At 48.3% G+C, this 140,839-nt stretch overlaps 6 protein-coding genes across 12 annotated transcripts; 3 read left to right on the top strand and 3 right to left on the bottom strand.

Annotated features, from left to right (window-relative positions):
- The first annotated feature begins 1,442 nt into the window (after window positions 1–1,442).
- STMN1 (stathmin 1) lies at window positions 1,443–5,978 on the top strand. The gene is made up of 5 exons (XM_076357691.1): window positions 1,443–1,497; window positions 3,183–3,254; window positions 4,009–4,181; window positions 4,977–5,168; window positions 5,485–5,978. The coding sequence occupies exons 2-5, from the start codon at window positions 3,242–3,244 to the stop codon at window positions 5,551–5,553; spliced, it is 447 nt and encodes a 148-aa protein (XP_076213806.1). The 5' UTR covers window positions 1,443–1,497; window positions 3,183–3,241; the 3' UTR covers window positions 5,554–5,978.
- Window positions 5,979–8,638: 2,660 nt separating this feature from the next.
- On the top strand, window positions 8,639–12,448 carry PAQR7 (progestin and adipoQ receptor family member 7). Of its 3 annotated transcripts, XM_076357688.1 has the most exons (3): window positions 8,660–8,697; window positions 9,501–9,644; window positions 11,100–12,448. In XM_076357688.1, the coding sequence occupies exon 3, from the start codon at window positions 11,139–11,141 to the stop codon at window positions 12,177–12,179; it is 1,041 nt and encodes a 346-aa protein (XP_076213803.1). In that variant the 5' UTR covers window positions 8,660–8,697; window positions 9,501–9,644; window positions 11,100–11,138; the 3' UTR covers window positions 12,180–12,448. The 3 variants fall into 3 exon arrangements, with proteins under 3 accessions (XP_076213802.1, XP_076213803.1, XP_076213804.1); XM_076357687.1 differs by lacking the exon at window positions 9,501–9,644 and having other exon boundaries at window positions 8,639–8,697; window positions 10,959–12,448; XM_076357689.1 differs by lacking the exon at window positions 9,501–9,644.
- A 1,072-nt stretch (window positions 12,449–13,520) lies between these two features.
- AUNIP (aurora kinase A and ninein interacting protein) lies at window positions 13,521–17,159 on the top strand. Its single transcript, XM_076357544.1, has 3 exons — window positions 13,521–13,736; window positions 14,243–14,378; window positions 16,003–17,159. Exons 1-3 carry the CDS (start codon window positions 13,665–13,667, stop codon window positions 16,953–16,955), a joined length of 1,161 nt encoding a protein of 386 aa, XP_076213659.1. The 5' UTR covers window positions 13,521–13,664; the 3' UTR covers window positions 16,956–17,159.
- A 1,530-nt stretch (window positions 17,160–18,689) lies between these two features.
- Window positions 18,690–30,724, bottom strand: MTFR1L (mitochondrial fission regulator 1 like). Of its 4 annotated transcripts, none has more exons than XM_076357545.1 (7): window positions 30,351–30,473; window positions 29,201–29,305; window positions 28,377–28,486; window positions 27,293–27,504; window positions 23,918–24,230; window positions 21,198–21,402; window positions 19,675–19,736 (listed from the first exon to the last, which is right to left on the bottom strand). In XM_076357545.1, exons 1-6 carry the CDS (start codon window positions 30,363–30,365, stop codon window positions 21,228–21,230), a joined length of 930 nt encoding a protein of 309 aa, XP_076213660.1. In that variant the 5' UTR covers window positions 30,366–30,473; the 3' UTR covers window positions 19,675–19,736; window positions 21,198–21,227. The 4 variants fall into 4 exon arrangements, with proteins under 4 accessions (XP_076213664.1, XP_076213663.1, XP_076213660.1 ...); XM_076357547.1 differs by having other exon boundaries at window positions 23,918–24,194; XM_076357549.1 differs by lacking the exons at window positions 21,198–21,402; window positions 30,351–30,473 and adding an exon at window positions 30,674–30,724 and having other exon boundaries at window positions 18,690–19,736.
- Window positions 30,725–31,360: 636 nt separating this feature from the next.
- On the bottom strand, window positions 31,361–49,881 carry SELENON (selenoprotein N). The gene is made up of 12 exons (XM_076357281.1): window positions 49,763–49,881; window positions 44,664–44,781; window positions 43,717–43,850; window positions 43,016–43,228; window positions 42,038–42,162; window positions 41,080–41,217; window positions 39,332–39,413; window positions 38,154–38,342; window positions 36,989–37,094; window positions 35,993–36,105; window positions 35,201–35,302; window positions 31,361–33,984 (listed from the first exon to the last, which is right to left on the bottom strand). Exons 1-12 carry the CDS (start codon window positions 49,868–49,870, stop codon window positions 33,814–33,816), a joined length of 1,599 nt encoding a protein of 532 aa, XP_076213396.1. The 5' UTR covers window positions 49,871–49,881; the 3' UTR covers window positions 31,361–33,813.
- Window positions 49,882–55,076: 5,195 nt separating this feature from the next.
- Window positions 55,077–122,175, bottom strand: MAN1C1 (mannosidase alpha class 1C member 1). 2 transcript variants are annotated; one of them, XM_076357100.1, is made up of 12 exons: window positions 121,536–122,175; window positions 100,778–100,874; window positions 78,341–78,456; window positions 76,049–76,129; window positions 73,737–73,831; window positions 69,220–69,343; window positions 66,618–66,711; window positions 63,158–63,273; window positions 62,785–63,004; window positions 60,442–60,614; window positions 59,488–59,603; window positions 55,077–58,828 (listed from the first exon to the last, which is right to left on the bottom strand). In XM_076357100.1, exons 1-12 carry the CDS (start codon window positions 122,103–122,105, stop codon window positions 58,711–58,713), a joined length of 1,920 nt encoding a protein of 639 aa, XP_076213215.1. In that variant the 5' UTR covers window positions 122,106–122,175; the 3' UTR covers window positions 55,077–58,710. The 2 variants fall into 2 exon arrangements, with proteins under 2 accessions (XP_076213215.1, XP_076213216.1); XM_076357101.1 differs by lacking the exon at window positions 121,536–122,175 and adding an exon at window positions 119,996–120,012 and having other exon boundaries at window positions 55,078–58,828.
- Between the last annotated feature and the right edge of the window lie 18,664 nt (window positions 122,176–140,839).

Genomic DNA, 140,839 nt, shown 5'->3' with positions numbered 1-140,839 from the left:
TCTGCGCTTGGCAATAGCCTTATCTTGGGAAGGGAACTGCTCACAATGCAGCCCGTAGGACAAGGACAGATCGTCTTTACACGGCCATTATATACAAGCTATGGAATCTGCATGAACGATGGCTTTTCTGGACGTGCTTTGTGTCACGCCAAAGGAGAGGGTGGCCATGTGGCTGTCCCCCAAAAAGGCACTGCCGGGGCTGTGGGGCCAACGCATTGTCAGACCCACAGATCCTTTTTGGGGTTGGCCTGCTGTGACCCTGAGGTGACCAAAGGAACATGGCGGTCATCTTGATGATGACCAAGAGCCCTGAGGTTATCGTGGCCCTGAGATAACTGACTGGCCCTGAAGGGACCATGCCCTCAGGCAGGTGATCATGGCCCCGAGGTGACTGTGGCCCCAAGGTAAGTGGCAATGACCCTGAGGTGACTGTGGTCCTGAGGTGACCGAAAGCCCTGAGGTAGGTGACCGTGGCCCCAAGGTAAGCAGCCATGGCCCTGAGGTGACCATGGCCCTGAGGTAAGTGGCCATGGTCCTGAGGTGACCAAGGGCCCTGAGGTAGGTGACCGTGGCTCTGAGGTGACCGTGGCCCTGAGGTGACCATGGCCCCCAGGTAAGTTGCCATGGCCTTGAGGTGACCGTAGTCCTGAGGTGACTGAAAGCCCTGAGGTAGGTGGCTGTGGCCCTGAGGTAACCAAGGGCCCTGAGGTAAGTGGCCATGACCCTGAAGTGGCCATGGCCCTGAGGTGACCATGGCCCCCAGGTAAGTTGCCATGGCCTTGAGGTGACCGTAGTCCTGAGGTGACTGAAAGCCCTGAGGTAGGTTGCTGTGGCCCTGAGGTGACCAAGGGCCCTGAGGTAGGTGACCGTGGCTCTGAGGTGACTGTGGTCTTGAGGTGACCATGGCCCTAAGGTAAGCAGCCATGGCCCTGAGGTGACCGTGGCCCTGAGGTGACCATGGCCCTGACGTAAGTGGCGAGCCCCGAGGCGACCATCCGAGCCACGGCTCCGCTCCCACCAAATGGCCCTGAGGGGACGGGCGACCCTGACCAAACGAGGCCGCACCGGGGCCCCCGCTCCTCCCCACCGCCGGGGTGGGAGACAAAGGGAGTCCCACCGCCCTCCGGGCGCGGGTGGAGAGAGCGGCGGCTGGGGCGCACGACCCCGGGGAGGCCCGCGGAGGCGAGGGGCGTCGCGGCGAGGTCCCGCACCCTCCGCCCGGGCCCCGCCGGGCCGCGGGGGTCGCCGCCCCTCGCCGCCACCGCCCGCCGGTGGCGGACTACGTCTCCCGGCATGCAGCGAGAGGCGGAGAGGCGGGGGGGGGGGGGGCGCGCGCCCCCCGCCTCGCCCTCCCCGCCGGCCCCCCGGCGGGCGGCACGTGCCGCCGCGCTCGGCCAATGGGGGCGGGGCGGGGCGGGTCACGTGCCATTGTTTGGCGCTTTTGTGGGCGGCGGGGCGGGCGGGAGCGGAGTGTGGCTGGAGCGGCGGAGCGGGCAGGTGGGTGCGCGGCGGCGGGTCCGCGGGCAACCCGGGATTGGGGTGAGCGTCCGCGGCCCTTCGGGTGTTGAGAGGGCGGGGGCGGCGGTCCACGGAGGTCCGGCGCTCCGTGGGATGGGCGGCGGTGCCGCAGCGGAGAGGGAGGGGGGGGGGGGGGGTCTGAGGGTGGGCGTGAGGGGGGGGGGGGGGGCCCGCAGGGGGCTCCGCAGCCGTTTGCGGGCGCTTGGGAAGGGGATCCCGCGCCTGCCCCTTTTGTCCCTTCTCCTCGCGGGGGTCGCGTCCCCACCCGCCGCCCGCTTCTCGGGCGTCGCGGTGACAAAGGGAAGGGGCTGCGGGAGACAATGGGCGGGAGGGGGGCGCGTGTCCAGCGGCCCCCCCCCCCCCCCCGCCCCAATCCCGGCGGGGAAGGGGGTGTCTATTGTCCCGGCAGCCGCTCTGTGAGGGGCGACGCTCTGTGAGGGGCGACGCCCTACTCGCGGCGGCGGCGGCGCCCCCTCCCCTCCCTGACGGGACCCCGCCATTGTTAGTGGGGAAGGGGCGGCGCCCGGGCGGCCGCGCCCCGACGCCATCGAGCTCGGGGACCCGCGGTTGTGCCCCGCTTGGCGGCGGTGGGGCGAGGGTCCCCGTGTCGTGTTCCGTGTCGTCGTCGCCCCCCCACCCCCCCCACTTCACCCCGGGGTAGAGGCGAGGGCCCGCACCTGCGGCGGGGGGCGGCAGGTGCCCGGATGTTACCGTTGGCCCCGCCCTCCCTGGAGCCCCCCGCGCGGGCGGGCGGGCGCGCGCGCGCGCTCGCTCGCTCGCTCGCTCGCTCTCTCTCGCCCGCCCTCCCTCCCTCCCCGGCGGTTTGAATTCGGTGCGGCGAGGAAGGCGCGTGCGCGGAGGGGGCGGGGCCTCCGCCCGGCCGCGCGACGGCCTCGGCGCCTATTGGTTGGTTGGCGGGAGGGGCGGTACCGCTGGGGGACGGGTGGGTGCGCGGTCCCAGCGCCGCCCGGACGGGCGGCGCTGGGACCGCGCACCCACCCGTCCCCCGCTTCATCGTCAGCTTCAAACCTGGGGGGAAAAAAATTTAAAAAAAACCTCCTTTTGGGGGTTTTTAGAGCGCGTTGTGGCTTTTTTTTTTTATTACGTCCCCTTATAACGAGGGATGCTGGGCAGTGTGCGTGCTGCCTGTCCGTCGCGATGTGCAGCGTCTGGCTTCAGCTGCACAAATAAAAGGGCGTTTTTTTTTTTAAATGAGCTCGACGCGCGCATTTAAGATCCTTCGGTAGCAGCAGGACTCCTGGCTGTACTGTCCTGTTGCGTGCCGTATTTTAATTCGGGGAGCTGTATCTGCTATGTGCAATATCAGTGAAATATCCGCAGCACCGTATGCTGCTGAATTAATGGTAAAATTGGAGTCTTTGTTTGCATATCTTAATTACGGTGGAGTAAAACAGGGACTGAAAATGCCCGGCTGTACAGTTGCATATAACAGATCCTGCAACGCCAATAACTGAGGACATCTCTGCTGTTCCTAGCAATGTACGTCAGCCTCAGCCCCACAGACTGACTGGAATTACTGACCGCAGTAACCTGCCCGACTGTCTTTTGTTCAGCAGGTCCAGTTATGCTTAGCAATTTTTATTAGGAGTTAGAAATGAAATTCACGTACTTACTGTTCAAAGGCACGTCTCTTTGTTATCTAGGAATTGCAACCGATTGAAGTTCTCCCAGCGTTGGCTTCTGGAGTCATATTTTCTTGGTCATGGCTACTTCTGGTATGTAGTATTACGTATGAAATACTCTTGTGGGTTTTTTTTTCTCTTAATTTCTCAGAAATCTTTTTAAATCTAATATAGTGAAATAAACTGTTGTCACCATGCTTTCCTCCCATATCTAGGCTGCTTTGGAGAAGCTGTTAAAACTGTGTGCTTGTGCTTGTGAAAACCAAAAGCCCTCTCAGACGAGGCCGTTAGCAGATGGGCTTCAGCTCATCTGCATGCCATCTGCTCTGCTAACAGAGCTGACTATCATCTAGACATCTTGGTGATCAAAACTGGTGTGCTGGTACAACTGACACCGTGCAGGGCTGACGCGCCTGTTCAGAGGTGTTTGAAGAGAGAACACTGGCTTACGTATTTCTTTGAAAACTGGTTTCAGTTCTTGGCTGTGTCAGGTCTTAGGCAAATGCCTTGAACTCTTCCTTAGGCTTGTCATTGCGGAAAGAATGATTATTTTTTTTCATTTGAAGTACTGATAAAGTTGTTTTCACGACCCTGGATATTAAAGGCTAAAATAAAATGCCGGGTGCTCGGGTAGTGTAGTATCGAGGAAGAATTGCAAACAAAATTGCCTGCCACGTTTTTGAATGGTGGTGCTGCTGCTTAAAACAAAACTGTCAGCTCAGATCCTAACTGTCTCCTTAAGTGAGCTTTGTGGCATTGAATTTTGGAAGGCTGTTGTTCAAGTTACCTAAGCCAGTCCCTGGCTTAAAATACTGTTTGTTTGGGGTTTTTTTCCCCATGTTCCTAGATATTCAAGTGAAGGAACTGGAAAAGCGTGCCTCTGGGCAGGCATTTGAGCTGATACTGAGTCCCCGCTCGAAAGAAGCAGTCCCAGAATTCCCTCTTTCTCCCCCAAAGAAGAAGGATGTGTCATTGGAAGAGATCCAGAAGAAGTTGGAAGCAGCAGAAGAGAGACGTAAGGTAAATTTGAAACAGCTTAAGTGAGCTCTGCTCAACTAGTCTGTGCAAGCTGTGTTGGGTTTTTTAATTTACTCATTGCTTCAGACAAGTGATTAGCAGTTTGTGTTATGGTAAATGGAATGTTATTTGAACTTCGTTGGAATCTCTGGGGCTTTTACAAACCTTCTGTTATGGTCTGCAAGGCTATAGCTTTGTTCCCAAAGTGATCTTGAATGGTCACTTGAAAAACGGGGAGAAATGCTTAGTTGAGAGGGGATGCTCTTTCAAGAAGAAGCTGTTTTTCTTGCCTTTAACATCATAAAAGATTAACTTTCTCCTAGAAAATGTAGTGGTGAATCTGTGATTAGAAGGTTTGCCAAGACGGTGTCTTACTTAATGTAAGATCTTGCTGTTGAGATGTGGCGAAGAGCCCTTGGCTGTGCAGAGGCTTACTAATTGAAGTGCAGCCTCCTGTGTGACCTGAATCACAGTGATTCACCATTCTGAGAAGCAAGAATCTCCTAAGAAACATCTGTTGATGTTAACATAAAGATCCATGTTCTTTTTTCCAGAAAAATTTAATAAGACTTGCGAGTAATGATGGAAACTTAACTTCCCTGGTAGTTTGTAATGGTGAAATATGGGTTATGTGGGTGGAGGAAGCACCAGGGAGCTTTGTCCTGCGTCACGAAGCTATGCTGTTCTCAGTAAAATAGCAGAAAGTCTTTTCTCTCAGGAGTTGTGAGCGACTCGACTGTAGTTGTCTGTGTAGTTCGTCTGTTTTATGTTCAAAGCGTGCATCCTCTGTTTTGTCAGTCTCATGAAGCAGAAGTCTTGAAGCAGCTAGCTGAGAAGCGGGAGCATGAAAAAGAGGTGCTTCAGAAAGCAATTGAAGAAAACAACAACTTCAGCAAAATGGCAGAGGAGAAGCTGACCCACAAAATGGAAGCTAACAAAGAAAACCGTGAGGCACAAATGGCTGCTAAACTGGAACGCTTGAGGGAGAAGGTGGGTGTAGAGTCCCGGTTCCCCTCTGGGAGAGAGTTTATCCATGCTCCTTACCGTGAAACCTGGCTCAATAAAGCCAAGTAAACGGCCACGTGAGGGGGGGTGCTGTGAATAGACGGACGTCCTTGGGAGTTCTGGGGTGGTCTAATCTTGAAAGATTATTAAATCTGCAAAAGACTTTGCAGGAATCCCCCTCTTGGGGCAGAGGGGAGGGATGGAGTTAGAGTGGTAAGCAAGCCGGGGCTTGCTCTGCCAGCCCGGAGCCCTGCCTCGCTGCGCCTGGGCAGCTAACTGCTTCCCTGCTGTTGTCTTTCAGGACAAGCATATTGAAGAGGTTCGAAAGAACAAAGAAGGCAAAGACCCCGGCGAGGCTGAAACCGACTGACTTCATTCTGGAAACTGACTCTCTCCCCCTCCTCTAAATATCCAAAGACTGTACTGGCCAGTGGTTTTATCTTTGGTTTTGTTTTTTTTTTTTTTAAGTTTCTAGAAACTGATGTAGAACTGTAAAATTAGATCCAAACTGTACACTTTCTTTGGGGGCTAGAGGGGAGACCTTACATGTTTCACTTTTTCTAAAGTGTTGTCTTTCCAGTGTAGCTATCTTCTTGTTGCATCCTTTTCTACTCCAGTGCGCTTGCTACTGGGTTGATGGCTAGTACTGTATCAGCTCTGTAAGACGTTTGTGAAAGGAATATGTAGTATACTGTTCCATGCTGAATATCTGTTACACTTCAAAAATCTGACTGTCCCAGTCTGCTAAAATACTGCTGTAACTGAGTGACTAAATAAAGCTGCACAGTGCTGTTATCATGAGAATTACTTCTGAAAAATGACGTCAGAAACAACATCAGTTGGCTGAGGTCTGCAACAGGCATCCTTCTCCAGCGCTGGGTGGAAAGGCCTGGAGCAGCACTCTTCCTTACGTCCGTGGGCATGCTGTGTGACTGCCTTTTCCCTAGAGCACTCTCATTGTCTTAATTTTACAATCAGGGCTTTGTTTTGACACCTCAGTGGTTGTCAGCTGCTGTGTGTTTTTTGTTAAAAAGAGTTCAGAACCACCTCGCTTTGGATGTTGACATTTCAACAAACAAGTCCTTGTTACCACATGACTCTGATCTGAGCCTTTATTTTTTTGGTAAGGGTTTCTGGAAGATGACTTGTGCTACTGAATGGTGACTTGTGTACCGCTTCCTGCAGTGTCAGAGCATAAGAGTCAGAAACCTGTTCCGTGCTGGGATTGAAACTGCTGTTGTGGATAAGAATTACTTTTGATTTGGTGTCTGCCGCAGATGCGTTGGGATAGTACGCTGTGCCGCAGGGCGAGTCTGAAGACTAATTCCTGCCCACAACGAGATGTGTATCATCTTTGTTTTTTCTGGGATGTGAGAAATAGATACGACTGTACTTGTGCTCTGAGGAAAGATGCTTTTTAGGTGTATTGCGTAGAGTTGCTGCATTGTATAGGTGCCTTAAACTGAAAGCCTTTCTCTAAGACTAATCCAGAGAGTGTCCTGCACAGCCACAAGTACTCGTGCTACTCTGTGGTAAAGACAAGGTTGCGATCGGCGTGTGTGAACAGCCACCTAACTTCAGCATAAACGGCGTCATGTTCCGAGGTACTCGGCTTTAGTAAGCGTGTTCCCTCGGAGCGGGGAAGCCTTGGGCCGTGGGAAGCCACGGTTCCACGTCAAGCCCTCGGTGGCACTGGTCTCGGTGTGGCACGCTGAGTCCCGTCTTCCCCCCTTTTGTGTCCTTGATCTTGAGGCTTGGCTACCAGGTTTCTTTTGGGGTTAACTCCACACCTGGATCATCTGGCACTGGCTGGGTGACAGACTTCCATATTCTGAGGATGGGAAAGCTGGTAGGGATTTTTTTTTTTTAAAGGGGCTAATTGAGTCCTGGACCACTTGACCTGTCTTCTGGGGCTTGCTAAAGAAGGAACCTCAGTTTAGAAAGCTTTCATGTATCACACTTAACTACTTTTGATTGCATCGGAGTTGTACTTAACCGAAAGCTGATACTACACTGTTTGAATGAAGGAAGAACAGTGAGATAAAGTCAGTCTTGATGCGCTGGAAGGCTGGGATCGGATCCTTTGCCTGAAGGATTTTCAGAAGTGTTATGATACTTCATAATTTAAGGTAAGAGAGACTGTACTTCTACCTGTTGGGAAGTAACCACCCGTCTGCAGTGGAGGAATAGTGCAGGTTTTGGGGTTTTGATGGCATGTGTCAACGCTGTGTAAGCTGAGAGCACGGGGATGCGGGTCGGGATCCACCCGGGGAGGGGAGGAGGACGGGGGAATGCGGAGCTGAACCCCCTACGTGATGCGCTTATGAAGGAAGCCAAGTATCCCTAGTACCACATAATGGAGGTTTAAGTGATCACTGGATCAGTTCCCATATACAAAATCAGGCATAATTAGCAATCAAAAAAAAATCAGCTCTTTTTGTTTTGATGTATTAAGGTCCGTTTCAAGTGAAAAGACCAAATGTCCCACATACTGTGTGTGGGTTTTCCCCCCCCATCTTTTCAAGGGGTGGGGGAGGAGGACGACAGCACTGCCAAACCCCAAATGGGGTTAAGAGCACAAAGAGATGTTAAATGTGAGGGTTTTTTGACTTGCCAAAGCTGTCAGATCTCAGCTCGGGGCCTTCTGTTTCCTTGTCCAAGTTCTGCTTTATGCAGCTGCCTGTGTTACGCTCAACTGGAGCTTAATGCCCAGGGCCTGAGCTTAGTCTGGTTCCTCCGAGAGCTGCTGGGGGGGGGGGGGGGATGGAAGTTTTGAGGGGTGGGAATGAGGTTGGGGGACGCAAACAGCGAGAGGATGCTCGTGATCTGGGAACGGGGTAGGAGGGTGGAAGAAAAGAAAACCCCAGCATGGAGGAGATGGTGCTCGGGCAGGAAAACAGAAGTAACAGTCTCGCTGGTAGGGAAAGCTGGACTATAAACAGCTTGCTTTTTTTAAAAAAACAACAACAAAATGAAGACAAAAGCTCCACAGCTTTATTTCCTAGGCTAGACAGCCCGCCATGTGGTAGCAAGTTCCAAAAGCAACTGCAAGCCGTGTTACGGGTGGGGTAAGGGAAACGGGAGAAGTAACAGCTCAAACCGGCTTGTAGACAGAGGGGGGCCGTGCTCGGGGGCAGGAGCGTGTGTCCCCCCCCTCCCCGGGTTTACTCACCTTCCTCTCTGTGACAGGTAAATCGTTACGGAGAGAAGCCCGGAGCGGGGCGGCACCGCTGGATCCTGCGCCCCGGCGGATGGGAAGCGGCGCATCCTCCGTGCGCTGCCGCCTCCCGGAGCCGGGGAGCCCGGCCGGCGGAGCCGCGGGGGGGGGGTAAGCGGGCACGGAGGGCTCCGGCGGGGCGGCGGGGGGGGGGGGGAGAAGCCGCGGCAGCCGCCGGCGTTGGAGCGGGGCCGAGGCGCGGGCAGGGCGGGTCCGGCGGAGGGGGGCGGCCGCTGCGGAGGCCCGGCGGGGCCCGGCGTCCTCCGGCGGGGAGCGGAGCTGCGGCGGGCTCAGCAGGTGATTTGGGGCGCGGGGAGGAGGGGGGGGTTCGCCGGGGGTCCGGGCGGTGGGGTCCCGGGGGGGTGGGTGGGCAGCGGGAGGGGAGGGCAGGGTCCAGAGCCCCATCGACCCTGAGTCCCAGCTGCACCCGCGTCCTGAAGTTACCCCCCCTCTCCCCCCCCCCGGGAAAAAAAAAAACCAAACCTCCCAGGAGCGGGGGATCGATCCCTGTCTGCCCCAGAAAGGGTTTTGGCAGGGCTGGTGCCGCTGCTCTGCTGGGAGGAGGGAGAGGCTGTCCGGGCACGGGGCCTGGAGCCCAGCCACCGAAAACGTGCCCGGCTCGTGTGTACCGAGGGTTCGGTGAGCCTGTGCCGAGAAGAAAACGATCGTAACTTAAACATATTTGTGCTTTAGAAGGCTAAATCCAGATGTACGCACGGGAGCGAACGGGCATGTAAACAGCTGGGGGCTGAGCCTGTGTCATTAAAAAAAAAAAAAAAATTCAGCAGGATGGGTGGATGCTGCTTGAGAAAGGAAATGCTCCGTAGGAAGTAACAGGCATTTGAGGCAACGTTATTGACGTTTCGTAGGTAGTGGAGGTTCTTATTCAGAGTCCAAGCCAGATTAATGATTTCCAGCGCTGCGCAGGATGTGTTCCGTTCGTAACTGAGCATTGCTCAAGGCTTCGTAGCTAGGAAGAGCTTTGCAAATTAAGTCCTGCTCCAACAAGTTTTGGAGGACCTGAAGTAAACACGGCTCCCTTTTTCCTGCCTCGTGCCTGGCTGCTCTGAACGCAGTTTTTCCCGCTGCTTTTGCCACAGCGTCTCCCTGCGCAGAACCAGGGGTGCCTTTCCTGTAGGAGTTTGTCTTCTGGCAGCCGTGACGGGGTCAGACGCGGTCTGGAGCTGAGCCCCCTCCCCACGTACCCAAGCGTCCTCGTGGGCAGCGGCAGCCCTGGCACAGAGGCAAGTGCTCCGGGCATCCGAAGGGCAACGTTTTCTTCCAAACTGCCCGTAGAATTTTGGTCAAAATAGCTTAACCTGGGAAGTTCTGCTTTTGCCCACATCTCCCCGGCAGGACTCGAGGCTGTTTCAGTTCAGCGCGGTAGCTGCAAGTCCGGAAGAGGTTTATGAAGTTAATTTTTCACTGGCAGCCTGCGTGTGTTGCAGTGTTACAGGAGGGTTTAGGAGGCCAGGCAAGGGTCAGGATTGCCCTCTGCGAGGTGCTGCCCCGAGCCGGGGCGGTTTTTGACGTGGAGCTTCTTTAACCAGGCGAGGTGGGAAAAGAGCATTCAAGAGGGAAGCCGAGCAGCAAACAGCCTGTTTTTTATCTGCATCTGTGCTCCTCAGCTTCAGGCAGGCATGAGTTACAGACCTATCTGCCCCATTTTGATGAGGAAATTACAGAGATTTTTAAAATAAACAGTCCCATCCCCTCCTCCTCCTCCTCCTCCTGTTCCCAAACTTTGAAGAGCTTATCCTGCCTGAGCTGTCCCTGAAATGGCTGCGCTTGCCAGGAGTTGAGGTGTAAATCAGCACTGGAGCTAGACGGGAGTCGGGCTGTTTTCTTCAGAACTTGTCTGAGCAAGAGCAGGTAAAGAGGGGGGGGGGGAATTCTCGTTTCGAGCAGGTTTTGTTCGATATGTTTTTAAGGCTGCCGTGAAAAGGCAGAACAAGCCAGCAAGGCTGCCTTTATCTTGGTAAGGACAGCAGCTTCAGAAATGTAAATATTGAAATGCCTGCTCGCAAAGATTAGGCTGCTGGACCTCAGTGATGCAACAGGATGAACTCGCTCGAGCTGCGTTGTTTTTGTGCAAAGCCGCATGGAAAACGAGGAGCTGAAAAAAGATGGTAAAAACTCTAAACGCAGAAGTTACATCTTCTGTTGCTGGCATCACAGTTATTTACGTTCTCGGATGCACCCCTTGTGAGGCAGAGCAGGTCGTCTCGCCGCTTGTGGGAAGGCGGCTCGTTGTTACTTGTAAAGACGGATACCGCAAAGCTTACAAGGGGGAAAATCTGGGCCGCTCCTGGGGCGGGAAGTTTGTTTAGGATGTTTAGTTTGTTTAGCAGTTCCCAAACTGCTGGGAAGGGATGAGCCTAGGAACCGATGCATCCTGGTGCGTTAATTGTTGTGGCAATGAACCCCATACTCATGTCCTCTACCTCTGTACTCCTCCAGACAGGTTGCCTCTACAGCATGGGGCACTCCGGCGGGGGTTCTTAAATCTCCCTTCAGCCTCCTTCATATTACTATTTTTGGTGATTCTTTTATTTCAGCTATAATGAGGCCACTCTCCAGTCACGCATGTTTTTACGTATCTTTGGAAAAAAGCCCAAGCATTCAAACAGCCCCTGCTTGTTGATTTTTGGTAAAGTCACTATCAAACCCCGCAGGAAAATTTTCTTTCCGTCCCGAAGGTTGTTTTGCACGGCGGGGAACTGGAGTTCGGCTGCATCATGGCAACGGTCGTCACCGAAAAGCTTAGCCGCCTCTTCATTAACGTGCGGCAGGTCCCTCAGCTGCTGGCCCCCCTCTCTCCCTCCACCGTCAGCAGTTCGGAGGTGCCGAAGGTCTTCTGGAAGCCCTACATCCACACCGGCTACCGGCCGGTGCAGCAGACCTGGCGCTATTACTTCTCGACGCTCTTCCAGCAGCACAACGAGGCCATCAATGTCTGGACCCATCTGGTGGCCGCGCTGATCCTGCTGCTGCGGTTCCAGCAGCTCTCGCGGCGGGTAGATTTTGGACAGGACCTGCACGCCCAACCCCTCCTCATCATCATCGTGGCGTCCATCACCTACCTGACATTCAGCACCCTTGCTCACCTTCTACAGGCCAAATCTGAGTTCTGGCACTACAGCTTCTTCTTCATGGACTACGTGGGGGTAGCCATTTACCAGTACGGCAGCGCTCTGGGGCACTACTACTACGCCATCGAGCCAAGCTGGCACGAGAAGATCAAGGGGTTTTACATGCCGGCGGCCGTCCTGTTAGCGTGGCTGTCCTGCGCTGGTTCCTGCTACGCCAAGTACCGGTACCACCAGTCCGCTCGCCTTCTGAGCCGGCTCTGCCAGGAGCTGCCCTCTGGCCTGGCCTACATGCTGGACATCAGCCCCGTGGTCCACCGCATCTTCACCGCGCCTCCCTCCGAGCGGGCTGACCCGGCCCTTCTGTATCACAAATGCCAGGTGCTGTTTTTCCTCATCGGCGCCTTTTTTTTCTCCCACCCTTACCCCGAGAAGTGGTTCCCCGGGAAATGTCACTTCTTCGGGCAGAGCCATCAGATTTTTCACGTGTGCCTGGTACTCTGCACGCTGGCGCAGATCGAGGCGGTGGTGTTGGACTATGAGTCCAGGCGACAGATCTATTCCACTCTTCAGGGTGATTTGGCGCACAACTTCTCTGCCCTGTGCCTCTTCACTGTGACCTGCTCTGTCTTCACAGCTGCTTACATGGCCCGGAAGGTGAAGAACAAGCTGAGCTTCAAAGAAGAGTAAGAACTCTGAAGGAGAAGCAGGTGAGCTCACCCGAACGGTTGATCTGCAGCCAGCTGTGGCGATGCTGGCAGGAATCCGGCCACAGACTTCGAGGAGAAGAGGAATGAAACGCTTTGCAAACTGTTACTTGGCAGTGCTTTCTATAGGGAGGGAAAGTAAGAGCTGCTTTTTAGGCTTTTTTTTTTTTTAAATTCAGAATTAGTTCCAGCTTGCTCTTAAAATGGTACACTGGTTTAATTCACATGTCTGAATAAACAGTTGGAACAAAATGTCGTTAGCGCTGCAGCCCTGTACCCTAACAGCGGTGGGCTGGGAAAGGTTCTTGGAAGCTACCAGGTCTCGCAGCGTAAGGTAAGGAGATGTCTGTTAGCGGTGGCAGAATCTAACACAGGGAAACAGACCGAGGTGAGCTTGTATAAACCACAAACAAGGGTAGCAAATTTATTTAATACCCTTCCAGGCCCCTTTTCTATGGCTTAGGGAGTTGTAGAGAGCTATCTGCGCAGTGACAGGGCCCTGTCCCTTACCTGCTGAGGGCGTGGGGGCGTGCGAGAAAGGTGTGGAACCCTGTCCTTAGAAGTGGAGAGATGGTGCGAGCATGGTTGGGGTTGAGTTGATGGAGGCTGAGCCCCGGGGGCAATAATCGGGACCTCCGCACCCCCTGTGGCGGATGAGGCCCTGTGAACAGGCACCGCTCGCCTTGGCTGCGATGGTTTGGAGCGCACAACCCCCATCTGGACAGAGGGTGCGGATGGAGGGTGGGAAACTGCTGGGCCTGCAGCTGCCCCATGCCTCCCGCAGCTGCGGCTCGTAGAGACAAGGTGAGAGGGGCCGGGGGAGGTCGGGGCTGGGGTTGTGTTTAGTGAAGAGCAGGGTGGGGGGCAGCAGAGGGTCCAAGGCGGGAGGGAGGGGGGGGGAACCCAACCCGGGTGCGTTGTGCGGCTCCCCCTCCGACCCGCACAGCAGCCCTCGTTTCCCGCCCCCCGTTGGCAACTCTGCAAACACCCGGCCCCCTCTTGCCGAGGAGCTTCTGGCACCGGCCGGTGCCGGTGCCGGTCCCGGTGCCGGTCCCGGTCCCGGGGCCCGCACGACGCCGCCCCCGCCCCGGGGCGACCGCTCCCGCCCGCCGCCGTCCTCTCCCCTCAGCGGGCCGGCGCCTTATATAGGGTACGGCTCGGGGTGGGCGGGGCTCCGCCTGCCGCTCATCCCGTCCCGCCCCTCGGATTGGTCCTTTTCTACCGCACGCGCGCGGTGACCGTTGGCGGCCGTTAGGCGGGGGCGGGGGGAGCGAGGCGCGGGAGGGAGCCCGGAGCCCGGCGCCCGGCGGGAGCAGGGAGCGGGGCCGGACCCGGACCCGGCGTCTGAGGTAGCGGCCCGGCCCGGCCCCCCCCGGGAGCCGCTCTGGCGGCGGTCCCTGCCCTTCCCCCTCGCGGAGGGGCCCCGCTGGGCTCCGGGAGGCCGGACGGAGACCGCCGGGTGCCGGGGATGAAGCGCAGACGCAGAGGCGGCGCGGCCCAGCAGGCCGAAGCGTGCGACGTCTGGCTGGACACGGCTGAGGTGAAGCAGGGCTCGGCGCGGGGGCTGCCGGCCGGGGTGGGGATGGGGGGGCTGCCGCAGGCCGCCCCCAGCGCTGCCAGCCGGGCTGTGCCCAGATCCCCGTCCTGAGGGGAGCGGTGCGGCTCCCTTGGGGGCGGGAGACACTGTGGTATTGGGAGTTAGGAGAGGCTGGCGGAGGAAGGCTGCGAGTCGGGCGGGATGCAGAAGTTTTTCAAGAGGTGCCGGGGGGACGGGGTGGGGGTAGCAGGGCTCGGACGGGGCAGCACGGCAGGGACAGCCTGCAGCCTTGGTCCCGAGCATCCTGCTCTGGGTTGACCCTGCTCGAGCAGGGGGTCGGGCAAGGTGACCTCCGTGGGCGCCTTCCAACCTCAGCCGTTCTGTGATGGTGTCACGGGAAGAGTTGGAGCATTTAACAAAGGTGGGAATTAGGCCACAACGCCGGAGGAAGGGTAGAATTGTTTTTAATGGCACGTATTCACTTTCTGCTTGCTTCTTTCCCCACACAGTCTCTCACAGCCAAACCAAAAGCGTCCAGTCGAGTTCTGGAAAGGAAGCACGTCTCGTTCGCTTTCACGCGGACAAGAGTCTCTCAGCCACGCACCAAGCAAACCACCATCTCTGCCTTCTTCAGCACCCAGACAGGTAACGTGGAACAGCGTGTGCCCCTGTAGGAAAGTAGTTTCAGGCCGTAATAGGAAACCCATCTCGCTTTATTTCTTGGCAGCTTTAGTAGGCAGAAAAGTGCATTTTCTAGTGAAGAGGGTAAAGGTTAAAGGATTTGAAGTCCCGGAGGGGATTTTATTGTGATGGTTAATCTAAACGCAGGCGTATTCTGCAGTGTTAGACTAAAGCGTAAGTGACAGCAGTCACAGCCAGCCTTCACTGGAGAGTGATCTGAACTCTAAATAACGCACCAGGCTTTACTCCCTACAAAACTGGAGCTTTCAGTGGAATGTTGGGAAGCCTGGCTCAGCCCGAGCGCCGATACAAACCGTCCAGGTGGCAAAACGTCCAGTTCTGGGTCGCCCGATGGTTATCACGTAAAGGACAGTCCAGTCGGGAACGCCTCTTCGGCTGGGGCAGGGTGCGGTCTGGGCAGGAGCACCAAGCCTGGCGGTGTCCTGCGGGCAGCTCTCCCTGCCCGGGGAAGGGGCAGCGGCCAGGGCGTTACGTGCCAGGTTTGTTCTGAACGACAGCAGCCCTAAACTGTCAGTTAAATGCCCTTGGAAGAACGTTACAGCTGGAAGTGAAAATGAATGTTACTTGGTTCAAACAACCTCCCTGGCAGGGGAATCGGCGGGAGGTGTGCGAGGAAAGCTTTTTATGAAGGGTTGGACAAAGCCTTTTCTAAAGAATGCAACGTTTAATCCTAACTGAACCAATGAAGGAGTCGCAGGGGACTGCAATATTTAAGCTGATTAAGCCAGCTCGCAGCTTCTGTGCTTTTGAGGCTGCGTTTGTGCTCTGGAATGCAAGAAACTGGGATTTGTCCGTGGGTCTCAAATTAACGAATATGGAGAGAAATGAAATGGATGCGGAAACCAGCAGTGTAGGGTTGCGTAGTTGTTTGTGTATTGTCAGTTGTGTAATGGCTAGTTCATCAACGCTGAACTAGCTCAGCAATAAGCAGATGGAAGCGTTACGTGAACTGTACAATTTAATTATTTGACAGAATTTTTGTGTTGTGACAGGGCTGTTGATGGTTTTTGCTTTGGATTCGTTATTCCTACTCCTCTTGAACGTGTTGTGTGCTTTCCTCTCTTTTTTCATTTGATTCCCTCCGTTGATTGCATTCACTTATTCACGGCGTTTGGATTCATTGAACGCTGCCGCTGTTCATCCAGAGGTCTGCAGGATTTAAGATGCTGGAGTATCTCTTACTTGTATTTTTTTTTTCTTTTAGCACGTCCTGAATCGAGGATGAGCTCTCTTACGTTGAGAAAGTTATATTAGATTTTATATTAAATGGTTTCAGAAGCAAATGTGGGTCTTGATGCCTTGATCAGGCGATGAGGGCAAGCTGTAGAAGTTTCACTGTGGGGTTTTGTGGGGGTTTTTTGGGTAACTCTTGAGCTGCTGCTTTTAAAGGGAGAGGAGGAAGGCAGAGAAGCCAAAGACTGGAGCAGCCGGAGATGCAGCTCTGGCATCTCACTTGAGGGAAGCTTACTTTTTTGAAGTACTCCAAGGTTTTAGGCTGCCGTTCCACCACAGCCTCAGCAGCTGTGTGTGCCAGCTCTGGCTTTATCCAGTTCCGTGTTGTTTTCAGGTGAAAAAGACAAAGAAAACTCCAGGCCATCTCCTTTCATCCCGAATAAAGACTGTAAAGAAAAAGGTGTTTCTTTGGCTGCTTCCCCCATGAAGATCTTGGCTTTGCCGCAGATGGAGAAAGCCCAGACACAATCCTTCAGAGCTGCGGAGGAGACGGCGCAGGTTACACCCCGGCGTCGTGCACTGAAAGCACCGGCCTCGCCGACGCCTTTGCCGGACTCTTCGTTGTTACAAGCGGAGTCCCACAGCAAGAGTGAAGCCTCCTGCGGGGGGGGAGAGGATTGCCGCTTCTTCAGCTTCACTCAGGATTCAGAGGGCAACCGGATCATCGCTCACAGAAACGAGTCCGATTTCTTTGCTGGAGAAACGGTTTCAGCAAGCGGCAGCGTAACGTCAGACTGCGGGATAAACAAACGGGCGGGCCGGCCGCTCCCAGAGGAGGCCAAGACCGGACTTGATTTCCAACCAAGACTTGGTGCAAACCAGACTAAGGAACCACACCGCTCGAGTAGCGTTAATTCTTTATTTGATTTCTCTGAGACCGAGAATATAAATCCTACTATAATGAGAGGACATAAAGCTGCTGGCTTTTATTCATCTCCACAACGACCGGCTAGAGCGCAGCCTCTGAGAGAGCGCAGCCAGAACGCCGGTGCTGGTTCAGCCGAGGAGGGATGGGGCAGCGAGACGGGACCGAGCAGTCCCTGGGGGCAGCTGTTCACCCAGGATTCGGAGGGGAACAGAGTGATCGCTCACCGCTGCCAGAACGTCCCGTCTCCTTGCAAGGACGACGGCAGCTCTCGCAGGCAGCTGCCCGACTCCCCAGACAAGGGCCATTCCAGCGATGCTGCAAACAGGAGCTTGAGCAAACCGGGCGAGCTGTGGTTAGATGTGTGCTATGATTTGCTGTTCACACAGGATTCGGAAGGGAACAGAGTGATTAAACACTGATAAGTGACCTTAAATGAGTTGCCTAATGACCTCTTGTGAAGCCTCAGGAAAGCGTTTTTTGTAAGAAAGCAGTCAGAATTAGGTAAGTGTACCCGTTGTTTCTAGATGCGCGGCCTAGCCAGCATATGCAGTAGAGCCATGCAACAGACAGGACCTCTTTGTTCTCTGAAATTTTGCTTTAATAAAAATAGAATTTTGAAGGAGTACGTTTATAATGGTTTGATTGTTTCAATCGCGATTACAGCCTGTGTGGCCAAGGCCTGGCGTTCGTTAGTATTACTGGTGTTTACGTAGCACGCTGCTCTTCAGCCTGAAAGCCCGCTGCTAACATCTCTGTATTTCTTCGGATCCTGAAAGTCCACGTTTAAAGGATCTCTGGGCTCAGCTCAGGAACCAAACCACAGCAGCTACTTCACGTTAGCTGCCTCGAGGAAGTGCTAGGCTGGGGCACATTCTGCTTATTTCAGGACTGCGGTTGTGCCAGCTGGTGCGTGTGGCAGTAAGGGGGGGGGGGTCACGCTTTTCAGCTTGCGCGCCCGTAACTGTGAAAGATGCACCTCTGCCAGCTGCAGGCGAGAGCGCAGCACTTCACTTAACTGCTGGTGCCAGACTTACCAGAGGTTTAAAGCGAGGAAGACCGTGACAAAGAGGAGGAGTTGTAAGTCTGGACTGTAATCCTGACGCTGGACTCGCAGCTCTTTCACAGGCGGGGACGCACCTAGACGGAGCGGGGTGTGCCCGCGAGGGCTTACAGCCGCAGCTCGACGCCGTCAGCCTGGCCCCGGTGAGGTGAAAAGCGGAGCAGCGAGCGCTCCGGGCTGGAGTAAGAGCTGGTCAGTGGTGGTTTAACTGCGCGTGGCAGCTGCCAGGTCTCGCTAACAGCAGTGGTACTTCCCGTACGCTGCTTGTAGGGCTTGTTCAACATAATCCCCCGCTTTTGGATGCGCAGCGTTTTGGGTGGGCGTGCTTTAGATTTTATCTGTTTTGAAGTGCAGGGACCAGCTGCTCAAAAACCCCAGGGGTCAGGAGCAGCAGACAGCAGAGTCCATCTGTGACCGTGATCGCGCTCCAGAACAGCCGCCTGCTTTGTCAGCAGCACTTTTTAACCTTTTGGTTTTATTTTTTTTGAATGTGGACTATGTCTTTAACACTGTAAGTGTTGCCATTGAAGCTGTCTTTACCTTCCCATTGGGCCAGAATACTAAAACAGACCACACTGGCGTTATGTCATAGCCCAGAAGCTAATCGCTCTGATACGCTCTCATATCCCGCCTGCGCATGGAGCACGCGTCCAGGGACAGGGACTCTTGGTTGCAGCTCCATCTTCTCCGTAGGCAGGTGTATTCCCACCAAATCATTATGCAGAGGAGCCTTGGTGGGACCGAGGGGGAACGATCGCGTCGTCCAGTGGCTCTCGGTGCCCCTCTGAGAGGGGAAGAGCTGTGGCAACTCCCTCTAAAACTGATTAAGTCGTAGATGCTATTTCTGCTCTCGCTCGCTGGGTGGCCAGAGGCAACACAAGCCTCCTCTCTCACTTTTAAGGTGGGGATGATGGTTTAATTTTTCAAGGGCTGAGGGCCTGGTGGATTAAGAAAATCCTTGGCATCTGACTACATTCATCTGCAGCAGCTGAAATTCCACACAACCCCCCCCCCCCCCCCAGCCTCCCCGAGATACAAGCACCACTGCTGCCATGTTTGGACATACGCGCATTAATAACATCAAGGACAACCATTGTCTTATTAAGGCTCCATTTTATAGAAAGGAGAAAAAACCCCATACTTTAAATACAGCCATGAGGAACACTGCAGAGAACGTGTAGCTGAAGGAAACCTCTTCAGTTAGTGAGAGCTGTAGCCACAGACAATGCCAAGTTCCTTCTTCCCCTTTCTCAGATGACAGCTCTTGTGGCGGGTGCTCGGTTCTTAGCATCGGTGGTTCAATAAATAGACCTTTTGAATGCTAAATAAAATACATTATCTGAATACAAGGACCATTCATGAAACATTAAATTACTGGCGAGAAATTAAGGCCATTCTGTCATGCAACGGCGGGGATAATTTGTGAGTTAAGGAATACCCAGGGCAGCATCCCTTAGACGTGACTGAGCGCTTTGATCATTGACTGCAGCTTCATCCTGCCGTCGGGTCAGACAGTTACCGGGAAGACGCCTTTTACCCCCGTGATTCAACAACCTCCTCAGCACTGAAGACCTGGAAGCGTTCATGAGCTTATTCTCAGCAGCTCTGTGCCGTACTCGGAACAGAGAAAGACGGGATGTCTGACATCCCTTTATACTGGAAATGGTAACTAGTTCTATTGTAACAAGGACGTTATCAGTTAATGCTTAATTTGAACCTAAGGAAAACTGTAGGTAGAAAGAACGTCATCCAGCAGCACTCACTGCACCCTTCAGAAGATCCTTATCAATAACCAACATCAAAATACAGGTGGAAAAGAATTTCCATCTTCTTAAAAAGTTTTTTCTTAAATATAACAACAAACACACGGAAAACACATCAAATCCGTAGGGTCTTTCCTAAGTAAGTGTCCAGTGCAGAAACCATTTCTGATTAATAAAAGAGGCAAAAGGCTCAATCCTTAGGAAGGCAGCTACTGTGGAGAAAATTTTGGGAGCGTAACACTTTTGCTTACGGACTTTAACGACAGTAACATCATTTCTCCTTCAGGGCCAGATCTTCATCCTTGAGGGCAAATTTTCTTCTCAGAACTTCTGCTATAAGAACGGCAGGGTCTTCCTCCTTCATTGAAGTTCGGGTTCTACATCAGGACAAAAGCACAGTGCGTTAGTACAGAGGAGTGCCAAAATCGATGGTTTACAGCTCTGGTTAGAGCCTTTTCAGTATTCTCCTGCAGCCTTTATCATCGGCTTTTGTCGCAAGTCGGGGAGGTGCAGAACCACCACCACAAACCAACAAAAAGTAGCTAAAAATTCAGACCTTTCATGGCGGCTTGGAAAACCTGGAGCTCATTTTGTGGGTCAAGGGGTATCCCGAAAATCTCAGCATCAAAGCTCTTTATAATTTTTATTCAACTGTGTTAATAACAAGTAAAATAAAACTTCATTAATTACAGCCTACGTCCCCTCAATATAAATCTACAAGTGGTGTTTGAGTTCAAGTCCTGGAACTATTTTTTTTTTCCCCTCATGAATTTTGCTGTACAATGGCTATATGCTTTCATATTTAAATATGGGTAATGACAGGTATTTTAAAGGAGGGCTGGTATACATTTCCCTCCACTTAGCTACTGCACGTGAGTTTTTCTGCAGCATTCTATTATCGAAGCATCCTGCCTCGTTCAGACAAGCGGTTCACGTTAGCAGTGTTAGCGAGCTTATTTTACAGGAAGCCAAAACCCAGTTCTTTTTCCTCAGCTATCATGAATTACTCACTACGGTTTTGTTTAGAACCTGCAATAATAATTTTAGAGCTTAATTTTTTTTTTTTTTTAATAGCTGAAGTCCTCCCTTGGGCAGAAAACATTATGGGTGTTTTAAACATTCCTAAAAGAAAAAAATCCCCCTGAAGTATTTCCACATGTGTTTGGGAGGGGCTTGTTCTCAAATTAACAGCGAAGGCTTTTAGTGGGCCGTGTAAGATGCCACTGAGCTGCTCACGGGTAACCCTCAGCGCTATGTCAGATTTCTCTGATGCAAGTTCTGAATTTACAGTTGCATAAACGCATCGCTATTTAGAAGATGATTCTGTAGCCAGAAGCATGCCTTTGAGTTCATCCAGACAGAACTGTTCCTTCTGAAAAGGGCGCAGAGAAAGATCAGAGTACGGGGTCCGGAGCCCTCCCCAAACCCTTCCTTCCACGCGGGCAAACCTGAGAATTCAGAGTTACCCAGGTACCCGTCAGCTGCCTCAGAAGAGGGACGGGGGGGAAACCGAAGCAGCCAGAGGAGGAGGCGACACTAACAGCAGTGAGGAGAGACAGCGCCGACACAGCCTCGAGCTGTGCCGATCACAGGGAAAAGCTCTCCCAGGATGAGTGAAGAGACAGATAACCCACAGCGGGGTGAGAAAAGGAACATCTCCTACCAAGGGGTACAGTGTCCTACAGCGAGGCACAACCAGCAGCAGACCGCGGAGCACCAGCATTCAACTTCAGTGGCTCAGCCCTTTGTAGCCACTCGAAGGGCCAAGGAAATAATCATGGCAAAATCACGTCGCTCAGCCCCGTAACCGTAGTACTTACAAGTGAAAGTGTACTCACAGTCCCAGCAGCTCCTCACGCTACCTGTCTTTAACCCCACACTGAGCGAAGGGCCCAGCAGGCACACCACTCAGCCACTCCCCTCGCAGAGGGCATCACAGACACTTTCACAGGCTCTATTTCACATTTGTTGAAACACGCACATTCCTGCAAGCGTTTCTCACTCATTCCTGAAGCTTCCAAGGTTGTGTTTAAGCACCAAGTCCTAAATAGGAGCATCAGAGAAGCATCTATGTAGTTATCTCATTAAGCATCATTTGGTACCTTCATCCACTTAAAGAGTACACGATCCTCTTCGGTGTCACGAGTGCTGCACACCTACACTCGCACAACTGCTCTGCGTAACCTAACGGCACGTCCGCAAGGTGAGCGCAGCTGTAGAAGCATCGGGCTGCTCACACAACTGCATCGACACTAGAGGATTGCGTCTAGGAATTAGAGCTCATGAAGTAATGAACATTAGTGAATTACTGAATGTAATTTTTCAGCTATCTGTGATCCTTCAAACAGCTTTAATTAAGCTGTAATAACCGTATCCTAAAACGTCGCTGTTGCATGTAGGAGGCAAGTCAGAGGCTGAGATAGGGAAACAGATGAGAGGAAAACGGTTCGGCTCCAGCAAGAAACAGACTCAAGCTTTTCTATTAAAGTGTTCTTAGCCTTGACGCAAGCAGCAGCAGCAGCAGAAGCAAGTGTGACCCAGCTCCCGGCTAATCAGTCAAGCCCTCACAAGGGGAGAAAGGGGTCCCGGCGATCCAGTTCCTTTGCCCACTGTACCCCAGAGAGGAGGGCAGCTATCCCCTTCCCCCCAAGTATTCCACAGTACAAAATCCTTGCTCTCCCCCCATCTCCTGTAACGTTAAAAAGAATCAACGCTGTTGGTAAATCCTTTCTTTGTGCGCAAGCCATCCCTCCCTCCCGCTCATTCACACAGCTTCTCTCCCAGGGTAACAGCGAGATCAAACACCTTCATCCATTATTAGTTGTTCTCATACATTCCGTCGAGGAAATGGAAGTCAAGTTGTGACCCATTATATTGCAACGTTCCCTGTCACCTACACGCTGCTTTTCACAGCCCCCCCCCCCCCCAGTCAGCACCTGGCTCCTCGTGGTTCGGCCAGTGCCGGCAGGAGCCTTGTTGGCATATCCAGGCGTGGCTAGGAAATGCCTCGGATTTCCCTACCATAATCTGTATTTGTACAAGGTTTTGGGTTTTTTCCCCTGAATAATGCACGTTTCCCTATCTTCATCTGGCACAGACGGTGGCAGTTTTCTTACCCTGAAAAGTCTGCTTCCATAGAAGGCTGACGTACCAGTCTGCGCTAATTAGGAGATCGATAATTACATTGTTACACGTGAATGCTTAGTCCTAGAGGTACACAGGTTTCTGATCAAGTTAAAACATGACACGTCACAACGCGAAGCATCTGCAAGCTTTTCTGGATTTAACAGAGCCACTGAATGCCCGTTAGAATGGCACAGTTATGGTCTTAACAGGGAAGTTACCTCAAGCCCAACCCAAACCTCTGCCGAGCCAACGTGGCCGAGTCACAGGCACAGCAGGTGTTTTTCTTGAGAATTCTCTCCCCCTTTGACTAACAATGCAGAACTATTTTTGGATGCCCAAGGCACTGCTTTACCACAGACGGGAAGAAAGAAGAGGAGCACTTCATCTGCGGTCCACAAATTCTACTCGCCCCCAAGAAAGATTACGGGCATTTATATAAAGCAAGTGAGCATTTAAGCTTTGAGTAATACTTAACACTGAGGAAAACAAGAGCAAAAGGGTATCCTGTGTGAATTACGGATGTGTAATACCGTACTGACATTCTGGATGCAAGCTGAACATATTTCTCTCATTTGACTATATAATTTTTTCAGTGCTGAGAATTTAATTTCTTTTAAACTGAATTTGGCATAGAAATTGCGAACAGCCATCACACAACGTATTATTTTTGGCCAGGAATCCTACTCACACAACATAATGGCTGGATAGATCTTCAGGCTGAAAAATGTGGAAACTGAACTTTATCGCTGTGATTTCACACGGAAAACGGAGGCAGCACAGCCAACATTGAAGAAGCTGCTTTATCAGCCGGGCAGAGTCCTGTCTCGGCCATGCAGCAGCTGGCATGTCAGCAGCTTGAGGCGCTCTCATGATCAATGTGTAAACTCATCACGAGACAAGCGAAAACTCACTCTGCCCACGCTCAGAGCTGGGCCAGATGCAAAAGCTGAGAAGCTGAAAAGCTCCGCGCGTTAATTCCTGCATGTGCCATGCCGGGAAAAGCTGCCGAGCTTCCCAACCGCTTGGGTCTGCAAGATGGTCTAAGCACCAGCACCCGGAACCACTGCAGGCAGAGGGAGCAGCGCGACCCTCGCTCTGACGGTTGCCAGTACCTATGGTTCTGGTTTTCATCTGGGCAAACGCAAGCTTTTTTTCAGGTGAACAAGCTGAAGCAGCCAAACATTGTGCTAATTGGTTTAAGTTCCCCTCCATTGCTTTCTATCCAGGCAGGTAAGCCATCATTAACCGCCCCCCCCCCGCCCCGAAACATTAAGTGTTAGCAAGTTCTGCTATAAACAGGTATTTCCCCCCTGTGAATCATGAATATAAAGCAGCACCAACAAGCAGTGAATGCAACGTCCAGTGTCTGCAATGATTTGACAGACAAAAAAAAGCGATAAAATAAAATCAAGAGAGTTCAGGAAGCACTTACAAGTCTTTGCTCTGCTTCATCCTATGAATGTCTTTAAGAATGCCCATCATATCTGCAAAACTGCTGGCCTTTGAAAGAGACACAGAATCTTCCTCGTCAGGATCCTTTGGTTCTGGTTTACAACACTCGGAGGTTGCAGAACAAAGCATGGAGACTGACGGGAGCTCGGGGCTTTCGAGTTCTGCCTCCTCCTCTGTGATATCGCTAATGACAAAGGAAGTTGTAGATTGGAAAGAGGGTCCAAAACAGGGTAAAGGAGAAGATGCGTTTGAACTTCCTGGAGATAATAAATCTGGTGTTAATGAAGCAGAAGCTGAAAAAGAAAACAATATAGATGGATAGATAAACTAACACCAAACCATGCAGGTATTTTTTTTCCCCCCAGAACAACAGAATATAAATCAAGAGGCATCACCAGCCAGCCTCCCCCATGCTATGAGAAAACAAACTCATCATATTCTCTGTTACCCTCCATGTCTGCTCCGCTTCCTACGACACCATGTTGCAACACGAGACCTTCTCCAGTACCTTTTTTCCCCACCAACCCCCGTATGTGTCTCCGTTCCTGTCGTGCCCATCACCGTATCACCCCTCCAGTTCAAATGCTGCGCCCCGTCCCTGCAGAAGTCAGGTAATGTTTACTTTTTCTGTTTTTACAGATAAGAAATGGAGGAACAGAGATTTAGCTTCTGCTCAGGGTCACAGAGGGAGCCTGTGTCAGAATGTAGGTCTTAATTGTCTTAACTTTTCTCCTCTTTTTCTTCATCGCCTTGAGAACTGCTTGCCTTTCTTTTCCTTTCAGGCTCCTTCCCTCATAACCATTACGCCTGGTGAGAATGCAGAGCTGGTTCAGGAGCTCCGGCATTTTACCCTAGACGGTCACAGCAACTCACTCTGTGACTGCAGGCATTTCGACCTGTTTTGCTTTCCACCACCGTCTGTAAAACGCGAATAGCATCCACCTGTTCCACAGGGAAGATGGGATTTATTTGTTCACGCTTTAAAATGCAGCGAGGATAAGAACAGCTATATAAATTCCGAGTGTTATTAAGTGAAAATGAGTTAGAGATTTCCAGTGTAAAACACTAAGGGAAAACAACCAAAAACCCAGACACATGCTTAGTGCACACCTCCTCGAAAGAACCTTCCTGTATTGAAAACAAACTGTACCTTAAAGCACTAATGCCCTTGGCCTCAAGAGTAAACCTGTAGATAGTTATCAATTTCCAATTAAGGGATTTCTCTAACAGTGTATAATAAAGCAGATTGCACAATATTTCTCTTCTGACATCAATCTTTCCAAAATAAGCCTGCTAAATAGTTACCTCCTTCATCAGATTACCGAGCTACAGCTAGGCCCTAAATCACGGTTCCCCATTATTGACTTAGAGGACGTGAAGTCAATAAGAACTCTTCTCAAGTGCCAGCTGATAACAACCAGGCGCACTGCTGAGTAGAGAGGGAGAAAAAAAGGTATTAAAGGATTAAATCATTTTTCTCCCATCTGGGTCTCTAATTTTCCTCGTTATTACTCTCCCTGAATTAAAACAGACTTTTCTAGCACGCAGCTTCAGCAACTGTAGAGCTGAGACAGAACTTAGAAGGAAAAAATCACCCAATTTCCCCTGCTCTTTATTTCAGTTCGGTTGTTCCTCTGATCTTGCATAAAGAAGAAAGAGGACACACGCAGCCTCTCTGAAGGGGACATCTGCGATGCCTTGTTTTACGCTTATTCCCTGCAGAGTCGAGGGTAACGTGGCTCCCTCACCCCCAGAGCGGCTTCATTTTACCATGCTGCTGTAAGAGTCGAGGCGTGTGGCGTACAGGATCCCGTGTACCGTGACAGGACACACCAGCACGTGCATTATCTCACAGCAGCCCTTTACCATGGAAGTGAAGAAACCTCCCATCTCATCTAAATACAACTTCACGTGCTAAAAACATCATATATATTCTCATGTGGTGGCATATATATTTACACTATTGATACCAAATAGATTCATCATATATATTCTCACGTGGTGGCATATATATTTACACTATTGATATCAAATAAATTCTTAGAGTCCACTGACCATCACACAGAACTGAAAAAGAACCCCAAATCTCTCATGCAGAAACCAGCATTTCACCTAAATCAAGCACCACAACTCTGTTTCATGTTCAAATGCGTTTACGGCTCATGGATAGCTGGACTAAATATAAGCAGTCATTAAAGCTGCAAGTCCCTCGGGGCTACAATAATCAGACAACCACGTCGTCTTTCGCAGATCATGAGAGATTTGGTCTCGTGCACACCCTACGCAGTGCAGCGCAAAGTAGCAATCTGGGAATTAAAAATAAATATTTGCTTTCAGATGTAGGATAAGGAAGGTTTCGTCAGCCACTATTGCCCATCATGAACAGGAACTAACCCGCCTGGTATCATTTCAAGTGTGGCACAATCCTGTTTTGTCTTTTTTTTTTTTAATGGGAAGAATTATAGGTCCTCCTTTTCCTCTGAAAGCAGCCATAATACAGCTGTCATCTTGGTTATTGGCAAAAGTATTCTGCGTACAAGAAACGCAGCTTTTAAGAAAAACTGTCTTCAAGAAGGACTAAACTCCTTTAGTTTGCAAAACTGTTCAGTGTTTTTGAGTTGGGAGATCAACAACTCTGCCTTCTGAACACTCCATAAATAGATACCACCAAAGTGTTTCTACCTTACTAGTTTCCACACTCTAAACCAGCCACTGCTGCAGCAAGCTTTGTAGGACCACTGGGATTTGGATCCTACCAAGTATCTTCATGTTTTCAGAGCTGAGCATACAGGAAAAGCCACGAAAGGAAGAGAAGTTGTCTTTGCTCACGGTTCAGTTTTGTGGCTAAAACGTGGCTTTTAGTTGCATACAAATTTACTGAAATAAATAAATAGATCAGTTCAGCTAGGCTTTTCCCCAAATACCTTATTTGCTACAGAAATGGCACTGTCATTTTCACAGAAGAAACAGACGCTAACATCTCGTTCCTACCCAAATCAAGACGTAACCCTCTCGCTCATGGCTGACTCGGAGCAGGAACGGCAAGAATACACCAAATGTTTTCATGAAACAAGGTGCTCGAGATCAGAGTCGGCCTCCAGATCAAATGCAGCGAATGCAGTCACAAAGCAGCACTTGGTATTTCTTAAAAACAAGCAGGACGCCTCCAACGAAACAGATGCAAACGTCTAACCACAGAACCAGCACTGAGCTGACACCAAAGACGGCATCCCACCAATGGGAGCCACAGCTCTGCTGGAAAAACAACATGCAAGTCTGCTCTGTATGGAGGAAACGGCACGGTTCACTAATTCAGCCCTTCTCCTTCAACAAAAACCCCTCATTATGTTCCTACCTGACTCTGCAGCAACTATTTTAGCTATCTGACTCCGAAGGTGACTCAGCTCATCCTGGAGCTCTGTTGTTCGGCTCAGTGCTGGTAAACCAGGTTTCTTCAAGGCGAGCAGCTTCTCCTCCTGCTTCCTCAGGTTGGGGACTGAAGCGTTTCGCTGTATAACGGTGAAGGGACTCGGCTTCCACTTGTGCTTCAGCGGGCGAGTGTCACTTCTACAGGACAAAAACCTGTTGGTCATTTACAAGATCCAGCCCCCTCCGTGACAACAACGCTCGGCAACGCTCTGCCTCCACCTCAGGACAGCAGACTTCAACACAATGAATTAAGCCTCTGTGCCACTACGCTGTACGTACCACTGTATGTACCGCCGTACAGATGCGCTGTGCCGCTGTATGTGCTCTCTCTGCATCACAAGGGACAGAGAGCCTGTGACAGAAATCATGACCCAACGGCACAAGATGTGGTGAGAAGAAGCAGAGACTAAAGCCTGGGCGTGCTCACATGGTTTCAAGTCACTTCTCTCCCGGTAACTGTGCCTCCATGCCGGGCAGTGCGCTGGGTGCACGTGGGAAATGTCACTTACCCATTACCTTTTGCCCCTGATTTCGAAGTCCATTTTATCTTTCACAAGATACCTATTACTATTGCCCTGCTTTAAGGACAAAAGTTCAACTGACCAGAACCAAACTCCTGGGGGAAGAACATTTCAATCCCAGGAGAACTCAACTCTTCAGCTTTCTAACCAGAAAATACCACGGATCAGGGGGGTTTACTCTGCACGGATCTTTCCGTGAGTAAAATACGGCATGGCACAGGCTCTTAGCACTTCCTACAGGAATTCCTCCCAGGGTCCTTTGTCCAATTTTTTTTTCCCCTTGTCTCTTGGGAAAAACGTCTTTCAACAGGCACCGCATCAGACCTCGAGAGGACTGGAAGCTGTGAGCATTTGATCAATGTCTGGCCTACGCTACGTGAAATAAACTAAAATAATAGTTGTTTCATAACTAATATAAAAATGTGAAATAACAGTTATTTCATAACTAATATAAAAATAAGGATCAGCAGACACAAAGAGGAAACCAACCTGACTCTGGCATATGTTTCTTCATCATCTGCTGCTATCCACACAATGTCTGCCAAGGTGGGGACCGGAGGGACGTCATTTAAATAGAGCTCCGAAACGCTCGGTAGAGCCTAAGAAGACGACAGTTACATTAAGGAGAGGGCGGTCCCGTCTCCTGAAGCCGCCCCAGATGTGCTGTCAGAGCCTTTCTCCTCTGCACCAGGTCGGCAGCTGCATCTGTCAGACGTGTGACAGTAACACCATTTGGCTTACGGAAACACTGCGCTTCCGTGTGTCGGCTTCCGCGCGTGTTTTTGGGTGCGTTGGTGTTACTGTGCTCCGTGAGACTGAACAGCAAGGCAGCGAAGGGATACTCGATATCGCTTAGCTCACTGCCAAGGCCACGTGCAACACTTTGCCACTACAAGTCCCAGCGCTGTCCTTGAGCTTAAACAGTGACGTAAGCGCTTCCGTAAACCTTGTCTTACTGTTTAGGAAACGCAGGCCCAGAGGGCACGTGGCTTGCTGGAGGTCACACAACAAAGCACTGGTTCAGCAACTCCATGTTTCTGCCTCCTCTAGCTTGCTAACCCAGTCCATAGGCACTATTCGAGGAGGTATTTTCCTCAAAGTGCCAATGATCACTTTACAAGAACAGAATTTAAAAAAAAAAAAAAAGGAAATAATAAAAAACCTCTTAAAATTAACTGTACCGCTACGAGTTTTGCGAATACAGCTCTGCAGGCACGTGGCTGGCAGAGCAGCAGCTCGTGACAGTGCTTTGTCTTGCTCAAGAGAGGCGGCTTCCTACACGCGATCACCAAATCCCTCACGAGTCCCCTTACCTCAAAGGTTGCCCTGGGACAGGGTTTTAAAGGGAGGTTTGACCCGATCCTCCTGACAACGCTGCGTGCTGAGCCATGGGGTTTGTTCTGCCAGATGGGGATCGTCTGCAAGAAGCCACGTGAAATCATTAGTATTTCAAATCAGTTGCCCTTCTTAAAATTTATTACATTGGAAATTGTCCTATACAATCTACTCAAGAGCTCTGATCTCTGACTTTTTATTTGTTGAGTGATACTTTTAATTGGGAACCTGCTAATAACTAAGGTCCTCATTCCATAAAACTGTGTTTCAGCTGAACGTACACGAAAGTCAGCCAGTTACTAAGGGGCATTTTAAACACGGGTGTAGCATTTTCAGGACTGAAAACTAGTCAGTAAGTCAGAGTCAGTTACTCAGTAACAGACACTGAGCTCCAAATGAAAACAGGCCAAAAGGAGGAAAACAGCATCACGTGAGGGGCCCAGAAGAAAAATTAAATCAGAAGAAGGTCTCCTTTAAAGGAACGCTCTCGCTTCCACATGATCTTTAATACAAGCAGCACTGATGAGACTGCGAACGCTTCCTGGACGACGGCAAAGTGACAAGTGCATTCAATGCCTATCCCAGCCGGGGGCTGATGAACAGCCTCGGAGGGTGTTGTCAGAAACAGCAGATGTTTCAGCGATCTCTGGATACTTCTGAAAGGGATTCAAAAGGCGAAGTGCTCTGTCCTTTGACCGTCCTTCCCTCTGTCAGTCTGACGGCCGTCACAGCCTCTCGTGGCAGGAGGCAGCACAAGGCTCCGGACAGCAAACACCACAATGACAAACCGGAATCCAAACAGGTTATTTCGCTCAGTCCACCAACAAATCCATCACTGTATTTATCGCTGGGGCTTGTTACGCGCACGATGCCTGAACGTCGGTCTTACGCAGTCCAATTTACAATTCCTGATGCGCATTTTAAATCGAATCTCTGAGCTGGCAGTGCGCTGACTGCTGCGACGGCCCTCTGGCTACCGGCCACGGCAGAGCCGGGGGGGAAGGGCCCGAGGGGGGGGGGGGGGAAGGGGCCCGGGGGGGCGGGAGGAAGGGCCCCGGGGGGGGGGGGGGAAGGGGCCCGGGGTGCCGGCCGGCTGAGGGAGGCGCTTCGGGCGGCGTTTGCACTTACGGAGTCCGCTGCCATCTCCGGCTCTGGCGGTGGCCGCCGGGGCGGGCTCAGCGCTGGGTGCTGCGGCTCCCGCGGGCGCGGACCGGGCTCATCTTACCCCGCTCCCCGCCGCGCCGGCGCTTCTCACTGTAAGACAGAAGTGGCTCGCTGCGGGCAGCGCCCGCTGCCTGCCCCGGGGCCGGCCCACACGGAGCCCCCGGGGACGCGCCGCGCCCGCCCCCCGCCCCCCCGCGGCGAGCCCTCGTCCCTCGGCCGGCGCCGGGGGCGCGGCCCGGCCCACCCCGCTCCCCGCCGCTGCCACCGCCCCGAGGCCCCGCCGGTACCCGAGGGACGGCGGCGCAGCTCGGCCCCGCTCCCGGCCCCTCCGCCGCCATCACCCGGAAGCAGAACCCGCCCCCCCCCCCGCGCTTCCGGCGCCGCCCGCGCATGCGCCGGGGCCCCGGGCGAGGCGCTGGGGCTACGCGATGGCGTGCGCGGCCCCGAGGGCGGCAGCCCCGGTGCGAGGGACAGGCCCCCGCTCGCACCGAGCCGTTCCCGCCGCCCACCTCCCCCAAACCCGACCCTGCCCCCGCCCCGGAGAAGGCAAAGACTGGAGGAGGCCGAGGGTGGTGGGATGGGTTTAACAAGCGCGGCTACAGCCGGGCCACGACGGCCCCTCACGCCAACCGGCACCGAACCGCGCGGGGCCGCTTCCCCCCCCCAGGACCCTCGCTGACAAACATCGGCTCTGACCCGCTGCGGGTTTCAGACCAGAGCGTCACAAAGCACAGGAGGTGGGGGAAAAAGCAGCACCTCCTCCCCCCCGAGGTACCACAAACCTAGCGAAAGAAAACGTGGGGAAGTTTACAAACGGGAGACAAAAAGCTTGGCACGTATTAACAAAAGCCTCGGGCAACAGCTTCTGTCCACGGCCCACCCACGGCAGCAAACGAGCAGCGACAGATCAGTTCGGCAGGTCTGCAGTCAACGGGGGGGGGACGGAGGACGCAGTCAGGTGTCCCGTTCCCCCCCCCCCCCCGACTGCTCCAGTCTGGGGGCGGCTGTTTGGGCTCCCCGAACAGCCCAGGAGCGCTCAGAGGTGGCTCCGGGCAGTGCTGCAAGAGCCCAGCGGTTCACGAGAGAAAAAGCGAGGTATTTTCAGGGATCCCGAAGGCTTCGTGCGACGAAGGGCCTTCGCACGGGCCCTACTTGTGCGTGGGACTCCGGCAGGCACCGACTCTGCCGGGAGCTCCGCATCTGCAGGATCAAGCGGGTGACGCTGCCCCTCGCAACTCCCGACCTCAGCACAGCACAAGGGAGAGGGGCTCCCCCGGCCCTGCGGAACCGCCGCCGTGCCTGTTTTTCCAAGCCTTGAAAGACAAAAGCAATCCCTGCGTGCTCGGCCGCTGCCCTCTCCGGCCCCTTCTGCTGCGAAACCGGTGGGAGGGAAAACAAATGGAATGAACTCTCCACCCGAGCACAACCGACAGACACCACTTCGAAGTCCGAAGCCCCTGACCGAGGGGCTCAGGAAAGGTGCAACAAAAATACCTCACGTGAAGGCTTTGTAAAAGCCAGAAGGGCAGATGTACACTACGGCTGTGCCTCCCAAGGAGCCGGGGGGCAGGCGGGCACTCGGTCTCCTCTGCCGCTCTCCGCTCGGGCCAAAGACCCCGAAGGGACGAGACCACCGGTGCGACAGGAGCTCGGTCTTGAACGCTGCCTGGAGGCTTCGGCACTTTCCGCAGCTGAAGGCGCTGCCAGATCCAAGCCTGTCATTACTGCAGGCCCCTCGGAGTGCCGGAAAAGTGCAGAGCTAATGCATAGTTATAAAGCTGATACTGAGAAACATCCCAGGGGTAATTAATCTCACTAGAGCAATTAGTGAAGCTACACTGGTTCAGCCCAGAGGTCCATCTAAGCTCCGTCTCCAGCCACGGATACAGACAGGCGGGCTGGGGCAGGGTGGGGACAGGGTAATCACGACCCCCGGGTTCCTCCCAGGTCCCGGAGCCCAGGAATGAAAACACCCCTTCCAAAAAAACGGCTTTTCCCCCCCGTTTGATTTGGTCCAACAAAATTGTGCTTCAGAGAGCAGAAAAAGCATCAACAGCCGTGGCTGTTTGCAGCCATCCACTGAAGATGCTTTGTCTCCTCACCTATCTACAGGAATATGCTTTAAAACCCGTTTCATTTAACCTTTTCTTCTCCAAATTACGCTCACTCTGTAGCCAGGCATTGGTACAGAGTAGGAGCAACTGCTCAGGGTGGTCACAGATAAGGGACGATGGCGTTCTGTCTGAACAATTTCTTTGGAAAAATCTCTTCAAAATTTCTTTCAGTACCGCTGGCTTTTAGAACTGCTCAGTTCTCAACCAGTTAATGCTCTCAGGGGAACGCTGAACCTCCCGTTCCCAAAGGGAACTTCATCACGGTTCATCATTCAGTGTGACTTGGAAGCTCAAAGCAAAAAAAGGACGGAGCATTTCACCAACTCCGAGGAGACACTGGGAGAACAAAGCTCTCAAAGCAGGTGGGCTGGGAGCGGCCCTGGCCTCAATGGGGTGGGGACACTCCTCGGTACCGTGACCCGTAGCCTGGAGTGCACGTACTGCACCGGTGGAACTAACAGGGGCTCTGGCCCCTAATCCCCCCCGAGTTAATCCACGCCTGACGTCTCTGAGCTGCACCATACCTCTAACGCCCTCATCTCCATTCCTAATTTCACCGTGTCAACCTCAGCACCTCATGTGAAGAACCTGAATAAGTGAGACCGCTCTCCCACCACGTCACACAGGGTGCTGGGAGGAGGCTACTCCAGAGCTCAAGCCTCCAGTTCAAACCTCCTACTTTCATGTCCACGCATTACCAGCTCCAGTCCCGTTACGCCATTGCCGTCAATAAACGCCATCGTGAAGAGCTGGCGTCCAAGCCACAGGGCAGCTTACAGCTCAGAGCTGCCGCTGGCGAGGAGGCGTGGAGGACACTGGCTACCAGGAAGGAGCTTCCCACCTGCGCTGGATTCTGCGCCTTCGCCCACAGGGCACAGGCGCTCAACCACGAGTGTTCGGTCGTAATGGCAATGCTGTTCTCCATGATTCAACGCACAGTCCAGTCCTTGAGGTCAGGGGTTTCCGGGTGACGCTTGGTATAGCTGTTACACGAGTTTCACCACAGAGTCTGAACAGGAGCTGGAAAAACATGAGGGTGAGTGGCAAACCAAGGTGTATTGCCCCGAGAATGTTTATAGATTCAAGTATTTTCACTCCTGTAAAAATTTGCCTGAACTCTAAAGGGCAGGTTATGTAAACTGGTATCACTTGAAACTTAGCCTCAAACCAACATCCAGAGCAAAGCCCCAGTCCTGGGACTGTCTGCATCGTAACATCAACGTCTGCCATGAAGATGAGGAAGAACTGCTGTAATCAAAATAGATCTCTGAAGTCTTTGGCCATCTCTGTGGGGCATTCGGGTGCCTTTGTTTTTAGGTCTGCAGGTATGGTTTTGCTCTTTGCAGTCCTTCCTTCAAGAACTGGAGGTAAGTTGCAGTAGAAGGGTCTTCAAAATTGGTTGAGAAACTAAAGATGCTACTTTCAACATCTTCAGGCTTCATAGAAGTAATGTCCAGGAAGTAGTTGGCATTGATATGGTGAACCTGGGAAAGAAAACAGACAAGGAGAGGAGACTTTAAAGGCCAGAACAATTCCCCAAGCATTGCCTTGGCCTCTAGCCAGGACAGAGGTGACAAGACTGTAACAACTCTTAAAAGAATCTCTAATACTTTGCAAATGCTAATTCAGCATCCAGAATTCAGGTTTGCATTTTACAGTCAGAGAAAGATGTGTGAAAGACAATGGTCTGTTTCTTCCCCCAAGAGTGCTGACCCCTCACTTAGGTTAAGAAGATGATGAAGGCGAGCCGGGAAAAATCACGCAGGCATAAAACCTAGCTCTGAGCAAGGGCTGGGGAGATGGCAGCCCCACCACGCTGACTGCTGGGGTGCGTGCTCTCAGCCCAGCCCAGCTGCAAAACCAGCACCTGAGCTTCAAATGCCTCTGTGCTTTCTGCTCCCCCATGGAGGTGGGAAAGGGGGACATGTGGCCACTGACCACAGCAACCTCGACAGGCTGTTACTTACTGAGCTGAAGCCACCCACCAGCCCACAGCCTCATCTGGAGGGGAAGCCACTAAAGAGACAGCAAGGAGTCACTGCACACGTTACTAGCTAATATCTGGCAAGCGTGGGGCACAATCAGATTAGCCCTGGCAGGATTGTCCACTACAGACAGCCCGGCCGCTGACACACAGCAAAGCGCCGCACTGCCGAGTGCCAGGAACCACTGTGGTTCTTCAAATCCAAGGCGGGGGGGGGTTGTTGGGGGGAACAGCAGAGCCAAAGCGTGTGGACTTGCTAATGGCTGATCTGCTGTGACAAACTTGGGGAATCAAGAGAAAGACAAATGTACCAGAAGGTGCTGATAAGGAGAGATTTTCTCCAAAGCATGAGCACAAGGGCCAATGGGTGCAGGAAACAAGCTACAATGGCTTCCCAAAGGTCACTGACTCCCACCAGGGACAATGAGGCAGACATTTGGTTCAAGTCTGATTGTTTCCCCCCCTGCCCAGAGCTGCTGTTTGTTCTGTCTCTGAATAAAAAGACGTTTGTTTCAGGTTTCTTGGCAGAGCTGCTGTCTGTCTGCCACAGCATGCCTGAGAGCACAGCACCGTGAGGGACGACGGCCCCACAAAGGCTTGAGGAGCCAGGGAATGGCTGGGGGAGTGGACACTCGCTTCAGAGTCTGCAGATGATCCTGAAGAGAACACGTTCTAATGGGAAGAGCCAAGCCCAGGTGAAGGGGTAACAAACGTACCACCGTGCCATTGGGGAGGCAGATGATCATCTCCACGGGGAAGTTGTATTTCTCCAGGTGCAGGTCAGCCAGCTTGCTGTAGAACTCATTCTCTCTGTTGGTCTGTAAGGAGACCCCAAAGAAACATGTTTGCACACACCAAAACTAGCAGAGCGGCGCAGAAGAAGTACACCGAACACAGGAGGAAGGGAAGGACCGAAGAGCTGCTTTGCAGCATGGTGGTAACTGGTTCCATTCTCACAACCTGCTTTACTATTCCCTTTCAGTCAGTCTCCCTCTCACATTTCAGCTGTAGATTTTCTCCCCAAATAATAAAATCACCCCATCACTGGCAGTTCCCAGGCACACCAACAGTCTGATCCCAGCTTTTCCCAGAGTCTCCAGCTCCGTGACTGACTCCAGCTGACAGCACAGGCCCAGGGACAGGCTCGTAAGTGGGGAAAGGTGCAGTCAGGAGACTCAGGGTTTGGTTGCTCCCTGGGTTACAGAGAAGTCAGTTTGTTGATGGCATAAATAGCCTTGGGCAGGGCTATCTCACAGTGAAGCATCTGGTTTAGCTTTTAAAATTGGTACCATGACAGAGCGAAGGGGGTCACTGTGCCATTTTCTTAGCCTGCCTCCATCCGGTGTTTGCTTGGCCCCTGCAATCGCTAGGACACAGAGGGCTTGGAACTGAAATCCCCCCCTGGCACAGGTGTGAGCTCTCCCTTCCTGCTGGCACCCCCGTGCCAAGCACCGTCTGCGTTCACCAGCGCCGAACGCAAAGAAGGCAGATGTGGCTGTGACACTCACCTGCAGCTCTTCCAGCTCCTTCACCAGCGACCAGCTGCTGATGAAGCTCTCGTTCAGCAGGGCGAGGATGGGCGAACTTTCCAGGACGGTCTCCCGGAGAGTTCGCCCCGAACCTGGCATAGGAAGAGAGGCAGGCAGTAGTTTGTTGTGTTTCCTGAGCTGACTGTTGCCACGTTTGATGCCACCGCGATGCCACCGCTCTGATTGCCGGGGCAGCTGGCTCGGGTTCCCCCCAGCCTGGCCCATTGTCTTTTTTTTCTCCTTTGTTGGCAGTTTTCCACAGCTTATTGTTTCCCATGTGTGCTGCTGGCAGAGAAGACTCACCAGAGCAGACCCCAGCCACTTGCAAGGCCAGAGAAGGATCAGGACAAGCTTGCCATGGATGCTGACTGGTGCAGTGCATTTAGGAAAGGATCAGGCCCTGCGGATCCTTGAGTAGATCCTTGCTGTTCATGCCAAGCAGAGCCCATACATGCTGGAGAGTTTTTAAGGGCAGACAGGACTAAAGATATCTGCCCCTCTCCCACCCATCACTCCTGCTCCATGTGGCATGCAAGTTCTTAGGCGTGGGGGGGGAAACAGCTACACATCAGGACAAACCCAGGCCCATATCTGGCTCTGGCTTCTCCTGTGCAGGTATCAGGGACAAAGCAGAGAGCAGTGTCCCCTTCACCCTGCAGATGCTGCCTCTACCCAAGCAGACTGAGAGGGAAAGAGAAAAGAGAAAGACCAGACCCATGCCTCCACCTCGACAAAGGCACTTGAATTAGCGAGTTTGTCTAGGGCTTGTCTCAAATAGATCTGATCCTGCCACTGGGGACCTAAGCTCTGATCAGTAATTCCCCACTTCCAGCCCTTTTCTATTCAGCATCTTCAGTGCCAAAATGAGTAACACAACAGTTACCGCTTGCTCATGACCAGCTCCCTGACCCCCAGCTCTTCTCAGAGCCTGAACGAGGCACATCATTCCTCCAGCCACGCTGGGAATGTCCTCACCTCAGCAGGACTGATCGTCCAGGGCACCCCACAGCAGGATCGAGTGTACCAGCTTCTTTTCTGCTTTTGCTCTCTCGAAAGCTTGTGTGAAGGGAAGATAGGAGACCTGGAGGCAGAGAGACAGCTTGAGAAATAGATACAGAACAGCCCATCTGAAATACGAGCAGGATCTGAAGGAACCAGACCTGCCACATCCCACAGGTGACGCAGACAGAGTTTAAAGCAAATGACAACTGTGGTGCAATCCCCAGGGACAACTTCATCTGCCGGTGAGATTGTAGTGAGCCCCTCACAGCATGTGGGCTGTTACCAGCACCTGCAGAGCCCCGTCTTTACACACTGCAGAGAGCATCTGCGCAACTGCAGGCAGGCTGTCTGCAAACACACCTCAGCAGCCTGGGAAATCTGGCCTTGTGATATTTATTACAAAACCTCACTGAAACGGCCTAAAAACTGACTGTGAGGGACCCTGCACAGAGATTGTTCCATTTACTCAAATGAAGGGAACTTTATTAACATCTTGGCAGCTCAAAGGGACATTTGTAAGCTCAGGCACAAGGAGGCAGCCATTGAAACGTGTCCCTTCAGCCAAGGAAGCAGTGACAGGCAGTAGCCATCTGCTCCACAGGCTACTGGCATGTTAAATAGTTTGGGTCACCCAATGCTATAAATTTGTGTCTCACTGCAGGATGCAGAGGCACAGGCAGATTGTGTGTTTTCTGCTGATAAGGAAAGCTTGGTCCAAAGGTAGCTGAACGTTGCAAAAGTAACGCCAGAGGAAAACCATTTGTAAGCAGCACGATTACCTGCCTCTCTCAGAAATCACGTCAGCAGCTACTGATAAGAGGAAGGATGGATGAGCCTACATTTACAATACAAACCTGGGACACATGACATCTAGGCTTTGCTCCTGCCTGTGCTGCTGTGTGACCCCAAATGGCCTTTCAGAGATGCTGTACTCCCTCATCTGGAAACTGAAAGTCCATCAAGCCACACACGCAGTGCCTGGGAGGCACACGTTGAGCTGGGAGACCCTCACACTACTCTGAATGCTGATCAGGTTGTGGCCTCTGGTTTCTGCTGGTCCTCAAGGTGACTGGACATCTCAGTGAAGATGACCCACCCCAAATAAACGTGCCAAGGAAGAGCCCGGCCCCTTCCTCACCTTCTTAAATGGATACATGGCCACTTCCAGCTTCTGGGCTGCCTCTTCCCAGGGGATTTCCTGCTGCCAGGTTATCTCTTCGAACACAAACTGAATGGGCTCCCCTGAGGGATCCCTGCTGTCAATCACATTTCCGTTCTCGTCATGGATCACAGAGGGGATTGAAGGCCCTGTCGATTCCAGCTCCATCTGCAGAAGAACAGGCTGAGTTGGACACTGCAGACATCCTACGCCTGGTTTTTCTGTACTCCAGGACAGGATAAAGATGCAAAATAAGACTGGGCAGCTTCTAATGAAGATACAGCTTGATCTATTGTCTCCTGGAGCTGCACTTTACCGTTTGCAGCTGTGTTTTATTGGGGAATAGCAGGAAAGCAACTTCATTTCCTTCAGTTATTGTCTGACTGTGCTTGCTAGATTGGAAATGCATGAGACCTGTTCACTCCATGTTCCCACCTTCCCAGTGGAGATTTTTTGACTGTGGGACACCAGATCCTTAAAATCAGTGGAACCTGCAGGGCTAGTTTGAAGCTCTTGCTCATATCAGCAGCACAGCCCCTACACAGCCCGTGACTAGCCACAAGAGGGTGCAACAGGGAAAGCTGTTCAGGAGCTTCCCTGTAGTTCAGCGTTCTGGTACATCTGAAATTACTTTGTAAGTCTCTTTTCCTGCCTTTTGGCAATTAAAAAGAAACATGGATCTAGTTTAGGAGAAAACGGGACTGTTAAATTCAGGCATTCAAAATCCTGACTTATGTTTCTTGTCCCAAGAACTGGGATTACCACAAAATAGAGGAATAACCTCATGCAATTTCTAAATTCAGACACACTGTTGTTCATACACCCCTCTGGGCTCAGGGCCTGGGTTCAACTCCTAATCTTCCCCTCCCGCCTGTCAGACAACTTTTTAAAAATGGAAAAAGTCACATGACTCCAGGAGCTTAGGATTCAACCCACACAGAAGGAAAAAATAAAACATCACAAGAACCGGCAATAGGGAGCCACAGAGCTGCGGAGGACTGACACAGATCAACAGAGATTATATTGTTATACTGAAACATTCAAGAGAAAGCTCTAAAGAACAGGGATAACTGAGGTTATACAGCTTAGGGGCATGGCAGCATAAATCCCTGCTGAGATGCTGCACGCACACCGGAGGACTGAGAGTGACTACAGACCTGAGGCAGGTAACCGATATCCACTTCCATGTTGCTGCTTTCACTCGCCCCATACAGCCACTCCATATCAACATTCAGAGACCTGCAAGGTGAACCCGCTATGTTCAGAGACATCCAAGGCTAAAGCTGTGTATGGGAAACCCCAAACAAATGAGATCATCCAACGCTCCTCCTGCAGGGTCAGCACTGAAACCCAGAGCCTCTGGCTCCTTGGAGATCACCGTGTTCCTTGCACGAGACCAGCAACACTAGATCCCTGCTGGACCAGGGCCCAGGCACCCACCCAACACTCTGGGCAAATGCGCTCACACCTCTGAGTACTGTCAAAGTAAGGAAGAGAGAGGTGTCTTTGCTCCCCCTTCCCTCCCAGAACCTAACTTGCACATTCTGATCCTGCTGAACTTTTAAAAGTGCTTTTTGGAAGCAAAAGGCTTTTGTAAGGAGTTGCTGGCAGAGCCGTTAAGTGTCTGCTTGCTGTAACAAATGTGCTGACAGAGCCATAGAGATTGAGTCGCCAGGGTAATGTTATAATAGAATTTTCACTCCAGCCGTCATGGGCAAAGAGATTTGAAGCTTCTTTCCCTTGAAACGCTTCCAGCTGCTTGCCAGAGAACAGGAATGAGCTAGTGTGAAGCTATGCACACAAAACCTTAACCTGCGAAACACCAAGCAAAAAGTATGTTGAAGCAAGAGCATCAGGCTTTGCTGAACTTCAGTGCTTTGAGCCAGGCACTGGGATTGCCAAGGGCTGCCTCTCCACACCCTGCCCGTCTCTCCCCATCCTCCAAGTACCAAAGGACAGTTACTGGTGAATCAGACCCTGAAACACGTCAGGGATCCTCAGTGACTATAGTAGAGATGCATTTGCCAGTTTTACAGGCAACTGCAGAGCTCAATTCACTCAGATTTTCCAGGGACTTGGCTGAAAAGCATGAGCTCATCCATCACAGACACCCAAGGAGCCTTCTGCAGCTTGCAACAGGTATCTGACATCTGCAAGAGACCCTGCCACAGCCAGGGACTGCTGGGACAGGTCAAGGGGAGCAGTGCTTGCAGCAGTGCTGCTAACGAAGAAGCTGATGCCTGTCTCTAGGGCAATATCAGGACAACTTAAATTCCCCACCCCTGTGTGTCTTCCCATGTGCCTGCAGGTACCTCCCTTACAGTGGTTTGGCACAGGACAGCTCAGGCTTGGACGCTCAGCTGAAGCACGTGCCAGCTGCAGCCAGGCTGTGCAAGGACATCCATCCCCAATGCCATGCTCCATGTCCCCAGCAACCTCTGCCCTGCTTCTCCCCTGTGCCTCCTCTGCCCTTGTCCTTCCCTGCCTCTTCCAAGCCAGATGCCCCCCAGACCTGTTGATAAACAGAACTATTCCTGAAAAATTGCATCAGAACCAGTTTAGGGTGCAACTGTATCTACAGAATTGAGGACATGATGACCGTGATGACCGCTGGCAGAGAAGGATGTGTGGGGAAAACAGATAAGCAAACAGCAGAACTAGCCTGCCCAAAGCTCAGACTGCAGATCTGCCTTCCCTGCACGGGCCAGGATGCCCACATACCGCAAGGGACAGAGCTGTCACCGCACTCCTATCTTCATAAAAAAAGAGCCCACCAGCCTCCCCCCGCGCACGGCCCCCACTCCTGCACAGGACAGGATCCCAGAGCCCCTGGGTTCCACTGGGCCTCATTTATAACAATCCTCAAGTCTGTTCAGCACCCAGGAAGAGAGAGAAACAGCTGTACCTGTTGTTAGGGACAAAGAGCTTAAACTCTCGGACATGGGACGAATCCTTGGAGAGGATGATGTGACCTGTGAACTGGCCTGGGGAAAACCAGAAGGGGAAATCTGGTGGCTCATTCAGCTGAAACTCAGCGTGGATCCTGAAACGAGAAAGGAGCCATCAGCTGCAGTGCCGGGAGGAGAGAATGGATCAAGCACTCCAGATGACAGCAGGGAGAAGTGAACTCCAGGTGCCAGAAATTATGAAGCTAAACTGGGGCAGAGGTTCAGTTCAAAAAGCTTTTCATGTCACGCAAAGAAGAGGGTAAAAGACGGGAGCAGATCCCCTGGCTCAGGATCATCTCCAGTATCGATGCCTTTTGGAACTGGGCAGTAAGTGTCCATCCAGGAAGGATGAATTACATTATCATTCCTTGAAACACAGGAACAGACTAAGACCCCTTCAGCCTCCCTTCCAGCTTGATCGGGCAAATAAAAGCTGTGTGTAACACTCCTAGTAAAACAAGAGAACAATTCCCCAGACTCTCCCCCTTGGAAAGGCACTCCACTCCCTGATTAAACAAAATCTAACAAATTCCTTGCTAATCAGACTCTACCCTTTCAGCCAGGGATAGTTCCAAACCAAGGGTGATGGAGGAAGGCTGCTGTCCTGGATCCGGGCAACAGTCCCTGCCTCACCAGGGCCTCAGTGACACTGGGAGCACGGGTGCCCTCTTCGGGCATCAGCAAAGCATCACACACGGGCAAGAGCTGGCTGTGAACCACCCTCTTCCTCAAACTGCTTTGCCTCCCTCCCAGACAGGACACATCTGGTCTTGCTTGGGAACACGACTGCACATGCAATGACACGCGCACTCTCTGCCATGGGCTCACAGCAGCCTTCTCCACTCCTCTGAGATATGGAACAAATTCAGAAGTGCCCCCAAACCCTCCTCTAACACCCCAGACCCATGGCCTTACCTGAACGCTATGGTGTAGTAGAAGGTGCTGATGGCTTGGATGCAGGCCACAGCTCCTTGGGGAGCAAAGCGGGTTTTTACGAAAGGACGTGGGTGGAACATGCTCAAAAGCCTGTGGATTATGATCTAGAGAAAGAATTGTAAGAGAGCAAAAATGAGAACAGTTCCTCCACTGCAGGTCAGCTGCAGCTCCAAAGTAACTTCTCCACCAGATCAGGAAGACAGGAGAACTGCTATGACTTAAAAATTAGCTCAGAGACCTACCTAATCACAAAACAAGGAGCTAAAGCAAGAGACTGCTTTTAAAAATAAACCCATCTTCCACGCTTTTTATGCTATTCCCATTGTTTGCAAGTTTCCATCATCCCAGTCGGTTGAATGTCTGAGTATGGTAAACTGATCTACGAGGCTGCCTCCGTCAATACTACTTAAGACTTTGAAAGAGTGGGTATGCAATCAATAAACACACCAGGCTGCGAAGGTGTATCAACTATGTGATCACCAACACCTACCCGGGCATGCCAGGGGAGAGCGATATACACGCCTGGCTTTACAAACTATGTATACACATTGTTTCACTTGTCAATGAAACGCTCACCTCTGGGGTGGCACTCGGCAACTGTTCCACAGGGCACGATCACTTCATACAAGTGCTTTCTGAATAACCCTCTCCCCTCCTTGTCCCGGAAAGACCAGCCTAAAAACCCAAACACTTAAACGAAGCAAGATGAAGTTACTCAAGTCAGCCTCATCTGGCCATGACACACACCCAGAGCCTTTGCCTCCTCTGCTTTACCTCCAATTTAGAAGACTCTGCTCCTGGCTGTACACTGCATTTTTGCACCCTTAGAAAGTCCAGGGAGACATAATGCAACAGCTTTGTCCACTCCAGGGGCTCCTGCAATTCATCTGGGCTATAAGGCAGAACATTTATACAAATTACCTCTCAGGTATATAGAAATTAAGTTTCATATCTCACCTCTTTGCCCTTGGGAGGCGGAGGGTAAAATCTGTTGTTGGAAAGATACCCAGTGAAGATGTTCAATTCACTAGGAATTATCCACCACGGATCCCCGAGATCCACTTTATTCTTTGGAGGAAGAAAGGCTTTAAACTGTCTGGCAAGCATCACGCTCATAGGGGCTGCTGGGGCAGTCCAATTCCTCAACCCAGACAGAGCGACATGAGAAATCTGTGAACAAAAGACACTATCAGAGCCTAGACTGGACTCTTCAAACGTGCAGTAACGCTGATGGATGTAAGCAGGCTTTGGAGAAGGGGAAAAAAATATATCACATTTTAAATTCTTCCTACCACCCCAAACACGACCAAATAGTTCCGTCAACTTTCAATTACGTGAGTAATAGGAAATGGGAGAGAGGGGAACATACCACATAACACCACTGCTTTTGGACATAGCTCCAGGAGAGCCATCTCTAATGTTTGCTTCAAGCTTCCCAGGAAGGGCGTATTAATTGGGGCACAGTGCTGCTGAGTGCTCTGAAAACAATGAAACGCTGCAGAAAGCAGTGAGCTTGCTCGTCAAAGCAAATCCCACGGGCCTGAGCAAGACCATCTCCCCCTCCCAACATGCTAGCACTTTTTCCAGCTGATGTTACCAGCCCACAGGACGTGTTTATACCAGAATTTCTGGCCATACACGTCCTGCGTGATACCTACTCCCAAGAAACCGTCTTTGCTCTTCGTCATCGTTTCCATGACCAAAGGCTGGAATTTAGCCACAACGGACAATGTCTCCCCACTTGGATCAGGCGTCTCCTCCTCCTCTTCAAATTCTGAGATGGGAGCAACCCCTAGACAAAGGGACAGGAATTTAAGCAGCTGTTTCCCCTCCCTCCCCTTTTAAGCAATTGTGAAGTGATTACACATTTAGCCTGGCAAATCCAGGAGCACTGGGAGCTTCCCAGCTGTCCCTACACTGTATGCAGCGGCAGAACTCAGGCCCACCCCAGAGACCAGCTTCAGCTGCATGAATTAAAGGGGAGCCCTCCCTTTAGCGGACGAGTCTCTAAACCCCCTGGCTCAGTTAAGCAGTCTCATTTCACCTAGGAGGGATCAGAACACACGCTTTAGCCAATTCATTACAGCATAAGCAAACAACTGTCTGTATTTCGACTGTGCTGTAAGCTCTCCTCTACATTATCATCACCACACTTCTTCCTGCTTGGCACCACCAAGAGACAGTTGCCACACGCTGATACAGTCTCCAAACATGATCTCTTACAATTGCTATCTGAGAGAGACTGCTACAGCCGGAGGAGCGTACTGCGCTCACTAATAGTTTTGGCCTAGCCTGGGCTGAGCTGTAGTTGTTGCATTCACCCATCCCAAATCCCCTTTAAGCTCTAGACAAAGCAACTTATGTACTTTGCTAGTCCAGCAATGGGATCTTCAGTCTTATAAAAACTCTACTTTCTGAAAGTGATGTCTAGTGCTTAAGCCTTTTCAAAAACATGTAAAGCTTAGCAGCCTCTCTTCATGTAAATAAGACCCAAAACAGCACCCAGAAAAAAATAAAAGACATGAATAAAAACTGTCGAGTGCATTATCTTTGGCTTTTGCTCAGTCTGTGCAGAGAGAGCTCTGCAAGGTAGACAGATACCTACCCGTCAGCTTCTCAGCTATCGGCTTGAACTCTTCCGGACTGAGGTACAGATCGTTGTTTGTGTCCAGAGAAGAAAAGAGAAACAGCCCCTCACTTCCCAAAGACTTCAGTGCCAGCTCCTAGTTTGGGAAGAAGAGGCAAGTGAGATTTCATTCCAACCTCTTGCAGAAATTCACTCCGGCCCCTCTCAGCTTCAGAGTTAATTTGCATTCTTTCCAGCACACAAACACAGCCGTCAAATTGAAAGATTAACGCCCCTTGGCAGGATTTTGTGCTATTTACAATAGGGATCGGTGTCCAGGAACTGTTGGCATGAGCATATTAAAACTACATCTGGTTGAGTAATTCAAACTGAATAATTTGCTCAGTCGGCCTCAAAGTCTTTTGTCAGAAAAATTTCCAACTTTTTCCAAATAGTCCTAAACCTGCAGATATTCAGAGCACCTGGAGATCGTGGTTTCTGTAATTAACTGATGCGCAGTGAAACAAAGGCAGTCAAATACATGACTATCCACATTACAAAACCACAAAGGAAATGAACTGAGCCCTTGTAACTCTGTAGAAAGCAACTTAACTTAGACCCGTGCTGAGATCCATGCCAGCATTACCACGCACAAGTGCCCCGCTCTAGTCAGATTCCCCTCCAGGTCTCCAGCCTCAGGACTGGACGGAGCATTTTGGCCCCTTGCTCCGCAGGGAGCACTGCCTACCCATTCAGCCGTACATTGGAGACCCACAAATCCCATGGTCTTCTCCAGAAATTTCTGCCAGATCCCAGCCACCCCGTGCCTCAGTTTCTCCCTCTGCAAAGCCCACATGGAGATCATCCAGTGGAAACCACCACTGAAACACAATGTCTCCCCTGGAGCAGCCCCAGAAAGGCTCTGGATTCTTCTAGTCATTTCCACTCCGCAGCACTTGGCACAGAAGGGAAAGGGACAACTTGCAGGCAGAACAAGAGAGCTCCACGTTGGTGTGAGAGGAACAGAGAGCCATAGCAAATCAAGCCCCATCACTGCCAGCCAGCCTGCAGCACATCCCCTGTGACCCATCATTTGGGGCAGCTTCCCCTGCCACCCCTGTAAAAGCCTAAAGCTGCAACGATAAATACTCCGTACTCTGCTGTTTAACCATGTTTATTCTCTATTGCCTGCAGCACCATTACCATCCCCAGAGCTCCTGAACTAGTTTATTTTCCATCTGTTGCCTGCCAGCCTGAAGCAGCACTAATGCAGCCTGGAAGGCTTTGCTCCCATCAACTGCAGCAACAAAAGCACTTAAGAGCCTTCCAGGGCAGTTTCAGGACTGAGACAGACAGAAATAAAGACCCTGGAAGACAAACCAGAGATCTGGACGCAGACATGGCTGAGGAAAGAGAAGGGAGGGGAGCGCGCAGGAACTACACAGCTGAAAAAAGGAATGAAGGAACAAGATGGTTATTTATCTGCGCTCAGGAACAATCCACTCCAGACTGTCCGTGTTCCTGGGGCCAAAACTGTGCCTTTGTTCCCCAAATGAATGGGGACGCACATCCTTGGCCCTGTAAATAGGTAACGACATTTTCCTGAGCAACTGCCCTGTTCTCTGACAGCCAGGTGACAGGGTCATGTCATGAAGCCTTGGGCCAGGCTTCAGTACCCCTCTCGGCTCTAGATCTTGCTTGTGCACAGCACGTAATGCATTAACCTTGTAAGGGCCCGTGTGATCGCTCACTGTCTGGGAGCCAGCTCACAGCACAGGGAAGCGTGCAGGGAGCGCACGATGGTTTCCTCCTCCACAGAGGAGGCTGTCCTGGATGCGTACTGAGCTCTGAAGAGACGGTCCATTTTCTAGTCCTCTCCACAGCACATCAGCGATTCCCTGCTGATGAATCTTTTAGAGTCTCTCTTCTTTTTGCACTTCACAGACATGGACCTCAAGGGATGGGAGGCAAATGAGCAACAAAGTTTTTAGTTGGTTAGACCGCCTGCTGCTGTACTATTAGGAAAAAGTCATGATCATTTACTTAACAGGGCTGAAGGCAGAAAGAGAACCAGTTACACCCCACACATACAGAGGAACATCTCTGACTGTGTCAGCAGAACGTGAAGGGGGGGAATATGGGTGGCTACTGTTGCACGTTAGCATCCAAAAATCAATCTAAATTGAGAGCACGCTCCCATCCCCACAGCCTGCACTTTCACATAGATTAAGCAATGAAAAACCATCAGCTGCAGAACCATCAGACAATTATTCCTACAACCGCAAGTGGCCAGAAATACGGTAACTTTGCGGTCAGGCGACTTACGTGTGTGCACACACCTCACACGCGTGACAGCAGCTGGCTGAACGCGGCCTCCCTGCTAATAGGATCAGTACCGGGCTCCTGCCTGCTCCAGACCACGCTGCCCTCCCCAGAGCTAGTTAAAACAGCCACTTCTCCGGCAAAGGCGCACTCCAGGCAGTACTAGCACAGCGCAGTCAGTTCTGCACAGCCCTGCAGGACAGATCGCCCCCTTCGAAAACATTCATCTCTACACTCACAAAGCACGGCAGCTCAGCGGCAGCATCGCACCAGCCCCTCCGCACAGCCTCACCCGCACCGGGACCGCAGGGACCCACCCGGCCGGAGGTAAGACCCCAACCACGGAGGAACAAAGACTTCTGCAGAGCACGCACTAGTCCTGCTGCACTCAGGCAAAAGGGATGATAAAAATTATGTTTAAAAGGGGAGAGAGATGTCAGGGCTTGGCCTTTTGCTTTCTGACAACATTCACGTTAAAGAAAGCTCTCCAGAGCTTGTGGGTTTTTTCTTTTTTCTTTCTAATCCAGGATTATAAGAAATAAAAAGTTTCCCTGCTTGTGCCAGAGGAGTTAAGACTGAGCTTTTCCAGTCTTTTTGTAGAGGAGGAGAGTTGTGGTTTTCACAAAGAGTTTTCTTCTCCCACCTGCTTGTGGGTTGTTTAGCTAAATAAACATTTTCATAGAAAGAGACAAGACATATGTTTTAAGCAAGATGAAGGAAAAATAAAAACCTTGGGCTGTTCACATTTTGTTCTCCGCTCCAGCAGTGCCCAGTCACAGCCGTCTGCCTGTCCTCTAGGAAAAACAAAACCTCCAGAAGGCCTGGCTTTTTGTCAGGCAGGGCTGCGGTCCGCTCAGCCAGCCGGTGAAGGACTGTCCTGACCCTTCTGTCCCTGTCGGAAGAATTCTTCTAATTAACTGGTTTGAGCCATTTTCCCCTTTTTGCAATGCAAGAAGGGACAAAAAAAAGAGGCATCCTTTAAAACCACTTGTCTTTTTACTATAGAAATATCAAGAATGGGAAGTCTGCTCTTTTCCGTGAGCCTTTTTAGGTGTTCAGGGATGCACACCAAAGAGCCAGGGGAGTACGATCTTTAACAAAAGTACGCTTTCTCCAAAGCACGCAGCAGTCATTTGAATTATGTGGATTACAATCAAAACCAATGTCAATCAGCCTAATTAAAAAAAAAAACCCACAACAAAACCCCTAAAAAAACCCCTTCCCGTTTTTCAGCTCACGTCCTCCATTCTTTTGCTGCTTCCACAGTCAGAGTCGCTCAGGGCACACAGGACCTGCATTTCTCATCTGAAAAAAAACCCACCACCATCTGAGAGTTTTGGGCCTTTTTCCCAGGGAATAAAGCAGGAAGGAAAGACACCTTCAGAGGCCACGTCGAGAGGAGCTGTGAACCGTTATGCCAAGAGCAGGGCTGGGGTCTGGTGCTCCCGCTCTTCCTCCATCTTCTGGCGGGAGCAGCTGGCCTCAAATGCACGGTCACTGCTGGTGCCTAGCAGTCACCACAGCTCTGTAGTTGTTTCAGCCTGGTGGTGGCCACCACAATCCCTGTGGCCACTTGAAGCCCGGTGGCCACCACAGCTCTACAAAACCTCAGCCTGGCAGTGGCTACCTCAAGCCCATAGCCACTGGTGTGTGATGAGTACCACAGCTCAATGGTCACCTCAGCCTGGCGGTGCCCACCTCAAGCTCCACGGCCACTGATGTCTGGTTGTCCCCACAGCCTTGGCAGTGGCTGCCACAGCTTCATGTTCCCCATAGCCTGGCGGTGGCCAGCTCAAGCTCCACAGCTGCTGATACCTGGTTGTCCCTGCAGCCTAGCTGGTGACTACCATGGCTTCGCAGTCACCACAGCCCGGCAGTGGCTACCTCAACCCTGGCAGCCACCTCAAGACTGCAGCCACCAATGCCCCATGGCCACCACAACCCAGTGGCAGCCACCTCAGCTCTGTGGTCCCCTCAGCCTGGTGACAGCCACCTCAAGCCTGGTGGCCACCTCAACCAAGTAGCCACTGATGTGTGGTGATCACCTCAGCGTGGCAGCAGCCACCTCAGGCCTGATGGCCACCTCAACCCCAGTGGCCACCTATGTGTGGCGGTCCCCTCAGCCCAGCAGTGGCCCCCTCAGCCCAGCAGTGGCCACCTCAACCCCTGTGCCCACCAATGTCTGGTGATCCCCTCAAGCCCAGTGGCCACCTCAATCCCAGTGGCCACCTCAATCCCAGTGGCCACCGCTGCCTGCTGGCCACCTCAGCCAGCAGCGGTCACCTCACCCCCAGTGGCCACCGATGCCTGGTGGTCACCTCAACTCCCGTGGCCACTGCTGCCTGGCGGTCATCTCAGCCTGGCCACAGCCACCTCAACCCCAATAGCCACCTCAACCCTGGTGGCCACCGATGTGTGGTGGTCCCCTCAACCCAGCAGCGGCCGCCTCAACCCCTGTGGCCACCGCTGCCTGGCGGTTACCTCAACCTCAGTGGCCACCTCAATCCCCCTGGGGCCACCGATGCCCGGTGGTCCCCTTAGGCCAGTGGTGGCCACCTCGGCCCCGATGGCCACCTCAACCCCAGTGGCCACCGCTGCCTGAAGGTCCCCTCAGCCCGGTAACAGCCACCTCAACCCCGGTGACCACCTCAACGCCCGCGGTCCCCTCAGCCCCGCGGCCGCCACCGCCCCGACCCCCACGGCGGCGCGATCGCGTCCGCCCGCCATTTCATCCCTCCCTCCCTCCCTCCCTCCCCTCCGTGAGGGGCAGCGCGGCCTCAGGACCGTCCCCCCCCACCTCTCGCCCTTCCCGTTACCTGCTGCCGGGCTGCCTCAGCGTCCCGGTAGTACTTGACGGCGACCAGCGCTGCCAAAGCGGCGAGGGCCAGTGCCAGGCGCGGAGGGGCCGCGCCGGGACCCGCCATTCCCGCGTCGCTCAGCGCCGCCGCCGCCGCGCCGCCATGGCCGCGCCGACCGGGGGAGGCGTCAGGCGGGCAGCGCCCGGCGAGGAGGGGCCGGGGCCGGGCGGGAGCCTGCGTCCTTCCCGCGGGGCCCGGAGCGGGGGGAGAGGGGCCCCGTAGAGACCTTCATGCAGTCCGGAGGAAAAAATCACTTTTTGGCCTTAAATTTATCCGCTGCGGGGACTCTTGGAGGAGATTCGTCACCCTCCTCTTCAGCAATCTCATTGCTTTCCATGGTTTTTGCTTTTAATTATCGATGGGAGAGTGGCGTGTCCTCCCCTCATGAATTTCCAAAGTGGTCTTTGGTCCTTAATTCAGCATTTCCCAAAAAGAGCCGTAGCCTGCTCTTCTACTTGGTTTCAGCTTACCAAAATGGGTATTTTTTAAAAAAAACCCAGGTATTAGCGGTTTCACTTGCAGTGATTTCACTGGGGTTTAAGCTCCGGGATTGCAGGGATGGGAATTAGGGGATGGGAATGACTTCGTAGCCAGGAGGCGAAGGTGCTCATCTGCAGCCATCACTGAGCCTCAGCCTCCTGCCACCACATCATGATCCCCAAATTTTGAGTCATTTCTATCATCACCCCACATTTTGAGTCATTTCTACCATGGCGGATCTTTACGACACCCCAAACTTTTCCACCCTCCCTGTGTTCTTTGTGCCCTTCAGGTTCTCCTGCACGGTTGTCACATTGCTCCTTAGCAGTAGCTTGGCCAAGAGATACATATTTAGTCATTTAAATCTTTCCTCATAAAGCAGTCTCCTGCTCCTCCTTACACGCAATCCTGCACCGCCACCGAAATCCCCTGATTGCTGGGGAAGATTTAGTACCATTTTCTGCTGCTGCAGGGCTAACAGCACAGAATGTTTGATCTCTCTAAGGGTAGCAGGAAGCGTTAGCATTTAATCCTTTGAAGCTTTTGCTGTTTCCTAAGCCTGCCTAATCATTTTTGTTTTAGGTTTAAAGAGCTTTATGGTTGGAGATGAGGAGAGCATGACTAAGCCATTAAGAGAGCAGTGGCAGCTGCATCAAGGAAGGAGGAAGAGGCTGAAATCCCGGGGAAGAGCAGGCCAGGAGCGTGTGGAGTTTTGAGCAAGTCCCGGGACAAGATAAAAAAATCACACCGTGCATTTTCTTGCAGACCACAGCAAGCAAGATTGAGAGGGAGCAGGACTCAGGCGGTGAAGGGGAGGTACAGCCTTCTCCCTGGGACTTGGGCACTGTTCATCTCTCTGCCATAGATCCCCTTGATGTTTCTCTTGCAGTGTCTGTGCAAGCTTGGGCAACGCAGTGGGACCAGCCTGGGGAGCCCAGCAACAGAATAAACACTGGGTTATTTGTAACTCAGATCAGTGTCGTTACATCTGCATGGCCAAGGGAGGAAGAAGATTCCTTCTGCCAGCTCCACCATAAAAGAAAACGTTCACGAAACTCTACCACTGCCCTTTGCTCTCCACCGTCAAAGAACCAGTGCTTGGGCCGTGGGGAGGAGATGGGAGGGACTGAATTAGATCATTGAAACAATGTCTGGGACCAGAGACAGGTGTGAATGAGTTAAGCACTCAAGCACTTTAAGCAGATGTGCTTTAAAACTTTCCGGACTCATTAGGTTGGGCAGTGAGGTGTGGAGAGCTTTTGCTCACCTCAAATAACCTAGCAAGTACCTTTAGAGCACAAAATGTAACAGGATGAGATAGCTTTGGAACAGGATAAATGTACTTGGGTGTCTGGGAAATGAGCAAGAGCAAGAGGTGATAGGAGATGACAAAGCCTGCAGACACCTAGATGGAGAAGGAGACCTGACAGGGTGGCTGGCAGAGCCAAAATGATACCATTTAGATGAGAAGCAGAGGGGCTCATTTTACATCTGAACCATTTCCAGTGTCACCAGCGACCATATAAAATGACAAAAACGGATGAATTATTTGATAGGAAAAAGAATGAAAGACAAAAGGTGAAATAATTCAGAGCATCTGCTGGGAACTAATCCTCAAAGGAGAACAAAACCAACAACTCCTGGCTCTACACTGCTGGTTCCTGAGATTACAGATTACAGCACTCAGGAAGAATTTTAAATATTCAGACATCTGCTGTGTGGCCCGCCCAGGCACACTGGTATCAAAGGAAATCCTCGTGATGGAGAAATAACAAGGAAGATTTCCACCAAGAAAGCTCACCCAGCAGGAAAACCTATCCCAGATTTCCCCTTTGCCGTCAGGGAGAGAGTCTGGCTGAAAATAAGAAAAATAGCGAGAAATTGGTAGCAGGGATGAAAAGCTTGGAGTGACCTTTTTTTGCAGCAGAGGGATGGGTTTTCCATATGTCAGAGGACACGCAGTAACTCCACGTTCCAGGGCGGCACGTTGCGAGAGCAGAGAAACCCTGTCCTCGTTTAAATTGATGGCCCCGTTCCCATAGCCTGAAACCCTGGCCCGTTTTAAAGTCAAAGCGATCATGGTGTAACGGGAGGCGGCATTAAAATCTGAGCTCTGTGCACAAATGGAGAAAGCGCCTGGAAACACAAACCCCTCGAGGAAGCAAGTCCCGACCAGACTGAGGCCCAAAAACATTAATCCTCTGGAAAACAGTAAGGAACATGGAGTATCCAAGTCTGGTTTCACATGGGGCTTTTCAAAGGGGACAAGAAAACCGGAGGTGTGTTTGCTGCAGAAGAGGGGCTTGCGTCCTGCTCCGGGGATGCACTGTGACAAAGCTTCACAGCCATGGAAAACATGCAGCTCATCCCGGAAAAAGAATGGCCAGCAAAGGCTGCGGAGTGAAATGAAGTTGAGACATTTCAAAGTAGACCATTTAGTTGAAGAGCAAGAGCCAATGCCTACCGAATTCCCGTGGGCTTGCATTCCTAACTCCCCCTTGGCCTTTCCTATTCAGGAGGAAGCAATCCAATCTGGTGGGTCACTTACAGTTCTGACACTCGCTGGCTCTCACTAAACAAATGCATTTACAATGCAGGGGTGTTTTATTGAGAGGATTCCTAATTACAGCACTGTACCTGTTTGAGGCTCCACAGGGAATGAAGCCAAAGACCCAAACGTGATCAGAAGTAACTGCTGGAACTTTGAAACTGCTAGCACTGGGAGCCAGCGCTCGATGCATCACATCTGAAACGATCAGATAAATAGATCAGATCAAAATGTATGTGGAAAAATACCATGGCTGCCAGGCTTTTGAATTCAATAACCAATTCTGCTGAAAGCCTTCCAAGGGAATGTAATAACCCTGCAAAAATGAAGTGTGGGTTACAAAAAGATACATTTGTTTTCTGGACAGTTTTGTCTTATCTCCTTGTATGGTCAGGCAACAACAGCCAGCGGTTCTACAACCGATAGTTACTAGTTTTCATCTCTACCACTAACGCAACTTTCTTTTATCAGAACTTCATTTACAGGAAATTCCTTCCGACATAAAATAGGGCCACATGTTCTGATGGTGAAAATTAATGTGAACTTCACGGCTCCTGAATGTAACAGGGGAAGTGGGAAATAACCTAGGCTGGTCACATTTCCTGGTAAGGTGACTCAAAAATAGAAAAACCTCCATCCTAAATCAACAACAGAATTCCCACTGGTGTCCCACATGCCCGAGACTGAAAGGCAGGAAAGCAGCTCAAAGACACACATCTTCCCAGATCCTTTCCATTAGACATTTAAAACCAAACCTCTGGTTCACGCATAACACCCCATTTATTTATTCAGTCGAAGTATGAAAACAAAGGGGTTCCCATCTGGACGAACACAAGAAGTCCCGCCACCCCCACCTAGCAGGAAGTATACAGGGTGGGTGCAAGATAAGAGAGGTGAAACCCCAGAGCCTGCTTCCGCACACAGGGCTCACGGAGTTGAGGGCTCTGCTCGAGCAAGAGCATCCAGCCAAGGCTCGAGGTGTGCAGAGGAGCGAGGAAAGAGCAGAAGCATTTCAAGACACCAGCGGGGCAAACGTTCCTGTTACCTGCATTGCTGGAGGACAGAAAAATCCCAGTCGTGGATCAGGGCCAGGCCTTGGAACAAAGCTGATCCTTGGAACAAATCTTTACTCCTGCTAAACACTTGCATGCTTACCTTGATGCCTGTGATGAATCCACTGGCCTCAGGGATTTAGCTGTGGATATCTGCGAGCACAGGCAGAAGTATTTGCAGAATTGTAGTCTACGAGAGTGGAAACTTTCAAGCATGGCTGTTTGCAACAAAAAGCTTTTGTTGTGACTGGTGCTAAGCTCCATACGAGTGTCTTGGTAAGCAAACTTATCGATAAGCTTTACATCATCAGGCATGCTGGCAACTAGAAAAAAATCCCTATTTGTGGTGCAGCCACTGAACCGCAGGAAAACAGCAGCTGTCCTCTAGAAGTGTATGTGACTTTACTAATACTGTTCTTGCTCACTTGTGTGGAAGAGAAAACGAGCAGAGTTTTAATGTAACACCAAGGATCTATTTCTAAAGGAAACTAGAACCATGCTATTTATTTTGGGGGTTTAAATTTTGCCAGGCAAAGTGTCCTCCAAGAGCAGGACATTTTTATTTATGGAACTCCCTTAATCCATTATAAAAATCCTCTGAGATAAACCAGCTTCCCGGTGTCCAAATCTCTTGGATAACACAACTCACTCCCAAGGTGTTTATTTACCAATGACCATTCCTCTAGGCCAAGCTTACCAGCCAGTATCTTTATCCCCGGGATAATGCTAAGTCCCCATCTGACAACCTTATTTCTCTAGGGGAATTACAAAGGCATGAATTTAGAAACACATTTTTTGTTTTCACGACTTGCCTAAAGCAACTTTATCTTCCCAAGTTCCTGAATGAACCAATTATCAAGAGAATGTCACAAGAATGAACAAAACGTTCCATCACCAAGGGCCACGCAGCTTTGCAGTGACCAGAGGGAAGGCTGCTGGGAGAAAGGATGCTGATCCCAGATCCAGCCCCTGTTGCAAGAACTGTTGAGCAGGTACTCACGACTGCCAGGGTCAGAACAGGAGCGGTGTGTGAACATCTCTGCACGGTCATCCTGCTTAGAGTCACAGAGGACACACCGGCTAAACTGCTAGTTCAGTGGCCAGACGCATGGAAGAATCTGGCTTCAATCTTTTCCTTTCTTTTTCTTCTGTTACTTCATTCCAGAAACAATGTACACCAAAGAGCAAACTTAGCTGGGGATTATTTATTTTTTGCTAGAAAAATAAGACATGTAGTAGAACTCCTGCTAACCCATATCAAATGGTGAACAAGCAATTTAAGGGACCTGGTGCAGACGGGAATTGCTGTCCATACACTGGCTAGATTACTCTGGAAATCAACATCTATTGTGAAATATTCTTGAAATCAACCAGTATTGTCACCTAGTTTTTCCAAGCATGATGTAACAGGTCTTTGACAGATGGCTTTAAAGACGATCAACCCAAACATGCTTTTTATTTTACAAGACTTTTATTCTGTTTCACAGATTTGACTATTACAGCAGTGAAATTATTACAAGTGACTCATAACATTTAGTTCCAACTAAAAGTAGAAAAACACAGAAACAATAAAGGAAAGTTAAATGAGATGTGATGTGTGGTAAATGTGTTTTAAGAGCACAGAAAAAGTATATAAAAATACATTAGGATCAAGAATTTTGCAGACAGGTTTTGATTTAGTTACAATTTTGACACCACAATCACAGAATCACAGAACAGTTGAGGCTGGCAGGAACCTCTGGAGGTCATCTGGTCCAACCCCCTGCTCAAGCAGGGATACCTAGAGCCAGTTGCCCAGGACTGTGTCCCAGCGGCTTTTGAGTATCTCCAAGGATGGAGACGCCACAGCCTCCCTGGGCAACCTGCGCCAGTGCTCGGTCACCCTCAGAGCAGAAAAGTGTTTCCTCATGTTCAGAGGGACCCTCCTGTGTTTCAGTTTGTGCCCTTTGCCTCTGGTCCTGTCCCTGGGCACCACTGGAAAGAGCCTGGCTCCATCCTCTTTGCACCCTCCCTTCAGGTATTTATATACATTAATAAGATCCCCCCTGAGCCTTCTCTTCTCTAGGCTAAACAGTCCCAGCTCTCTCAGCCTTTCCTCACAGGAGAGATATTCCAGTCCCTTAATGAACTTTGTGGCCCTTCGTTGGACTCTCTGCAGTACGTCCATGTCTCTCGTACTGAGGAGCCCAGAACTGGACACAGTACTCCAGGTGTGGCCTCACCAGTGCTGAGTAGAGGAGAGGGATCCCTCTACCCTCTGGCAATACTTTGTCTAATGCAGCCCAGGACACCATTAGCCTTCTTTGCAGCAAGGGCACGTTGCTGGCTTACGGTCAATTTGGTGTCCACAGGACCCCTAGGTCCCTTTCTGCCAAGCTGCTTTCCAGCTGGGTGCCCCAGCACATATTGGTGCATGGGGTTGTTCCTTCCCAGGAGCAGGGCTTTGCACTTCTGCTTGTTGAACTTCATTAGGTTCTTATCAGCCCACTTCTCCAGCCTGTCCAGGTCCTTCTGGATGGCAGCACGACCCTCTGGCGTATCAGCCACCCCTCCTAGTTTTGTGTCATCAGCAAAGTGAGAGTACACGCTGCAACATCATCCAGATCATTAATGAAGATGTTAAACAGGACTGGACCCAGTATTGGCCCCTGGGGCACACCGCTAGTTACTGGCCTCTAACTAGACTTCATGCCACTGATCACCACCTCTACGCTCAACCATTCAGCCAGTTTTCAACCCACCTCACTGTCTGCCCAACCTCCTCATACATCAACAGCTTGTCTACGAAGATCTTACCGGATACAGTGTCAAAGGCCTTCCTGAAGTCCAGGCAGACAATATCTGCTGCTCTCCCCTCATCTACCAGGCCAGTCATTTCATTGTAGAAGTTTATCAAGTTGGTCAAGTATGACTTCCCCTTGGTGAACCATGCTGGCTACTCCTGAAGAATTTTTTGTCATCGTGTGCCTTGAAATGGTTTCCAGGATTAGCTGCTCCATCACCTTCCCAGGGGTTGAGGTGAGGCTGATGAGCCTATAGTTCCCTGGGTCTTCCTTCTTGAAGATAGGAGTGACATTTGCTTTCCTCCAGTCTTCGGGCACTTCTCCCAGTCGCCATGATCGATCAAATATTATTGAGAGTGGCCTTGCAAGGACATTTGCCAGCTCTCTCAGCAGTTGTGGGCACATCCCTTCAGGGCCTATGGACTTATGTATGTCCAGTTTGCTTAAGTATTCCCTGACCTGATCCTCTTCCACCAAGGGTACATATTCCTTGCTCCAGCCTTTCCCCCTGGTCTCTGGAACCTGGGATTCCTGAAGGCCAATCTCGCTAGTAAGGACTGAGCCAAAGGCGGCATTTGGTATTTCAACCCTTTCCATGTCCTGTGTAACCAGGTCCCCTGTCTTGTTGAGCTGTGGGCCCGTATTTTCCTAGTCTTCCTTTTGTCGCCTATGTTCTTATAGAAGCCTTGTTGTCTTTGACATTCCTGGCTGAATTCAATTCTATTTGGGCTTTAGCATTCCTAATGTCATCCCTGGATGCTCAGACAATGTTTCTGTAGTCCTCCCAGGTTAGCCATCCTTGCTTCCACCCTCTGTATGCTTCTCCTTTTTGTGTTTGAGTTTGGCTAGGAGTTCTCTGTTCATCCACACAGGCCTCCTGGCATTTTTGCCTGACTTCCTGCTCATTGGAATGGAACTCTCTTGAGCTTGGAGGACATGATTCTTGAATGTTAACTGGCTTTCTCAGGCCCCTCTTTCCTCCAGGGTCTTATCCCACAGGACTCTTCCAAGCAGATCTTTGAAGAGGCCAAAGTCTGCTCTCCTGAAGTCCAGGGTTGTGAGCTTGCTTTTCACCCTCCTTCTTGCCCTCAGGATCCTGAACTCCACCATCTCATGGTCACTGCAGCCAAAGCTGCCTTTGATCTTCACATCCCCAACGAGACCCTGCTTGTTGGTGAGTATGAGGTCCAGCAGAGCACCTCTCTTTGTTGGCTCCTCTGTCACTTGGAGGAGGAAGTTATCATCAATCCACTCAAGAAACCTCCTGGATTTCTTAGGTCCTGCTGTGTTGTCCCTCCAGCAGATATCAGGGTGGTTGAAGTCCCCCATGAGGACCAGGGCCTGCAAATTCAAACCTGAGGCTGCTCCTGTCTGTCTGTAGAGGGCCCGATCCTCTTGTTCTTCCTGGTCAGGTGGCCTATAGCAGACACCTGCTATAACGTCACCTTTACCTGTCCTCTCTTTAATCCTAACCCATAAGCTCTCAGTCAGCTCCTCATCCATCCCCAGGCAGAGCGTCATGCACTCCAGCTGCTCTCTCACATAAAAGGCAACTCCCCTTCCTCCTTCACCTATCCTGTCCTTCCTAAAGAGCCTAGAAAGCCTACCACCTAGAAAGCACACTATATTGAAAACACTTCATTAGGTGATAAATCCAAGAGTATATAAAAGGCAAAAATGAAACAGAAAAATGAAAGGAGGGTGTGTGTGTGTGTGTGAAGTCTATTTTATGGCAAACTTCCAGTCCTTTGGCCACTATAAAGCAAAGTCAGTGGATTTCATATAAATTCTCTGTATAAAGGAATGTCTATGAACTGTGTACAATATGGCCCAGAATAAACATCTCATTATCAGGCTAATAGAGCTCCTCACAGAGGAAAAGAAGGTGCTTATGTCACGGTTTCATCTTCCCAATATAATACTGTCCGGAATTGGACTAGTGCCCCCAAATACCATTTTAGGAACAACGCGAATTCCTTTAATGGAAAGGAAATGCAGTAACCCGCCGACGCTGCAGAAGCTGGGCGCTGGGCAACGGCCTCACTACTGCACACTTGCTTTAAAGTTCGTGTGGTTGACTGGCAGGGGGTGAGCCTCTGTGTTGAACACCCAGTCGTCCAGGGACAGCACGTCATCTTCACAGAACAGAAGATAGAGGTACCTGGAGCCATAAGGCGAGGGCGGGTGGGAAGAAGATGGACACAAAGGGAGATTAAAGGAAACTCAAGTGGGACTCCAAGCACGCACGAGTAAGCACTGTCAGCAGGACTGTGATGGGGGCTGCCATTGGCCTCAGCTGCCACGGTTTATGCTGGCACATTTCCCAACTGCCTGCCTCACTCTCCTGCTGGAAACTACCACTCCTGGTGCAAAGGCGGCAAAATGGCATGGGCATCTGCGCTCAGCCACCCCACAAACATTAGCTCACGCTACCAGCAAAGGCAGATCTGCACCAAGGGGCAGCAAACTCAGGCCATAGTCTGCAGGACATTAACCTGGCAGAGGAGACAGCTGTCTCTTAAACCATCAGAGCAAAATCCAAGGGAGCTCAGCAGTCAGAGCCTCCCACTTAGAGCAGCTGTAAATCACAGGAAGAGTCCTTTAAATCCAGCACGTGAGCAGAAACCTCGAGAGTGCCAATGACAGCAGTGGTTCTACAGGAACAAACTACGAAAGCTTTGCAGCACCCATCGCCTTGCCCAGTTTTCCCCACAGAGGACGACACTTCCCCCTTATTATTAGAGACTTATTAAGCTGACAAGAGTGTTGATGCTGCAGGAATTACGCTACTCTGAAAGGCCTCTGTGATACTAGACTTACTTCAGAGTCTCTGCGAGGAAAAAACTCTGTTGCATGTTGTCATGGGTTGGGGTTGTGGTGTAAACATCTCGGATGCCAGAAAAACCAGCTTCTACTCTACAATGTTTTTCCAGGGCCTGAGAAAGGAAAAGAAATCTCAGTAACACACAATAGCATGGAGTAACTCATTAATCATCATCAGCTGCATTACAAGTCAGCTTTACAAATCAAATTCCAGGTTTATAGTAGCCTCTGTCTCTCTCTGAAGAGCGTGGTGATTACTCCAGACTCCGGGAATAAAGCTAGTTCTAATGAAATAGCGAGAGAGACATAAACCACCTAAGCTAGTTGATTGATTGACCCTGGCGTTACACACATAGCAAAGCCAGATCTCAAGTGGCAACTCTAGCTGTTTGCAGAGCCTCTTTTCCAGGGCAGTAGACAAATGACAGTTCTGCCACTGAAACACAGTCCCTGCTAGGATGCAGGGCAGCAGCCAACGGGCTATTGCATGAGCTAGAAAGAAGTGAGTGACTTTCTGGCTGGGAGGTCTTTGTGGGAAGAAGACAAGACAAAGGGCAAAGGCAGGTTTGCTGATTTTCCCTGGCCAGCTACGAACCAGTGGTTCTGAGCAGTCCAGATATTTCAAATAGAAGGTTGACTCCTTTCTGCAGAGGGCTGTTACATTAATAGCAGGTTTTGCTGTCTGCAGCACTCCTCTCCATAAACCTCCACTGTTTTGATTGACTGATTGATTTTAGCATAGCCCAAAAGGGAGAAGAGAAAGCATTCACAACGATCAACAGAGACACCACGCTAAATTGAGCTATATTGTGTATTCCTGCCCCATTGAAAATGTGTCTTAGTGTCTAACACAATTTAAACAATTTCTGCTCTTTTTATTGACTGAAGGAAAGATTTTTCTAAGAATCCAGCAGCCTGTAAGAGTTATTACTGCAAATTTTCCAACCATACCTTCACAACCTCCCAGCCCCACTGCCTGTACTTGGGATCGTGTGTCAGCCGCCACATGTACATGTAGCTTTCTACCACTTCGGGACGTAGGATGTAGTAGCGCTCGCTGAGTCTCGTTGCCATGGCTTCAGTTCCAGCATCAAAGCGAAAGGCTTCGGGGCCGAGTTTGGTATCTAGACAAAATCACCCACATGCAATGATCAGTTTGAGGAGAAAGCAAGTAAACAGACTGTCCAGGTGCTTTTATGCTGCTCAGGCTGCCAACATTTAACTAAGGCTTGCACGAGGTCAGATGAGCAGATCAGTCATGCTTGTGTATCATCAGATCAACCCCACAGCTGATGTCAAAATAGGGGCAACTCCAGAGAGTGCATGAGCTGTGCCCACTGCCGCTCCAGGTGTTGCTCATTCTGTGGTATGTCTGGGTACTATCCAGGTGAGGATAAAGTGTTTCTGAGGGTACATACAACTGACAAAACACAGACTTGGACCAGATTTGAGCGTGGAGAGGGCAGGTACAAATCTCCCCCATGTCCTAGCACTTTTGCTGGGCTGGTATTTGCTCCTAGGAATTGCACTGCCCCTAACCCTGAGAGCAGAGTTCGTCACCGAAGACAAACTCAGAACCCAGAAGAGAAAGAACAGAGAGGCAGATCCTGTCCTAAAGCCTCAAAGAGAAAACACACTCAAAGGAAAATCTAGCCATGCAGCTGACCCTGCCATCACAGAGGTATTGATACACTGCTCCCAAGCAGGGGATTTGTTTCACAATTACCAGTCCACCAGACCGAGCCATTTCACCTGCACTGCGGCAGGGAGGCTGTAAGAAGTGGTGCCTGGGACCTGCAATCACTTCTTCTGCCTTTCTTTCTGGTCCGCTAGCAGCCTCTTTGAAAAGAAGACATCAGGATGATGGGGAAGGCTTAATCAATTTCACTGGTATTTTATGAATAAAACATTAATAAGAGTACCTTGGTCTTTTTGAGTGTCCCTTACATGAGAATCCCAATCTCTTGCAAGCATTAACTAGCACTCCCATCCCCACTTTCAACACCAACCCTCTCCCTATTCGAAAAACAGGGAAACTGAGCACAGAGGTTGCTTATGATCATGCCACAAGGTTTCTCTTGCTGCACCCATGTGTCTACCACAAGGCTGTATTTCAAGGAGTCACTTTATTTCTCTAAATATTTTGCGCACCTTCCCTGGGCCCTCCTGTCTGTGTGGAGACCTAACAGTGTTCGCTAGTTGGACTATTTGCTGAGAGCCAGGGTGACACGCACATTCTCTGCAAAACAATGAGCTTGCTGAAATGACAGCACCGTAACCAGAGCAGGCAGGCTCGCTACTGTCCTTTCTGTGCTGATGGATATTGCTGAAGGTGAAAATTGGCTCCAGGCACTCACAACCAGAGGGTTATTAGTTCGGGTGTCTTGTTTTAGTTCTGTAAGTGCTAGGGGAAAAAAGAGTTATTTGCAAACATCATTTCAGGTTAGCTTGAAGTTTATTGGGCAAACATTCTGGACACTGGCTGCCAGTATGGGCTTGCTGATGTGGTGAAGGTGTGAAACAATCTTTGGGAACAGTTAGTGCAGACAGACCTGTGCTTGACAAGGTCCCGGAAAACAGACTGCTGCTTTGCTGCCTGCAGTCTCAGAAGAGCTACAGAGGTGCCTACAAAGAAAGGAGTGGTGTCAAAAGCAAGCTCATCTTGCTGAAGGCCCTGCGGGCAGAGAACTAACCCAGTCTCTCATTCATCACCAGTCACTGCTCTCCCAAAGCACTGACTGATAAGCACACTGGGTGGTGAAACAAATTTTACTGGACTTGTGAAATAGAAAGACTTAGTCAGCCTCTGCTTAGACAGCCGGGAGAGGCTGAGTAACTTCATTTTTTTGGTTCCTACCAGCAGCTGCAGGTCTCCAACACTTTCCTGTCGGGCTTCTCAGCTGCTCTGCTCCATGTAGTGGGACACCCTGCAATTAATCTCCCCTTCTTGTCTGCAAAGGGATGCGAAAGGACAGACTCAAACTACAGTCTTGTTGGGAGAAGGCTAGCTCTGCGACTGGGAGGCAGGACTATGATTCAGCTCTGGGTTCATTTCCCAACTCTGCCACAGGAGCTCACATCTGCCAGTCCCTCTGCTCCAGCTGTCCGCTGTGTAAAACATACTGCTTTCTCTCCTAGATATCCCAGAAAAGACAAGTGAAAATCATACACAGGGATGCGGATGCTGCTGAAGCACAAAATACCCTACTGCAAACCTCTGCCACACAAAAGCTGAGCCTCCTAAGGCTGTAAGCTATCCCTTACTAACATTTTCTAGGCAGCCCACTGGTTTACCTGAGCGTGCATAAGACTCGTGACACGTGTTTGTTATTTCTGCAGCGAGATCCACATAATGTTGCTTCCTCTCTTCTCCGGCGTGTTCAGCTCCAAGTGCTATCATGCCCCCAGAGAAGCAAGCCAAGTGGCCCATTTTGTGATCCAAGATGCCACCCCTCCATTCAGCAATGTAGGTCAATCCTCCAGCAGACTTTTTGACCAAATGCTTTTCTATTGCCTGAAGGGATGAAAGTCAGGGTTTCAGGATACTTAGTGGACAGGGTGAGGAGCAAATACCAAGGAAACCCAAAGTTCTAAGACATTTTTGCCTGAAACATTCTGATGAACAATGTCCCACACAAAAAATATAGAGCAGCAACCTGCTCCTTACCTCTAGTGCATCGTCATACATCTTTTTAGCTTCAGAGTCTTTCTTGTCTGACATCAGCCAAGATTTGATGAGATATTCATAAAAGCTGTCCCCAAGCCCCCCAATGGAGACATGGTCTGTAGTGGGAAAGCCAGAAAAGAACTTCAGGTTCATGATATACAATGAGCAGTTGCTTTACAAAGAGCAAACAACCATGTCCTATTTAATGCCCTTGTTCTCTCCTTCCTCTTTCCAGTTTCCTGGGGAGAGCTTGCAGCATTTCTTTTTCAAAAAGGAAGAAAGGTGGAAAGTGCAATCAGAAGAAAAATGTTCTGTCATTTTACAAAGCATTAGTATCCCTTACCAAAACTATTCAGAGGTCTTATTTTGCAACAGTTATTTGTACTGCAACTTGAAGATGCTTCCTGTTTATGAAGCAATCATCATAAATCCCAGCCTCATAAACCAAAAGCGATGGCAGGTATTGACAGATCTCTAACTATATGAAACCACTGGGTGCTGCCTCCCTGCCTTAGGAAAGGGAGAACTCACGCTGGATCACACAGAGCTGCCAGCAAGGGGCTGCTGTAGGGACCTCTCGATCGTGCCATTTGTATTCCTGGCCCATGGTGGGACTCTGTGCCCTGGGGAAGGCTGAGGTTGTTGGCGTATTAAAATGATAAAGTCAAGTACAAGGATGTGCACTGAATAGTTTCTTCTGCAGAAATCGGATTTTCAAGGCTATCTGTTCAGAGTACACAATGCTATGACCTTACTGGAGAGGAGGATGCTAAAGAATTGCACTGTGAAATGGGCATGACAGCTGCAGGTTCCTGCCTGGGGGGGAACTGCTGGATGGATTTATATCTTTAAACTATACCACAGGGGGAAAAGCAGCATTCATTCTTTCAAGCAGCCAAGTACTCCCCTTTTTAGAAGAGCAAGACAAACTACCCACCATGGACTGAACCATCCCTGTTAATTAACAGTGTCCACCTCTGTGTCTGCACGCGTCCCCATTTTAAACGTAAGCAGATGCAGCAGGGTTTTCGGAGTTAGCTGTTCAGATTTTTATTTTCCCTCTCACTGTACATATATAAAGACCTGAGGCTTATTCTAAATGCTAAATTCTACCAACAGAAGAGATCAACAGCCATGCATTTTCCTGACCTGAAGAGCAAATATCCCTGAATCAGTGTGTCCAATGATCCACGGAACAATCCATAGCAAAACAATGAGATTAGATGCATGAATTCAGAAAAAAAGAGGACAGGCTATTTGCAAACACCGGCTGCACAGCCTGTCTTTAAAGAGAAGCTCTGTGATCCTAAGTGTGTCATTCATAAAATCACCAAAGCAGGAGCTCTGGTTCATAATTGCTTTCCATATGGCATCAGCTTTGCCAGCATTTGCCTCCTAGGCACTTTGCATAAACAAATCTCTTGTTTCAGCAGGGGACCGCGCTTTAATTTTCGAAAGTTAACAACTGCACTCAGAAGAGGTACAGCACTGCCTCTTCATTTAGAAGATCTACTCATTCAGCCAGGTCAAAGATACACCTTTTAAGAAAATCACAGCAATTCCAAGAAAAACAGCTTCCCGCAAAGAGCTTTAATGACAGGAGAGAAAATGAGAGCCTGGCACCTACAGGGAACATCTCTGTGGCAGGCTGCAGCTGCCTCCTTACTTTGGCCCTCATCTATTTCTCACCAGCAGTGTTGGAGATGCAGAAGAGGCTGATCAGCCTTTTCCCTCACTGGAATACGGCTTCAGACCACAAGGTCATATTATGAGCAACTGCCACAAACAGCCTGTGCCATGAGTTGCCCTCATGATGTGGAAGTCTAGGAGAGAGGTGCTCTCTAGTCCTTTTGCATAAATCAGCCTATCCCAGAACAAGTAGTCAGAGGCTACTTTTAATAAGCTCCAGGAACCAGCAACAGGCCCCTCTATATGTCAGCAAGGGGTGGGAGCAGGTCAGTACAATGAAGTAAAATTTGCAGACATAAATAGAATTAAATTAGTGGCAGAAGAGATGAATACTGAGTATCAAGCTGAGTATTTTAACCATCTGAATTAACAGCGCAGCTCTTCAGTTTCCCAAAGATTCTGTAATGATCAGTTATGGCAACAGACAGGCGCCTCTCCTCTCAGCACCAATGAATAGGCAGAATTATTGCTTGTGTCTGGGAAAATGTGCAGTGTGGCTGCCAGTTGGGAATAACCTAAAGAAAATGGCATCTCAGGGGTGCGGTAGGGGATGAGAGATTAGCTTTTCAAGGAGAACATACTGCAACACCTCTGCAGAGACAACTGTGGAGGGGAAGCTGAACTGCTTACAAAGGGATTGGGTAACTTTGAAGATCAATTAATGGGACAAACACAGAAGCCTATTTTCTTTCCTCATGGCACCAAAGGACAGCTCTGGTTTAGTGGGACGACTGCAACCATCCAAGATGCTTTGTTGGGACACCTTTCAAGCCAAGCCCTGTCAATTACCATTAGAGGTGCTGATGTGGCAGTGAAGGTCAGGGATTGCTCACAGCTAGTGCTCTCTCACTGTCTCAGGTGATGGCAGCCATGCAACTGCCTGTCAGTTACAATCAGAGCTATTAATACAGTAGTTAGAAAGGTCTGGAGCGATCTAGCAGAGCAAACAGTGCAACGAGACATGGGGACACCAGGTAATGCAATGACTCCAAGAAAACTGCTTAAACAATATAAACGTAATCCACTGACAGGTTAAAAACAGCTTCTGCAAAAAGAGACTTTTCTTTCCTTTGACAGAGAAACATGAAATCCAGCAACTCTCCCTTGCCAAAACAAGCAAATCCTTAACAGAGTGGAAAGTTGAGGTCAGAGATCTGGGGCACAGCAGCAGAAGTAGCCTTTCATGTACCTACCGGAGGGCAAGCTTCTGCCCTTCGGTGGCACAAAAAGAGGGGTACAGTCTCCTCTCTGGGTAAGGAAGGGGCAGGTACACGAATGCACACAAGAGGACGCATCACTAGATCCTAGGGGGATCTGAGACTCTGTAAGCCCTCTGCCTCTCCAGGTGGTTCCTTACTTGCTGCAGCACACTCAGGAAGTAAATCTCATAGTGCTTCTGCTCACAGCCTTCACGTGCAACTCCCAAGGAGGTCTGTGGGCTATGTGATGACTGCAGGATGAGGTCTTAAAGAGATGTGCTGATTTCTAATATCTGTGTGATGAACCATGTACCATTATCCTCCCCTGTGCAAGAGAGGCCCTAATTCTCTCTGGAGGTGAGACACTCAGCTGGAAACAAGGCTGATGGAATAAGTGTACAATTACTATATTGCATCTTACAAATCGGGTTGCATTATCTAATCACATGTATAACAGGCTGCCTGACAAGACATTTCCTTGGCTTGCTGCTCTGACAGTTGCTATTGCTTCGTAAAGAATAACGGAAAGACTGAAATGCTCCAGGCAGGACTGAACGCAGAGCGATACCTACGCTGCACCCAGTTCCCTGTCACCGGGCTGAGAAAGTTGGGGTAAAGGCCCTCTGGCTTCTCAACTTTGTTCAGGACTTTGCGGATGTTCATCACCTAGGAGAGACGAGAGACAAGAACTATGTTACATCTCTGCTGAAAAAGCCGACTGTTTTGCACTGTCGCTGAGAAGTCTGTAATTCATCAGTGCTGATCCCTGGCTGAACAAGCACAGCAGCCTGTAACGTGAATCATCATGCAAGCAGAACCCAATGACATGGCTCTCCGGTGAGACGGCTGTTATGGAGAAACTTTTCTGCTGGACTCCTCAGCACAATCTTTATCCAGCTCTGTGGGATTTTAGAAATGATTCTAGAAACCCTGCAAGGCCCCAGTTCAGCAAGCAGTGGAAGCAGGTTGCTAACAGTGGTCCAGAAGCAATCCTGAGGATTTGGGGTCTGGGCAGAAACATATGAGATGCGGAGGGTGATTTTTTCCATGATCCAAAGGGAAAGGAGTGGCAGGGATGAGTGACTCACACAGTACTTAAATTCACCATGTGGTCACTTAACATGATGAATTGGGGCCTTTAATTTCAACAACAGATAGCTCCTTTAATATGCTAGAACAGCTGTACTTATTCTCTAAAACCTCCCTTGGTTTCACCCCCATTAAATCCAATAGGCCTTTCTCATAAGGGACAAAGTTAAACGGTATGCAGCATAAATATTCTATTATAACCTACAGAGCAGCTAATACACGCTAAACCTTTTATAAAATTAGACAATTTGTACGCTAAAGGCTGGCTACAGACTTAAGCCGGTGCTTCCAAGTAAGTTGTCAGGCTGCATATTTACTGAAGTTTAGTACCATGGCATATTAATGTCATGTTTGAATAAAAGACACAGATGGACTTTATTCTTGCTAAAATCACACAAGTCCCAAGCTGCAAATTAATGAGTTGATCTGTTCCTCTGAAGTAATTTCCCACAGGATGGGCTGTTTGAGCCCACATCGTCCTACATTTTTTCTCTCAGAGGGTGTTAGGATGAATGTGATACATTTTCTGTGGCACACACCAGGCACGCTCAGCTCAGGAGAGTCCATTAGAAAGGTTCTGCCCTTATCCCTCTACGGGCTTAGGAAGCAAAGAGGAAAACTTGTTACGCTGGGGACAGAGGCTTGACCCTGGCTCAGAATGCCACAGTTTGAACCTGGAATATGGATGCAATTCTAGTTTTTAACAGTGCATCTCCTTCCTCTTATTTTTTCAGTGCTCATCTCTCTTCCCCCCCTTCATTTCCTTCGCGCACATTCTTTCCGTACCTCTGTTCCCTTTACTGGTCTTTTCTTAGCTCCCCTCTTCCTGTGCGCAATTTGTCATTATCACTGTCCTCAGGAATCTTTAGCTTGTCTCCTTTATTTCAAATCACCAGTCTTTCTTTATCTTCCCTACACAGTTTCCTGGGTTTCTAGTTTTCCTTCACCCTCCGCTTTTCTCTCCTGCTCACCCCTCTGCGACATTCCTCTTGCTCACCCCACCCTTACTGCTTTCCATACACTCCATCCTATTCTCCATTTTGCTCTCCTAGCTTCTTCCTTCTCTTTCTTCCTGTCTCTTCTCCAAATTCTCTTCCTGTTTCACAACTGACAGACCTGCACTGGAAATATCCTGGAAAAGTACCATTTTGAGCTTTTTATTGGCAATCCCAGAACCACTGTCTGTTTTCACCCCACTGTGGGACTCTGGACAGGCCCCATTTCCTTTGGGCTCATGGGGGCAGTCTGGATTCTAACCGAAACAATTTGTCTCCCTCAAAGCTGGTTCCTCAGGGACGTGCAGCGAAAGCTAATGACTTGCTGGTATCCAACAGCATATTTATTAAGTTGCTCTCACATGCACTACAAGATCACTTGTGGAAAAAAAAGCTCAAGGTAGTGTGTAATATTAATAGATTTTCAGTTACAAGTTACACAAAAGGAATCCAATATGTCAACTGTCAGGCCTTTCCTACACAAGAAACCTCAGCAGAAATCTTGCTGGCTGGAGCATAACATTTAATGCCTGTTTAGAGTAAAAAGGTCTGCAAGTACAAGGTACTACTATTAGGATATCAGAATTAACAATTATCTTTGCAGTCTGCATCCAACAGATGGTTTAATTTTGGCTGTGCCCTTGTCTGAGTAAGTTTTTGCTACAACTTCACACAACTGAGACATTGGGAAAAACATCCCCATCTCCTCAGTGGCTGCAAGTGATGGAGAGGCAGGTGAAGGGGCTACAGCAAATGTAAATGGCCAAAGAAAACACTGGGTAGCTGCCTTCCAAGGCCTAGTGGTGTGACGGGATCTCCAACAGGAGCTGGCTGTGACCGTTTCAGTGAGCTGGTGCATAGGATGGTCTGAGGCCTGGTGACCTCTCCAGCCTGCAAGGCACAGGCTTCTGAACCCATCTCCCACTCTGTAAGGCTTCTCCTCTGATGAGTTGTACTGGTATTGGGGAGAAGGACCACTTTGCTGCCATGTTGTCTGCTGCAGGCAGACCAAAGCGCTCCTCTGCTCCAGCACTGACCCCAGGAGTATGAAGGGACCAATTCACTAAAGACCAAATTGGAAAGTACTTGCCTTTTCTGCAAACACCGGGTTGCCAGAGAGCTCCGAGAGGTGCAGGAATTCTAAGTGCAAGGTACCAAATTCTGCTAAGATGCTGCTTCCGGCAGATGCCCAACCCCAACTCCAACTCATGCCACTGCAAGGAGAGAAAAGGGAGCCTTCATTGCCAGGAAAACACAGCCAAAGCCTGAGGTCCCCCCACCGCAGATCCTGCCTTTGCTATGTGCATTCAGTGCACACCAGGTCTCAGCAGGGGCCACGTAAAGGACATACATAGATTTTTAGGACTCTCACAGGAGTAGTTCTAGCGGGATGAAGCAATGGTTTTACACAGGATTGTTTAGGATAGGGCAAACACACCGACTGCACGTGCTGGGAAACTGCGGTTTTTGTGGGAGAGTAATCCCTCCCAAACAGATCAGCTTAAAGCAAACTTTGGAAGAACACTGACAACCTGCCCTACACAAGACGCTTTGGGATAAAACATGTCTGAAAGTAGCCTGGGCTGAACTCTCGCATCTTGAATGTCCCAGAAGTCCAAGTCGTCTGCCATTTTATGGAGAATCCTGACTGTCCCTAAGCACCTTGTTTCAACAAGATCTCACACTCTTTACATATACTTGACACTGCCATTCCCAGCGTATGCTTCCTTGCAAGGGGATACAGCAACATCAATGCTAGGGGAAAGATGCCATTGGGCAAACCTGACTGTAATGCAAAAAAAGAAAAAGGGGGAATCCTAACATCTGCACAGGACAAATCTGACTCTGAAAGCACCCACTGGTGCTCATCTCATGTGCCTTGCAAAACTACAGAAGGTGGCAAACACTGTCTGAAGAAGCCAGTTATACAAAGTGCCTCCGCCCCTACTTTTGACCTACTGGGATTCCTTCTCAGTCTCTGTTTGTCTCCCCTCACCCTGCCAAATCCATGCAAAGAGAGAAATCGGCACTGAAGCAAAGCAAGGAGTTGATTCTGGGGATGAGGAGGGCATCACTTCTCTCTTAAATCTCAAAGAAAACTAACCAAAGGTCATGGGAGGGCAGAGGCTCTTCCAAGCACTAACAGCCTCACCACTGGATTTGCTTTTACATTCGACCACTTCCTTCTTGTATCTCCCTGCTACAGACTACAGCTCCACGCCTCTCTGAAATCCACACAGACATGAAAACGTCCTATATCCTTAAGCCTTGGTCCCAACACAGCCTCTGCAGGTGCTGGCCCAGGGAAGCTTGGCTGAGCCATCTCAGAAGTGGCGTGGCTTTGATTTCCACGTCTCTTTGCGAGCGCTGTTTGCGGTTGATACTGATGAGGTAAGAGGTTCCCAGTGATGGGGGGGCGGGGATAACACTAGGTGGCGCCTGAAAGCTTGGCTATTAGAAGAAAAGGGTTTCTGTTGTTTACAGGAGGCTAAAACTAATGATCTGTCGGGGGTGGTGGGGGGGAAGTTTCCCCTTCATGTGATATACGGAAAACCATTTCAGGTCCAGAGCTGTTTGTTTCGCCTCCGGACAAAAAGAGCCATTAGATAAGCAATATGTTCACGCTGTTTCAAATTGCTCAGTCACTGCCAAACGTCAGCCTTCCCTGCAAACTGTCAGGAGGCTGTATCACCAGCTTTTCATCTGAAAACACTCTGTGCAGCTAAAACGGGTACCCCAATAACATTGAGCGTTTATGGCAGAAATCTCCCTGTGCAGGCAGAAAGGCCCTCCAGTCTGACCGGGTTAATGCTGGTATTAATATCGCATTGGACATATCTGCTGAACCTGGCAGCAGCTGGCCCTGGGATGGGTGTGCTAAACAATCCCACGGTGTTCTCATATCTATAAAGAGTCAATTACTTTTTCTTTATTTACTGCACTGAAGGGACATTGTAACAAATACGATCTCACAAACAGAAACTGCCTTCTGAGCTAGTTCAAATGAGAAGTGCTTGGAGGCAGCCAAATGGGGCTGTGTTTGTTATGACAGCGGCTATGTGGGGTCACAGCGGCCGACACAACCCTCCCCCGGGAACTTCTGTCCCAAACGCACAGCCAGGCACTGCCTGCAAGGACCGTGCTGCCGGGAACCCCAGCCCCGGGTTACAAATCACGGTAAAACTCAAGGAGAGGTGGTCTGGAGGAAACAGAGTATGTCTGCAATGTGTCCCTGGGTTAAAGAGCAGCCTGAAATGACCCCCTGCAGGAAAACATTTTTTCAGCATTGCAGACTGGACAAACTGGGTCTTCACAGCTGCCCTGTTTTATAACATTTCAGAAGAAACTACCGTTTAAAGGACCTTGGTCTTCCAGACAGAAGGAAATGCCCTGAGCTCTCTTTATCCCCCAGATAAGTGGGTCTTCCTTAAACACTGTCCAGTGCAAGCACGGACTGAAAATGGCTATATCATCTCCTTCCCTCACGGAGATCCGAAGCAGCAAAACAGTGCCAAGTCAAGAGAGAGACCAGGAGAGGATGATGATGAAAAATCTGGAGGTGCAGAGGGTTTAGGGGAGACGTGAAGGAAAGCAGCGGCCAGGGACCTGGAACAGGAGGCATGGGGAGAGAAATCGCAGTGCAACACACAGACAGAGAGCACAGAGCAGCAGCTTGAGAAGACAATGTACTCTAGGACCTGGCAGACAACGTGGCAGTTGGACCAGCAGGATGGAAAACAAGCCTGTGTGAGATATGATACAGTGCCTGTGTGAAAACAGAAGGCCACAGGGAAGCACATCAGCGGAGAGGGGACACAAGAGGAAAAGGTGGTGTGAGGTGATAGGAAGAGATAAAGCCAGTTGGCTATGGGAAGAGCTGGGGAGGTTGGGTGTGTCTGTCCTTGGGTCCTCAAAAACGTATACACAGAATTCACTTAATGCCAGCTTTTGTTTGTTTCAAATTTCTGAATGTCATTCTTAAGCCACCCCCCCAAGCTACCACCAACAAAAGCCTACACATGCTGCAAGACTCTCTTCCTTTTGAGATGATGAGGTCTCTCTGGAATTAGCACATCCTTGCAAAAGTAGAATTGGAGAGAGAATTCCTTCTTGCAAAACTCTTCTTCCGAACTTCGGTTTGTCCCTGACGTTTGGGTCAGTGTGCTCTCACAGCATCACCTCACGCTCCCCCGCTTCCACTTCCACATGCTCTCTCACACTGAATAACTCCCTTCCCCTTTGGGTTTACAGCCTTTGGCTGTTCATCATGCACCTGTGGTAGTCAGACTACGGATTCAGCTCACTTCATCCTTGCTCCTAAATCAATTGATACTCCGAGTCCTCACAGCAGTTTCATGGCCCTGAAGCCAGAGCTCAAGCCAGTAATATGGGTTCTGGATTGTGGGCTCACTGTTATTTTGATTTTCTTTGCTCTTAGTCAAGGTCATCAGCAAAACATTTTGAGAATGTCTAGGCACACACAGTCTGTTTCAATTGTCTTCACAAAGGGCAGGGGAGGGTTTGGCATTTCTGTGAAAGGTTAGTCTATGCCGACTCTTTATCAGCCACAGAGGAAGCAGAATGTCTCTTCTGTAAAAAGAGACAATTAAAGTCGTGGTAGTAGCTCAAATTTTCACTGGGATCACGTGCAGATAAGACAACTGAAGGCTGACAGTGATATCTGAGCAATGGATCAGCGTGAGCCAAGCATTCGAAAGTCTTGCACTTCACGGAGATGCAAGCCAAACAGGAGATTTGGGCTAGGAGATGAATAATGATTTTCATGGCTGCTGCTCTGAGTTTTGCAAGAGGTGAGGATGAAAGGCTTTTGTTAATCCACATTTCCTGCTATCTCTGTTTCAGCCGGCATGCAGCTTTTACCCTGGGGGATTTGTTTATAGGCATCAAAATGAGCCAATGAGCCCTTATTGGCAGAGAACACTGTCTACTAGCAAGAATCAGAGACTGGGAGTCCAGTCTCCAGGTTTGCCTCTGTTTGCTGAGAGACCTTCAGTGAGCTGTTTAACCCAGCTGCCTCAAAGCTCCCCTCCAGCATGAGAACACCACCTACCTGACATGAAATGTGGTGGCTCTAAGTGAAGGATACATACCTGGCTAAGTGCTGCCGGCAGGGAGAAAACTAGAGGATCTGTGTACTCCCCCCTTTCTAGCAGCAAAACTGTCAGCCAGTACCATCCAGTTCCTTTCCCAATTTTTCCAAACATGGAGCTTGGATAAATTCACATGCATCTAGTTGGGCACACTGCAAAAATACAGAGAGCACCGCATGCTACGTGCAGACTACAAATAACCTTTCAAAGAAAATGAGAGTGAGGAAAATGCTATTGCAGCAGGGAGCCCTGCCAAGAGGTAGAGGAAGAAACTGCAGATAGCCCAAAATTAATAAAACACAGCTGGGTTTAACTTGAGTCACCTGCGATCTCTGCCAAGGCACCTCTTGGTTTTGAGTTGGCAAAACAAATGACCTCGAAGAATCTGCACTAGAGGGGGGCACCTCTGAGGAACTGCTGCTGTTTCTGCTTGAGTCCTGGTCTTTTACAAACATTCAGTAATAAAATGACATGCTTGTAAGGACGTGTGTCTTGCCTGCCCAGATTTATGACGCCACGTGGGATACCAGTGGGGGTGTTAAAAGCTGGCAAAAGTTTCTCTCCAAGTTCCAGAGCTTTACTCTTGAACACCTGTTAAAAGAAGAAGAGAGAAAAAATATTTGATGGACAGCTTGTGAATACTAGTCACACTGGATTCTTTCAAATCCCCTTTTTCAAACACACCATTATAAAAAACTAAAAGTACTGCACTATAAGAATCTACCGTTTCAGGTATGCTGCTGCCCTAGTTCCACTGCACGATAGATCTGAACCAGAAGTCATGCTGAACTTCGGTATCTATTTGAATGTCCTCTAAAAATCTACGCTAAACCAGTCCCAAGTCCCCTGCCAAACCCTCAGCCTGGATGACAGCAGCCAGAGCTGCAGAGCTCAGAACACCCCAAATACCTCAGCCGCAAATTTCAGTGATCTGAACTGATCCAAAGAGTACTCTTTGGGGACAAATTCTTCCCTTTTCCCAGGGTGGCAGAGGACATAAGGAGGTGAAATGACTGAATTAAAATTACAATAAATCTTTCCAGGGTGAAGCACTGTTAGATTTACAACACGGGTTTGTGTAGCTTGTGTCATCTCCTGTTGCAAAAAACATGATTTCCAATGAACAATCTTTTACTTGCAACTCTTTTCCAGGAAGGATTCATGGTTTCATGGCTAAGCTGCTCCTTTTCCATTTTTAATGCCTGAGTTTTGGGCTTTCAAATCAAATTATAGCTGATGGTGGCTTGCAGCACAAAGCCACCATACACAATTATTTTAGGACAAACTGATACAAGCACTAATCTTTGCTCCAGAGATTAGTCCTGATCAAGGGAAGCCTGTAAGTGACTTAGGAGATAAAGCACAAGCCTTTTACCTCTAGCTCCCCCTATACCAGCCCAAGCTGTCATAGTAGTTCTCAGAAAGCAGGAATTTATTGCTCTAAAAATACAGCACTGAGGAAACCTGAGCCCTCCTGTGGGCTTGCAGACCTTTGATACACTCACAAGGAGGTAGGGGTTTGGTTCAGAAGGGAAAGCAAGAGACAGGGACTTGATTTTTGCCTTTCAGCCTGGTGACACTGACTGGGTATATGACAGGCACTGCCCTGGCTGCTGAGCATTGCTGCTGACTGCACTTCAAGAGGTCGCTGCTGGAGTTTTATGGTTTAATGTGGTTTCTTTTTGCTCTGTTGGTCTGAAGTCTGTTGAAGTTGTGACTGAGACAGGCCCTGAGTCGGGGCACCGAGTCTTTGAGAGTTTTCCCTGGAGGGAAATCACAGAGAAGTCATTCCTGGAACTCATTTAAAATGCAACTAAAGTAACAGAGCTGCTCCTGTGACTCCACGGATCAATGGTGCCACTATGCAGTGATGAGCCATCCCATCCTATTATGGTGGACAGCACCCAGCCACGGTCAGTGTATGGCATGAGAGCTAAGCTGTCATTTAAGAGCCAGTCTTCCAGCTCCTTCACTCACAAAACTCCCCCTTGAATCGGAGTTTCTGCTCGCCTAAGACTTCCAGGGCAAAGGAATAATCTCTTCATCTCTCTACAGCCAGCTGTAAAATTCCAGTCCAGTCACATTACAAAACAGATTATGGCATTAAGCTCTGGCCTCTGCCAGGCTGGAGAGAAAGAAGGAAAGTGGAAGTGAGAGCGTCCTGCTTTAGTCAGGACTCCTGGGGGATGGGAGCATCCACATCCACCACGCTACAGGAGGGGCTGTGATGCCTAGCCCACACCTACTGGGCAAGGGGACATCTTGTGGAGCTGTATCACTTTGTCACATGAGTTGGCAGGATACAGGTACCCTGCCCTGGCAGTTTGCCACCCTCCTTCCCTGTACCCCATGGTACTTTATCTTAGAAACTACTGCTACAGAGAGACTGTCCAGGTAGAGTTTGGAGCACCTGCCACTAATCAGTTGCCCTCCTTAGTCCGAGGCAGAATCTGGAATGATGTTTGATGAAATATTGCCTATGTTTAGAATACAAAGGAACAAGTACAAAGACAAAGATCACTGCAAATGGCATTTCACTGGGGAGCAATGTGTCCAACCGAAAACACGTCTTGCTAGAATTGCCCACAGGAGAAAAGATCTTTGCAAATGAGCCATGCACAGTGTGTGCAAGGTAATTATGCGAGACTTAATTAAAAGAACATTAGTGGCATTTCGATATTCATAAAAACGATAGGTTTAGCCTGTTGTTATGGAGGGATTATCTGATGCTCAGAGAAAAGCTGCTGGAGAACCCTTTCAGTTCATTATTGGTGACTGTGTGAGACATGCAGAGCTGCTGAAACAAACCTCTTCTCCAGTTAAGTAGTATGCGGCCAACAGTCCTCCAATATAGCGGATATTCACCTCAAACAAGGATGCTTCTCCGTTCTGAAAATACATAATGATATACTTGACTGCAAAGTCTGCACGCACAAATGGCAGCTAAGGGGAACAGATTGTAGGCAGATACTTAAGTCTCCCAGTCCTCACCCACAGCGTAACACAGCTTTTTGTCTAAGATCTCACAGCACTTTATTTGGTCTACAGTGACAGGTGGAGCCTGAAGGGAAGAGAAACACCCAAACTGCCCATTTATCACCAGCTGACAATATGTAAATCAGTTAGGGCAGATGTATTGTCCATCCATCCAACCCTGTCTTGGGTTGTGCCTTGCAAAAAGCTGTGAGTTAGTTTAGGGCAAAAATTTGCCCCTTGAAATGTTTTATTTAAAGAGAAAATTGTACAGCGACATGGAAAAATTACTTTCTCCATTTTCTTGTGAACAGGGCACTGCATTAGATAGATGTAATGCACCTCCTGCATTAGGTAGATATTTTCTGTCATTCAAAGACTCACCCCAGTCTGCAGGCTCAGAGAGGACCACAGCCCACAGGGTGCCTGTCACGGGCATGCTTATGGAGAGGCAAACTGCACGATGTCCTTGTGCCCCACCACCACAGACAGCAGACACAGACGGATATGGTTCACTGAATTGCTCAAGAACCCACTCACCTGGAACAAGTTTTGCTCTACCTACTCAGCTGATGATCAGCAAATGTCGAAACGATTGCATTCAAAACGTGCCTTTAAAAAATGCATGCTCCTGGCCGTTGAATCTGCATGATAAACGATTCCTACTCTCACGCAAATGCATAAAGCCAAAAACCAGAAAGATCTTCCACCAACACAGCACCTTCAGTGAGCAAAGGGGCACTTGAACCTCTGCACTAGCCCGCCCTTTCCAAATACCTGCAGGTTACAAATCAGGGCAAGTGCCTTCTTGAGATGATGACTGAAATTGCATGAGACAGATCACGGCACCCGGTTTCAAACAGAGTTTGTGGGCCTTGGAATCCCTGCCTCACTTTTCTGGACTATTAGAGCTCCTTGTACAGAGCCAATTTTTAATTAATTTCCCTCCTTCTCTCCCTCTGCTGTGCTTTCTGACTCCACCAATCAATCCATAGCATTCATTCTTGTCTTTGCAGATCAATCTATTCTGCAGGCCAAGATTAAAAGCTTTTATGAAATCCAGATAAATTATCTCCCAGTTGATTTTGTCCCTTGTTTATCGATTCAGTAATGTACTGAGAGCATTCACCAAATTTATCAGATGTGGTCTTCCTTTTATGAATATATGAATGCCAGTCGTGCCCTCCCAAATTATGCTTTTCTATAAAGGCAGCTGCATGCATTGTTCCCAAGGGGAGAACCATTTTTCACAACAGACAACTAGGCTGGCATTAAAAAAATAGTTTGAACTGCACTCTGGTTTTAACATTCTCCGTATGCCACTGATGAGATCCCATCAGCTCTCCCACGAGAAGTACAAGAGCTGGCTTGGAGACCAATAGTCAGAGCTATAGCAAGGGGCCCTGGCCGCAAAGTGAGATAAAGGACAGCATCCTTCATTTGATAGCACTGCAAGGCATGTGTTGCACCCAGAGTCCCAGCAAGTCTAACACTAGCTCTAAGAAGAAGTGGCTAGGAAAGCTTCAGGGGCCACACAGAGAGCGTATCTCTGGCCATTTTTATAGATGATACCCTTCCTTTCTAACCGAGGCTCACTATGTGCTCCCACTTTGCTGCCAAGGTGCCACGCTCCCACTGCGCAAGTCCCAGCAATGACACACCAACAAAGGGCCCAGTCAAGGAGATCAGTGTTTTCAATCTTAATCTATAGCGTATAAAAAGAACAATTGTCTTATCACAGGCAGACATTTAACTGAGATGAAACCGAACTTGTTCTTTGATGAGTAAAACTTCCTTGGAGTATCTAATAATTACAGCTGTTTTTATAACGCAGACCAAAACACAAAGAACATTAAACACTGAATCTCATTTTTAGGCAGACACTGTGAGTCTGATCTGGTGGCCCCTGGCTGGAACCCTGTGCCATGTATAGGCAGAAGATGAGGTGAATCATCACCAAAGTAGTCCCTTTGGCCTTAAAAAAACAAATCAGAGTTGGGTGGTTTCTTCCCCCACAGACTTCATAGGTCCCCTCCCCAGATGATTCTTAGAGAAGACTGTGATCAGAACTGGCCAAACACACAGCGTTTCTGTGACACAGAGAGGCATTCCCAGTGACTGACTCACCACATTCAAGTCAAAGCTCTTCTCCACCCACTTCTTTGCTTCTTGGAATTCCTCCTCGAGTTCCATGATGTACAGAGTATCTAAGGCATCTACTACCGTAGCTCCTCGAAGGCCTCCTGCATTGCAAACAGAACAGCGTGATGAAGCCCCATTCACGCAGTCGTCTTTAGCTCAAAATGAATCCGCAGGAGCTGGGACAGGCAGCAGCTCCCAGTCCCAACACTGGGGATGTCAGGATGGGATCCAGACTGGCCATGGTCTAGGTTGAGATCTTCTAACAGGACTAGTGAGCTCTGCTACTCAAAATGGGTTGCTTTGGAGAGGCCCACTTTTCAAAGGCCTGACACTTCTGAAAAAATACCTGCAAGGAACAACTCAAGGTCCACACTTTAAGCCACCAGTCATGACTGCAAGCCTTGGCCTTGTTTTCCAGTTCTTGTCTTGGCCAAAGTGGTTAGGCAACTCCACCCCTAATCTTTGTTCAGCTGTAAAGCTAAATTCAGCCTCTCTCTAACTCAGTTACAAGCATAACCCTCTTCTAAGTGAGGGAAGAGAATTTTATTTTTATTGTGCAAGAGCATCCAAGACCGGACTTTGATCGTTCTGTCCATGGTGCAGTGTTTGTTATCTGGGGCACAAAGTACTTTTGCACCGTGCCATGACCCAGGGTTTCCCACTATCAGCATATATACAAAACACAGCCTCATGTGGCAGCAGAGAGACCAAAAACTAATCTCAATGAATCTTGAACAGAGAGTGGGTGACTTTAGGGACAGCTCCCTTCCTTTGGCTAACAGAACAGTCCCTGTGAGCATGCTCACCATTCTCCAGCAGACGGCAATGGGACACATGCAGATGAAGCAAATGCCAACCAAGTACTTGGACCAACCATGTCATTCATGTAAAAAAAAAAAGCATGCTAAGTGTTGTCTTACGCAAATGGACTATGGGAGAACTTCCAGTGAGACAGAATGACGTGGCATGCCATGCCAAGAAAACTACACAGGGTGCGTAGGCAGACAATCTTGTAGCAGTTGAGATCAAGTGAGACTAGAGATGTTAACAACCCTGGGTTTGGAACATCTCAGTGCTAGAGTTTTATTTCTGTTAGGGTTCCCTAAAATTATTCCTAGCATGGGAAAGCAGAGGGTATGAAGCACATTGTGACTCAAAACCCTTTGTGCTTTAATTACAAAGGCCATCACTTTCCCGGGTAACGCAGCAAACACAAATCCTCACGTGGAGGATTCCAGTTTGGAATCATCATCAGTCATCTCTCTGTGGATGTAACACACCAGGGACACAGGCGTGAAGCTGCCTCTGTATTGCCGTCAGCAAGCTGCATGTGCAGGCCCGCACGCACACACTCCTCAGTTGCAGCCACGTTCCTACCCACCCCCTGACAGTCAGACCTCTTGGAGTCTCTGGCAGCAAATGGCAGCAAAGACGCTTGGATGAGGTTCACGTTTCATTTCTGCAGGAGAAACTGCTTGTATCGGCTCTGTCCCTATCATCTGCCTTTCCAGTGTAACCACAAAGACTCACATACACTGCTTATGCCCAGGGGTTTTCCCGAGACATATTTCTATTTGGCTCAGGTCAGTTCCTTCTTCTCGCTAACAGACTTTAAAATACTACCCCAAATTCCCCCAGTTTTCCCAGCCTTTCATCGCATGCTCAGATTGGCTTGACGCTTTTGTAATACCTTCAGTGTTACTTCAATTCTAGTTCTGCTTAAGAGAGGAAAACCCAGCTGGATGCACCGTCGAGGAACTACTGCAGAGGGGAGAGGAAGGCAAAGGTGAGTCATGTGTCATGAACCTGAAGACTTTGGTCTTTTCTTATTAGGGGAAAAAAGCGACCGTGTCTGATGTACATCATACCCTTTCCCCAGAGAAGTGCTCAGATCCACCAATTTCATGCAGGGCTCATTTATGCTTTCAGCATTCCTGAAGGCATCCTGCCTTATTTTGTTGATGTTACAAGATTGCAGTTTTGACACTTTTCAGCCAGTCAGCACATCATTGCTCTAATAAAAACTCAACCAGGACTTTACTGCTCAACTACAGATTGCTGGCTTTCGGATGCTGTCTGCATCAAAAACAGCGGCTGTGGAAAAGGGATGAAGGCAGTAGAGACAACCTCTAGAAATCCATTTATTCCTGCAGGCTTGCGAAATGATCATCTAACTGGAGCTATCTCTGAGAGTGCAATAGATGGAGTCAAACAGCCACTAGATCAACTGGTGGATTCTAAAAAACAACGAGCTGATGTTTGTATGGCATGTTTTCCAAAAGCAGTGACCATGAAAAACAACATCATCGCAGTCAGAGTTGCTTTTATCAACCTTAATGATTCCTCAATATTAATGATTATGTGATTTTTATACACTTCCCTATTAGCAAGGAGAGACAGACCAGCTCAGAGCTACACGGACGCAGGCAAAACATTTTAAAAAGAGAAGGAAGGGCAATGCTGCCTGAGGCACAGCCCATTACTGTGATATTCTGAGAGCAACACTAACAGGCTTGATTTAATTTAATGATATAATCCACAAAGCCTTTCATAATCTGCAGAGAGACAATGAGAAAAGTTGGATTTGCTCAAACTAAACAGAGACAAAGAGACAATAAAGTTACAAATTTCTGGGATGATTAATTGAAGTGAAAAATATTGCTTGAATTTACAGAGCCTTTTATGTTTTTAGCAAGTAAGGCCTTTAAATACCTGAAATGCATCGGGGATTAGGAACATGCTCGGATCTTCGCTAAAGCACAGCTTGGAGTTGCTTAGCTTTCCTCCCCTGTATTTGACAAAGTGGAGGGCAAACCTTGCTTCCCCGCTGGTTTGTCTTTGTGTCGTTTTAAACATTTGTTTTAAATATTCCCCTAAACACTCTGTATCTGAAGAACCACAGGCTGTGTGTTTTGTGCAAAGGTCTTGTTGACGTTTTCCTTCTTCTGCACCAGCTTTGAAGCAATTGCAAAATGCATGGCTGACTTTTTTTCCTGCAGCTAACAGAGTCTATCGCAATACCAAGAGCTACCATGTCAGCTTCAGCCATCTCATGAGAATGATAAAAAAGAACCTCCTTCCTCTTCACAACCATGCAGAGAGCAAACCCAGGCATCAGGATTTCACTGCTGTGTCTCTGTCACGTGCCAGGACAATGAGGACATCTAAGAAGGACCCTGACACCCCTTTGCACACTGGCACGTTACTTCTTCGCTACAGGAGCATCTTCATTCCTTCCTGCTCAGACTTTGCTTCATCAGACCATGACAGAGCTCGTGATACAATGTCCAATGGCTCCAATTATACTCAGCTGTCAAAAGACGGTGCTATACATACCCTAGCATGTTTGTTGCAATATATATCCACCCATTTATAAAGGTGGTGATATCTGCTTGACATGCTGCTTATTTTGAGAGATGTTAAAAAATAATCACCTTTCCAGATCTACACATTATAATGTGAGGGATGTAATCAAAGGGGAAGCAGCTTCAAAGGGAAAAGGAATCAAAACCCACTCTGTCACTTTTGACTCTTGCTGACACTCCCCTCTCTAAATTACTGGTTTCAGCCTCATTGTACTCCCTCTGAGGGAGTTTTAAAGTAGAAACCAAGAAACCCTCAAAAGAAACCCTTCTGAAAGTACCCAGAAATGGTAGCAATGACTTCTAAGCAGGACTCCATGTCTGAGATTCTACCTGTCTCCACAAATCTAAGGCCCTGTGTGCTACGAAAAGCCCCCCCCGATCCTGCAGCAAAACTGGCTTGGAGTGGAGATAGACCTCGCTCGGGAGAGGCAAGGTCACTTCGCTGATGGCCAGAAGGGAAGGTGTGTCTATTGGACACAGCTCTGGGATCCACACCAGCTCTTACACTGCCCAGTGAGAGCCCATGGCCATTCTGAATGGGAAAGAGGAACCCTCCACTGGGACCAGTGGGAAGAACTGGGACCTCAGGCAGAACGCAGGGATGCTTGTCTAGGGGCATTTCTAACCGAAGGACTTCATGGCAGCTCTTGTGACAGCAAGTGGCAGGGTCTCTGCCTGGAGTTTCATCTGTGAGAGAGCAGCAGCACACCAGAAGCAGCAGCTCATGGTAGCAATACAAAAGTTCATCTCTTCTTGAGCTGAAGGAGGGCCTGTACCACCCCGTCCCAAGCCACAGTGTATTTACTCTTTTGTGCCTGAGAAGAATGGAGACATCCATGTAGGCAACAAGGCTGCTCTGTTCCTACTTCCACCCACCCAGAGGAACAAGCATCCACCAGCTCGCTTGTGAACACTGCCACAGAAATCACTAACAAACGTTACATTAATTAACATAATGCTTGTGAAAGGTGCTGAATGGAGCACTCCGTGGAGAGGAGATGGCATTGTACGCACACCACACCCCCACGGCCTCAGTGGGAATGTCCTTTAATGCCAGTCTGGAGGAACAAAACCATTCAAGTGATACAGTCTCAGAAGGGCCTTCATGGGCATTAATAGTAGTGCTATCTCTAAAAACCACAGATAAAGCCCGTAGCAGCTTGTTCTAGTCTGGGGTAGATAATCTGCATAGAAGGGCTCACCCTCTTCTCCTACCGCTGACTCGTCCCTGCTGCCTGCTAGCTTAGGGGTTCATTAAAGCCACTTGCAGCAAGAGTTTGTAAGACAAAACACAATTCCAAAGGCTCATTAGGAGGTTTAATGTGTGTTCACTGGGCCAGAGGGGGAACACTTTGGAAGACATATGCCAATCTCAACAACCAAAGAAACTAACAGGTACAAAAGCCTGCCAAGGCTACTGCAGCACCGACCCGGGAGCCGCCAGGCAGGCTCCTCCTGCCAGGTGAGGGGCAGCCCTCTCTGAACCCGCTGCAGAGCACAGGGCAGAAGAGAAGAGCTGCCACCGCAGCCTGGGGCTCCTCTGACCCCAACACAAAGATCTGTATCGACTACAAGCCCACGGACTACGGCCAAGAAGTGGCAGGTGTGTGGTCCCGATCACAAGCTGAACAAGGACTGTAAAGGGTGAAAAGCTCCAAGTCAGGCGAGTGGGGAACCTACGAGTAACAGATGGGGTCCCCTGGCACATGCACAAGATTCACCCATTTGCACGTGTTGCACGGCCCTGCTCTCCTTCAGCGTCCCGGCAAGCCAGTGTGTGGAGGAGAAAAGGGAACAGCTTTCTTCTCAATGTATAGTTTAAAGGGAGGCCACGAGGGCTGATCAAAGGTGGAGAATATCTACCCTACCACCTGCCAAACATGTAAGGGCTAATCGAGGCTTGAAAAGCAATGCAAAGCACCAAGCAGGCACTGAGTATAATTGTGGTAACAATCAGAACTGCTGCTGCATCCGTGAACTTCCTTTTAGCTACCCATTATCTGCAAATCAAACCCACCAATTCAGGCAGAAACAGGCCAATCAAACATAGCAGCATCAGGTACACAACAGAAACTGCACGTTTGATCATTAGTAGAGCAGTAAGAGTTTACAACTGATTTGCTGAAGCTTTCATAAGCCACCAATTCCACATGTGAAATTCAACTGATGTGAACACTTTGCACCTGCTCACGTTTACAACCCAGGTTTGCCTGGGAACAACAAGGGATGGCCACAGGTTTTATCGGGCTAGAACATTGATCCAGGCATTGCTCACATAGCACAGTTGAGCTCCCCCATTAGAAAGGGCCCAGAGGACAGGATTACATTTTCTAGGAAATAAGATGATCTACTGAGCAAAAGACATAGTCTTCACCCCAAAGAACTGTCTTTTATCAGGAGACCGTGACATTATCCTGGGTTTAGCTCTCCTTCAGTCTCTATGGGAGCTACACAGAACAGAAGACAGTCACATCAGAGAAAGCCACAACTTTTCATATGGCTTCTTGCAGCCAAAGTAAAACCTTCAGCTTGAAAGAACCTCTGCCTCCACCCTCTCTCTGCACCCTGCAGGCAGACAATAGCAAGCTGAGATGCACAGTTCTGGGTAGATTTCTCTTAACAGCAATTACATGACTGAGGAGCGAGCAGGGACTGAAGGAAAGGACAAACATTAGGAAAGGAAAGGGAAAAGGGACAGAACCAGACTATGAAGAAACAAAAATGAAAAACAAAAAGACTGCAGAGCACTTGCAAGAGCATCCAGGATATTTTCAATGCGTTCCCTTGACACCAGAAGATAGATTGTGACTTTTGCTGTGCTCAGAAAATGGTCTGTCTTCCCCTGCTCTGCCCCTGCTCTATCGGTTCAAACTGCTAAAGTGCTGCCCGTAACAGAGGAAATCTGTCAGCCTTCTGGGCCGTGGAGCCTCAGCCTCATGCCATCTTTTCAGCCTATCCAGCTGCCATTGAAACAAAGCCCCATCACACTCCTTCTAGTGGGAACTGGGCCTGGGGTCTGTCAGCTGCTCTAATAAGGTGTCAGTGACTCACTGACAAGAGCAGAGACAATAGTTAGGCAACAGAGTGACTCACTGGTAACAAAGCATGATTCATTTACCTTCATCCTACCTCAGAGGGTTTGCATTAAGTAGGATGCAGAATAGCAGGCCCAAAGAGAAGGGACAGCCAGTACAGCAGTTTGCATTTCAGGACCAATCTCCAGAATCTCATAAAACACCCTCGCACGCTTGCACGGGTGAGCCAAGCCCTTGCTCTTCCTTCTGGCTTCTCCGGCTCCATTCCTACAAAGTCCAACCAGCTCTCCTACCTGATAGGTATCACTCTTCAGGTGCACTTTTGGGGATCAAAAGGCACCCCTTTGTCAAAATCAGTTTTATGTTGGTTTTTCTCGGGGGGGATTTGCTTTGTGTTGGGTTTTTTTTTTTGTGTTAGAAGTTACTCAGGCTCTAGGAAGCAATGTTGGCCAAAATAAAATACCTCCTTGGGGTGAGGTATTCACAGGCTGGGGATCTACCTGTTCAAGTCCTTTTGCTACCAGACTTAGCACATAGACCCACACTTGCTTCTCCCAACGGCTAAACAAGTGGCCTAACCCCAGGACACGTTCAGCTTCCATAGCTCAGCAAATGTTTGATTTTCTAGACAAAGTGGAGCAGCTGTGATGGGAGGGACAGAGAGTCGCCTTCCCTCACTCCCCTATTCCCAAAATAGCCAATTTGGAGTATCACAGGCCAGATATGAGACTTGAAGGGCTCCCAGCTGCAAGCCTGTCCCTTGAGAGTCTTTAGAAAAGCTGTAAAAGTGATGCTTCAGCAAGTGAGTAGCTAAGAGTGGGGTCTTTAATAGCCCTCTTCCTCAGGAAGGAGAAATGCCTTTTACCAATGGCTTTGCTTACTCCCACAGCCACTCTGTGTCTGGGGAGCCACTAAACACGATGGCTTGCAGGTGTGTGATCTAAAGGTCGGCTGCCCTGCTCCAAAGCCCAAATGGCACATACATCACATGCAACGAGGCAGTTTCCCTGTCTCAACTCTCACCAGCTTTGCTATATAGGTGCAAGGAGCAATGATGAATTTAGCGTGTGCCTAGATGCATTGCCTTTGCAACGCTGGAAATGGTGCAAGGATTCCCAAGCAGCAGGAGACGGAAATACCTTCACCAGCTTTTCAACACTATCTCCCTCATGTCAGGGTTTAGCTCAAATAAAATTCTTCTTTGTGCCATATCACCCGCATTTAGAGAGCCACGTACCCCTGCTGTTGCTATTACGCTGCTGTTATGAATTGTCTGTCACAGAGATGGATGGAAGCCCAAACTAACCTCACCAACACACCTATTCAGCAGGCAGTGCCAAAGCACTAGAGCAAGAGAGAGGTTAAGGAATATCATCTCTAATGTCACGGAGACTAAGACCCAGGGGGCCTGGTCCTGCCATTTGGCAAGCAATCCTTTATGAAGTTTCTCAGTGAACAGAAACCAAATCCTTCATTTTCAACACAGCCATTTAAAAAATCTGTACAGTAATGCATTGTGCCAATGCTTAAAATGAACAGCACAAGTCATTAGGAGGCTATCATACTTAATCTTGCATATAGCAGGACTGTTTAAATGCTCCAGAACAGAGAATTTCAAATAGTTTTTTTGCTAACTTTAATAACCAAGTTTACAATTGAAAGGCAAGAGTGAAAGGGGGAGGAATTTAGATCAGCGCAATGTAAACCTAGATCAAAAATGAAAGGTCTTGACTCCCACTGTTCTTATGTCAAATCATATTTGTCAAAACAAAAATTAGTGCCGAAATCTTGTTTGGAATGAAAATTAGGATGCAGTTTCTATGAAACATGATGAACTTGTTAACTGTTGAGGCACAAAAGACTCCAGTTGTTACTGGTTATTTATCTTCACCTCTTGGGGTACAGGCGACGCAGGGCAAAACAAGAACTGAAAACACTGACATCCTTTCTTCTGGTTATGCTGGTACTGAAGGCTTCAAAAGATTGAACTGGCTTTGATTAAAATCAGTGCCTTGTTAAAACAGGAGTTTGAAAAGCAACCATCTCTGAGTGCTGCTTTTCTTGTTCTTTTTGGTTCTTTTTATCATTGATATTGCTTGGAGACCAGACTGAACTTTTGACATTTATCCAGAGATTTGTGTGAGAAGCCTGGGAGCTGGCCGAGACCACGTCACCAGACAGCTTCTGGGTGGTGGCACACTGTCGAATTCTGGGGGAAGTCTACACAGAGACTTTTTCCACAGCTCAGGATTATCTTGGCAACAAAGTAAACTGTGAAAAATCACTGCACAGTCTCTTGAAAAATCTGCTTTGCAGTGAAGATTTGCCAGTCCTCTCTGCGGAGCGCTCTGGGTCAGGCAGAACAAGTGGTTGGGAGCCTGGAACTCCTGAGATAGGATCTGGGTTTAGGCCAGAGCTCCCTGCCCAGTCTGGGCCTTAGTTTCTTCTGCCAGCAAAAAAGCAGGAGGCATTTTCCTCCAAGTTTAAAAAGAAAAAGGGTTTAAATAAAGATAACGTGCTGGTTAAAGAAATAAAAAGATTTCAAAATCCACATTCAGGGAAAGCGATGGAGCATGCTGACCAAAGTTTTAGCCTGTTCTACTCAGTACCAGTTACAGCAAGACAAGAAATGAGTCAGTAGACAGCAAGGCACACGCTACCCCTCTGACGCTAAGCAAACAGACCCTTGTGTACTGGCCTGTTCCTTAGTCAGCTGCTGCCTCGCCATCTCTGTTGATCACATTAGTTTATCCACCATCATCTGACCTGGCATTTCTGTCTCTGCTCATCCTAAGCACCTTGCACTAGCCATTCATCTTCCCTCTGGAATGGCACTGCTGGCCATGCAAAAACACTCCCACCAGTTTATTTTTTAAACTTTTCCTTTCATAATTGTCCTCTAGCATGGAAACCTTGCACTAGGTATCAGTACTGGAAGATAAAATCCAGTTCCAGAAGATATTCTCGAGTAGAAAGACAATCTGCTCACGTTACAAGTAGAGTCAAGCCAGTTGTCAGTGATCTCTAGGACAGGGCTGGTACTATTTGTTCAGCTGACATAAATTAAACAGAAAATCCAAATGAAACCAGCAAACAGGTTGCAGGCCTTTTCAGGAAGAAAGAAAATTTCTCCGTTAAGACATCACAATTGTCTCATTACAACCCGGTCCGTCAGCTGCCTGTGAACGGTACCTACATACTGCAGATGAAGCCTGCAAAACCAACACCACCAGACCTGAGTTACAGCCTTGCCACTGTGTCTTATTTATTGAGGTTTTTGTCTGTGAACCTGATAGTTGTAACACACAGTAACTTTATTCCCTTTATTTAAGGTAAACTAAACAAATTACATCTGAGCAACAAGGTAGCAGTAGAGAGAGATAAAGGGGACAAAAAAGTAGTCCAAGAATTAGAAGAGATCTATTTCTTTTCTTATCAGCACATTCTCCTGCAGACTGGAAAAAAAAAAAGTCCATTAGCTTTTGAGCAACCTCATTTTTCTTTGGTTTCCAAATAAACCACTACACCTACCCTTCAGGGACTTCATCAGAAAACACTTCATATCCAAGGTTATTTTACTGTCTTCTTCATATTAATCTTCCTCACTCTCCTCTCCAGATATTGGTCAAAAGGTCACACACCAAATACTCTCCACCCCACGCATGCTCCCCTGACGTACAGAGCAGGGGGTGACTACGCAGAAGAGCAGAACCCACCTCACAGAGCCCTGGGCCTCCAGCAGCTCACTGGCAGCTCTACCGAGCAACATGCCATGGGCAGCCCTGTCCTCTGCTCCCCTGCCAACCTCAGCTGTGAGCAGTCATCGTTGGAGAGTCTTGGGGCAACACGCTGGGCGCTGTCGTGGCTCCCAGCTCACTAACCGCACTAGTTCTGGTTGGCTTCAGATTCTGCCTCTCCCTGGCGCTTGTCCTGCCCTGCAGCAAGTCAGCAGTTCAGCAGGGGCAACAGACATGGGGGCGGCTGTGCCAAGCCCCCACAGATCCCAACAAACCAGCCTGCATCACCCCAAGATTGATTTCAATTTATGTTGACGTGCCACGCCTGATCTCTTCCACTTCATGATTGCTGATAGATTTAGCTCTGGTAGCTGACAGAGTGATGACCCTGCTTCGTAAGCTACCAGCTGGCTACTAACCTCGTCAGCTATCAATTATCTGATCCCAGAGATGCTAATTTTCTTGCAGTTCTGGAAGAAATACTTAGCAGATCCATCACGAACCCATGCATTTTACGAGATGCAGGGCATCACTCAAGACAATGCCGAGGTTACCGCCACTCTATAAGCTTCATACCTAAATCAGCTCAAAACCTAGTCCTATACACCGTAGGGTGGATAACATCACACTTGCCCCAGTTAAGGAAAGGTCAAAGTGCTGAGCATTCCCTGAGAAGATGCGTAGAAACAGGAGAGCAACTCATCCTGGAGCACGTGGCTTGGAAGCAGCAGAGCCTATGGTACATCAGACCATGCAAAGAGACCGAAAGGTAATACCACCTTGAAAGAGCCATCTGCCAAACAAGGGATGACCCACCTCCCACCTAAAGGCAAGGAATTTTGAAGACTGGCATTACGGAGATCACCCAAACATCTGGCCCACAAGATAGCTCAGTCTGTTTTTTGTTGTCAGCAGGAACGATCTTCCAAGTTCACGGGAAGTGATAATGAATCACAGTTCCACCTGCACTACACAAAGGGTGTTAGCATATGTGCTGCACAGTTTCTAGGTAAATCTGGCATCATAGAGAAGCATCTTGAAGTGTTGGCTTTTAGGTTGCTATGATCAAATTTAATACAGAATGTGTTCCAGCTGGGGAAGAAATAGCTTTTTTGGATTACAAACCACTCATGTTTTTCAAATATCAATTTCCCCTGAAGAATTAAGTCTATCATTCAAACTGAACTAGCAGTGGCAGCTCTCCCCTGCACAAGTGATGGGTGAGAGAGAGAAAGAGAGCTCATGCTCATTTAGGAATGTGGCAAAGTAGACTGTGTCTGGAGGAGATCAGGCTGGTGGGAACAGGTTAGCAATATTCTTATTATGCACTGGGGAAAAAAAAAAGAAAAGAAAGGTGTTCAGCATAAAAATGAATTGCTTGTCACAGTAACAGCCCTTCAGATAGTTACTTCCTTCAGTGGAAGGGAAGAGAAGATATATGATAAGCACCTATTGCCAACTGACTCTTTAAGTATTTAATACTTGGCAGCAGCTCCCCAGTTTAATCCTCTTTTCCCCAGTTTCTCCAACCATCTTTCATCATTTAGCGATCCTCCAACAACAGGCACCGTCCCATCACTGCATGACTCCAACCCTCCTGGAGCTCAAATCAAACTCTTTCTATTTGAAAGTGTCATAGAGGAGGAAGCGGTTTGACTGAGCCTCAGGAACACAATCCTTGATACAGGAGAGATACTGCAAATCCACTCTCCACATGTACCCAATCCGTTTCCCATGACACACAGATTCTATTGCAGGCAGACTATGTCGGCTATGGAGAGCGCAGAGGAAAATTGAAAGCAATAATCGTTCAAATGCTCCTTCGGGAAAGAGGTTCTCCTTTGTTTGGGCAACAGGGCTCAGATGTCAGTGAGGCAGAGGTGATTACTTCTGGCAAAGATAGGTAATTTGACAAGCAAGGAGTAATTCAGGGAGGAACAGTTCAAGAAGGTTAAGCAGAAGACAACAGCAGCAATACTGGTGGGGCAAAATACTGCTGGTCTCTCCTCTTCTGGATGTTTGAAATTAATTTTAGACTGGTTAAAGCTAATCTGATTATATGCTATTTACTGCTCCTTCACATACCTTCTCGAGGAGTTGCATCATTTAATGTGAGGGGTCCCAACAGGCCTATTAAAACAAACGCACACATCCTACCTGCAACTATTATCCGTGGACTCCGAGAGATATAGGTAGCAGTTAATGAGCAGAGACTGCTAATTCATCTCAGAATTCAAAGGAGAGACGCTTCATTGTAATAATCAGGAAGAAGGTGCCCTTCTATCTTCCGAACACACTTCCCAAAAAGTGGCTGTGGCAGATGTGTTATGACAGCACAGGAGAGAGATGCAGCTTGTAACTCTAGACGGTATTTTTCCCTCAGCAGATAAGATACGCTCTGGAGGGGCTTTGCAGAACAGACAGTGCATTCTAGTTTGGGTTATAAAACCGCTCATCCCTGACGTGGTTTTATCTATAGTCCAGACAAGCAAACAGCACCTCCCATAGCGTGTTCACAGAAACGACCTGGTCCTTAACACAAGCCCAGGTCTGAGAGCAGGGGAATTCAGAGATACAGGAATGAAACTGCCCTTTGCCTCAAAATAAAGCTAATAGGATTAATTATGCTGTTCAGTATGCAACAGAATGGGAGGTGCTGGGCCTGGACACCTGCTATCAATCCAGATACTGCTAAGCACTCAAGTTACTGCTCATGAGCTGAGCTAATAATCAACGATTAAAGAATCTAAATACATTTTATTTGTGAATGCAATGGGTCAGGAGAATGCAAATGGCCCATTACCATGTCTCGGCTGATGAGCAGGAACACTTTAAGCCATGGTAACTCCATCACTTGGAACCATCTGTCCATATTCTTCCTTTTCTCTCCGATATTGTTAAAGTCGCACCAACAAGACCCTGGCTGAAAGACTCCAAATGCTCTCCAGTATGCCGCTTGACAGGATTAGGTATCAAAATAATCTTAGCAAATTGGGAAAATAGTCTGAAATAACCAGGATGCAATTCAATAAGGACACACAACGTATTTCACCCTGAGGGAAGAACAACGAACCACGAAGCATAAGAAATAAACGGCTAGACAGCACTCTGCAGAAAATGATACCGAGGCTCCAGCAGATCACAAATTCAGCTGAAATCAACAACGTTGTAATGTTACAAAAAGGAGCAAACCCCACCCCAGGACGGGTAAATAGTGTGTGTCACATGCAAGACGTGAAAAGGCTCTCGCACTCCACTCCGCACTGGCAAAGCCTCAGCCAGGACACAGAGTCCACTTGAAGAAGCATTTGGCTCGTCTGGGGACTTCAGAGGGGAGCCACAGCACTGAGGAGAAGGCCACGGAATATTCGTGACCTACAATTAAAGCTGGAAAGGTCTAGCGTTGCTCAGCCTTGAGGCGAGAAGATCAAAGGGAACTTGGCAACATTTTGCAAAGACACAGAGAGATGCTGCAAAGAATAAGATGGTAAACCATTCTCCACATCCATGGGGAGAGGCCAAGAAGCCACAGCTTAACTTTCTGCAGGAGAGCAAGGTCAGACACCAGTACAAGCTTTAAAACCGTAAAGCGCTGAAGCAGAATGCCTGTGGTGACTTTCCAACATGGGGTAGCTTAGGGATAGCTTAAGAAGGGAAGGACTAAATGACCTCTCACTGTTCCTTTTTTATTCTGTGATTACTCACTACGATGAATGAGAATTGCAGGTCTCCAAAACGCCTCATGAAGATGCCCCTTGGAGGTGCACCAAAGTGATTCTGAGGGAAGGAAGTGCTACATAAAATGCTTTCTTGATGGCTCAGTTCCCTGCAAACCCCCAAAGCTACCTTAGTGACAGAGTACATCACAGTTACAATTTTGGATGTACACAGAAGTCAGGAAATTAAAAATGCTGGTTCCCACAGCAACCAGGATGCAGCCTGCCAAGAGAGAAGGAACGTTCTAGCCTAGTCAAAAGGTGTTAATTTTAATGCCTGAAGGCAACTTCCACTTCCAGATGCCTGAAGAAGGCCTCGGTGAAGTCAATGAAAGCTCTCTGCTCTCATGTACAGGAAAAACTTGATCCTCAGTTTCTTCATTCCTGAATTATCTGCTCCTGCTTGCAGAAACACAGCACAGATTTGAGTTTGGAAATTAAGATGTGAGACAGACAAATCAAGGCTGCTGTGAAGACCATCACCGGGAATGTGTGATCTTGGACCACGCTACACTTCAGTATTCACATAATTTGTGCTTTCCCGTCCTCCAGCTCTGTGAAGAAATGATATCCCTATGTAATCCTGTGTTCAGGTAAAAGCACTGTGGTGAGAAATAGGCATAACTTCAGTGTTCTTAACTGCAAGTTTGTATCAGAGCAAGGATATTATGGGTATATTGAAACTGGTATGGAAACAACCTCTGCCTTTAGAACTTCCTCTTGAAACACCTTCAGTTTCCTGCGCTGATTTTTTTTCTCCTTTTTTCTTTTGGGAGCTGCATATAAAGTGTGTTAGGGTGCAGTAGATTTTTTGAGAATAAAACATCAGAAGAAGGATGAACAATTTTAGTAAGTCCAAAAAAATCCTCCCCATTTTTCACACTGATGCCTCAAGCAAAGGCTAAGGGATTTTCTTGAACTTCCAAAAAATTCTCTCTAGAGACAAGAACAATCTTGAGAGGCTAAAAGAGAGTATTTTTTAAAAGTATAGAGGTCTTCAAATGACAAGTGCCTACCACAATATTCTGAACACATAGATCCAACCTTGAAACCAGTGACAAATCTGAAAGTTGACGTCCTATGGGATGATGTTAAAACCTACTGATTAAGTGAGATAAGAGACTTCTCTAGTCCCAAAAGGCAGCAGAGATGAAAAAAAATATTGGAAACAAGTACCTGGAGAAATTATAGAAAAGGAAATTCTGTAGCAGGAGCCATTTGAAATGCAATCTCCTGAAGGTGAATAGAAAAATGTCAAAATCTAACACTAATCCAGATGAATATCCAATGAGATACATAATGAGGATGGCAAGAAACTTCAGCAGTAGCACAAAAAAAGAGATGATAAAGCAGTTAAGTTCTAAATGTGAAATCTAACACAGCAAAGCCAGTTCTGAACCTGCCTAATCTCTTCAGAAATTTCAAGAGTGAAAAAGGAGTGAATTAAAAACAAAGAAGATAAGTGGGTTTTTTGCTACACAGCTTATAGCTACCCATCTCCTCTGAATAAACAAGGAAAAGCTAAATACAGAGGGATAAAGATAAGAAAACCAGAAGTCTCAAGATATTTCCAACATAAAAAGGCATGGCTAAAAGTACATCTCTTAAAGATTCTTAACTTGCTCTGCTTTTTTACGTAGTTTCTGGTAGTGCATGTCAGCAGGTGGGTTTGCGTCTGCAGCAGAAATTACGTAAAGGGTCTGATTGCAAATGGTGGCTAGAAGACAAACGGCCCTCAGCATTTCTGAAAGATACCTCTGCTTTGGTCAGAATGTATCTGTGTAGTCAGGCGCTTCAAGTCTGGTATTCAACTCTGTATACCCTGTGTTACTATCAAGTCGACACAGAGGGGTGCCCTTAAGATCCTTGGAGTGGATGCTGGATGTTAGTTCAAGCCAGCTGGAAGTGCCAAACCTCCAGCTCAGCTTTTGCTGTGGAGTTGCCACCAACGCCTCAGCAATCCAGAGAAGAATCGATGAGCAGTCCAACTACACCCACTCTCAGTTGGCTGCCTTTTAATCACACGCTCAATATCTCTGAAGATTAGACAATCATTTCCGCATAATTAGTGTCCGGAATGAGGCACAAACAACATCCATGACGGGGTGATTAAAAAAAAATTAAAACATAAAAAAAGAAGAAAAAAAGCTTAAAGACAAACTCACTGTATTCTGAAATACAGTCCCCCAAGTCTGAAAAAAGGAAAAAAAAAACCAAAACAACAGTTACAGCCTGGATTGTTCCCATGTCTACATGGTAATGGGGCTGCTCATGCGTGGCTTGCTTCCGCCACAACGGTGTATGTTCTACTCCTCAGGATCTTGAAAAGAGGTCCCAAAGAACGCTCTCTAGTCACAACATGTCAACACAGTTTTCTTTCTTTTTCTGCTTTCATTTGCTACTTTAATGGCTGTTTTTCTAATTTTTTTTGTTTCCTTCTCCTCCATTTTGCTGTGCAAAGCAGTTCTGACGAATCCCAAGACACTCTCCTACTTTTAGGCCTCATTAAACTCAAAACCCTGTTCAGGGTCAATGAAAAGTTCACGGAACTCATGAGGAAGCCTGGGATGATTAATGGTTTTTACACTGAGATAATGTGAAGTTTGCCCGGTTTCCTGCTGAAGACAGGCCCAGTCCAATCTTTGCAGCTGTCCTCATATCTACTGGGCTGAACACAACGTGCATCTCTCTTTGCATCTTAGGCCAAGGCTGTTCTCCACTGAATTTTCTGAGTTTGATTTTTGTTTTCTAAGATGTAAATCTCAGCTGAGGGGAGATGAATCTATTTGGTTCAAACCAAATTTTTTTTCAAGAATTGCTGCCACAACGGAGCTGACCAGGTCTAGCTCAGCCCCAGAATAAGGGCTTTGATAGCAAAGGTGTTTGAAGGCAGCCCTAGGCCACTATATGTGACATTAATAGGTTTTTTCTGTTTAAACTTTTTAAATGAGTATTTCAAGCTGACAAGTTACTACCTGTCAGCTGAACCACTGTAATAAGCTTTAATCTCTCTGTGTGAGGTTTAGGGTTCAGAGGAGCCCTGATGTTTGAGCTAATGCTTGAAACAGCACATTTGAAGGAAGCCACCATTCTCAGCATGACCCAAGGTGAGAGCAGAGCGGGAACGGATCTCCTGCAGTATTAATGACAACCTTGGTGTCTGGAAGGAGTGATCTTTGGCAGGTGGAAAGCGGGGGGGGGAGGGATAACAGGGATAAATGTCAGCTCTAACATGAATCATGCAACCAATCTCCGACGAGTTTGATGTTTGGAGGATATCCTGATTCACTGCTTCCTGCTGACAGGAAATATGTTTGTTGCTACAGATGTCAGTGACAGCAAAAGCCAACGTCAGCTCAGAATGCCCTTCCTGAAAATAATACTCAACTGGGTAACATTATACATAAAAAAAAAAAAAAGATGATGCCAGGGAGCAACAGTGTTCCAGCAACACCTTCATTACAATATATTTTTTTCTTTAAAGAGCCCATGGGGCCAACCATGTAGTGTCATATGCAATAGGCAGCAGGAATAATCCAGCATACAAATTCAGAGAGCAGTTGTTATTATTATTATTATTATTATTATTATTATTATTATTTTAATCACATAAAAGGACACTCCAAGGTTTTGTAATTTTGTGATCACAGGGAAAGAGACTCATAGGCAGAACAGAAAAGCAGCATCAAGTGATTGCACAATTGGAGGTTACCATTTCTCTTCTGTTAGTTAGAATGTTGCTAAATTAGTATTTTCATCCAATTACCTTTCCCATGTTAAATATTCATACATCAACTCCTGTTGCTTCTAACTGAGGTGGGCACATTTCGTGCCTGCTTCATGGTTTCCTACCTAAATCACTGATGCAGGAAGCAGCTATTTGGAAAATGTCTGGCTCAACAGGCAAGACTGGATGGTTGAAGGGACTAATTCTGGGACGTGGAGCCTTTTGTGTCCAATTGGGCCCAGCACCTGAGGTGGCGGTCAAAGAGCACTCTAGCTGCTGCCAAAAGTTCCTGTGAAAGGAGCTTGGTGGTGTAAGTCCAGTGGAGAGATGTTACTTGAATCTCCATCCAGATCAGAGACTGGGCAGGTCACAGTGCAGTGAGAAAGTCCGGTAGGATTGCACTGCATTTGCCAGGGAGAAAAAACCTGAAGGTTTCTGAATCTCAGGAAAATCAAGTTGGTACTTTTTAGAGGCCTCTCTGTATATATTCCTGTGGCCACTGCTTTTCTTCCCCAGCCACTTCAAACCCTTTTTTTATCCTGGAAAGCCAAAATAGCACTATTTCCAGGCAACTGAGACCAATGACCTCCTGTCTTAAAAACAAACAGTCAGGACAGTTCAGGCCAAGGTCTGAGCTGAGTACACAAACACAGCCTAAGCAGCCACCAATTTATCCAGCCTGTGCAGATAGCCCTGTGTACTCTGTCACCAAGCAATCAGAAGTGCAACAACATGGAGGGCCCTACACCAGGACAAACACTAAACGCCTTGTATCTTTCAGATCCAGCTGCTGTCAGATCTTTGCCATCCAGTTCTGGTGACCCGGCTGTGTCCTAGATGTGACAGTTGTCACATGGATTCACATCAGATAAAGCTACAGAACCTCACAGTGACGCACAAATTCAGCATATGCGGAGAGAAGCGATGGCTGTGACATGGCAATTCACAATTTTAGGTGTGGTTTCAAGTGGGGAGAGAGGAAAAAAGGGGGGAAAACTAGTTAAGGATTGCTATATTTTTACTAAAATTAACATACTAATGTGCAGTTAGGTGGTGAAAAATGACTGTGCAACAGCACAGCAAGGTTCCGTATTTACTTGTTGTCACTGATTTCAGAGCAAATTGGCTCAGGTTATAAGTCAAAGAAGGATTCTTCTGCTGCCAGCACTGCACACTTCAAGAGATATCTGAAAATCGGGCTTCTTACCTTATCATTGTTAAAAGACTGTGCAATCAAAATGTAACTGACAATTCAGCTGATGCATGAGCAGAAATAGATGCCAGCTCACTCTCCCATAGCTAGAGAAACTCTGTAAAGCTAACAGGATTTTAAAAACATTTTGTCAGAAAAATAAGTGGCTATGACAGACCCAGGGAGTGGGCTGAATAATAATTCAGCTATCTAATGCTGGGTATCACAGTGACAGGTGCATTTCAAGTGCTGCGCTACATAATACGGTTGCCCTCTCCAGCAGCCTCACTCCAAGGAATTCAACGTGCTTTGCAAACATCAATTAATTTAATGCTCATAACACCAAAGACAGGAATGCTGAGATGCTGGGTTAAGAAGGGTTAAAATAACTAGGTCAGCACTGGGAACAGAATACATACCTGAAGATCTCTAGCCTTCACCCTTAGCCACAATCCCAGCTGCGCCATTTTTCTTAAATAGTTCTCCTAAACAAGCATGTTTTGGGCCTGATTCTAACAGCGGCCAGATGCTCTGCAGGTCTTCTTGAGTTAGCTTAAGTGCAGAGAGAAATTTTGCAGATAATTCTGAAAACCCCGCAGTTGCGCAGTCATTCACGTTAGAACCTTGTGGTGCAGGTTTTATTCTAACAGAGATCATCCTTCCACCCTAGTAGTGTGCTTTGCCCATTTCCATGGCATAATTTCCAGGGAAATCATCACACATCTGAAATGGCTGCAAGTCTAAAACATGTTTACCCCACTGGAGGGCATGGGATGGGATGTTTAGCATGGCACACCTTATCACAAGCATCACAGATGAATAAATAAAGCTTATGAAAGAACCACAGCTAGTGGGTTTAAGGAAAAGGCTTTCAAGTTGCAATGATTATAAATGACAGCAAGCAGAGGACTTCTGTACAAATAAGCTACGTCCAGAACACAGGAGAATCTTGATGAAATTGATGCCCTAGGAGTAGGATCTGGAGAGCATCAATCACAAGCAGGAATGTAAGACCAAGTCACCAGACCAAAGTCCGAGTGGGAACACTGCCTTCCAGTGTGTGTAGCAGCCTAGCACTTACTTGGGTAGCGGGCAAGTCTGATCTCTGCGTATGAAGAAGTATGGAAACTGTACAGACACTCTCCCAGATGCGAGCTGCCACCTTCCAAGGCAGAGGAGAAAGGAGATGAACTAGGGTGGAGATACAAGAGTTTTTCTGCCTGTGATTTTCCTGCCATCGGGGCAGACACTGGGGAGGGATGCTAGCTCATGGCTGTTAAGAGAAGCAGAATGCTATGTAGGAGCAGAAGGTGAATGTTTACTTTGTATTTCTACTTTGATTAGAGAGAATATTTGATAAAGAGCAGCTCCCCTGCTTCCCCCAGGGTGAGGCTGCTAAACTGAAGGCTAGGCTACAAGTGAGCATCACATCCACAACAGGAAAATGTATCACCCTTCAAGAACTCGATTGCTTCTCATGCACACAAACATACTTGAAAATAGCCTGAAAGAGATTTCTTCCCTCCCACATGGAAGCAGCTGCAGAGAAATCTCGGCTTAATATTGACACCTCCAGCCTGGAGAGTACCCGATTTGCCTCCATTACATCTGTAGTTTGGAATAAAAAGATGCATGATGTGACAGGAGGGGGAATGGGCAACAATGAAGAGGGCGAACAGTGCCCTGTTCTAATTCCTAAAAGTCTCTGAAGACAAGAGGGACAGAGGGCTGCAGCAACGGATTGCCTAATGCTTCTATTCTTTACCAGCCACAGTTAAAAGGAGGAAAAGCCTATTAAGAGGCTGAAATGTACCATGTAGCTTCTTTTCTGCAATTGTCTGCAAATCCTTGTGCTCCAAAGCATTTTCCTTGAGAGTGCTCATAGGCACGCTACAAACACACTAAGTACTGCCAATTGTTTTAGCATGATAAATGCATTTAGAAGCTTTTCAATATTTTTGTCTGTTTACAGGCACACTCCTTGAGGAATTTTGACAAGCTTGCCAGAATGGAAAAGTTGCAAAATGCTTAACTTAGTGCTGAAGTTAATGCAAATTCTCAAGTAAGAAATCTGGGTATTCTTGGGGCGGTGAAAGAGGAAGGCAAAGAACAAACAAACCCAAATCACTGCTCCTGACAAAGTGAGACTGGGCAAGAGCAGTGGCTGGTCATACACAGCCTGTGCTAGTGCAAGGCACACTTCCAAAACTGCCTCCTCCAGATAGCCCAGCCATCACTAACGCAGCTTCCACGTAACTTACAGTATTGCACAACCAGATGTGAGCTAACGCTCCTGGTACTTCTGCAGGAACTAAAGAGACAAGTGCCTCATCTGCGGCAATAAAAGGACTTGATGGTGGTACCACAAGCAGAACACAGAGGTTTCTCCCCGTGCTGTGGCTAAACTAAAGGCCAGCCCTTCCTCTGCCGCCTCCGTCAGGGCCATCTGCCCTTGCAGTCCAGAGGCCAAACAGGGCTGCTGCTCTTCAAGGTTTTGGCCATCCTAGAAGACACATGATGCTATTTCCACCTTCAAACCTTCACTTTCACATACCTCTCACAGCTCCCCAAAGCTAACAAGGCCTGCGTAGGAGGCCTCTCCACACAAAGCAGAAGATCTCCACATCTACTGTCTGAAAGATCACATCCATGTCATGTATCTGATGTAGAGGAGGACTGGGACACTTAGAGAGTGCAAAAACAGGAATGGGAGTGTTTCTTCATGCTGTATTAGTCCAATCCCTTTGCCCTGAGGAAATAAAGCTCACAGATAATTTGCCCACTGAAGAACTCTATTCCACCCTAATCTGGGCAAGGGACTCTGGGAGATAATCTCTGCAAAACAGAGTCCTGTGGAAAGAAGCCGAGAGACCTCTGTACAGCAAGTCTTCCCGAAGGAGGAGTAGGAAAGGGCTGCTAAAGCAGGTTCTGCTGGCTTTCCTCCATCTTCTGCACCTTCTCACCATGGCACAACCTGTGCAGGCAAGGCCAAGCTAGGGCAGAGTGAGCAGAGCAGGGAAATGCTTTGAGTGCAAATGAGGAAAAAGGCAATTTATATCCCAGAAAGTCAACAAGTATCCCACCAGAACAAGCAGGGAAATAGCATTGAAATTATGTAAGTGACTCACATGAAAAAAGGTAATCTGCTAAAGAGTAAAATTATACAAGCCAGTAAGCACACAGTATAAAGAGCCTTTAATATTGATTCACTCACTCAATATTTCATGGAATTCACATCTTGCTCAACAGTGGAGAAACGAGAGAGAAAATGCTCAGTTTGGTCAGGTCCTGACGTCTACAAGCTTAGACAAATAACAGCATTGTCAGGTTTGGACTGACTTCATGTTTTAATAAAGACACTGGTTGGTTTTAGCATTGTTCTCAGACACGTTTGGTGCTAGATCTGTACACAGAGGTGATACAGGCTGGGCATTGAGAGATGCCTGTAGGAATGAGATTGCCAGCAATGGAATATCAGTAGGCAACCCCTAGGAGCTGTGCTGAAAGTCTCACTTCATAAAAATGGAAAGAGAAAAGAGATCAAAGCTGTTACAGATACCTCACTGCATTGCAGAGAAAGGAACTGACATGGACACATGACCTTTAAAAAAAATGCAACAAAATTGCACTAAAATTGATTCAGAACTCACCAAACATGTTACCAATGTGGCCATTCTTAGTCAGCGGTCGCAGTTCATTTTTTCCAAGTGCATATTGTTTGTAGTTATCCCAAGCGAATTTCATCATCTGTAAAAAGAAAAATTGAATGAAAGCGCTTAACAGAACCAAAAGTTTTCTGAACTTCAGCTCTGGGAACGAATGGGAGTTTCCCATTCACTGCTAAACCCGGCAACCAATGGCCCATTAATTATAAAATCTTAATTTGCTGAACACTTATGAATGGGGCTGCATTCAGCAGTTTGCTAAAGTCTCAAGCTCATCACTCCTGGTGCAGAACTTGGGGCTGACATGTTTCAGAAGTATCACAGTATCCAACACACTGAGAGTCCACTTTTCCCCTGGGCTGTGCAAACCAAGTGGGAATTTTAGAAAGATGCCTCCATCTCTGAATTCCTCACCTTTTTCGAGGAGTATCAGTATTTCAGAATGGTAATTAAAATGGGCTAAAAATGTAAGGCCAAAGCTGATATATTCCTAAGTATAGGGATGTTACCTTCTGAGTTTTCGCTTTTCTTTATGATAGCAATAATGAAACTTGATCCAACTGCTAAACCACCCACCATCTGCCCACCTTGCAGCAGTTACACATACTTTGGCAAAGCAGCAACCACAGAGGTACACAACGCACTTAATACTGCGGTGAGAAAAGGAAGAAATTGGTCTTTGTTTAAGGACCGCACAGAAGTTTTCTTTCTATTTATTAACAGAATACCTTCATAAAGGAGAAAGGGAGATCCATGACATTTTGATATCTTCGTATCAAAACTCAAAGTGCTTTCTTAAGAGAGTCCTACAGATGGGCTGGGTGATTTCCGAGAAACCCCTTCCAACTCAAACAGTTCCTTTTGGGACATTTGAACTGTCCTGCCTGGGCTCAGCACATTAACCTTTCCCTGAGGGCTGCAAGGCAGCGGGTTTGTGCGAGTTCCAACACACACACACACCCACCAGCACAGCTTTTTCTGTCCTCCTGCCCCTTTGGCTCCAGCTGTTAGGAAAAATTAAACCTACAAGTGTCCTCTCTGCAGCTAGGAGAGACTAGGACTTGTCAGCTACTAAGGAGTGCTTTAAATAAAGCTCCCTTTTATAATCCACACAGCCTGGCTCTGAGCAGTTTCAGCCCCAGCATCGCAGTGACCTGCACATTCTTTGATTCAATCCTTGGAAAAAAGTCAGATAACAAAGGGGAAGGCGGCGGCTTCAGAGAATCAACAATATTCTCCACCGCCGCTCAACAAAGATCTTCAAAGTCTTCAAAGTGCTTCACTCAAACAAGACATTTGAGAGAAAATGACAGTTTTAAACAAATCATTCCTCCACAGAGTGCCCCTGTCTAGTGTCTGCAACAGCATCTACTGCTCTATTTCAGGATCAGAATATGCAGGTTACTTTGGTACGAAATTCCTACTGTCATTTCAGTTCTTACTTTTGTCCTTCCCTCCAGCTGTGTGTTTCACAAACCCAACATTGCAAGCCTCTGGCAGTATCCTCCTTAATTAGCACACACACAAAAAGCCACATCACCAGATTTCCACCCCCTCTACTTTTTAAACGTCAAGCTTCCAAAGTAAAGTTTCACAGAGCTGGTCATATGGACGAGGATAAACATTTGCTGAACTGATTGATAACATTCAGACTCTAACACCACCAGGAGAAGGAATGTTGGACAAATAAAGTCAACTTGGGTTTTAAAAACTCAGTGTGGGATGAATTAGTCACTGGAGCACTCTGCTCCGAGGAAACTAAATAATGACTGGGGGCGGGGGGGGGGGAGAAACCCTGCACAAAATTCACTCAAACGTGCCTCAAGCATATGACTCAGGGTCTTCATTTTATTTTCACTAGATCTCTGGGTTTTTTTCCAGTGGCACTATTATTCTAAATGGGAAGTTCTCATTCTTCATTAACGTAACAGGGCAAATCTTTGAGGAACTCTAGACTCTCTCTGACAGTACCGAGCGAATGCTTTTATGTCTCAGAGCTTGATCCTGAAACTTACTGCAGGAAAGATGGTGCTTCCATGAAGACAGCTTTCCCACAGCGAGCGACAGGGCTCGTGCACCAGAAAGGAAACAGCCAGACAATCCATTCGGTTCATTTCTCTTCTAAATCAAGAGCTGAGGAAGGAGGACCCACCCTCCTGGCACATAGAGAGCCTGGACATGGAGAGGATGTGGAAATGACTCTATTTTGTTGCATAAAACTCCTAACGTTGTAATTCTGAATCAGCCTCATTTTAAGCTGAGTATGAATTTTAAAGTTATTTCCTTCCCTCAAATTTTTAACCCCTCCATTCCAGAAGGTCCGAAGTTTCTTCTTCAAAGCATGTGACAAACCTAGGCATCTCTGCCACGCTGGTGCAGATGGCTGTCTGGGATCCAGAGTTCGCTGACACCTCCATCACAAGCAAGAAAACTACCCTGGGTTTCCCTTCAACAGCCGCTTATATCCTACAAGGGAAATCTCCTCCTCTCCTTCTGCCTTCTCACATGAGGAGGGACTGCATGAGACCTGCCAACAGACACCCCAAAGTGACTCACTTCATACAGGACTCCCAAGTGCTATTCAAATAAATATGTTTATTCTTAATTTGCCTATTCAACCATTTAAGCTGCATTTGTCACGGTGTTGCAAAAAGTTCCACTACAAAATTATTTCTTGGGCTGTGCTGGCTGCAGTGTCTTAAACTCTCCTTCTCTGTTCTGTCCTGAGCTGATAATCAGGCAGACAGAGGACGGATGAGATTGGACATGCTGCCTCCTCATACTAAAGGGTTGTCAGTTTTCCTTTACGTGAACAAAATTTTGCTCACTGTTTTTAAACCCTCTATATTTGGGAGGCAAGATGCATCATGCGGTACCCTTTCATTTTCCAAGATCACGCTTTCTTCTCTCTAACGATGGGTCCAAAAGCAGCAACTGGAAAAGTTTAAAAGCCAAAAGCATCTGCACCATTCTGCCCACTCTGGCTTTCTGCAGCTGTCTTTCCAATCCAAATTTAGCAGTACAACTTCCAAACCACTAAAGAGATTCATCAAGTTTCTAAAAGTGGGGACTCCACATTTATATACCGTACGGAGGACTGAGATGGAGCTTTCAGGAGCTGTCTCCGACAGAGGTTCCAAACGCTGGGTTGAAACAGAAGGGGAGGGAGCCGAGAGGTGCAAAACGGCAATTCGCATAGTAAGGTGTTTAAGTCCGCTTTCTGATGAGACGCCAGGGTTAGAACTGAATATTTTATGCCATTCCAGTCATGACAGATCACAATATGTCAGCATTAACATTACGCCATTTTAGATTTGAAAAATGGCACCAGAACCCCCAAAATTATGGAAATAGATCCATAATTTTAGATTTTGTTCTTACCAGTGTGCCGTCTGCCATCTAACAGACAATTATCTATTTGGCCATGAAATTCTAATCACCCTGGCTTTCAGCTGATTTATAGGAGAGACTTCCAAATTCCTAATCAAGTTTGTCAGATTGCTCTTTCTTTTCTATAATCTGTAAGTCACTTTTTTCACTTTCGAGGGTTTCAGCTACCCAGCTAGACGATTATATATTCAAATCAGCTACAAGTAACTAAACTGAATTCTGAAAACCCGCATTATCGCTTTCATCATTTAGGCCGTTACCTTTTCTTGCGCTTTGCTCCATCCAAACCCAAAAAAAGACCCCTCTCTCAAGCCCACGTGTTTTTCATACGGGCAGCAGCCTGCGGTCACGCAGGGCCAGGCGCTGAGTGCAAAGTCCTGCACCGAGCTGTTTGCTGGTTCAGGGTCTTTGTCTACAACTTTGCAGGTTCACAACACCGCAGTATTTAGATCGCACAAAAACTTTGCGGAACAAGGCTGGGTTAAAATTGCTTTCAGTGCGGTTTTTTTATTCAGTGCATGGAAATGTTTTTATTTGGAAGTCAGCTTTATAAATACTCTCCTTTAAAATACTGGGCCAAACACTAAGTGCTTGTGTCCCTTCAAATACTGCAGCAGGAAATCATAGAAGTATTTAACGCTTTCACTGATACCCCAAACTTCTCCATCTGCTAAGCCTAAGAAGCACACAACAGCACCTACACTGCTACCACAGCTTTGCCCATTCTCTCATTTGTTTGCTCTTGACATGTCTTAACTCAGCAAGAATTCTTACATTTTCTGAGATCAAATATGCCAAACACCACGATAAAAATCACCACTCCAGACTCAGTAAATAAAAGCGTCAACAAAGTTGATGACACTCCCTCTCTGCACACACTACATGACATACTACAGGAGGGCACCTCTGCTCCCTGGTCCGGCAGTGCTTTTATGACGCCACCCAGGCTGTAACGCGGGAGATAGTGAACCGTTGGGATTTACAATTTCTGCCCACGTGTACTACAGTCTTGATTTTCAGAGTGCCGCCACTTTACTGATTTTCAGGGAACCTGAGGTTATGGAAAAAAATCAGACTCCACTGGAAAGGCAGTTGGGAAGAATTGAGAACAAAAAGGCATTTAGCAAGTTCTGTGATCCAGATAAGGAAGAAACAGGGCTCAGGATAAAAACTTGACCAAGGAAGAGTTTTCACTCTGAAGAGATGTGCAGATCTGATGTTCTTTAATATATGTAATAACTAAACCACTGAAAATCCCTGGGTTTATGTGCTTGCAAAAAGCAGAGAGATGAGAGAAAAAAGAAAAAAATCCCCCCCCACTATCACTTGCCCTCCTTTTGTTACCAGGGAAGATTTCAAAATGCAGAGCATTCCCAAACAGCTATTTGATTAGTTTTATCCATCTAGGCTGGGATAATTAGTAAAAGCTTAAAAGATGAAATCTAAATATACCAACCAATCAGCCCCCTTCAAGAACTTCCAAGGAACATTACACAAAGCCATTATCTTCACAAGATAACCACTTTTGTGGCTCTTTCGCCTCCTTTCTTCAACTCACCTTCAAATATTTAACTATTAAGCTATCTAAGAAATTCCCAGTTTGGGTTTTCAAAAAAAAACCCCCAAACAAAAGCAAAAAAAGGGGGGGAGGTGGGTGTAATTTTAAATATTTCTTTCCCTATTGTATTTCTTACTTGGTTTTTCCCACCTCAAATTACCAGATAGGTTTCTCTTCCTTTCTCTGCAGTCGGAGGAAGATTAGTTGTCATATCAGTTTCAAAACTAGGACCTGTTCTTTCCCATGTCTAACCTTCTTGCTACCCCAAAATAGCCCTGTTCTAGTTTGGATTTTTAACCTGCAATATAATGCCACGTATTTTCCCCAGCTATGTAAAAAATGATTTGCCAGATGACAGGATGCAGAGAAAAAAGGAACCAACTGTCAGTCTTGCAGACAGATGAAAAAGTCTGCCTGAACACATCAGGATAAGCCATTTATATTTGGAATAATGGATGGTATTTTTTTCTAATCAGACTTGCATACACTTGTATAATTCAGGATTGACTGCGGGAAAGGTAATGAAACAGTACGATGTTTATTATCTGTTGGTGTTTTTAATATTATCACACAGAGATATAAATATCCATACAAACACCATGGCAGAATGTTATAACAAGGCTAGAATTTAGTTGAAAATCTTTAATATAAAGCTGAGCAACTTCTCAGGCTATGACAATGTTCTCTGAGACATTGCCCTTAGAAATGTTTTTACGTAATAGCAAAACAACAACAAAAAAGCTGCATGTTAAGTCCAGTTGATTGAAAAGTTCCATTTAGGCAGACACTAATATCTACAGGCTTTTACTTCATGGGTTTAAAAGCCTGTTACTCACCGAACAGATAGTGCTTCAGCACATGAAAGACGTTACCAAGCAACCCACAGAAACGGACACCAACATTGATAATCCATTCTAAAGTAATTACATTTTATAATTAAAGATTACAGTAAATCCAATAGATCCCAACAGGAACTTGAGCAATTTAGAGACACGCTAGCTAACCTGCCTGTTTTATAGCGTCCATGTTAGTGTCTGTCTTTGAATAAAACGTTAAATGAATTGCAGAGATTTTCATTTAACAGGCCTTCAAAACAACTGATAACCATTACAGTCTCACCTTGGTAAGTGTTAATCTAACGTCACCTCATTTCTCTAACTTTATAAAGTATCATTCTTCTTTTAACTGACGGGAAAGGGGTGACTGCATGTAAAACCTGAGTCTGTTACTACCAAATGAAAGCCCTGGCAAAACCAAGTGAACACAATCTCATGGACTCCAACAGGACCGGTATTTCCTCTCTGCTTTCCATTCCTGACCCTTCTCATACACCCGCTGGGCAACTTCCACTACTGTGTGCCTCAGCTCGCCCATCTACAACGCAGACCTCATCCTTTTCTTCTAAGAGCACCAGGCTTTTAGAAATAACCAAAGTGTATTAAACGGTGTGGGACTGAGTTCACTCGGTGAATTTGTGCTCAATATTCTTTCGCCCAATGATCTTGCAGACCCAGAATCATTTTGCGCGAGATGGCAGTGGCAGATTCAGGGTCAAAACTCGATGCCTGTCTACATGCACCTGGCGTCAGTGATGACTTAATATGGCAGCGAGAAGTGCATGTACCTGGGCAAGGTCCCTGACTCAGGAGAGTATAAATTACTCTGCTGCAGCTGCATCAACACGGTAACATACCTCTTAGTCAAAGAGGTGATCTGTGGGAGCGAGCACTGGGATTATATGCACAACCGTAACGGGGCAGGAGGTTGATTAGCCTCCCAGATAACACAAGACTGATTCCTGCCGCAAAGCCATTTCCTCAAAAGCAAATTTCTGCAAACACACCCTTTGGAACGATGCCCAAAGCTCAGGAAAGCCTCAGCTCTTTGACAGCTGCCTTTGCCGCTGTTCCATCCAATTTTTCCTTAAACGCAACATAAAGGCTCCTGTTTCCATACCCGAAGCACCAGCCCGAGTACACAACTCCTCCCATGCGCTCCGGCTCTTTATAACGGGTTCTAAAACAAAATTTGAAACCTTGTCAGCCTACTGACTGTAAATATGTCAGCTGATTGTTTAGTGTTAGATGGTAGGTAGATACTGTGAATTACTTGCTACGTGTCGCTTTATCTAGAAGTACATATAACAATAATTCAAGCAACAGGTGAGTGGGGCTTTGCTTCAGATTTTTCTGGCAAAGTCTTGGCAGCTTGTTTTCAAACTTGCATGGGTATTTTTTTTATGACATCAGTTACTATCACAGCTCACTCTCGCTTGCGCAATAGCCAAAGACACAGCAGACCATTGCTCAGAAAACTGATCTCCATCACTGGAAGCGATGGAGGAATTCTTTATGAAAGTCAGAAGAAATCACCTTCCATCACACAGCCACAAGGCACCTTCCAACAAGCTGCAATAGAAAAAAAAGTTTCAACTTCTGCTTGCTGTTCCCAGACAGACAGTCCAGCTGAGTAAAGGAGAACTATTCAGCTCAGATCTGCAGAGGTAAGCACTCTCACCCACCACAATCAGGAAAAAAGCAGGACTAGAAGCCTGATTTGCACTGGGGGAAAAGAAAAAAAAAAAAAACCCAAAAAAACCAGCACGGAGTAGTCCAAGGTTGTTAGTGTTAGTGACAAGGACAGAAATAGAACTCAAGAGTCTTCCTGACTCACAGCCCCTACTAGGAAAGCTGAATGGGAGGAAGAACAGCTCAAAACACAATTAAACTAACTCCTAATTAGATTCCTAATGCAACTAGATTTAACCGTGTCAAGAGGGGAGGGAAGAAAAAAAAAAAAAAAGTCCTTCGATAGGACTATCTCAGACATTAAGACCCAGCTGGATCCAGCTGCATCTAAATCAGGAAACATGTCAGCAAGAGCAGTTGATTTTGCAGTTAGTTTCTTAATGAGATGCTAGCCTGTAAGAGGACGACAATGGTTTTGAGAACAAATTTGCAAGTCTAGACCAAAGCACAGGGTGATTTAATAGAGAGACAAGAAAAAGCTGTAGTCTCATCTCCTTTGCTTCCCAGAATCAAAGCTTGTGGAAAATTCTAATAGAAATAAAAGGTATTTGTGTTCTCAGCCACCCTAATGGTGTCAGCTTCGTATTTCCTCCGAGCCTCTATAACTGATCAAACACATGATATTCCAGAGCACGACCGAAGCTGATGCTGTACAAGTCCAGCAATAAAAACAATGAAGATTCTTCTGGTCCTAAGCTTGTTACCTCTAACTGCTGTTCAAACACTTGCTGTCATGAGGTTTAGAGAACTTGCACAAAAAGGCAATCCATGATGACCAGTTTGCACCCGGCAGTCTTAGCCAGAGGAACCGACCCTATTAAATTTGGGGGATGATTTCTTCCATAGATGGATACTCAAAAGGCAATTTGGCATGCTGAAAAAAAATTGGGGTCAGTGTCGAAGAGCAAATCAAACTATAGCTTGTGTGATGCAGATGAAAGTGAAGATGATGTGCCAGCAAACATACAGAAAGCGAATAGCGAGATACAGGAACGATTAAAAATTGAAGAGAGGACACTTCAAGAAAGATGAGCTTAAAACCATGGGAATAATTATGATCTCCCTTGTTATTACCACAGAATGAAGGCAGAGGTAGCTCTTTGAGCAACGTCTTGTAAGTATGAGGAAATCAGAAAAGAAATTTAAGGTCCTTACAAAACATTGGAGGTTTTTTTGATACTGTGCAGAATTTGAACTTAGCTCTGGTTTACTGCTTCCATGCATTCAGATTTCCCACCCAAAACTGCTTTCTTAAATGGAAATTTAAGCCGTGGGTATATATATCTGTAGTACTTAAAAGTGCTTTCAAAGTAGAAGATATCAGAATGTGTTCAAGTAACAACGGAAGATAGGAAATCAATCTTTTTGTAAAATATGGGAATACTAGATAATAATATTCTAATATTAGAATATTAGATACTTAAAAGTATTAAAATATACCTATGAACTACATCACACTGTGCTATACTTTACCATGATGCTAGTTTCAGGAATTATTATATGTGCTGCACTTTGGACGTGAAAAGGTACCATATATCCAAACACATATATACAGACTTTCACGCACAAAGAGGCATATCAAGCAAGTATTTTCCCCAACACTACTGCGGTGTCACAAATCATTACCTTTACCTTCTAATGTAATGGTTCACTTCACAAGATTACTTTTGCTAACAAAGTTGCATATTAGGAGATGTCTGTCAAACACGCAACAACTCTTTCTACAGCTACTGCCAGGGGTTGCATGCACAAAGGATGGCAGGCGGACGCAGAAAGCAAGCAATACACTGTGTGACACTATTATTTGGATTTTTCAAGTCCTTTTAACTCTAGGTTGGACAGTCTGGTAATGGCTTTCCTTAGTGACTACTATTTTATTCCAGCATGCTTTGAGGAAAGAAAGTGGAAAAAATTACTTACCTAGTAATTGTGCTTCTTCAAATGTCACCTCAGAGTCCCCCTCCTGAGCTTTGTGCCTGCAGCATAAATCATGCAGGAAATTCCCCTAGCTCTTAAGATTTTGGGCACTGTGACATACCTACAGGCTGCCTTGAGAGCTCTTACATTTCAACTACGTCCCTTCAAGCATGTACAGCACACGGTCTTCCTAAATCCCTAATTACACACAAAGACTACAAATTCTCCTTAAAAGTGACCACCATTCCAGGTGAATGATGTACGACGATCAGTTAAACACCCAGGCCAGAATCCATCAGCTCCTCACCATAATACCCCCACGTTAAAAGGGAAGGTGGATGGAAACACAAACACTGAGAAAGATTGTTTTTCCAGACCTGCATTATGACAAGGTAAGTCATTTTCTTTTTCCCTGAAGATACTGTCTGCAAAGGATTCTCATTCCTGGAGAGCCGGAGCCCAAGGGGATGCTCTAAAAGAAGCTGTAGCGATAACTAACCAAAAATGGGCAGACAAAGGAAAAAACAAAAAAGTGTGGGGATATTTTTCTTTTCTTTTTCAAGGAAAATAATAAGAATAAAAGGTTCCAGAGGCTTTTTTTTCCTATTAGGCCTACCTGTGTGGCAGCCTGTGGGACAGACGTCAAACAGATCAATTATGAAAAGAAACAAAACAGAGAAGACATGAGACTTTGTACTCCTGAGCCTTGGATGCGGGACCATAGCAGGAATGCTCTGTGGGTATGGAAGTGAAAAACTAAACAGGGGCCAAAGTCTCTGTGCGTAAATCTGTCACGGAGCTGTCCTGAGGCAAGTAAATAAAGCCTTCCTTGCCCAGAGCAGAAATATCCTGACAGTCACCATGAAGCATGGTTATGGAAATCAAGATGCACCAGAAGGCCGGCGTTCTGTGTAAGGCTCTGAAGCCAGCAGCCCAAGCTGGACAGCTGAAGAGCTCTAGTTCAGCCAAAGAAACACTTCCAAAGGGTTTTCAGATATAAAAAGTGAAGACCACCCTTACAATCAGCCACATTCTCTTTTGGGAAGAAGAGATTTCTCAGCCTGGGACACCGCAAGATGCTTTGGAACATGAGTGACTCGGAGCTGCTAAGTCAGCACAGGGAGCCAGGTGGATAAACTGAACTGATTCACACCATGGCTCGAGGTACAATCTTGGCTAATGACAACCTAAACAGACTGAACAGGCCTCTGTTAGGCCCTTGAATCTGGAAAAGGGAATCACAGCTCTGAATAGGACCCACACTGTAAGATATGAAAGGAGTCCTTTCACATTGGAAGAAAAACTTAGCACGGTCACAGGTTCACTCAGCGGCTCAATATACACGTCTCACTCTTTCCATTTCAGGACCGTGCATCCGATCTGCTTCTTTCCTCCCAGCACCGGCAAAGCGTGAATTGCTTTTGACACATGGATGGCTCAAGGGTCCAAAAAGCAGTCATAAGCAGATGGGATAACTGAAGGGGGGGAGGGCGAGGGAAGGAGGGAAGAGGAGAGGAGATGTAAATACAGGCCAAGAGTTACCCTGCATCGCTCCTGTTTTGCACAGTGAGAACAGACTTAGGGAGCAGAAGAAACATCTGTTTGGAAACTGTCTTTGTCTCAGTCCAAATGCTGGAACAGGAGAAAAGAGGGAAGTCGAGAACTGCCAGCACACCTCGTGCTTTATCTCACACTTGGATGGCTTAACAGGAGAGATCTGGGAGGATGAGTTTAGTTTAATGATTTCTTGCTGGTTCACCTGCTGCCCATCTGTCTTTGTAGTCCTTGCTTGGAGGGACAGATTGGAGTGTTGCTGTCCTCTCCCCTTTCAAGAGTTACTTGTGATTTGAACTTCTGAAGAGAGGAGCAGAGCAATTCTCAAGCATTAAGTAGTCAGCAGAGATTAGTCCAATAATTTATCAAAGGTAATAGCTAATAACAGACACAAGAAACTTGCTCACAGCCTTCCTAGAGCCTCATGTCAGAGTTGTCACCTTACAAAAGTGTTACAAGAAATTCTTGGACCACAGTAGCAAATTTATTAGCCAGAGGCTGATAAACTCTTCGAAGAGTCCCTCAGTCAACAATAAATCATACAAATCAGGTTGCAAATACTGGATCTTTAACAGAAATGAAGTTGGTGGAGTGGATGTTAGAACACTTAGAATTCAGCTGGCAGGATGAAGGGGACTTGCTTTCATTTAGCCTGACCTCCCATCATGAGATGGACCAGGGCTTGGCCCAGGCATCATTCCAGCACTGCACTAGACAGTCATCATACAACGAAGATTAATGAACTGCTGAAAGAATAAAGCAAGAAATGGAAAGTTAGGACATCTGGATAATAAACTAAAGAAAAGGACCATAAAGATTCATCGAAATTAGAGACAGAAGGCACCTCCTAGGTCACAGACTCCATGTCCCTGCCAATGCAGAAGTGGCTCCCACAGTACTGCTCTGGCCGTGCTTCCTTTCAAGACCTAAGCAAAAAGCTTCCACTCTGTTCCACTTACCAAATTTCACCCTAATGTTCAACTCAATTTTATTTCCTCAGGTCTTTGAAATCCAGAAATGAAAGAACCAGAAGACAGCTGTCTACTGCTTTATCCTACACCAGCCAAGGAGTTGCCTTTCAAAAAATCAATCTTTTGACTTATTCTACTGTGCTGCCACTGATGAGAGTGGGCAGATCCACACCCAGCAGTGACAATGTTCTGCTTGTTGGAGGGCTCACGAACACGCAGAACAAATGTCTGATGGATGAGATAATCAAATACAACCATGATGTTTCAGGACTGAGGAATCCTAACATGGTATCAGTACTGGGGGAAGGCCTTCAAGAAAACCAAAACAGCACCAGACATCAGCCAAGGATTTGTTTGGGTTCATCTAGCACAATGCGGAACTACCAACAAAAATATGTGTCCTTCCTAGATAACTCCAGATGGAAAACGGAGGCTCAGATGGAAGAGCCACATCCACATTTCCACTGGAAGCATTTTATTTGTGAGCTGGGCTGGCTAACCCAGACAGCAGGAGGGTTTCAGGATGGATGAAATGTGATTACATTATAATTATCTTTTGTTACTTTGCAAAGTACATAGTTATGCACTTTCTTTACTGCCCAGGGAAATCACGTTAACACAATTAGAGCAAGAACCCTGTTTTAAACACGGTTTGCTCGGACGTTACTAACATGGTTCCAATTCTCAGTACAGACAGTCTTCAGAGCCATCTTGCTCCATAAATCAGTGGGAGTTCTGTCGCTGACTTCCTCTGAAGCAAGTACCAGCTCTTAGAGAAGAGACATTCTCTAGGATGTACTGAACATACAGCTTCACTGTATATCATCATCCTGTGCAAGTGCTGTTGGCACAACGAGATGCTGCAGAATTTCTAAATCTCTTGCATTCATTATTCTTTGCAGCCTTACTCTTAGGATATCGTTCTACCCACTAATAAACTATGAGAGAAATATAACAGCAGCTCTATGGCCGTGCAATAGTAGTGTTGGAGGCCAGATTAGAACTAATGAGTTCCTGGCTCCCACTCAATCACAACCATCAGAACGATTAGCTCAAATAAGCCCGAGAACTGTTTTCAGCTCAGCTGTCGTCTGCCCATCCTCCCCAGTAACTTCTGAGCTGGAAAACTTCAATCAGGTTTGACAGAGGGTAAAGGTCACAGAGAAACTAAGGTTCAGTGCAAATTGCCAGCAGACTGGAGGACAGACCCACAGAGTGCCCCACTAAAGGCAGGCGAGCAGCACAAGCTCTTGCTCTGTTCAGCCACAGCCCGCTGAGCAGCGGGCAGCTATGGGTACCAAGCACCCGCAGCTGGATCATTGCCTCTGGCCCACACAGCCGAGGGGGAACACTGGGAAGAGCAACAGGTACTGTTGGGCAGGGGTGGGTGACACAGAAGGAACTACAAATGAAGGGATGGTGAAAGTCACAAACTGCGTGAGGGGGATCTAAGGACATATGGGGGTTTCAGCACACAGGACTCATTCCTAGAAAGCCAGGCTCCAGGCTCCATTACCTTTCTGCTAAGGGAAGAAGCAAGCGTTAAGAGCACACTTTCCCTTTTTAAACACCGTCGAGGTCTCTCCTTTGATTCTAGTACGCAGCAGATACATGCACAAGGGGCTCTGCATCTCTGCTGTCAAGATAATGAGATGCAAAAGGGAAGCACTAAAATCACTTCAGTTTAGTCCAACCTCTCGCCATTACTTACACTGCAGTGTCCTCCCAGGGAATGCCGAAGTGCCTGAGAGAAAACCGTTTTGCCTCATATTAGCTCGCTGGATTAGGGATAAAAAAAATTATGCCCATTTTACAGAGGTGCATACTGGATCCATACAGCGACATGATGAATCTGCCATCAGGAACAGAACACAGGACCAAGTGTCCTGTTCTAATTAACAGGAGATGCTCTGCCCCCTTTAGTAAGAGTACAAATGAGTAACATCCCTGTCCCATAAATAGAGGATGTTTATTATCCAGTCCTTCAGTGTTCCCACTGTGCTCTCTTTCCTCCAATGGTTTGGGTCCATCATGCACAATACACTTGCATTATGCACGGATCACTGACACCACTGCACATGACAGCTTCTCTGGAGCCCTTCCAAAATATTGTGTCATATGATGAACTGAAGCGCCAAGGGGATACGCAGTAAAGACAGCAATCATGGGAGCGTGTTCGCTCCTCATGCCAAATCCATTCACAGCATTCAGTGAAAAGTACTTTTTTTGGGGGAATGTAAATTTAGTCTCTTTCCTAAGTATAAAAATTAAAATGCTCCAAGCACAAGATTTCCTTTTCCCACCACTGACGTGAATACTCTTTCCTGCTTTCTCCTTTTGACAGCTTCATGTCAGTTTTATATTCAGAACTAAATGACAGACTGATCTAAGATACATTCTCCTTTCCCCCTCTCAGTCTCCCATCTAAGCCCTGAATTGTTTTAAATGTTGAAAAACATATTCAAAAACATCAAAACAAAATGATAAACAATCTAAACAATAATAGACTAATAGAGCAAAACAAACATGATTGATTAACATCATCTGGTAAAGCCTTGCATACAGATCCAAAGGAAAGAACACTATACACAAAAATCTTTCTCCCATTAAGGGGTAGATTTAATCGTTGATTAAAAAGTTAATCAGGAGTCTATAAATATTTTGGCTGGAAAGATGGAATCTTAGAGGTGACTGCCTTTTAGTAAATAATGCACAACTGCATATACACAGTCCCCAGACTGATGGCAGAAGGGGGGGTGACAGGAGCTTGGCCCACCCCTGGTACCACACAGTAGGGCACAGTAGGCCACCTCACCTAGCACAGCCCCCCAGCTACACGACCCCACCGCTTAGACCACGGCCACATTCGGTCCTGCTCCCTGAAGGTACACGAATGTGGTTACAGCAGGATGTCACCGACAGGCTGTAGCCAGGCTCCAGCCCTGCTGCCCTAAACCCCTTGTCTTTGAGAACTTTCAAAGAGCTTATGTGTATTTACTGAAGTAATTCAGCAAGGTGTAGGTCCTTCTGCACAACACGCTTGTGTGTGTCCTGGAAACTCGTTTCACCATGTCCAGCACTTGCATTCAGTCATTATCTGTAGTCTGCCTGGAGAGGTCCACACTCCAACAATTTTGCTGTTGTGCGAATAGTGCATTGTCTTTAAGTGACAGTTTATAAACTAGTCTCGCACCAAATTTAGTTGTTGTGGAACAAGTGCTTTCAGTGCTAGATTTTGTAGATAAGAACAAGTGTCTTCAAATTGCACACTACTTCCAAATTCCAAAATGCCCTCAGCTCGAGTAATATCAGTAATAGTGTGCACTAAGGTATCACTGGCATCTCTAAGGCAAGCAGCGCGGTAGCACGCACCACAGCATGTGAAGTATTTTCTATACTCATGCATTATGCCAACAGAACAAATATATTTTTAGTCAATTAAAAGTATACCCTACAGCCAAAAGAGGCTGAGACAGGTTAGGTCTAAATTTTGCTTGCCTGAATCCACCGGAGGCTAGTGAAGCAAAAAATACACTGTATGCACCATTTGTGGGATTTATAGTATAGTACCCTTTTTCACAGGTTCAGTAAATAAATGCATGAGAAGGAGCATGGAGCAAAGGAAAATTCCAGCAAGCCTGGAGCCAGCCAGTGTTTCAAACTGCAGAGAAATTCTCTCATTGCAAAGGTATTTCTACCCCAGAGAAAGAATTATGATCTGATGGCAGTATACCTGACTGGTTTGAGATCATCATTCTAGTCCATTATAGTAAGTATTTTACTGAGAACAGTCGTCTTTAGCCCCAGCATCTAAAGTCGGTTGGAAGTCACCGGATTTACATTTGACCAGCACAAAGGATTAGATGTTTTTCATGGGTCTCAGTGAGAAAGATGTGCGTGAGGAGGTGCACTTCCATCTAGAACTGTGCGTGGTGCAACTCACGTACTGAAGCCACTGACAGATTACGTTATTTACTTGTAGTACTGTTCATCCCCAGATTACAGAAAGAAAAGGCATTTTCTCCAAATGGAAGAAACCTTTTTACTGCTGGCTTCAGAAATGAGATGGCTCAGGGACGACCGATAATGTGATTCACAGCATTGTACCAACAGGCCAATCGTAACTCAAACCGAGAACTGTTTTGAGCCCTGCTTTCAATAAATTGGTGATCACAACCCAGTTCCCGGTGCTTATGCACCCGTGTAAAATCCCCTGAGAATACCCACGGCTTGCCTCCACGAAGGTGCGCGAGACGGAACGAGCGTCTGACCAGACACTTCTCCCACCAGGGGTCAGGGCTGCGGCACAAATTCAGAAGGAGAACAAGCAGCACTTCCACAGCTCTGCCCCAACAACACGCGCTTTTTCATTGCGGAAGGGATCACTGGTCAGGACAGTCAAAAAAATCACACAACGGCAACTCAGCAACCAACACCAAGTAACTTTCCGCAAAAGTTGAGCTCCTGATAACATTCCTGTTTCTTGCCAATTATCTTTTAGTAACAAACTGTCAAGATATTTGTGTTTAAAAGACTGATCTACCTTAATAGGTGCCTACTAATCTGCAGAGTGATGCAGGATAACTGTGTACACGGACTCTGATGGCCTTCTTCCCCCTGGGGTCTGATTTTCAAAAGCAAATACATTTTTAGAGCTGTGTTAAAAGAGGACAGCAGACAGCAAGGTGAGGCAAATGAAGGTGGAGACAGGAAGAAAAGCCAGGATGAAGAGAACTGCACTGTAAAACAAACAGGCTTCGGTATTATAATCTGGAAGAAATGAATGCATGTGTCAAACCGAAGGGTACAACCCCAGCAGAGGACTAAAAGCCTGCCTGAATTTGACATATTCCCTTATTTGAAAGGGACAAAGGACACTGTCAGGTTAAGGTATTAGGTATTCTCAGACATCGGGCAAGGAAACTTGCCTTTTGTACCCAAAGAGGAAAAGAAAAACCAGTAAATCTCTTCCACTGTTCACATTTTTCCTCACATCTCATGACTGGAAGTAAGCTAGGTAGTTTAATTTCATTGATGGACGCTTTCTGGTCTAGCCGGTTACGGTGGTTGTCCTTAAGCACTGGACGGCATTAGTAGAGTTGGTACAAAAATACTTTAGAGAAATGCTGTTCTCTCTCCCCATCGCTTCCCCACCTATGAGATCCATGAAGCCAACGCTGCAACAGTACAGCAAGAAGCAGCCTGTTTCGCTTTATCCATCATCAGCAAAACTGTCAGCTCAGCTCCAACAGCAAAATCTTTATTACTGGTTATGATGCAAAAGGCAGAAACCACACGGTCTGATTTTCCCAGATCTGAGGCTGAGTTTGCAGTAGCGGCAGTTGGAGGGAAATAATTTTGACTTTTCACTGAGCCAATTTGATCTGGAAATTGTCGAGCGCAAATAAATATGGAATCCCACTGTGGCGTTTCTGCAGTCACTTTCCGACCACAACCACTTTTCCTCCTTTTTTTTTTTTGTTTTTTGAACATCAGTGATTAGTATTTGGCACATGTGAAAAATTAGCTATTCCCTGAAGCCATCCATGACTGATCAATTACAGAACTAATACGTTTTTCAGAGGTCAGTTTAAGAGATGAATAATCCCGGGCTCTTTTAAATTTCCTGACCTGTAGCACAGGGAGATTGTTATTTGGTTTTATTGCAGTTTTCTTCAAAAGGTCAGAGTGCCCACAGTACTCAGCTGCCCACAGTAACACACAGCAGTACATCCTAGGCAATTCTCCAGGTGACCAATGACCTTCTGCAGTAAGCGCTCTGTGCAATACAGGTGCTCTCTTTTTTCCTTCTCAGGAAAAAAAACCTGTTTATTGACTCTGGACTTGCCTTTAAAAGGTAAGTCGAACCGAAGAAGTCTGCCACTCTGCTAAAGTTACCCACCAGCGCAAAGCAAAATATCTGCATGCACACGTCAGCTCAGCTCACTGCAGTACTTACTTCTTTTAGCAGACTTCTACATGCCATTTCAACTTGCTAATCCACCTCTTTTCCTTTCTGCACTACTAGGAAACGCAGCATTCAAAGCACACGAGTGAGGCAGATATACCCCCGGCCAGACTCCTCAATCTGCAAACAGCTCCGGCGCCCCTAGCACTGCTCAGAGCTTTCCCAAACAGCAGTAAACTGGGAGACACCACAGTGGTGGGTTTCACACTCTGGACAACACTGTCTTTTAAGCAGGAAAAGTCTAGCAGGACTACATTAGTCGACACTTTCCACACATAACATCCAAGAAACTAACGACACACCCTCTTCTTTGGCTGGAACATCAAGCAGCTTAGAGGCTGGGTGGGAAGGAGCAGACGCCTGCTCGGACCCCTGCTCAGACTGAAGGGTCCTACGAGAAAATAGAAAGTTCCAAGTCTCTAGGTTGGGCATCGGCCCCAGTCTTTGATCACGCACCAGTTCTTTCTCCTGGCTTTCATCTAGGCTCTGGCAGACAGATGGGGGGGAAAAAAAATATCAACAAATCCCATCCATACCCATCCTCCCTGTTACATAGGTGCTGACCTGCAAGAATGGCCTAAGGGGCGGGGGGGGGGGAGGAAGTATCAGGACAGTTTGGAACACATTTTAGCAAATTACAGGGCTTACAGCTCTGGAAGGAGAGAAAAGCTACTTGCTGCTACTGCACACAACTTAAAACAGCCAGCAAACCCACTACCTGCCCCTGCTGGCATCTCTCACATCATGTGAAGAATATTTGCTAACCCAAACACTGTATCATGACTTGACTTATTTATTCCTTGCAATTTTTTTTTTTTTTACCCATGTTTCTTTTTATACAGCACTTGTCTTTTAACCTCTCTCGGTTTGCTTTCCTCATGTCTTTTTGATTCGCAAAAGAAGGACACACCTCATCTCTTCTGCAAGCTGCACCACCATCCCTTGTTTTGCACGTTCAGTCTCATATCTCAGCACCATATTTGTTTCTCTCTCTCTCTTTCTGAATAAATATAAGTGCAGACACTTTTAAGGAATAAGGGTTCTGTTTGAAGAGTAATTAGCTGTCAGCATAAAACTAGTATTTATGGATTCTCATCCTTGAAAAATCTAACTCTGCTACCCGGCACTGATTATGGCTGTTATAAACAGATGGGGCTGAATCCATATAACTTGCAATAATCCTACATTCAAAAAATAATTAACTACAAATAAAGGACTGAATTCCACTAGCTTTCATAAATTTGGTTCCCAATTTGATTTCTTTGTACAGAGTGGAAGCTGGGTTTTTCACGGGTATGTCGTGCTATCCTAGCATACCTTGAAAGCAGGAGTCTGCAGCATATTCAAGCACACGCTCCGCAACTCCAAGCGCACGAGAGGGACAGGTACTGGAATATTCCGAATACCCTGCAGCTGAGATGCAGAACGAAAGGATGGCTCAATCATGCCTGGGATCATAAAGAAACCCAGCACCCCTGGGTGTGTTGTGTCTGGTCGCCCGGCAGAGAAGTTGGAATTTTACCAGCGGTATAGCTTTTGTTTTAATGACAGAGAGATATCAGGAGGGGAGCTTTAAAAAACTGTTTTTAAAATGCAGGTTACAGCAGACGAAAGCCCTCGGTGTGTTAATTCTTTGACTTCCTTCTCTGTTCAACCTGGGGCAGCATCTTTGCTGAATGCCTACACCTCTGTGAGAGAACAAACCCACGAAATTTATACTCTGCTTAATGAAATCTGGGCATTTTACTTGTTGGCACCTCTTACTAGACCAAAATTCACTCCAAGCTGGTTATTCATCACAGCAAAAGATACGACAAACACACAATCGGATACTACACAGAATCTATAGCTCTTGGTTAACTAGGTCACAGATTGCTCTGCAACGTTCGCGAGGCTGCCAGGCTTTTATGCACAAACTGTAGGCACCAGGCCAAATTCTCCCCTCCGTTACACCCCTGTAACCCCGCCGATGGTGCTACCCAGGCTCACCCGGAGTAAGCGACAAAACGATTTACAGGGACAGTCAGCCTCACGCCTCCTCCCCGACTTCTGCGAGGGCACATCCCGTCCCTCCATCCCCACCGACCAGAGCAAGTTTCGTCATCGACCAGCTTTTGTGTAAAGCAGCCAGGTTTACACCGATACCCCAGGGAGGGAGCCTCTTGCACAACCTCACACACCTCCTGCACAACCGCACACACCTCCTGCCAAGCAAGTTTTTTTTCCCCTAAGAACCAAGCTGAAATTTCCCTTTGCCTAATTTCGGCTCTTTAATTTCTAGTCACACCCTACCAGGCCGCCCTAACATTTCCTCTCCGGTGAGAGGAGGTGTGCGCAGACGCTGACAGGCACGTGCACCCGCTGACACCTCGCACGCACAGGGCCGTGCTGCAGGACACCCCCACGGAAAGAGACGTCCCCCCCCAATTCCTGTCACCTTCCTTGGGAAAAGGAGGGAGAAAGGGGCACGAGGGGCCTGTGTGGGAAATGGGGGCAAGGCTGGGGAAGTGAGGGGTCTGTGAGGGGAGGCGAGGGCTGACCGAGGTGGGGGACACACACAGCCGTGAGGGGAGGTGAGGGCTGACCTGGGAGGGGAGGGGGACACGGCCATGAGGGGAGGGCGAGGGCTGACCGAGGGAGGGGAGGGGGACACGGCCGTGAGGGGAGGGCGAGGGCTGACCGGGGGGGTGGGGGTGGGGGGAACACACGGCCGTGAGGGGAGGGCGAGGGCTGACCGGGGGGGTGGGGGTGGGGGGAACACACGGCCGTGAGGGGAGGGCGAGGGCTGACCGAGGCGGGGGGGGGGGGGGACACACGGCCGTGAGGGGAGGGCGAGGGCGGCGCGGGGTCTCCTCACCTCTTTAATCTTCATCCTGCGGGCGCGGGTCTCGGGGTCCTCGCCGGGCCGCCTGCCCCGCACCGGGTGGCGGAGGCTCCGGCGGAACCGCTCGTAGTCGAAGCGGAACGGAGCTCGCGTCTCCCGGGCGGGGGGAGCCCCGGTGGCGGGCTCGGCTCGCCGCTCGCCGCCCTGCACCTGCTGCCGGGAGCCCGGAGCGGTGTGGGCCGGCGGGCCGGCCATACGGGCGGCCGTGCGGAGCTTCTCCCGGAGGCGGCGGGGGGCGGCGGGGCTGGCGTGGCGGGGCTCGGCGGCGGCGGGGGGGCTGCGGGGCAGGTCGGTGTCGCGGGTGGAGGAGGAGGAGGCGGAGGAGGAGGAGGCGGAGGAAGAAGAGGAGGAGGAGGCGGCGGTGGCCCGGCGGGGCAGGAAGAGGCGCTTGAAGCGGGAGGAATCGGGCAGGAGGAAGAGGGCTCCGAAGCACAGCGTGAGCAGGCCCGAGAGGAAGAGCAGGAACAGGAACTTCTGCGACAGCCGCAGCCCCAGCGCCGCCGGCCAGCCCGGCATGCCCGGCAGCTTCCGCAGCAGCACCATGGGGCACCGGATCGCGGCCACCGGGCGGGATCCGCCGCCACCCCGGCTGGCGCCGCCGGCTTCTGCGGCCAAAGGTTCAGGGATGCCCCTCCGCAGCGCCGGCTGGAGCGGGCGCCTTCACCGGGGACCGCCGGCGGGTGACACGTGGATGGCTCCCCGCCGGGCTAAGCCGCGGGGCCCCGCCGCTGCCCGGGGTCCTGGCCCGAGAGGCTCGCAGGGCGCGGAGCGGCGGTTCAGAGTCCCCCCTTCCGGCATGAAGGCGGCGGCGAGCGCATCCCGCCGGAGCCGGGCGGCGGAGCGGCAGGGCTGGGCTGCTCCCGGCGTCAGTCCCCCCGCCGGACGGCTGCTGTCGGGCTGGCTCAGGGAGCGGTGCCCAGGCGGTGCGATCCCTTCTCTCTAGGCGGTGGGTTCATGCTGCAGCATTTCTGCGGGGGGGGGGGGGGAGATAAGAGCGCGTTCATTCAACACCAAGAAGGACGCAGCCGGCGTTTATAAGCCTTTGTCCCGGAGGGTCTGCCGCCTCCCCAGCCGTTCCCCCACCCTCCAGCCACACTAGTTCGTTTTCCCTCTCTCCGGACTTGCCATCAACTCTCTAGTCTGCGAACAGCTCCCAGCTCTGCACCATCCCCTACAGCTCCGGGCTGCCGGGCTCTTCTGGCGGGGCAGCCCTGGGGCCAAGAGGAGGATCCGCGCCCTGACGAGGAGCGAGGAAAACCCCGGGAGGGGCCCCGAGGGTGCCCAGGGACAGAGAGCGGAGAGACGGGGACGAGGCTGCTCCGCTCCTCAGCAGGCTGCCAGGAGCTGCCTTCGCCCGCAGAGGGCTGGAGACGATGGAGCTGCAAACAAGCCATGCGGAAAGCTCGGCTCGGGCTAAGTTTCTTGGGGGGGGGGGGGGGGGGGGGGAATCTACGGATTTTGCTTTTGCTAAATGGATCCCGGCGAATTCCCCCTTTCTCCCAAATCTCTGCCCTGCTGTTAGTTATTCATTCCCCGCCCCACCAATCCCCTCCTTACGTGCGCTGGAAGAGACAGAGCTCAACTTTCAGACCACGACAGCAAGCAGGACCAATTCCAAAGAGCAGGACACGTTTTAAAGACCTACCTACGCGCCCCACGTCACCCCTGCTCCCACGGGTGGGAACGGCGCTGCCCCCCAAACACGCCGTCAAACCCGCTTGGCGGACGCTTTCCTACCCACGGCCCTCTTTACTCACCCCTCTGACAAATCCAAGCCACTCCGGGTCCTACGGGGAACAAAATCTTCTCAGTCCTGCCCGCGCATCTCAAAAGCGAGAACCCCTCGCTGCTGTCAGGGCTCGCAAGTGCCCGTCAAATTAAGAGGAGGAAGCCGCCGGCTGCCCGGCGGGCTCTCCAGGGGGCAGCTCCTCTCCCCTGCCCATCCAAGCATCCAGGAGGGAAGTACCTGACTGCATCAAGCTACTTAAAGGCCTCTGCTTTTTCACCTCCTCCCCGCCCCGCCCCGCCTTCCTCCCCGCCGAAGGGGACCCGCCGGGCTGCGCTGCCCGGTGCCCGCACCGCCCGCCTCCGCCGCCGCTCACTGCGACAGCGCCGGCAGCCCCGCCCCTCGCCCCGCCCCTCCTCCTGCCAACGGTCACTCGGGGGGAGGAGGCGGGGGCGCCGCGAGCCAATCAGCAGACCAGGTCCTGCCCGCCGTGACTCTCGCCCCCCGGGCCGCGCTCCGCCCTCGCTCGCTATTGGCTGGCTGGTGGAGCCTGGCCTCGACCGTTGGCTCTTCCAAACGCCAGGAAAGCCGGGAGACCCGCCCGCTTGTTTACCACAGTTGCCTGGCTCGAGCTGGGGGAGCGCCTCACCCCGCCCCTTTCCCCCAGCCAGCCTCCCATTGGCTGCGAGGAATGCCCCATCCCCGCTGCGATTGGCGGACGGGGGCCCAGCTACTTTAAATAGGGGCTGAGGGCGCGGGGCGGGCTCGGTGAGCTGTGAGGGCTCGGCCGAGGTGGGGCGGCGGTGGCGTCGCCCTCCCCTCACCTCACCCCTTGTGAGGGCTCCTGAGCGGCGGGTTTGCCCGCGCAGCCCCCATAGCCTGCCGCCTGAGGTCTGGCGTGTGCCAGAGGGTCAAAGCCCCCGGGAGGGACCTTGTCCCAAGGGCCTGGCGCGGCAGTTTGTCCCTGACCAGGAGCGGGGGCCAGAGATGGTTTGGGAACCACCTTTCTGCCCACAAAAATGCCCTTTCTGGTTTTTATGAGCCCAAAGTCAACTGTCATGAAGCACGTTTGAATCCCAAATACTTAAATCCTCATCACGCACCTTAAACTTCAACATACCATATGAGAACTAACCAAATCTCACAGTCACCCTGTGAGGTAATACTATACTGCAGGTGCAGGTGGTGAACCAAAGTGTTTCTGCTCATAAATGTTAAAAAAAGCCCCAAGATCTTCGGCAAAATTAGCAACGAAAGAGAAAAAAAGCCACCACCCAAACCCGAAGGCATCCGAAACCACCCAGAAATGGAGCTGGATGGGTGGAGGTCACCAGAGGTGGTTTTTGGGTGCTGGGAGCATGAGATAGAGGAGCTACAGCAGGAGGAGGCTTACAGGAAAGGGTAAACTGCAGCCGCCAAAGTATCGATGTGACTAAACTTGAAAGAGCTAAAAGAGAGCATTTTGTAGGCTGGAAAGGAGCTGGAGCTGCGAGGAAAGAAATCATCTGCTGTTTGCGTCTTCCTGCGCTCAGTGTGCTCCTTCTTCATAAATAACTAACGCCACAGGAAAGAAATACCTGATCTGATTGCTGCGTCTAGCTGGAGCACGTTGCAGGGCCCCGCATTTTGAACTGTTCAGCTGAGAACCGGTTAAGTTGTCATTTTCCTATGAAAAGTGCTGTAAGTGATACAAAGCAGGCGGCAGAGCAGCTCTAGGAGCAGGATTCAGGAGCCGCTATCGACCTGGCTATGCCCAAGGCCGGTGATCGCCCTGCCTTACCCTTCCTTACACCTCCGCAACTGCTGCAGGTTTTTATCTAGTCAAAATAAAACTAAAAAGTAAGCCTTGTGCTTTTAGCTGTCTAGTGGCTGCCCGGTGGACCTTGAACACAACCACCCTCAGAGGCAAATCTCCATCTTCCTGATTTGGTTTTGAAATGTGTCCTTTGAACCATCCCCCGTGGTTTGCAGGCAGGACCAGTTCAGCCTGACCAAGAGGGAGATGCGGGCACCATCTCTCAGCCACCATGTACGCTTTCCCCCGGAGCAGCTGCTCGAGGAGCGCTCTGCACAGCTGCCCTCCCTTCCCTGCCCTGCAGCTGCACCACGAGGGAGAGGGGAGTAGATTTGGCTGCTCTGGTTTGGCAGGTCGCACCGGAGCCTCGCTGAGTGCGGCAGATGCTCCACAGGCTCCTTGGAGCCCAGGGGAGCTCCTTGCAAAGGATTTGGTTTTGCTTCTTTGCACACCTTCGCAGGGCAGCTCAGGAGAAGGGGGAGAAACCTGAAAGCCAGCTGCTGGCTCCATTATTTGGAGCATCGATGCGGTTGGGAGGGCTTTTACTGCTGCCCTGCCTCCTGCATTTATCAGTGGGATATCCCCAGGGATCAGCACCAGCAAGAGGCCATCACCCCATCATCCCTTCTCCCGACACCCTGCCTCAGCCTCGCACTGAAGGGAAAAAAATCCTTCACCCCCCGCAGATCCCCTCTTCCCTGGGGAGACCTCAAGCAGCAGGCTGCATTGTGCCTCAGCCTTATAAAAAACAAAACAAAACCCCAAACCAAACAAAAAACCCACCAAACCAAAACCCTCCGCTGCCGTGGTGGTGGTCCCTTGATCTTCTTATAGGTGTCCCCAGGACCGAAAAGGTTAGATAGCTCCGCTTTCTAAGAGGATTTGGGGGCATCAAGTAGGATAATAAAATCGACAGCTGAGAACAAATCAGAGGGATAAAAAAATAGACAGTTCTGAACAAACCGAAAGGCTACACCTTAGCCCTTCATTTTATACAGCAGTGATGAAAAGTTGAAGGCTTATCTTTGAATTAGGTTAAATTAAGAAATCTTTCTGTTTTGCTTTGTGTTTAGCGTAACATTGTCTTGAAGGTAAATGCTTAGAAATTAAGGGTTTTCTCAATTAGGTTAAATTAAGATATCATTCTTCCTAAAGAAGACGAAGCATTGTCTTCAAGGTAAATGTTTAATTACATTTTTAGAACAATTTAGTCTGTGTCATAATAAGACAGAGAGCCTGGTCTCTGTGTATGACTGCAGTTCCAGACATAAGCCAAATAAATTGAGAAACTGGTGTGGAAGGAGTTAGGAGGCAGAGTATAATCACTGGAAAGATGGGGGTCCTGCTGCATTGTGATTCTTGTTTTCAGCAGGACTGGAAAAAATAATTGAGAAAATTACTTTTTTTTATGGCCGTAAGAAAAATAGAATTTAATATCTACCTTTCTGTAAGGAAGAAAACTACAGAGTGATAGATAATACTTGAGGCAAAAGAGTTTGGCAAGATAATTACACTCAAACCTCCAGCCTATCTTTTAAAGTAGGCTTGATTTTTTTCCCCCCTCTCACTGTAGAAAATGCTCCCATTCTGGCTGCAGGAGTGGCCGGGATGTCTCTCTTGTGCTGGAATAGCACTCCAGTTCTTAGCCAGAAAGCCCTCTCCGATTCTCAGAACCCCTCAAACCTGTGATTTGAACAACCCAGCCTTGTTTCATTGAAAGGGATAGTACATCATTTAAATGCATCCTGAAAACAGGGCAGCCTCGGCGTGTAAACCAGACACCTAAACTTTGTTGATAGCTACTACAAAGTATAGATAGTGACAACAAAACCTGGTGAAATTGCCAGCTTTAAAAAGGAAGGAATCCTTTACCTCTAAAAGAACAAGCACGGCAGTTGACAGAACAAGGTGCCATCTTTTGGCACCTAGTTAAAAGATTTCTGACACTTTACTGTGGCATGGAGCCTAATTTGTTGCTCAGCTTTCTGAAGCCTGATCTTACGAGCTGCCGAGCTCCCCGCTGGGAACAGAGGGTTCACGCTGTGTGGGGTGGCTGCTGGCTGTTCCCACCCCGGGCTCTTACTCACGCGTGGCCCAGTGGGGGATGTTTCGGGGAGGACAAAGCTTCTGAGGCATCTTCCCTCTCCGTGCAGCCCCAAGGCTGCTTTTCCTCACCTGCAAGCAGCAAGATGTAATATCTATTTAAAGGCTCAGACGTGTGTAGGCTGTCAGGCCCACTGCAGCTACTGTCATTTTATCTAGTTGTGATCAGATAAGGGGAAATCCATACATTTAAACTGGCTGATACATTATGCGAACAACAGCCCTAAACTTTCTCGAAGCAGGGCTCAGCTACGCGCAGTGAGAATGAGCAAAACAATCCCCGATGGCCTGTAATGACTCAGGACAGAAGAAATCTGTCTGATATTGATTATTTTAAGGTTTTAGAAATACAAGCAGAGGACACGAGGCTCTTGAGAAGCCTAGATAATTAGGAACTTCGTTATCTGCTATGTGAAGGTGGATTGCAGTTTCCCAGGGTATGTAGTAGCTTGCTTTTAACCTAGGAGAGTGTGCTGTTGCCTTGTGTTCCTTAAGGAACAGAGTGAAAAGCGTGATTGCTTGTTAGATGAGACCATGTGCTGACGGATTACTGGGATCGTTTTGGTAAGAGGTATTCTAATAAGACACCTGAAAGGCTAAATTGTAATAATAATGTAACCATGGGAAAGTCACCTAGACAGGGTGGGTATATAGCCCAGATGACTTCAGCCAACAGAGTAAATTCCCTCCACTCACAGCCTGGAGTACCAACCTACATATGGTGCGAGAAAACTGATGTAGAAGTAGGTGATAAAGGTGTAGCAAGACATGTTTAAGGCATGGCTCTTTGGAGCAGCTTTCCTCCTCCTCCAAATGATCCCAGCAGCATCTATTTACCATCTTGTGCTGCCAAGGAGGAGGTTTGCAGGCTGTAACAAGAACAGATAAACTAGTAGTGGATTTTGCCCTGATTTCATTTAGTTTGTGCTGTGCAGGCGTACAATTTTCATGTGCTAAACCTGCAAAACAAGGGGCTACTAAGCCCCTTCGTCTCCTTACCAGTCAAGAGCGAATGGCTGATGCGGAGAAGGCAGCTACCTCACCCTGCCTGGGATGCTATTGAAATGCTAGTAGCAGCTACAGCCAAGTTCGAAACACAGAAAATAGCATATCTAGCCCCCAAACCTCTGAATTAAGACGCATCAGCATGCACTGATCTGCAGGTTTGACTGCTTTTCTTTTAACTCCACATTCATCCATACAAGATATTAATTATCTGAATTAAGACTCACATTCAGGGACGCGCAGAAGTCTCGCTGAGAATTCAAATGGCAGTTCTCTGCTGGCAGGAGAGAGAGACGTGCACAATATAAAACCTGCCACCACCTCAGCCAGACTTATCAGTTTTCTAAGAAAAAGGGAAAAAGCCATTCACATCTGAGATAACAATCCGTTCTATGTCTCTTAAACCAGAATTGGGTAGGAATGAGCTTTCACAAGAGGAGGAATCTTGCTTAATTATGGTAAAGGTCTATGTCTCAACAATCTTACCTCTTCTGTGCCAGGGAAAATATAAAACAAGATGAAAACTAGTACAAAAGCAGGAACATAGCATAAGGTGCATGGAGGAAAGAGCAGAAACAGTTCTAGTTTATTACTTTCTTGTAACACCAGGTGACTAATGTAGCAGGCTGCGCAAGCTTTTTTTCATTAAAATCGGCATCGTCAGAATGACTGTATTCCATTTCCCCCTACTTAAGTGAGATAAGGGCCACAAGAATGCAATGAATTTGCTGTTGTGAATGTGGAGCAACATCCTATTTTAGATGGCTTCAGAAATAAGATCCCAAGTGGAAAATGTCTAAGAATAATTTTCAGAAAAAGAGTTGACTTGTCAGAAAATGCAGTTCAGGCTAACCACAACTGCAGACAAATCGGTGATGAACTTGGTGAGTAGTTTTGTCTAAGAAAAGCGAAACAAAACCAGTTTTCAACAAACAGAAGCATTAAGAAAACCCAACAATATTAAACCAAAGTTAAATATTTGGTTTGGGCCAAAAATGTATTTGGAGTCAATCCAAAAAGCAGTTTGTACAAGATGTGGTGGTCCCGACAGCATCCTGGGGAATGAATTATCCTCTGTCTAGAGCAGTTTTTTTTATCTTAAGTTGTTTGGGGCAGGAAGATCTCCCCTCCTTTTCAGGTAATATCTGGCTATTCAAAGTTTCCTAACGAGTCTGCAGTCATCTGAACTATTTGGAAAGAAACCAGGAGGTGACAGTCTCATCTTCCATTGGTGGGGACCGAGCACAGCTCAAAAGTGTGCCAAGGGACCCCATTTGACAAACCACAGGAGTGTTCCAGCCACAGAAGGAGCCAGCCAAAATGATGCCTTTGGAAACTGCCAGGCTTCTAGGTAGTCACTAAAGCCTGGTTTCGTCGTTAAAGGAAAATAATCTCCCAAAGGGTGAATTTCCGTTTATGTGACAACCATCTGTGTAGGCCATTGTCAGTCCCGAATCCAGAGATAGCCTCGTATGTCTGCAGCAGTCTCTGCTTTCCCCCAGATGTGATAATCTCTGCTCTTCTTGAAGGGTTGGGCTAGGTTTGCTCTGAGAACATTGAAACAAATGCATATTTCACAAAAATCTTCTTTCATCATATAAAGATATCCTGCTGCTTGCTGCTTTTTAAGAGTGGATTTCAAGGCAAGCCAGGAAATAATGACCAACGTCTTCAAATGCTGGGAAGATTAATCATCATGTGGGAGCACGGGAGGAAAAGCCTTTCTGCTCATCCTGTTCATTGTCCACAGACTAGAAGGAAAAAAAAATATATATTCTTTTGGTTCTGCTCTGTGTTTTGGCCAAAGATGAAACACAGTCATACATTTTCATCACCTGCCTCAGAACTCTTACGGTTTATGTCAGCCCCACAAGCAACGGTCTGCTTCGGACCCACTGCCTGGACTGTCGCTTCTATTAATAATGATGCCATGGGGTTAGTGATTTCAGCAGGGCTTCGGCAGTTTTCAGCTCTGGTGCTGAGTCTGAAGAGGATCATGCCCAAAGGGGTTAGTTTTAGATGAGGCTTAGTATGTGAATTCTTCTGGGCTAATAGATAAGTGCTCCGATAATTTAGGACAGTGATCTCCAACTTGTGGTTAGCAGACCCTTGGGGTTAATATACTGCTCTGTAGCAATCTATTAAAAAATACTGAAAAAACCCCAAGTTCATATAAACTATATGGAAATCTGCACAGAGGACATTTGTCTTTAGGAGACCACAAGTCAAAGACTAAAACCCACCAGTTTATGGAGGTTGCAAAGAAACTTATCAAAATAGCTGTTACAGGACAAGCAGTCTTGTTTTTTATCCAGCAAGAGATAACAGTGTAAGAAACCTTTGGGTCAGATTATTGACGGGATTATTACTAGACTTAACGGCAAGTGATAACTCCATGAGCCATGGAGGTCCTCTGGCCATTTGTCTACAAGTAGGATAAGTTACTGTCCAACATTGCTGTCTTTAGATTGGATTCCCTCTGACAATGTTTAGGAAATCCTTGATAAACTCATTGGATCAAACCTTCAACCCCTCTCGATTATTTTCCTGTGCTACTAAAGTGATGTAGAGAGACCCTGAATCTGCTGCAGAGACACTCCCCTGCACATGGTAAATGAGAAGCCTGCGCCATTACAGAACAAGCACCTTCCTAACGCAAACATATCCATCTTACAGAGGAAAAAATATTTTCCTACTTCCCTTGGTGCCAAGCTCATTTCCCTTAAACTTTAACACTTTCGAACTAGGCCATTATGAGCCAGGCCAAGAGAAATAAAGACACCTTAGAGCATTTGAATGGGATAACGTAAATATTTCCATTATAGGGAAAAAGAAGCACTTCCAAAAGAGGTAAAAGTCATTTAAACTATGTGCTGCAATGAAAATTCCAGCTTATAGCACTATATATTGGCCATCCTCAGGTGACCATTAAGGCTCTGTTAAAATCATTTGTCAACTGTACAGTAACTTATGCTGGAGGGTAAAGTAGGTCAGTAGATGCCCTTTGGGCATTTATATTAAGATTAACACACAGGTTCCAGAGTATTTTATTGGCACTACTCAGATGTTACCAGCCTCTTTCTGTAGTGATCTGAAGCTGCCAGGTTATTGATTGGGATAAATGCCTCACGTGTTTTGCACGGATCCTGGTGCCTGGCAGGTGAAGTCCCTCCCCAGGGACTTTCAAGGTAAGCAGAATTTAAACCTCTTTCAAAGAGGTCAATAGTGCGTAGGAAAAAAAGAAAAGAAAAGATAAGGTTAATGAGGCAGATGTTCTACCAGCTAAATATATTTCTGTTCCCTGTGGAGAGGAGTAAAAGTTGAAGCGCTTTGCTATGCATTGCTTTGCCAAATTATAGAATTACCCTTTTCCCTATCCAGACATTAACCAATACAGAAAAATAGAGACACTGCGGAGTTCACGTTTCCAGAGTGGGAGTTCCTGTGTCAGATCATTAGTATCCAGACAAGACATACGAGTTAAGATTTTAAATGATCATGGGAAGTCATAAGCTAAAGCCATAAAAGAAGAAGAATCTGCACTTTGCAGACCTGCTGGTGTCACAGTCCTATTTTGCAGGTTATTTTTTTTCCCCTGAAAGGCAGGATTGTTGCTCTTTTTTAAAAATCAGCTTTTCCCCTGAGTGCCAATATCCCCCTGCAAGGCCAAATCCGCCTCAGATGGTTGCCTTCTTTCTGCTGTACACTGCACCGTGCTTCCTGGTAAACACTGAAATATGGAGAGGGCTCAGCGTAGCCCAGAATAACTTTTAGGTCACCTTCAGGATGAAGTTCATCTATCCCAACCTGAGAAACAGGTCACTCCTAACATCGCTCAGATGAATCGCCGTCTACACTATATTTATACGGGAGCCTGGGTAGGTCTACGCCAAACTGTTGACATTTTGCCAGCGTAAGTCTGGTGAATAGAGATGCCCCACCTAACTCGTGGCATACGCAAGCAAAACGCATCCTCTGACACAGACGCAGCTTGTAGATGCCTCATCATCCCGGCATCGGCGTTGGAGAGGCAATTGCACTCCGCTGACAGAGGAGCTCCCTTTTCCAGTATCAGCCGCTTCCCGAGCATGGGCCTTTACTGGTGGAAGTGTGCCAGCAAAGCCTGTGCCGTAGGAAGGCCCCTGCTGCGTACGGGTGGGAGAGAGTGGGGTTCCATCCTCCAGGTTGCTACTGGCTTCAGAAACGTCCTCCTCAGTTGCCTTTCAATTTTTCCTGGGTCGGTACAAAATAAAACAGTTTTATGGTGCTGAAGCCCTGTGAAGCAGGAAAATGCTTTTCCTTACCTGATGTCTCCGGGTGGTACCAGCCCAGACTCACTGTCCCATCATTCTCCATCTGTTATCCAAGAGATCCCATGGAATGACAAATCTACTTGGACCCATAGATCCAATTACGTTTTCAGGCGGCGTCTGTCTTTCCTTTTCCTACCTTAAGCTTGCACATAAGGCAATGCCTAATCCACACAAAAGAACAAGAAAAATCTTCCTTGGATCCTCGTCCAGGCTAAACAGATCCTCTCCAAGGACCCTAACAAACCTTGCATAGGTTGGTGCTTTCTCCCTCTCCCAATATATATGTCTGTGTGAGAAAGTGTGCTCACACTGCAGCTGGCAGTAGTGCCCAAAAGAGGGGGAAGAAAGCATTTGTATTTCTGTGCTTCAAGCTGTTGTATATTAGCACGCATTTTTAAATACAGGTCTCCTATGGGCTGCACCAGCCATGCATGCTGCATACAGATTAAAAAGGCTCTGACCAGGTGGCCAGGCTGTAAAACAGAAAATGAGAACTGGAGAAAATAACAAATATGGGGTTATAAAAATACCTGCCAGGTATCAGAAGTGCAAGGGAGGGGGAAAATCAAGTAGTTACGGGGGAAGGGTAAGGAAATTAATGTTTCAGGGCAGTGTCCTCCTGTCTTGGCTTCCAAAAGGAAACAAACCCCAAAGATTTCTTGGTCAAGACGTGAAACAGATGACCTGTGGGGACACAGCGTCCTCTAGCCTGGCTGGTGGGTTTCTGATGGGGAGCTGTAACAGCAACAGTCTTCACGTTGCTGATATTCTCCCAGGTTTTGTGGCTTTTTGAAGCCAGAGACTCTCAGGACAGGCTGAGCTTCCTTGGAGTGCAAGCCCACGGACCGTAAATGCTGCATGGGATATGGAGTTAATCAGCATAGCCAGTGCTGAGGCCACGTACTTTCAAGTACCTTTGTAGGAGTTAGCTAGCACTGTAGGGAGGTTGTAATTGCTCATTTTCTAGCTGGTTGGTAGCAGAAAAGCAATGTCACCTATGCAGATCTTGGAAGGTTGTTGCTTTGTGTCTGCTTCAATTTGTCAGGTGGTTTTTCCAGCCATCACTCTGACACAAGCCACCGAGTCCATGATGGCCCTCAAGGGCAGCCCATGGGCTGTGCGGCGTGGAGGAGGGCAGACGTACACGTGCGCTGGGACTCCTCGCTCCCGACAGCCCGTACATGCGGGATCGGAGCAGCAGCATCATCCAGTAGCATCTCAAATCAGGGTCGGGAAGAAGCCTGCAAAAAACCGGGAAGCCTGCGTGTATTTGCCAAAGGCAAATTCAGTTCAGCCTTTAATGCTTTGTTAATGGCCTGCTTCCAAAGCCTTTCCCCCATCTTGCTCAGGGCTCTTTCCATTTCAGCCTAGAAAATCCTCCCAGCACTGGTGTCAGAAGCTCCGAGAGGTAAAAGAGGAGGAAGAGAGTTGGGGTTGTTCAGCCTAGAGAAGAGAAGGCTTCGGGGAGACCTTATTGCAGCCTGTCAGTACCTAAAGGGGGCTTATAAAAAAGACGGCAGCAAACTTTTTAGCAGGGCCTGTTGCGACAGGACAAGGGGGAGCGGCTTTAAACTAAAAGAGGGGAGATTCAGACTAGATAGAAAGAAGAAATGTTTTACGTTGAGGGTGGTGAGACACTGGCCCAGGTTGCCCAGAGAGGTGGTGGATGCCCATCCCTGGAAACATTCCAGGTCAGGCTGGACGGGGCTCTGAGGGACCTGATCTAGTTGAAGATGTCCCTGCCCACGGCAGGGGGGTTGGACTAGATGGCCTTTAGAGGTCCCTTCCAACCCAAACTATTCTATGATTCTATGATAACTTCAGCCCTCAAATAGCCATTGCTGAGAGTCATCCTGGAGACAAGAGGAAAAATCCAGGGACAGATGGTCAAACGGTTGACTGCAGAACGCCGCTTTACATGGAAGGGGCTCTCCTCTTGAGCTAGTTGTCCACCTTCTTGCTCTTTGAAAGCGCTTTTGCACCTGGCGGATCAAACTTTTGAGGAGAGGGAATACAGTATTTTATCAGGCCTGGAAAGGTCTTTAAGATATAGGAAATTCTTTTTTTTTTTTCCACAAGTTTTGAAGACTGTGTGTGGTTTTAAAGAGATCTAGTAACTCAGATGGAAGTTTGGAGCTCAGCACAGATGTTACCAAGTGACATCTTTGAACCATGTGTTTCTGTATAAAACCAGATGAGATGCTGATAATGGTTTCCCCTGGCTTTACAATCTATTGCACTTATTCTCACCACACAGCTAGAAACCGCCTTTCCAGATATTGCATTACGTTATCACTTCAAGCACCTTCCTGAAATGGCCTTAGTAGGTCCCAAACCAGATAAAACCCGAGCTCATCAGGGCAGCCAGCATTTAAAGGAGGCTTTATCGCTCCCTGCTTTGAACTTTGCAGCCCCAGCAGGAGACGCGAGGCAGGTTAGGATCAGGCTCCCCTTGCTCCAAACTGAATGTTTCCCAGATTCTGGCCACAAATCTCATCTCCCAGCTCCATCACTCCTGGCTCAGCGTTTGGTTCGTACTGAGTGTTTGAGAGCGAGTTAATCACTCGGAAGAGGCTGATTCAACGACATTTAACTAAAGCTGGCAGGAGCAGCATAAGGGGAGAAGCATTGGCAATGCAAGGGCAGGACCACACCTGCGCTCCCTCCGAGTAAAATGAGGAGATCAGCTTGCAGCCATCAGACCTGATCTGCTGATCATGGACCAGAGAGGGGATGACAAGTGGGATCATATTGTCAGCCAGGGATGCAGAAGTAGCATGGGGACACAGGCTACAAAGGACCTCTGGGGTTGAAGAGTCTGTTCCCTGCTCTCAGAGGAGTCACGTCACAGACTCTCCTTTGTTATCACAAAGAGACCAGCCGCTCCACGAGCATCCCATAAATCACAGCTTGTTGCAAAACGCACGGGTGGGTGCCCTCAAAAGCTCTGCGGTGCTCTGGGCCAGCCCAGAGCCGATATCACGTGGCTGCGGCAGCAGCAGGCATCAGGCAGTAGCATCCAGAGCTCCCCACAGGCTTTCAGTTAGCCAGATGAAACCCACACGTCTCATCTCCTGAATTTTGCTCTGAGGAAGCAATACTTTTAAACTTGTTTGCAGCTGTCTCTCTCGTCTGCTGCTGCTGTGTCAGGTAGGAAATAAAGAGATGTAATTTTGAGCTCAGCAGTATTGCACCTCCTTATGCAATCTGGTTGACGAGATGAGGGAACACTTGTAACTGAAAAGATCTGCTCCAGCCTGTGCTGACTCTGTCTTACCCTGGCCTCGAGAGACCACACTGTCATTTTGAGGACATAAAAAGCAGAACTGGGAAGGCACATAGCATGAAGGGCGGGGGGAAGCACCTATGAAATACAACCAGCGCGCTAGCCAAATTTCTCCTGTCATAGTTGTAAAATGACTTGTATGCTCGTACCTGTCTGAAGTCCTTAAATAACTTCACCAGAAGCTTTTCCCGTTCTCCCATCACATTCCACAGACTTGAGTCAGGTCAGCTCGATATATAAATGGGAGACCACGAAGGAGCAAGTAACCCAGATTCTGACAGTCTTCCCCCAGAATTTAGTCTTGACTCATAGAACACCAGCCATCCGCTGGATCACGGTGTTTTAACCAGCATGAAAAAACAAGGTCCACCCTCTTGTCACCCTTAAAAGCAAAGGTCTTGCCCTCCCAGCGCCGACTGTTTTCAGACGCATACAATCACATTTTGCTGATTAGCTCTGACCCACTGCCAAGCCCCAAAACACTTATGGATGCATCAAAGCCTCAAACATAAACGCTGAGGATCAAATCTGGCCCAATTTAAGAAGCAAATCCCAGGTAGAGCAGCACAGTCCCATCTCTCCCTGCCCACAGACATACCACTGGATGACAAATACTCCCAAGTACCTGGGGCCGTGGCTTCTTGGATTTATTTAATTACTCCCAAAGGCAGGAAGGTGGGTTCGGGGAAGCTGTGAGTCAAAGAGCTCCACCTACGGATTAGGGAAACCTTCCTGCTAGACCTGATGCCATACAGCTGGGAGGGAGGTGAGGCCGGGCAACGACAGCTTTAAATGGCTGCCTGGTATCAAAGGTCAGTGCCCAGTATTTCTGTATGATCTTGTGTGCTCAACAGAAAGTAAATATTTGTGACTCCAGCTGGACCCATGGCTTTAATAAAGCCATGTGAGGGTGAACTGGCTTGTCTTCTGGCTCGTGCATCAACCACAAAATTATAGGCTCCTGTTATAGCCTCTTTATTAAAAAGTGATTTCACGGGAGCCATAAGAGGGTGATTTTCAAATGTGAGCCGGATCTGCAGGTCCGACAGACTTTTTTGCATCATCCTCAGTCCTCTTTAACCACCCACCTTCTCTCACTCTGACTTTTTTTTAACTCGCCTATGAAACCAAGTTGATCTGAAAGTCACCGACAGACGATACGCCCGGTTCCTGTAATAGCGTTTGCCTGGCATCACCCCGATGACAACCATATGCGAAACCTGCAAGCTCTCTCCTTGGAGCCCCCTCTTTTTCCACGGGTGTGAAGCTTCCCCGACCCTTCCTTACAAACAAATCAAACCAGCCAAAGAACTCCCACACATTTTCCTGGTTTTTAACGTTCTTGCTTTGGGCTGGCCTCGGTGAACCACAACCACTTGTCTGCACATCAGCTCTTATACTGCAAAGGTTAAATGATAAGTAATATTTTATATTTTTAAAGACTGCCTCATTCCACTGTAATTTGCAGGTTCTGCTCTGGAAATATATCCTCCTTGAATTGCGGCCACCTCTGGGGGGAAATGCAGGAAATGATGACCCAGGAATGTACCACGCGGCAGTGGGAAACAAAGGACATAAAAAGCAAATCTCTGCTATTACTGAACACGATAAGATCTCAGATACATACAGGCTTGGTTTAAGATCTTGTTACTCTGAACAAGTACGTTTATTAAGCCTTTGTTCTTAACCTGAGCTTTCCAAGAGAGCCTGTAAACATGGTTTACTACCATAATTTCAGTTATAACACAATAATACATGAGCTTAGAGGAAGGCTATCAGCTGCTGCTTTTTTATATATAAAATCTTTCTGGCTGACCAATTTTGACTTACTATTGATCCAGATGACGCATATGATTCCTATAATTGAGATCGGAGGAAAAAAAAAGTCTTTCAATTTCTTCCAGCGTGTTTGTTTCTTACATTTGACAGCTCTGCGTGTGTATCGGTAGGGCTTTTTTTGTGATTAAGGTGAAGGAATTTATCAAGAGTGGAAAGCTGTAGCTGCTTCAGACCAAAAGTCACCGAGGAGGCTCAGATGTAGGGATGGTGGCTGAAAAATATCTGGGTATTTTCCCACCGATCGCCTTTTAAATGTCGAGCAGCTGCTGAAGTTGTTTTCTGGGCATGACAACTAGGAATTTGGAAAGAACGAAATACAAGTAAGACTGACTCCAGCTTTTAATCTAACAAGCAGGTACCTGATGCTGCAGGCTCAGCAGTCTTCCCCTTCCCCTTCCCCTCCTCCTTTCCCCTGATTCAAGACAGAATTTACATTTACATCAGCTGAACTCGACGGAAATTCTCCAGTTTCACACGGGATAACCAGAGGGCACCGACTCGGATTAGAAAGACTCGTATGAAGTAAGGATTGCAAGAGCAAGCCTGAAAGCCTCCCTCTCTGGGTAATGAAGCATGCTGGCAGTTATTAGGTTTAGATCTTTCTGTAGGCAGCATATTGATGGAGAAAGTGCTGTGTATACAGTTGTTTATTCGCAAAAAAGGTAAAAAAAAAAAAATTCTATTAAAATCCCGCACCTCTGGGACTGTCTTTGAAAGGCATGTGATGTGACTCTAGGAGAGAAGTGATCAGCCTGTAATAATTTAGATGTTCCCGTTGCTATGGATACTTTCTTTTTTTTAAGTAAAGCATACCATTATAATTTAAATTTCCAGTAACAAAAAAAGGTAGCATATTAAAAGTAATAAAAAATGCCAGAGACATAACTGTTTTATTCTTTACTGTCAGTTTTACTTGTGCTGTGACAGTATATAGACGTGATAAAATTGCCACGTCTGAGGAGATTTAGTACTTTTACACATTTTATTACATTAATTAGACCTGGGGCTCATACGTACGAGTGTGTGATACAGGCAATAGCCAAGTGACAGGCCTGGTGCTGGGATGTCACATTAAAATGCATGCCGCCAAGCAGGGGAAGGGAGGAGGGTTGTAGCTAAAACAAGACCTGACAAGCAGCAAGTTTGGGGGCTGTTATGGCAAGATTTGGGTCGGGAGACGGAAATACAAAGGTACAAGCCAAATAACTCCCTGCAAAGTATCATCATCAAGGCTTTTAAGCAAAAACTTTGCCTGGAGTGCTGTTACCATCCATGGGATTATTAACAGCCGAGACAGAAACTGCCGCTGTGGTTTGCAGCGAGAGTGTCGGGAAAACTCAGCCCTGGGACTGTTTTACTCTTCCGCAGAGGCTGGAGTTTTTTGCTGGGGAAAAAATCACTGATGGCGATGGCTGGAAAGGTGAAAAAAAAACCCCCCTTGGGGGCAGAAAGCGAGTGATCTGGCCCCAAGTTTGCAGAGCAGCTGGTTTGAAAGGAGGGGAAGAAGAATCCCCTGGGCATCACCCCATCTGCCCGGGGAGACGACGGCTCGGTGATGCCCCTGGCACGTGTTTGCTTCTGCTTTCTGAAACAGAAACTGCGATGGCAGAAGTTTGGGGCAAACAAGGTGCCTGGGGAATAAGTTGAAAGACAAGGAAGGCGGCAGGGGTTTTGGTATCTGAATACTGGTTTCTCGCATCATGGTTCAAAAGACGTGTGTCAGGGAAGAGAAGGCAGCAGAATTACCCTTTCGTACCACAGCCTGAAGTGGATGGCTGTTTTATTTCACCCATAATCAGTAACATTGTTCCTACCCCGTTACCTCGGACAGGGCAGGAGTCTTGGTCTGACTCTGTGGGCTTTAAAGCCAAGCTTTTAAAATCCATTTTTTTCCCCCCCGGCTTACCTTTTCCAAGCTGCAAGTAGCAGCTGGGTGAGTGATAAATCACAGGAGTCAGCAGGGATTTTAGAGCCAAAACTTGACTGGGTTGATGGTTTCACAACCTGCCTCTCCCGATATTTTCCTTTGCAGGGAGAGGAGAGACCCTGCGGCCCTGACGCAGGAACAGTGACGGTGGTGATAATCACACCTGGCTCCTGGAAGGCAAAGTGAAGAGGAGGGCTGGAAGGTGGCATGGTCCCTGCCTGCGAGCACAGCCAGCACGGCTTTCCCGGCGCTCCCACTCTGGGTTCGCTGGCACGACCTGGCTCCTGCGACTCCCAACAGCTTCCAAAGAGCCCCCCCGACCGCGCCACGGGGAATAAAGGAACGAGTGCTCAGTTGCAAAGACACATCTCTGCTCACAGCCGAGGCCGACAGCTTTCCGGCAGGTTAATGCCCCGGGAGATGCTCGGCACTGCCAAAGGTGAGCGGCGCCAGCCGGGTGCTGGGCGGGATGGAGAGCCCTGGGCTCCGGCTCCCTGCTCCGAGGTGCCTGGCTGCAGGCCAGCGCCGGCTGATGGTGGCGCGTGGCCCTGATAGCAGAGTGCTAATCTGCTTTCCGGGCAGAGCAGAGGGTCCCTTTGGCTCTGCTGGCCCAGAGAGCCGCTGTGCCGGGAGCTGCTGCGGAGCTGGGAGCGAGAAGCGATCGCTGCTGCTGAAGATCAGAGCCCAGCGGAAAAAGGGACTAAGTGTGTGTCCAGCGTGAGGGGCCGGTGACAGTAAATTAACCAGCACTTGGTCACTAATTACCTTCTACCTGCACATTCATTGCACAACTGCCTCCAACCTTCCTGCACTTCCTACCTCTGCTTTCTGGCTCCAGCTCTCTGGCCCCGTTTCCACTCCCATCTCAGAAGACTTCCTCTTCCTGCAGCTTTTAATGACTTGACATCCCTTCTTTTTGAAAAGCCAGTATTTCTCCTCTGAGCCAAGAACCAGCTGGAGATGTTTGCTTTTAGCAGGGAAGAAAAAAAACAACTAACCCCCAGCAACCCACAACACTGTTTCCCATTATCCTTCCCCTGGGCATTAGAGGAGAGGTGCTAAATAAATGAAGTAATGCAATATTAAGACTCCCTCTGTCATAAGCAGTATCCACTCACTCCTGATAAATTGCTCGCAGTCAGATGCCGGCTTGCTGCTAAAAGGACTTTCGAGCCAAGGGCTGGCAGCAGAGACCCTGCTCGCTCGCTTCTTGTTTGCACCAATAATTTCATCAGCTTCTGGCCCTGCGGTCGCTGGTGTGGGCTCCCGGGTCTCCTCCGTGC

Source organism: Aptenodytes patagonicus, chromosome 21 (genome assembly GCF_965638725.1).
Source record: "Aptenodytes patagonicus chromosome 21, bAptPat1.pri.cur, whole genome shotgun sequence".
Lineage (NCBI taxonomy): Eukaryota > Metazoa > Chordata > Aves > Sphenisciformes > Spheniscidae > Aptenodytes > Aptenodytes patagonicus.
The sequence above is the reverse complement of the archived record's forward strand: the minus strand, read 5'-3'. Positions and strand labels throughout refer to the sequence as shown.

What these genes read in the sequence shown, in the direction of transcription:
- STMN1 (XM_076357691.1), top strand. An exon ending in CAGCAGAAGAGAGACGTAAG is followed by an intron (nt 4,182 to 4,976) that starts GTAAATTTGAAA and finishes CTGTTTTGTCAG; the next exon opens with TCTCATGAAGCAGAAGTCTT. An exon ending in TGGAACGCTTGAGGGAGAAG is followed by an intron (nt 5,169 to 5,484) that starts GTGGGTGTAGAG and finishes GTTGTCTTTCAG; the next exon opens with GACAAGCATATTGAAGAGGT.
- MTFR1L (XM_076357545.1), bottom strand. An exon ending in GTCCCAGGGCAACCTTTGAG is followed by an intron (nt 28,487 to 29,200) that starts GTAAGGGGACTC and finishes TCGTCTTCTTAG; the next exon opens with GCTCTACCGAGCGTTTCGGA. An exon ending in ATGAAGCAGAGCAAAGACTT is followed by an intron (nt 21,403 to 23,917) that starts GTAAGTGCTTCC and finishes GCTCCTATTTAG; the next exon opens with GACTTGGTGCTTAAACACAA.
- AUNIP (XM_076357544.1), top strand. Translation starts at nt 13,665, where the DNA reads ATGAAGCGCAGACGCAGAGGCGGCGCGGCCCAGCAGGCCGAAGCGTGC. An exon ending in TCTGGCTGGACACGGCTGAG is followed by an intron (nt 13,737 to 14,242) that starts GTGAAGCAGGGC and finishes TTCCCCACACAG; the next exon opens with TCTCTCACAGCCAAACCAAA. An exon ending in CTTCTTCAGCACCCAGACAG is followed by an intron (nt 14,379 to 16,002) that starts GTAACGTGGAAC and finishes TGTTGTTTTCAG; the next exon opens with GTGAAAAAGACAAAGAAAAC.
- PAQR7 (XM_076357687.1), top strand. Translation starts at nt 11,139, where the DNA reads ATGGCAACGGTCGTCACCGAAAAGCTTAGCCGCCTCTTCATTAACGTG.
- MAN1C1 (XM_076357100.1), bottom strand. Translation starts at nt 122,105, where the DNA reads ATGGTGCTGCTGCGGAAGCTGCCGGGCATGCCGGGCTGGCCGGCGGCG. An exon ending in ACTACTTAACTGGAGAAGAG is followed by an intron (nt 73,832 to 76,048) that starts GTTTGTTTCAGC and finishes TTCTTTTAACAG; the next exon opens with GTGTTCAAGAGTAAAGCTCT. An exon ending in CGAGTCTTATGCACGCTCAG is followed by an intron (nt 60,615 to 62,784) that starts GTAAACCAGTGG and finishes GATTTTGTCTAG; the next exon opens with ATACCAAACTCGGCCCCGAA.